The 140,202-nt window shown below is 44.7% G+C and overlaps 7 protein-coding genes and 2 long non-coding RNA genes across 17 annotated transcripts in view; 3 read left to right on the forward strand and 6 right to left on the reverse strand.

Annotated features, from left to right (window-relative positions):
* Nucleotides 1-5,144: 5,144 nt before the first annotated feature.
* LOC120303161 (F-box/WD repeat-containing protein 8-like) lies at nt 5,145-9,893 on the reverse strand. 2 transcript variants are annotated; one of them, XM_039332407.1, is made up of 3 exons: nt 9,849-9,893; nt 7,089-7,206; nt 5,145-5,756 (listed from the first exon to the last, which is right to left on the reverse strand). In XM_039332407.1, the coding sequence occupies exons 1-3, from the start codon at nt 9,865-9,867 to the stop codon at nt 5,612-5,614; spliced, it is 282 nt and encodes a 93-aa protein (XP_039188341.1). In that variant the 5' UTR covers nt 9,868-9,893; the 3' UTR covers nt 5,145-5,611. The 2 variants fall into 2 exon arrangements, with proteins under 2 accessions (XP_039188341.1, XP_039188340.1); XM_039332406.1 differs by lacking the exon at nt 9,849-9,893 and adding an exon at nt 7,972-8,156.
* A 275-nt stretch (nt 9,894-10,168) lies between these two features.
* LOC120303152 lies at nt 10,169-11,857 on the reverse strand. Its single transcript, XR_005555360.1, has 2 exons — nt 11,561-11,857; nt 10,169-10,295 (listed from the first exon to the last, which is right to left on the reverse strand). It is a non-coding gene; the product is annotated as an uncharacterized LOC120303152 (long non-coding RNA).
* Nucleotides 11,858-11,906: 49 nt separating this feature from the next.
* Nucleotides 11,907-38,458, forward strand: GOLGA3 (golgin A3). Of its 5 annotated transcripts, none has more exons than XM_039332387.1 (24): nt 11,907-12,184; nt 14,531-14,860; nt 15,064-15,345; nt 17,116-17,228; nt 18,045-18,724; nt 19,357-19,468; nt 19,967-20,273; nt 20,677-20,879; nt 22,125-22,262; nt 23,472-23,633; nt 24,249-24,617; nt 25,092-25,169; nt 25,949-26,212; nt 26,639-26,733; nt 27,802-28,018; nt 28,108-28,251; nt 28,356-28,553; nt 29,650-29,766; nt 30,353-30,492; nt 31,406-31,538; nt 32,516-32,638; nt 33,114-33,278; nt 33,636-33,793; nt 34,438-38,458. In XM_039332387.1, exons 2-24 carry the CDS (start codon nt 14,752-14,754, stop codon nt 34,643-34,645), a joined length of 4,515 nt encoding a protein of 1,504 aa, XP_039188321.1. In that variant the 5' UTR covers nt 11,907-12,184; nt 14,531-14,751; the 3' UTR covers nt 34,646-38,458. The 5 variants fall into 5 exon arrangements, 4 of the variants coding, with proteins under 4 accessions (XP_039188321.1, XP_039188320.1, XP_039188323.1 ...); XM_039332386.1 differs by having other exon boundaries at nt 14,534-14,860; XM_039332389.1 differs by having other exon boundaries at nt 14,534-14,860; nt 15,064-15,222.
* Nucleotides 26,069-40,065, reverse strand: LOC120303153. Its single transcript, XR_005555361.1, has 3 exons — nt 39,481-40,065; nt 33,283-33,426; nt 26,069-26,206 (listed from the first exon to the last, which is right to left on the reverse strand). It is a non-coding gene; the product is annotated as an uncharacterized LOC120303153 (long non-coding RNA).
* Nucleotides 40,066-40,119: 54 nt separating this feature from the next.
* On the forward strand, nt 40,120-62,332 carry ANKLE2 (ankyrin repeat and LEM domain containing 2). Its single transcript, XM_039332390.1, has 13 exons — nt 40,120-40,392; nt 43,541-43,972; nt 46,454-46,648; nt 48,016-48,209; nt 49,394-49,582; nt 50,233-50,355; nt 50,584-50,650; nt 51,184-51,365; nt 52,886-52,992; nt 54,334-54,527; nt 54,980-55,670; nt 57,599-57,730; nt 58,410-62,332. The coding sequence occupies exons 1-13, from the start codon at nt 40,146-40,148 to the stop codon at nt 58,627-58,629; spliced, it is 2,973 nt and encodes a 990-aa protein (XP_039188324.1). The 5' UTR covers nt 40,120-40,145; the 3' UTR covers nt 58,630-62,332.
* A 2-nt stretch (nt 62,333-62,334) lies between these two features.
* PGAM5 (PGAM family member 5, mitochondrial serine/threonine protein phosphatase) lies at nt 62,335-73,631 on the reverse strand. Of its 2 annotated transcripts, none has more exons than XM_039332393.1 (7): nt 73,305-73,631; nt 69,358-69,536; nt 68,143-68,268; nt 66,767-66,855; nt 65,581-65,711; nt 63,842-63,992; nt 62,335-62,924 (listed from the first exon to the last, which is right to left on the reverse strand). In XM_039332393.1, the coding sequence occupies exons 1-6, from the start codon at nt 73,574-73,576 to the stop codon at nt 63,842-63,844; spliced, it is 948 nt and encodes a 315-aa protein (XP_039188327.1). In that variant the 5' UTR covers nt 73,577-73,631; the 3' UTR covers nt 62,335-62,924. The 2 variants fall into 2 exon arrangements, with proteins under 2 accessions (XP_039188327.1, XP_039188326.1); XM_039332392.1 differs by having other exon boundaries at nt 65,581-65,714.
* A 2,775-nt stretch (nt 73,632-76,406) lies between these two features.
* On the reverse strand, nt 76,407-125,814 carry ZDHHC8 (zinc finger DHHC-type palmitoyltransferase 8). The gene is made up of 11 exons (XM_039332338.1): nt 125,290-125,814; nt 93,370-93,491; nt 89,866-90,023; nt 87,411-87,583; nt 87,158-87,260; nt 85,518-85,609; nt 84,893-85,025; nt 83,769-83,874; nt 83,280-83,389; nt 81,076-82,112; nt 76,407-80,300 (listed from the first exon to the last, which is right to left on the reverse strand). The coding sequence occupies exons 1-11, from the start codon at nt 125,391-125,393 to the stop codon at nt 80,117-80,119; spliced, it is 2,322 nt and encodes a 773-aa protein (XP_039188272.1). The 5' UTR covers nt 125,394-125,814; the 3' UTR covers nt 76,407-80,116.
* Nucleotides 125,815-130,399: 4,585 nt separating this feature from the next.
* Nucleotides 130,400-140,041, reverse strand: RANBP1 (RAN binding protein 1). Of its 3 annotated transcripts, none has more exons than XM_039332333.1 (6): nt 139,679-140,041; nt 137,216-137,352; nt 136,084-136,241; nt 135,658-135,786; nt 134,508-134,573; nt 130,400-133,107 (listed from the first exon to the last, which is right to left on the reverse strand). In XM_039332333.1, the coding sequence occupies exons 1-6, from the start codon at nt 139,691-139,693 to the stop codon at nt 132,986-132,988; spliced, it is 627 nt and encodes a 208-aa protein (XP_039188267.1). In that variant the 5' UTR covers nt 139,694-140,041; the 3' UTR covers nt 130,400-132,985. The 3 variants fall into 3 exon arrangements, with proteins under 3 accessions (XP_039188267.1, XP_039188266.1, XP_039188268.1); XM_039332332.1 differs by having other exon boundaries at nt 130,400-133,110; XM_039332334.1 differs by lacking the exon at nt 130,400-133,107 and adding an exon at nt 133,122-133,166.
* Nucleotides 140,042-140,158: 117 nt separating this feature from the next.
* The window catches only part of TRMT2A (tRNA methyltransferase 2 homolog A), an 11,997-nt gene continuing 11,953 nt past the window's right edge, over nt 140,159-140,202 (forward strand). Inside the window, exon 1 of the mRNA XM_039332330.1 lies at nt 140,159-140,202. This exon is cut by the window's right edge and continues 108 nt beyond it. The gene's annotated coding sequence lies outside the window, so the exon portion shown is untranslated.

The following is a 140,202-nucleotide window of genomic DNA, read 5'->3' on the forward strand; positions in this document are numbered from 1 at the left end:
TTCTTGCTACATTTGTTAACTGCAAATGTTGAGTTAGTTACATAGTTCTTAAGTGAATGTCGCTTCCCCATTGACTTCGCTTGTCAGGTCACAAAATGCAATCACCTGACCCCAAGACACTGTAACCATCATAAGTACGAGTCAGTTGTTAAGCTTCTGACCTTTAATCACATGCCATGAGGATGTTGTAATTATAAGCTGTTATACCTTCAAATAGTCACTAAATGAACTGTTTTAACTCAAGGGCTACCTATACCAGCTTTTATGTAGTAATATATATAGGCATTCTTCTATGTACATATTAGCGTTTCTTCAGATAGTTCTATTTACTAAAATATGCTAATATGTACATATATGTGTATGTATATATATCCACACAGAGAGACATAATTTGTGTATTCCTGGAATAAACAAACTGCCAACAAGTCTCTGCATGTGTATATATGTATATATACATGCCCCAACGTTTCGCTTCTCATCCAAGAAGCTTCTTCAGTTCTGGCTGAATGGTGGGGAATGGAACGATTTATATTCTTTGCAGTCATCTGGTCCTTAGTACCCCAAAGGTAAGTCATTAGCTCTCTGAGGGCCGTTGAGGCCACTTGGGGGTTTATCTGTATCCTCGGGGTCACCCGGACCAGTGTGGAGATGAGCCTGGGACCTTCTTGGGACGGCTGCAAGGACCGTGTTGGAGACGAGGTAAGTGGTGTCGTATCCCTCCCCCTCTGTCGAGAGAGGCCTGTTCGATTTTAACACAGATGGCCTCTTTGACCCCTCTTTCAAACCAGCAGTCCTCTCTCTCCAGAACGTGGACTTTGCTGTCTTCGAAAAAGTGGCCTTTGTCTTTCAAATGCAGATGGACCGCTAAACCTTGTCCTGGTGGAGTTGTTCTCCTAGGTTGTGTCATGCAATTGTGGTTTGTTTTGTTTCTCCAATGTAGAGATCTGTACATGTCTTGTTACATTCTACTGCACATACTGCATTGCTCAGTTTGTGTGAGTGTTTTATCCTTGGGGTGGACAAGCTTCTGCCTTAGTGCAGAGTTTCTCAATCTTGGCAACTTTTTAAGATGTGTGAACTTCAGCTCTCAGAATTCCTGAGTGAGCATTCTGGCTGAGGAATTCTGGGAGCTGAAGTCCACACGTCTTAAAGGTTGTCAAGGTTTTGAGAAACATTGCCTTCTCAATCTTGGCAACTTTTAAGATGTGTGAACTTCAGCTCCCAGAATTCCTGAGTGAGCATTCTGGCTGAGGAATTCTGGGAGCCGAAGTCCACACATCTTAAAAGTTATCAAGGTTTTGAGAAACATTGCCTTCTCAATCTTGGCAACTTGTAAGATGGGTGACCTTCAGCTCCCAGAATTCCTGAGTGAGCATGAAGTCCACACATCTTAAAAATTGTCAAAGTTTTGAGAAACATTGCCTTCTCAATCTTGGCATCTTTTAAGATGTGTGAACTTCAGCTCCCAGAATTCCTGAGTGAGCATTCCGGCTGAGGAATTTTGGGAGCCGAAGTCCACACATCTTAAAAGTTATCAAGGTTTTGAGAAACATTGCCTTCTCAATCTTGGCAACTTTTCAGATGGGTGAACTTCAGCTCCCAGAATTCCTGAGTGAGCATTCTGGCTGAGGAATTCTGGGAGCTGAAGTCCACACGTCTTAAAGGTTGTCAAGGTTTTGAGAAACATTGCCTTCTCAATCTTGGCAACTTTTAAGATGTGTGAACTTCAGCTCCCAGAATTCCTGAGTGAGCATTCTGGCTGAGGAATTCTGGGAGCTGAAGTCCACACATCTTAAAAGTTGTCAAGGTTTTGAGAAACATTGCCTTCCCAATCTTGGCAACTTTTAAGATGTGTGAACTTCAGCTCCCAGAATTCCTGAGTGAGCATTCTGGCTGAGGAATTCTGGGAGCCGAAGTCCACACATCTTAAAAGTTATCAAGGTTTTGAGAAACATTGCCTTCTCAATCTTGGCAACTTTTAAGATGTGTGAACTTCAGCTCCCAGAATTCCTGAGTGAGCATTCTGGCTGAGGAATTCTGGGAGCTGAAGTCCACAGTCTTAAAGGTTGTCAAGGTTTTGAGAAACATTGCCTTCTCAATCTTGGCAACTTTTAAGATGTGTGAATTTCAGCTCCCAGAATTCCTGAGTGAGCATTCTGGCTGAGGAATTCTGGGAGCTGAAGTCCACACATCTTAAAAGTTGTCAAGGTTTTGAGAAACATTGCCTTCTCAATCTTGGCAACTTTTAAGATGTGTGAACTTCAGCTCCCAGAATTCCTGAGTGAGCATGCTGGCTGAGGAATTCTGGGAGCTGAAGTCCACACATCTTAAAAGTTGTCAAGGTTTTGAGAAACATTGCCTTCTCAATCTTGGCAACTTTTAAGATGTGTGAACTTCAGCTCCCAGAATTCCTGAGTGAGCATGAAGTCCACACATCTTAAAAGTTGTCAAGGTTTTGAGAAACATTGTCAGTGTATTTTGGGGTTGGTGGTGTGCACATACGTTGAGTTAGTTGAAAATCCTTCTGAGCTTTTCAGATAATTCCTGCATTTTATGGATTGATGTTGGTTTTTTTGTTTTTTTTGTCCTTATTGGGGGCAGGGGGAGGACAAAGGATCCTACTGGAACTTTGTCTGGATTCAGTGGAACTTTCTGGATTTGATGAAGGCCCAGTTGGGGTAGCCACAGGTTCTGAGGGCTTCAATGTGTTTTAGTCCTTTTCCCTCTTTGCTGGTAGGTAAACCTTCAGCCCAGTGGTGTAGGATTCTGATGGCTTCTGTGTTTTTGCTCCAGTGAAGGTAAACACTCTGAGTTTTGTGTATACTTCAGTGTTGAAGTATGAATCTTGTCCCGATAGGTTTGTTCTCCTACGTTGTGCCATGCGCTTGTGGTTGTTTTGTTCATGAATGCACGGCATAACATAGGAGGAGAAACCCATCAGGACAAGATTCAGCAGTTCATCTGTGGAGATTCTTAGCCAGCCAGGTCAGTTTGCTCCAAAGGTCCTTTTCCAAAAGGCAACTAGACTTTGTTTTTTCTTGAAGACTTTCACTCCTCATCCAAGAAGCTTGATGGATGAGAAGTGAAATATCTTCAAGGAAAAACAAAGGAAGTCTTTTGCCTCTTGGAAAAGCACATTTGGAACAGCGGTCCATCTGCATTTGAGAGACAAAGGCCACTCTAGAAGTCAGCAAAGTCCACGCTCTGGAGGGAGAGGACCCCTGGCTTGAAAGGGGTCAAAGAGGCCATCTGCCAAAACTGAACAGGCCTCTCTTGACAGAGGGGGAGAGATACACCACCACCTCTCCCGTCTCCAACACAATCCTTTCAGCAGTCCCAAGGTCTCAGGCCCATCTCCACACTGGTCCAGGTGACTCTTGAGGGTACAGATGGTACCAGGTGGCTTCAACGGCTCTCGGAGAACTAACGACCAACCTTTGGAGTACTAAGGACCAGATGACTGCAAAGAATATAAATCGTTCCATCCCCGACCATTCAGCCAGAACTGAAGAAGCTTCTTGGATGAGAAGCGAAGCGGCAAAAAAAAAAAAAAAAAAAAAACAAAGCACAAGCACTCCCCCCCTCCCATACACACACTGATCCACATATAAAGTCAAGTCACAGAGTGTCCGGTTCATTCCACCATATTGGGACACCCCCCCCCCCATTAATATGTGCCTGTGTACCTTAACACAGATGCACACAGTCATCTAAGATCTATTGGGACCTTTTTTTCCTAATAGATCTTAGCCTATATTGTTCTATGTGTCTGTGTATCTTAGCAGACACATAGAACAATATAGGCTAAGATCTATTAGGAAAGCCCCAATAGATCTTAGCCTATATTGCTCTATGTGTATGTGCTAAGATACACAGACACATAGAGCAATATAGCCAAGATCTATTAGGAAAGCCCCAATAGATCCTAGCCTGTATTGCTCTATGTGTCTGTGCTAAGATACACAGACACATAGAGCAATATAGGCTAAGATCTATTAGGAGAAAAGGTCCCAATAGATCTTACCCTAGATGACTGTGTGCAACTGTGTTAATGTACACAGGCACATACAATAGGCATATTCCCTAATATATGGTATATGTTTATATATCTACATATTACCATGTATTAAGGTGTATGCCTTACTGAGGTTACAAGCTCTGGGGCTGCAAATTACATTTGGCGGCCTAGCATATTTTTGCAGCCCAGATCTGGTAACCTTAAGAGCAGTCTTTTTCAAACTTGACCACCTTAAGATGGACGGCTTTCAACTCCCAGAATTACTTGGGAGTTGAAGTCCCCCACATCTGACAAGTTTGCAAAACACTGCTCTGGCTCTATACACACTATAAAGCCAGCTGCATGCGTGCATCTTTATTCTGCAGCTCTACTGCATATATATGGGCAATCCAGGGACCCTCCATCATGTCACAATTTGCCTCTTCAGCAAGTTTTCAAGAAGGAAGTTCCTAGAAAAGGAAGTGTCTTGATAGGGGCATCAGGATACCTCCAGAATACCAAAACCATCTTCCTGTTCCAGAACTGCTGGATTAGCCCAATCAGCATGAGGAAAATTTAAAGTTGCCCAGAAAAGACCCTTTTGCCCATATATATACCAGTCACTTTTTTCCTGATTGCACAGAGACTGCAAAAACTCAGGTTCTGAGGTCTTGCCCATCTGACTTCTCTGGCCACCAAGTCCCATCATCCTCAGCCCATGTTACAACGGCCGAGAGGAATACCTATGGTGCTGTCCCTGCTGGTTTGGCAGCTGCCTTAGCCCACCCAGCAGGAAGGCCCCACAAGATGACTTGTGACCAAGCCAGCAAAAACTGGCATGGAGAATGGATCAGGCAAAGATCCCCATGCTGCACCAAGCTAGAGATGTACTACAACTCCCAGCAGCCCCAGGCAGCACAGTTAAGGAGGGGTGCTGCTTCGGCAATCCTGGTGCGATCAGGCAAAGTGCCAGTGGAGCTGGAGAAGAAAGGATACTTACACACATGCTTGACTTACCTGTGGCAGGATTTTCTCCAACTGGGATGGCCTCTGGATCCTCTCCTAATGTGCTATTTTAAAAACTAGCATCCCTGACAATAAAACAGCCATTTTCAAGCACACCAATCCCCTCATCCCGAGACCAACACTCAATAAAGATATTTTATTTACAAGAAAAACGCTCCCAAAGTCTCTTCTTCTTCTTAAGATCTCCTGATGTTGCAGGTAGCGTCGGCGCCTGTTCTGGAAAGGCAGCACTAAACTACTTTAGCTAGGTGGAAGGAATGGAAGCCCTCACTTCCCCCAGAATGATGTCTGCACATGTGGGCTACAATCTGTCTTACTACCTCCTGATTCTTGGGCTAAAGCCTTTATTATCATCTCCTGATTCTTGACTATCTATCATGGTTCCTGTTAGCCACCATCTCTTCTATGTTCCTACAGCGCTGTTATTAAAGCTGTGGAACCCCAATGTGTTCACCCCACCTTCTTCTGCTGCCTGCTTGGCCAACCCGTGGCTTCCGAGCCCTCCAAAGAGATCTCCAGGAACGCCATCCTTGGGGCTCTTCTTCTCCAGGGTCCAGCTCAGCTGGACTTCCCTGCTTCCCACCCTGCCTAGATGTTGTCATAGGGGACCACAAGGCCAATGTTGTAGCTGTAGCCGGCCACTTCGTTGTAAGAGGAGCGGCAGATAGGAAGGACGCTCTCTGCCACCAGCTTGTCTGTGGAGAATTCGTAGGTGTAGATAATGCCTCTGTGCCTGTTCAGAGAGAAGCAAGGGGAGAAGAGGGAAAAGAAAATAAGCAGGGTGCTTTTCAACCAGCCTGGTTCCCAGCAGTCCAAAATCCTCTGGAGCAACCTTCCAACCTTGGCAACGTTAAGATGTCTGCACTTCAAATTCACGCTGGCTGGGGAATTCTGGGAATTGATCGACATGTCTTAAAGTTGCCCAGATTGAAGAACGTTGCTCCAGACCAGAGGCCTTCAAACTTGGCCCTTTTATGACTTGTGGATTTCTTCAGCATATTCTGGGAGTTGAAGTCCACAAGTCATAAAGGAGCCAAGTTTGAAGACCCCTGCTCCAGACTCTGGTTCCTCTCTAGGGCCAAGGAGATGTTAAAATGCAAGCACATCAATTCAGAGTAGGCTTGAAGGAGCACCCTTAATGGTTCCAGGTTGTTCTACTTTTAGAGTACTGCTTCTTAACCTTGGCCATGATAAGACAAGTGGACTTCAATCCCCAGAATTCCCTGGCTGTCTTGTATTCACCTTCCTGGAAGACAGCTCAGAGTACGAGGAAACAAATGGGAAAGGAAGGGAGAAGGGGAAGAGAGAGGAGATAAGAGAGGGAAGGGAAGTGGGAGGAAGAGGGGAGGGGAGGGAAAAGGAGGGAAGGGGAGAGAAGAGAGGAAGGAAAAGGAGAGGAGGGAAGGGGAGAAGAGGGGAAAGGGAGGGAAAAGGGAAAGGAGAAGAGAAGATTTAAAACAGGATTTGGATAAGCTAAACTACTCTGTATTCCAAGAGGAGGGGAGGCCAATAGCCATCCAGAAGCAGCTGGACTATAATCCCCATCAACCTTAGCCAAGCCAACCCATAATAATGGGTGCTGGAACATCTTACCACCCATCACACTGGGTTTGTTCTTCCAAGCCACTTGCTGCTCACCAGAGCTTCTTGCGATTTATAGCTGGCTACCCTCCCATCCTAAACCCCTGCCTGGCTTGGCCACAACATCCTGGCTCTCTGCCACCATAAGCTCTCAAACGCTCCTCCATTGCGGCTTCTTCTCTTTTCCTTTTTAAACCAGGGGTCTTCCAACTTGGCCCTTTTATGACTTGTGGACTTCAACTCCCAGAATTCCTCAGCCAGGCACGCTGGCTGAGGAATTCTGGGAGTTGAAGTCCACAAGTCATAAAAGGGCCAAGTTGGAAGACCCTGGGTTTAAACTGAGGAAGGCCAACTTGGGGGAATGCCTCCAGCGTCCTGCAATATTGTCTGCTGGGAATTGTAGTCTAGCAACCCTGAGAGTGGTGTCACAGGGTGCCTCCTGCTGGTTGAGATAAAAAGTACCACTGTGAGGGTCAGCTCTCACCTTCGGCGAGCGGTCAAGTCGTCCTCCGTGATGCTGGCTCCATGGGGGAGTCTTTTCATTGGGGATGTTGGCCATGATGAGGCTGTGGGAGCTGAAGCAGAGGTGGCGAACTGGATGCCTGGAAAAAAAAGGGAGCCACAGAGTCTATCAGTACCTCTTCAGCAAAGTCTCCATATTTAAATGCTACTTGCTGTTTAATTAAAAGCCAGTGCAGTTATTCAAGTGCACAGTAAATTGGAACAAATGCAAAGTGAAACCCTTGGAGTTTGTTTTATTTTATTTTAAAAAAACCTTTCCATTGGGTGCCTGTAAAAACGGGAGCCCCAAAGTCTATCAGCGGCTCTTCAAAATGGTTGCCGTATTTGAATGCAACTGGCTGTTTAATTAAAAGCAGGGTGCAGTTATTCAAGTGCACAGTAAACTGGAACAAATGCAAAGAAAACCCTAGTTTATTTTATTTTATTTAAAAAACCTTTCCACTTGGTGCTGGAAAAAAAAAGGGAGCCCCAGAGTCCATCAGTGGCTCTTCAAAATGGTCGCCATGTTTAAATGCAACTGTTTAATTAAAAGTAGGAGGCAGTTATTCAAGTGCACAGTAAATTGGAACAAACGCAAAGTAAAACCCTGGGAGTTTATTTTATTTCATTTAAAAAACCTTTCCACTGGGTGTCTGGAAAAAAAGGGAGCCCCAGAGTCCATAAGTGGCTCTTGAACAAGGTCGCCATGTTTAAATGCAGAGGACATGCAACTGGCCCTTTAATTAAAAGCAGGGGGCAGTTACTCAAGTGGGACTTAATTCTTAATTTTAACACAAATGGCTACATACACATAATTTGTTTACTGAGTGTTCCCAAAAACGGACTCATTCGCAAAGGCTACTCACTGTTACACGTGCAAAACCGCCACCAAAAGAGCCTCTGCAGCCACGTGGCTCGGAGAGGAGAAGCCGGAAGTGGAGGGTTCGAGGGACAGGAAGTCCGCCATTGCCGAAAAGGCCTCTGGGAGATTGCTGGATTGCTGGCGAAGAACCAGCCGGCGGACATGCGCCGAAGGCCGAGGGAAGCGGCCCGTCCCTTTCGGAGGAGCATAGAGTGGCGACGCTCTGCGCTTTGCGGCTTAGCTTCTCGGTGTCCCGATGCTGGGCAAAAGGCCTCAACGTTAATGCTACGGGACGGAAAGCTCTGCCCTCCTGTGGTCAAAAACGGGTATTGCGGCCACCCAAAGAAATAAACGCTTTTAATGGCATTTTAAAATTACGATATTCTCTGTCTTTATTAACGGTATTAACACCTTATGAACAGGGCCAGGGGAGGCCCGTTTGCTGCAACGCACAGGCGCGGAAGAAGAAATCTGCTTCAAAAGCCTTCAACCTAGTTAAGGAGGACTGTGATGCCCTATTAATATTAATAAGGTTTTAATAATAAAGAATAGCCTTAAAATGCCATTGAAAAGTTTTGTAATGGCTGCTGTATACCTGCTTCAACCACGGGATGGATGGCACTGTTTTTTGACCCTTAATAGCATCCAATAGCTTCAACAGATAAATAAAAAATAATAATAATCTTAAAATCATGTTAAAAGGGTTTATTTCCTTTTGTGGCTGCTATTCCTTCTTTAACCGTAGGACTCCATTCTTCCCAGAGGGCTTGACCACTTTAGTCTCAATAAATAACTTCCTCTCTCCCAGGAAACAGGCGATGGGAGCCTAAGCGGGCCTCCTGTGCACTTTCCTCGCTGTTTTTAAATATCCCTCGGCTACGACCAACCCAAGCAAAGCGGCTACCAACAGAATAAGAGACGTGGAGTTCCAGCTAGAGCTTAACCGAATCTCTCTCTGCAGCAAGAAAATGGATTAAATGGGGTGTGTGGGGACCAGCAAGGTATCTGAAAGACCTGAGCTTTCCTAAGAGTAGAATAGCATTTTTTAGAGCCAGACATTTTAATATCCTCTCCTTGGCACTCCTGCAGGGCAGGAATGATAAAACCCCAAGACTGAGTGAAGGTGCACTTGTGGCAGTGGGGAAGCTGAAGATCTCTCTCACACGCGTGTCCTGTTAGTCCAAAGCCAAACATTAAAATCAAAAGCCGTTCTTTGGATCTGAAAAATATTTCCTTTAATTGTGTGCATTGTACGGGGAGGAATTTGTGGGAATGAGGGGGGCGGGGGGGAGGCAGGGCTTAGAGTCTTAATGTTTCTGCTCAGTTCTTGCCCTTTATGTCAAACGCTCAGAAATGTGACAAGGAGCTCCAGAAAAGGCCGTCAGTCTGTGGGTTCTAGGACTGACTCGCTCAGAGCCTAGATCCCAATAATGCTCAGTGCCGTGTTTCTTAAAATGCTCCCGTGCCATGTTTTCAGCAGCACACTGCTTGAACTTCACCTCGCCAAAGCTCCGCTCCTTTGCCGTGCCCTAGAAGGACACAGAGAGAGGCAGGAGAGATTCTGAGCCAGCCTACGTATCGAGGGTTGCATTGCATGGACTGGAAGCTGGCGTAATGCAGATAATTCCTCTTTCCTTGCCCGTGGCTTACTGGTGAAGCCCTGAGGGTTGAAGTAACCTTTTAGAGTGAGTCCTGACATCTCCCACTTTTTGAATTAAAGAGAAGGGGTGCTCTGAAGGGACAATTGTACAGAGCACCCACAGTTCAGTTCCTGAAGGTGTTTCTCTGTCCTGTCACTAAGGGGGCATAATAAAAACCAGGACTTTCTTAGTGACGCTGGGAATCACCAAATGCCTCAGTTAGACCATAAATACTACTCACCTCCCAAACCAGGGAACATTTGTTGGGTTTTTTCACAGATTCCTCCTCATCTGCAAGAAAAATAAACTGCTTAGGGTGTAAGAATGGGGAAACAACTGAAGATGGATTTGTCTGTTCAAAAGTACACTCAAGATCGGTCAGATCGGAAACATCCTTTATTCATACAGAAGGTGAGAATTCTGCCCTTCCTTTAGAAAAGTCAGGATATAGACCTCTGCAAGCTCAGTAGCTCATGAAAAGAAGCGAACCTTTGGCCATCCATGTTCCCTTCAGTTGCCCCCAACTTCCTTTCAGTCTTTCAATTTCAGAACCGGCTGATGTAAAAGAGGGCTGGCCGCTTTCTAGGTCATTTGATGACTTTAAAACTTTCTTACCATCTCCTTTCTGCTCATCCCATTTTATTCGGTGTTAACGCGAGCCGCTTAAATTTCTCCTGTGCTTTGGGACCTTGGAAAGAAAGCAGAAAAGATACAACTGACAAACAGCATCGCAACAAGCGATGAAGCACAACTTCACAAACACATCAAGAGAGTCTAACTCTGTTGGCTTTCAAAAGCCAATAGAATAAAAGCTAAGGAAAAGGGGGAAAAAAAACGGTGGACTGAGTTGTTTGGGGACCCCGTGAAATGGTCGTTCGACCCCACAAGTTGAGAACTGCTGATGTATAGCACAGGGCATGCAAAGAGTGCCCTCGTGTGGTTATTTTGGGTATAGCAGCCTAAAGGGAACTACAAAGAGCATATATACAAAGAACATATATAAAGGACAGGCATTTGTCTGAAATGGTATGGGGTTTCCTGCCTGAGCAGGGGGTTGGACTAGATGACCTCCAAGGTCCCTTCCAACTTTACTATTTTTTAATAATAATAATAATAATAATAATAATAATAATAATAATAATAATAATAATAATAATAATAATTCGCTATTAGTCAATTGCAAAAGGCAGCCTTATTAGGAACTGCTTCCATCCTGCGACGATATCTGTAAAACCATCAAACATCCACATCTGCCTATCCCAGGTCCTGGGTAAGGACTCGATAGGTAGACAAAATGCCAAATCCAGTCTGAACATCTGGCTGACTGTGCGATGCTCGATAATAATAATAATAATAATTATTATTATTATTAAACATAGTGAATGAAAAGAGTGCCCTCCTGTGTTTATTTTGGGCATGGCAGCCTGAATGGGAGTACAAAGACCATTATAGCATAGAACATGCAAAGAGTGCCCTCCTGTGGTTATTTTAGGCATAGTGGCCACACAAGGAAATAAACCTTACCCCAAAGAGGGCAAAAAAGTCAGGCTTTCCTAACATATCACAAATTGTGTTGGTCATTTTGGGGGGGCAAAGTCCTCAGAATGCGGCCTTACCTCGACCTAATTCTTTTCTAACCCCAAAGTGGGTCAAAAGACAGGCCGTAGTCTTTCCTTACCCAAAAGAGGGCAAAAAAGTCAGGCTTTCCCAAGATACGAAAGACTAATTTTGTTATTTGGGGGGCAAATTGCTCTATTATGCTTAATATTAAGGCTTCTAATAATGTAATAATAATAATAATGAACCCATTCTGTTGACTTTGCCCCCCAAATAACCAACCCAGTCTTTCTCTCGGGCTTGGCTGGCTTTGGGCCATTCCCCTCCCCTGCTACACTTGGCTTGCCCTCACGTTCCACCGGCCACGTGGCAAAGTACCACAAGTGGTGCGCATACCACTGGTCAAAGAGGGCGGCTCCAGCGCTCTGTCCTGAAAGCAGCTTCTCCAACCTGGCGCCCCCAGATGTGCTGTGGGAGGGCGAACAACTGGGGCACCCCCCAGCCCGCTTTGCGACGCTGTTTGCGGCAGCCAAAAGACCCCCAACCAGCAGAGGGCGCCCGTTGGAGAAGGACTAAGCTAAACCTTCCTGGAGGAGACGGAGAGGAGGAGGAGGAGGAGGAGGAGGCGGGGCAAGCTGAGAAGGTGGGGCCAGGACGCGTCATCCCCGGCGCTCCTCCCTCCCTCCCTCTCTCGCTCACGCCCTCCTTCCCGGAAGCTCCGTTGCCAAAACCCGTCCGCCGCTTGGGGAAAAAGCGCCCCGCTCCTTCCGTTCCGGCCGCCATTCGGTCCCGCCTCCGACGCTCGCTCTTCTCGGGCTCCGGGCACGTCTGTGCGGCCGCGGAGCGACCTCGGGTGCCTCCGGGCGGGCAGGAGGCGGAGGAGAAGCAGGTGGAAGAGGAAGAGGAGGAGGAAGAGGCCGTCCGGCGGGGAAAAGGCGTCGTCGCCCCGCCTGCGCCCCGCCTGCCGCCCGCGCCACGTCTCGGAGGAGGAGGCAGGGCGCCTCGGGCCGAGCCGGGCAGGTCAGCGGGACGGGGGGCCCGGAATGGAGGGGAAGGGGAGTTGCGGGGCTGCCGGGCTGAGTGCCCTCTGCGTGTGTTTGTGTGTCTGCGAGTATAGAAGTCACACCCTTGTGTAAACACACACACACACACCTCGAAACACGCCTCCGTGTCTGGGGGAGGAATCCCTGGGGGTGAGGATGAGTGGGGATGGCCTGCACACGTGTCTTGCAACACACGCGTCTCTGGTGGGTGAGAATCTGGCGCCTTCCCTTGTGATGCCGGGGGGTTTGTGTGCCTGGAGGTTGCGTCGTAGGAAATAGGCTCTGTAGAGCTGGGGAGGGGTGAGGTGGAGTGTGTGTGTGTGTGTGTGTGTGTGTGTGTGTGTGTGTGTGTGTGTACACCTGCGTGTATGTGTATGAAGTTGGTTTATGAGTTTTATAGACCTAGGAAGGTTTAAAGCAGTGTTTCTCAACCTTGACCATTTTAAGGCATGTGGACTTCAACTCCCAGAATTCCACAGCCAGCATTGCTGGCTGTGGAATTCTGGGAGTTGAAGTCCACATGCCTTAAAATGGTCAAGGTTGAGAAACACTGGCAAAGGTTTAGTGTGCGGTGTGTATGTCTGTTTGTGTTTATGGGATAGGAGTGATGTAGGGGGTGTCTGTGTGGGTCTCTGTATGTGTATTGTGTGTGAAGTTGCTTAATGGACCGCATAGACCAGGATAAGGGTAAGATTTGATTGTGTGTGTGTGTGTGTGTGTGTACATTAGTATGAAATTGATTTATGGACTGTATAGAGCTGGGTAGGTGTGATGTAGAGTGTTTGTGTGTGTACCTGTGTGAATGTATATAAAGTTGGTTTATGGATTATATAGATTTGGCAAGATGTAAGGTTTGATGTGGGAGAGGTGCATAGGTATCTACATGTATAAAGTTGCTTTACGGACCATAAATACCAGGTCAGTGTAAGATTTGATGTGTGTCTCTGTGTGTACATCTATGAAGCTCGTTTATGGACTTTATAATCCAGAGTAGGTGTGATGTGTGGTCAAGGACTCTGAAACTGGTTGTTGTTGCAATGGCTGGGCGGCTTGAACATGCCTAGTGAGGCCTCCATGGAGGTTAAGAATCATTGTTGTGAAGCATTCGTGCCTGCCTATTTGCATTTGTGGAGACTGTCGTTGTGAACAGAGGCTGCCAATCTGGCCCCCAAAGGGAAGGTTGAGGTGTGCTAAAGACTCTAATCCTGCTCCTTTCCCAAGGAACATGGGCTTGGATACACCATCTCTTCCCCTCCGGCCCAGTTTCTTAGTTCTTTTTGGGCTGAATTCTTCTGTACAGGTAGCTCTTGACTTAAGACCTCAGCTAAGGCCAAAATTTCCGTTGCTAAGCGAGACAATTGATCGCTGAGTTTTGCCCCATTTTTACGACCTTTCTTGCCACAGTTATTAAGTGGATCGCTGCAGTTCATCAGCTAGTCACACGGTTGTTAAGTGAATTTGGTTTCTCCATTGACTTTGCTTGGCAGAAGGTCGCAAAAGGGGATCACGTGACCCCGGGATGCTGCGACCGTCATAAATAGGAGTCAGTTGTCTGGATTTTGATCACCTGACCGTGGGGATGCTGCAACGGTTGTAACTGTAAAAAAACGGTCATAACTCCCTTTTTTCAGTGTTGTTGAAACTTCAAACAGTCACTAAGTGAACTGTCGTAACTTGAGGTCTAGCCTGTCATCTTTATCTCTTGCTTTCTTCACGCAAAGCGAAGCAACCTTAATGGGCGATGGGCCTCTTTTCCCACCCCCGGTTAGTAAGACACTCGTCTGCAATAAGAGATATTTTAATCTCTGCCAAATACTTAGCCTCATAAACACATGCATAGTCCTATAAATCAAACTGTCCCGTGCTTGGTGGGATAAAATAGTCTGGCAGTTGCCATGATGAAAATAAAAGGCAACTGGTAACGTGAAAATAGTTTTTGTTTCCACTCATCACAGGATCCTGATCCAGCCTGTGTTGATTCCCAAGCAACAACCTCCAGAAAACTTGGATGGGTTCCATGTGTTGCTCAGAGATTCATAACGCATCCTGAAAAATCTTTGGTTTGTGAATTTCCTCACTCAAAGCTTTATCATCCAGCCTCTAAGCAGACTCCCACTCCTGTCTCTGAGATGGTGGGAATATGACTTACATAAGGATTGGCCCTCCCTGAGCCCAGAATTATATGTGGCAGATGTAGGTGATCTTTAAAAAACAAAACAAAACCACAAGGAACTTTTTTTAAAAAGGAGTGTCATCCTGTATGTGTGTTTTTGTCTGTTTATCTCAGTGTGTGATGTAACTCAGCCATTGTTTTCTTTCTCAGCAGCTAGGCTAATGATCTCCAGAAATTCTTCAGTTGTCCATCAAGTGGGCTGGAACTAAACCAAATTGCTTGCTGCAAATAAATTGGTGCAGAAGCCCTCAAGATGCCCGGGCTCTCTTTTGGCTCCCAGCGGTGTTGATGGAGTAAAAAACTGGACCCAGTAGGTGACTTGGAAAATTCCACTGGGGAAATATTTCCCTTGGACCTTCACTTCTCCAGCCATGGACTCTTCGGTGATCATTCAGGAAGCCAGCGATGGCACCTCCAGCAGTTCTGAACAGCAACCAGACCTGGGGGCCAAATCTAAGTGGACAAAGGAAGATGTTAACTGTAAGCTTCTTTGGATATTGATTTTTTTTTTTAAGGAGCCTTTTTGTTACTGTCCTTGGATTGTAATGGTGGAAGGTTAGGAAGGACTTTGGCAAACATCAGTTGTCATTCCAGATGCACTTGGGAGATTCAAGGTGGTGATCTGTTCCTGAGCACGGCGCCCACCATTAACCTCTTCCCAACCTCTGTTCTTTTTTTTCCAGTGGTTAGTGTAAATAACGGCCGAGGGTCAACCGAAGGGGACATCTTAGCCCTCAAGAGCAGCCCAGATCCTTGTGCGAACGGACCGACGTCTTATGACCCCGAACAGCCCGTGACCTTTGGCCCCATCAAAAGCTCCCGGGAGGAAGAAGCAGCTTCAGGTGTGCTTGGTGTCCATGAGCACCTAGAGGCATCTCAGGGCGGTAGTGATGAGAGCTTAGCTCTTAGGAAGGACACCCTGCAGTCTCTCAAACTAAGCCTCCCTTTGCAAGAAACCAAACTGTGTAAGCATCTCTTCAGGGTGGAGCGCACCTGTTCTTCCTTGCTCCACCTCAAAGAAGTTTTTTTTCCCCCTCCTTTATTTCTACATTTCTGTGCCTCTGCAGAATCTCTTCTGCATGCTGCTTTTGAAGCATGAGCTGACTCTAAACCTTGGCCTCTGACTTTGCCTTTAACAAATTGGCTTGCCTTTTTTCATGACCTGCGGGGTTACAATTAAGGTGTGCCATCGCAATTCCTTTAGAAACAAAGTATTTCCTCTCTAATCCAGAGGTCCCCAACCTTTGGAGCACCAGAGACCGGTTCCGTGGAGAGAGTTTTTTTCCCCGTGGACCCGAGGGTCCGTGGTTTTGTGTGCTGCCTGCATCTCGCAGATGGGGCTTTGCTTGTTTGTGCGGACCAGTTGCTGGCGTGCCGTGGCCCGGTAGTGGTCCACAGAACGGAGGTTGGGGACCTCTGTTCTGATTGATGCGGTTACCGACCTCTACGCGCTTGTGCGTGCGAAACATTGATCAGACGAAACATTGCACATATCAACAAGAGCAAAATAGAGGTAGTCCTTGACTTAGGACCGAGTCCCAAATTTGGCCCGTTTTGCCTGTCTTGCCACAGCTGTTAAGAGAATTGCTGCAGTTGTTAACTCAGTAACACAGTTGTTACCTAACTCTAGCATCCCCATTGGCTTTGCTGGTCAGAAGGACGCAAAGAGGGATCGTGTGACCCCTGCAGCGTTAAAAACATGAGCTAGTTGCCGAGTCTGAATTTTGTCCATGTGACCCTGGGGATGCTGCAATCGTCGTGTGAAAAACAACTCATTTCTTTTTCAGTGCTGTTGTAACTTCGAACGGTCAGCAAACAAACCTGTAGGTCAAGGACTAAATGGGGTAGTTTTTAATTGTCAATACTGGTACCGTTCAACTTGCGACTTGTTGCTGAGTGGCTGTTTGAAGGGAGGTTACTAACCATCTGGATTTGAAGTTCTGACAGCCACACACACCCACGGCTGTCGCAGGACCACGTATGCTTGGCAACCGGGCTGCACTAACAGCCGTCTGCAGTGTCCCGTGGTCACCTGTCCACATTTCACTTCTGCAAAGTGACACTCCTCTTTTGATGGAACACCGTCATCTCAGCCTCCAGACAAGGATCAAAAATTGAGTCATGCCTCTCTGTTGACCCCGTGCCATCGCTGTCATTTCCCTGTGACTCTCAGAGGCTAAGAAATTCCATGGAAAAACCTGGCTGTCTTCCTGCAAATGAGACGGTGGTGCAAAGCTTCAGTTGGGGTGGAGGGAACTTGCTGGATTCTATTCTGAATGAGGGGCAGTGATTATTCCCTGACATTGATTTAATAGATGCATTAATTAATGGTCTCCCACCAGGTGAAGGAGAGGCTGGGCGGCTAGCCACACCTTAACAATTAAAAGTAAGGTTAGCAAAGTATAAAACCACGGCTCCTTTGAGGCTTGTGGGGACCATGGCATCCTCATCCTAATTAAGTTAGTATCCAAAACATTTTTAAAGTATGCTGTTGTTGAACTCCGGGATAATGAAAAGGTTCTCGAGTTCTTTCCTCTTTGCTTCAGACACAGGAAAAAAAAAAAATCAATTCCCTCAAAACAAAGAGAAATTAGCCTCTCTTTTTTCCCCCTTCTTTTTACCTTGGGTCTAAATTTCTGACAACTTTGCAAAGAAATCGCAGACCTTCCTGTCTGCCCTACCTCCTTGTTTATTGTCCCCGAACAACTTAAACTTGCTCTTCCTTCCTTCCACAGGCTCAGCCGATGCTCCTCTCCCACTGGAGAAGGAAGAAGAGATCCGTCTTCAGGCCCGGAAGCGCCTGGAAGAACAGCTCAAGCAGTATCGGGTCAAGAGGCATCAAGAGAGAGTAAGTGCCTAGCAAAAAAGATGTCAGAGGCGTGTTTTTACTCATTGCACCGTCTGCCAAATGGTTAGACTGGAACTGGCATTTTTGCCCACTGATTGATCGGAGATCAGCCGAGGTTTGATGTTGGATGGTGCTAAAGAAATCGTTGCAGGATGTCAGCTGTTCTGAGTAAAGCTGCCTTTGGCAATTGACTGATGGGGATTTGTGTCAATGCCAATATTATGGTTCGTCGTAGAGTCAGCTGGATTTGGCATTTTTGTCTACCTATCCAGTCCTTCCCAAAGACCTGGGATAGGCAGATGTGGATGTTTGAATTGATGGTATTACAGTTATTGTCGCAGGATGGAAACTGTTCCCAGTAAGGCCCCCTTTTGCAATTGACCAGTGGCGAAGTTGTCAATGTCAATGGTATCCAGGTGATACTCCAGCTGTTTTGGGATTGCACCCAAGGCGCCTAATACTATTGGTACTACCCTTGCTTGCTTTTGCCACAGTCTTTCTATTTGAAGGTCTTTGTATTTTGTTATCTTCTCCAGTTCTTTCTCGTCTATTCTGTTGTCTCCAGGCACTGCCACGTCCACTATCCAGACTTTTTTGTCTTTCTTATCGACAGTTGTTAAATCCGGGGTGTTATGTGGCAGGTGCTTGTCTGTTTGAACTCTGAAGTCCCAGAGCAATTTATTATTGTTGTTTATTGTTTGTTATTATATTTTATTATTATTGTTTTATTATTTTATTATTTACTACTACTATGCTTACTTTTCCATTTTCCCCCCTTCCTGTTCTTCCTTTCCTGCCTTCCCTCTTTCACTCCAGCTGTTTACAGCTAAGAGCCGCCTCTCCAGCACCCTGGATCCCGAGCTGATGTTGCATCCGGAGCTCTTACCAAGGGCCAGCCCCGTGGCGATGACCAAAGAATATTCCTTTTTGAGAACCAGCATCCCGCGAGGACCGAAAGTGGGGAGCTTGGGCCTCCCAGCTTCCTCGAAAGAGAAAAAAAGTTCCAAATCTTCCAAAACAAGCCGGATTCGTTCTCTGGCAGATTATCGAACGGAAAACCCCGACGGCAGCACTGGTGGGACCATCCCGGTGGCCGATTCATGGGGCGGATCGCTGAAAGCCAACTCAAACAGTCTGACCTCAGTTGTATCTTCCGTCAGTCTGACCCCCGATTCAGATGACCGCCTGGAAGCTTCGTCCTTGGCGGGAGACAGCCTGTCGGAAATGGACGGCAGCGAAGCAGGAATGAGGCTGGACGGCAACGAAAGCGACAGCTCGACCTACAGCAGTGTGTCAGGAAGAGGCCCCACTTCCTCGAGCCCCAAAAGCCAGCAGGGTACGATCTTCACCGTCAACGGGCAGAAGATCCCGTTGGATGCTGTTGGACAGTTTCCTTCCATCAGGGAGGTCCTCCAGGCTGCGGCAACAGAGTATCGGGCTCAGGAGCAGGAGGTCAATGGGGAAGCCAGAAGCCGGCGGGACAGTATTTCTAGCAGGTAAAGGTGTTTCGCCATCTTCTCCAACTCGGAAGGCTCCAGCTGGGACACTTTTGTCCCAAAGGTGCTTGTTCAAAAGGCAACTGGGCTTTGTCTGTCCTGGAAACAAAGAAAGCTCTTTCCTTCTTTCATTTCTGAACTGAAGAAGCTTCTTGGATGAGAACTGAACTGAACTGAAGAAGCTTCATGGGTGAGAACATGTTTTTCTTTGAAGATGTTCTGCTTCTCATCCAAGAAGCTTCTTCAGTTCTTCTCACCCAAGAAGCTTCTTCAGTTCTTCTCACCATGAAGCTTCTTCAGTTCTTCTCATCCAAGAAGCTTCTTCAGTTTTTCTTACCCAAGAAGCTTCTTCAGTGCTTCTCACCCAAGAAGCTTCTTCAGTTTTTCTCACCCAAGAAGCTTCTTCAGTTCCGAACTGAAGGAAGGAAGGAACTTTTTTGTTTTCAGGAAAGGAAGTCCAATTGCCTTTTTGAAAAAGCACCTTTGGGGCAACCATGCCCTGGATGATGGAGAATCTCCATAGGCATCTTGGATTCTTCTCTTGCATTTGTTTGATCCTCTAAGGAACAACATAGTTTTTTTTGTAATTGGTACAGCTTCACAAAGTGTGCCTCTATTTTGTTTCACCCCAGCATATCCATGGAAAGTTCAGTCGCTGGGACCCACGATGAGCTGCTTCAAGTCCTCAAAGAGAAGATGAGGCTTGAAGGACAATTGGAGGCTCTGTCATTGGAAGCCAATGAGGTACGAAAGGATCTTCTACACTGCTCCTCTAGGTTTAAGGATGGGTTATGGAATATATCGGGTGTCTGGAAGGAGGATGGCATTTCAGGTTATTGTTGATAGATCTAGTCTTAGCTGCAGTTCTCAAAACTTCTTGAGATGGTAGAATCTTAGACTGGGAAGGTGCCAGTTAAGCCAGGGGGTTCAGTTTGCTTCCTGGTGCAGGAATCTCAATACAAGCATTTCCAGGAGATGGTGGTCCAGCCTCTTTTCTTTCTAGGGTCTAGACAGTGAATGTGAAAATAATATGGGACGGTTTGTGAAATTGATGACTGTTTGGGATGGTTGTTACCCATGTCTACTACTACCCATATGTAAAAAAATTCCATGGAGATGTCTGCTCCTGTGTCCCAAAAATGGAGGATATTATAGAAGTTTTGAAGGCCCCACCTCAGCTCAACACCTCTGTTACTGCCTTGCTCGGATAGAGAATTAGAAACCGGTTTTGTCTTTGTGTAGGCCCTCAAAGAAAAAGCAGAATTGCAAGCCCAACTGGCTGCGGTCCAGATGAAACTCCAAACCCACATGGAGCATTCACAGACTAGCCAGCAGAAGCAGGACTCCCTGAATTCAGAAGTGGCTACCTTGAAGCAGTCCTGCTGGGAACTGGAACGGGCCATGGCTGAGCTACAGACCACGCTGGAGGCCAAGAACGCAGGCTTGATGGCTTCTCATAATGACCTGCAGTTGGCAGAAGAACAGTACCAGAGGCTGATGGGGAAGGTGGAAGACTTGCAGAAAAATGTCCTTAGCAAGGATAGCACGGGTGAGTAGAACCAGGCTGAACGTCTTCAATCCACCCGTTCTTCCGTGAGGATCTTACAAAGCCTCAAGTCCCGCAGCCGTTCTTCGTATGTTTTAGCCTCCAGGCCTTTGATCATCTTAGTTGCTCTTCTCTGAATTTTTTGTAAACTCTCAACATCTTTTTTGTGGTATGCTGACCAAAACTGGCTGCAGTATTCCAGGTGTGGTCTGACTAGGGCTTTGTAAAGCGGTACTAGTACTTCACCTGATCTTGATTCTATGCCTCTGTTTATACAACCCAGGATTGTACTAGCTTTTTTGGCTGCTGCTGCACACTGCTGGCTCACAGTCCAGTGATCGTCCACTAGGACTCCAAGGTCCTTCTCTTACTTCATTTAATTTTTTTTTTTAATCCGCCCTTTTAGTTCACGATCTCCGGCAACAACTCTCCTCGTTACAAAGTCAGCTTCAGCAGGTCGAACTGGACCGCGCGTCCTTGACCGGTAAGCTGAAGTCCTCTCAGGCAGAGATCTCGTCCCTGCAGAAAGTTCGGCACTGGTACCAACAACAGCTGGCGGTGGCTCAGCAGGCAAGGATCCGTCTGCAGAGCGACATGGCCAACGTAAAGGTAAGCACGGCTTTCTTTCCCGTTCCTATTCAGGACCTGGAGCACGTTTTCATATACGGAGTCTTATCGTGCCATTCATTCGATTGCTTTGATGGGCGATTGGCCGAACGCGATCTTGAACTAGGCGACGGTTCTGCCTTGAATGGGAAACACTTTTCTGCAGGTTTCCCTAGACGTGATGGGATGTAGTGAGGAGGAGGAGGATCCCCAGGAAGGAGGGAGTGAATTCCGGGGCAGTAAGAGGCAATTCAGCCTGGACATTATATGTGAGAGAAAGAGGGAGAAAACAGCCTCTCCCTAACAGTATATTGCAGAGGCAGATAGCTGAGTGTTCAGCCTGGCAAGATTCTGTCTATAGGTGTGAAACAATAAAATAACTCAGCTCGATGTATCCCCAGGTATCATTTTTAGAGAAGAGAAGAGAAAAGAGAAGAGAAGAGAAACGATGAAGAATGGAATGGAATGGAATGGAATGGAATGGAATGGAATGGAATGGAATAGAATAGAATAGAATAGAATAGAATAGAATAGAATAGAATAGAATAGAATAGAATAGAATAGAATAGAATATATGGAATGGAATGGAATAGAATGGAATGGAATAGAATAGAAACAAGAATGGAGTGGAATGGATAGGATAGAATAGAATAGAATAGAATAGAATAGAATAGAATAGAATAGAATAGAATTACAGAAAAGAAGAGAGATTACAGAATAGAATAGAATAGAATAGAATAGGGGATAGGATAGGATAAAGAATAGAATATCTTTATTGTCATTGTGTAACTCACAACAAAATTAAGTAGAAATTAATAGACTTGCGTCTGTGGCTACGCTTTGTTGGTACGGGAAAATGTGTTTTGGAATATGTTTGACTCTGAGCAAACCAGTTGTAGAGTCTTCCAAGGCCATGATAGTGAAGGCTATTCTTATTCCCCCTTGTTCGTTTATTTAATTGGTTTATATGGCTCTCCCTCCATCCATCTCACAATGGCAGCCCTAGGCAACTAACTCTGGGCAACTCCCCATGATATAAAAACGCACGACGGTTAACTGAGAGAAGCACCAATCGGCAATAAATGGACTCTTTGCGTCTCTGTGTAAGTGCGTCGGGTGCACAGTTACAAGCAAAATCGCCTTTCAATCTAAAGCAGGCCATAAACTACAGCCCTAATAGCTTGGATTCCATTTCTTCATGTGTCTCTTTAATGCAGCCCTTTCTCTCCTTCCACCTTTTTTTCCAAGGCCGGACACATGACCCAAGTTGGTCTGCTGGAGCATCTGAAGTTAGAGAATGTAACCCTGTCTCATCAATTAACAGAGACTCAGCATAGATCGATCAAAGAGAAGGAACGCATAGCTGCACAGCTGCAAAATATTGAGGTAAAGACGTCAGATTTTTTGAATATTTGATTGCCAAGCTTGTAAAAAGGAACAAGGAATCGCTATTCACGAATGTCCATCTCTGTATCTTCTCTCTGCACGCACTCTGATGCCTACCCAAAGTTCTGAAACGCTATTTCTGGCCTTTGCCGCCAGGCTGACTGATGGTCCTGAACATCTGAAGGAGTTCTGGTTCACCCCCGCTGCTCAATTATTTTTCAAAAACTGAAAACCAGAAGCTCTTTTGTCCACATGTTGTTAATTGCAGTCGTGTCCCACCCATCGCGACCCCATGAACAACGTTCCTCCAGGCCTTCCTGTCCTCTACCATCTTCTGGAGTCCATTTAAGCTCACGCCTCCTGCTTCAGGGACTCCATCCAGTCACCTCCTTCTCTGTCGTCCCCTTCTTCTGTTGCCCTCCATCTTTCCCAGCCTCAGGCTCTTCTCCAGTGAGTCCTTCCTTCTCATTAATTGGCCAACTTCAGGATCTGGCCTTCTAAAGAGCACTCGAGGTTGATCTCCTCTAGGACTGACCAGTTTGATCGCCTTGCAGTCCAGGGGACTTGCAGGAGTCTTCTCCAGCACCAGAGTTCAAAGGCCTCCATTCTTTGGCGCTCGGCCTTTCTTATGGTCCAGCTTTCACAGCCATACATTGCCACTGGGAAAACCATGGCCTTGACTATATGCACTTTTGTTGGCAGGGTGATGTCTCTGTTTTTTAGTATGCTGTCTAGATTTGCCATAGCTTTCCTCCCCAGGGGCAAGCGTCTTTTAATTTCTTGGCTGCAGTCCCCATCTGCAGTGATCTTGGAGCCCAGGAAGATAAAATCTGTCAGTATGTCCATACATGGATAAATGCAAAAACCGAACCAATCTTGCGTGGATTCAGTTACAGGTAGTCCTCAAACGTACGACCACAGTCAGGACTAGAATTTCTTATCGCTAAGCAAGGTTTTTGTTAAATGAGTTGCACCTGATTTGGCCACCGTTGTAACATCTAACAGTTGCTAGACAAAGGGTGGAAGGTCGAGGACTACCTGTATACAGGTAAATGCAGTGATTTTTATATTGGCGTCCTGTGAAGCATAGGCCTCTCGTTTGGATCCAACGGCAAGGTGCTGTTAACTTCACGCATGCCGTTCCCATTTCTTAGCTTCGCCTTGGCAGCTGTTGCCACACTTCTAACAACTTCTGATGCCTCTGCACAGGCTGACATGTTAGACCAGGAAGCGGCCTTCCTGCAGATCCAGGAGGCTAAGAGCATGGTAGAAGATGATTTGCAGAGGAAACTGGAGGAGTTTGAGGAAGAGAAAGAACAACTTCAGAAGATGGCTGATTCGGCAGCAGGATTGGAGCAGGAGCTGGAAAAGGTACGAACGTTTTGCACGTTGCATGGCAGCCACAAATGTGGTGTTCTCGGGTAAAGGTTGCGGTGGGTTCCTGGGGTGGAATTTAGTCTGGATTCCCAGGAGGAAGAGGATAGTTTGTGTCTGAGAAAGAGGGTGAAGACGGTTCCTCCCTAATAGTTCCCGGAGCATATGCTTATGGAGATGGCCGTTTGCTTTAACTTTTGCAAGATTCTCTCAGTGGGTGAGGAACAACAGCAACGTTCTGCTTGGAAGAATCGTTATCTGCCTTTATTGGTGTTTTGGAACCTGACAACTCTTGAGTTAAGAGTCTGTGGAGGTTCTCCGTCCTGCAGGTCATGGTTGTCCCAAAGCTGCTTTTCAAAGAGGCAACTTGGACTTCCTTCTTATTCTTTGAAGACGTTTCGCTTCTCATCCAAGAAGCTTCTTCAGCGCTGAAGAAGCTTCTTGGATGAGAAGCAAAACGTCTTCAAAGAATAACAAGAAAGTCCAGTTACCTCTTGAAAAAGCACCTTTGGGATGTCTTGAGTTAGGAGTTCAGGCCAGGTAGAAGGATGCCTTCTTTTACCTTGAGAGGAGATCACGGTGATGGTGAACCTCTTTGTGTTCTTGACCCAGGTCAAATTAACGCTTCAACAGCGAGACTTACAGGTGGAAAGCCTGCAGCAGGAACAGCTGGATCTGATGAAACAGTTGACCTCTGCCCAAGAGACATTACAGACCCGAGACCAAACCTTGGGCGAGCTTCAGGTGCGCTATGACGAACTGGAGGCCAGGTTAGCTGAGCTGCAAGGAGAGGCTGCCTCGAAGGACGACGCCCTCCGCTATTTGCAGAACGAGAAGATCGTTTTAGAAGTCGCCCTGCAGGTAGCAAAGACGGGACAGCAAGGACTTGAAGAGGACATCCAGCAGTTAGGAGGCCACGCTGAGGTGGCCTCAGATGTTTTGGAGCAGCTCAAGCAAGAAATAGCCATCAAATCAAGTCAGGTAATCTGCATTTGGCCATACCTTTTTCTGTTCTTAGCTATTAAGAGCTGTTAAGGGCCCTGGTGGAGTGGTGGTTAGAATGCAGTATTGCAGGCTAACTCTGCCGACTGCAAGCAGTTCGATCCTGACCAGCTGAAGGTTGACTCAGCCTTCTATCCTTCCGAGGTCGGTAAAATGAGGACCCAGATTGTTGGGGGGGCAAAAGGGTGACTCTGTAAACTGCTTAGAGAGGGCTGTAAAGCCCTGTGAAGCCATGCTGAGGGGAATGGGAGAGTTTTCAAGCTGGCTCAGGAATTCTGGGAATTGAAGTCCATGAGTCATAAAAGAGCCAAGGTTGCCTACTCCTGGGTTAGAGTGATGGAAATTAAGACGTTGGTCTCCTAGCTTGACTCTTGCTTCACGATTCTGCAGGAGAGCTTGCATTTTTCTTCTTTCGTTCTTATCCAGTGCTTCTTTTCATTTTCTTCCTGGTAGGTGGAGAACCTGCAGCAGGAGAGTGCAAATCTGAAGAAGCAAAGTCAGAAAGTGAAGGAACAGTATCTTCAACAGAAGGTGCGTCGTATGTGCGTAGTATTTAGGGGTGTGGGTCTATACATATGTTGTATATTGTATGTTTTAGGTGTGTGTTATGTATGTGTTTCACTTTGAGAGCGGGCAACTCCATTTCATTTTTTGATGTGTGCCATTGTGCCCACAGTAAAAAAAAAAAATGACAATAAAGGTTATCTTATCTTCTTTTTCTAAATTTTCTCGCTTTGGAGAAACTGGAAAAAGGAAGCGTTTATCCACATTTTGCCCCTTAACCAGCCACTGTCAAATAAAGCACCCAAAATAATACAGGTAGTCCTCAATTTAAAACTGCTATTGGGACCGTTTCCGTCACTAAGCAAGGCAGTTGTTCAGATGCCTGATTCTGCCATCTTTTTTCCCCTCAGTTGCTGAATACCGTTGTTAAGTGAACCCAACAAATCCGGCTTCTCCCCTTGACTTTGCTTGTCGGAATTTAATATTAATACATACAAAATTGAATATAAACATCCTCGTCACATTTTCTAGTGTGATATAAATAACAGTAATATCCGTTTATAACCTCTTTTCTAACCAGTTTATATTTCAAATGTACTTGCAATTAAAACCTCCCTAATTAAATCAGTCTCCTGTTTTCCGTGTTCTTATTTAAGTTTAATTTCCCGTCAATATTCGGAATATCTTTGTCGGTTATGGTTTTCTCAAGATTTGTTACATTTCTGTAGCTAAGAGTGTTGTTCATTTATAGACGCCGTCCTTGTATATTTTCTATAAAACAATTCTGTTTTGTCCCCGACACACAGGTGATGGTGGAAGCCTACCGCCGAGACGCGCTTTCCAAAGATCAGCTGATCAGTGAACTGAAGGCCACCAAGAAGAAGCTGGATGCGGAAATCAAAGAGTTGAAGCAGGAATTCCTTCAGCTTCAGAGCGAGAAGAAAACCATGGAGGTGGAGAATTCCAAGCTAGTGAAGGAGCTGGTGCAGATTCGGCAGCAGATGGAGGAGCTGGAGAGCCAGCTTCAGGTGGCCCAGAAAGAACGGAATGACATGGAGACAGAGCTACAGGTGGGAAAGAAATTTAGATTTAAAAAATAAATACAATGAATGAATGAAAGAATGAATGAATGCCAACACATTGCTAGGCTGCATTAACAGAGGGATAGAATCAAGATCACGTGAAGTGTTAATACCACTTTACAAGGCCTTGGTAAGGCCACACTTGGAATATGCATCCAGTTTTGGTCACCACGGTGTAAAAAAGATGTTGAGACTCTAGAAAGAGTACAGAGAAGAGCAGCAAAGATGATTAAGGGATTGGAGGTTAAAATATATAAGGAACGGTTGCAGGAATTGGGTATGTCTACTCCAATGGCAATTCTTCCTTTTTCCAATATTGTGCAAATATGATTCTTGCCGCTGTTATCACATGTAAAATCAAATGTATACTTTGTTTAATCAATTTTTCTTGGCTGCTTTCTCCAAATTTCCCAGTCTTTGCGGTTTGACCGAGGAGAGATGTCGGCTCTTGTCAAAGTAAACGAAGACTTACAAAGACAAGTCGACGCAATGCAACAAGAAACAAAGATGTGAGTGTGGCTCGCCTTCGTTTGGCTGAATCTAACACATTACCTGTATCCGCTTCTTAAGTAGTCTATTCCCCTGTGGGCAAAATGAGGCACGTCAGATAATATTGTGGGATTCTGCCGTTAAGACTTGTACGTTGGGCACGCCCTCATAGGTTGGCGTGCTATTGTGACTTTGCGCTTTACAACCTTGCCACTTATTGGCAGAGTTCCCTGTCCCAAGCACCATTGTTAACCAAGGGCCACCGGTGGTCCTCTACTTGAACACCGGTGACTCCATTTACCTGAACTAAAGGAACTTTTACTGAAAGAAACAGTTGCAGCAAAGTCAGGTGGAATCTGGTGTTCCCGTGTAAAATACAAAGCTCTTCCTTTCAACCCCCAAGCTCTCCTCCCCTCCCCATGGCCAGTCCCCTCCCTCCACCCTCAGCCAGCCAATGTGATGCCGGTATGATGTTTTGAGAAATTTTGAGGTGTGAAACTGACACTCGTGTTAGAAGTCCTGGTTCCGAAAGTGAGGCATTGTTTACCTTAAAGAATCTTTAATCCAGCAGCATAGCTTCGGTAGGTACATAGCTGAAGCCAAATTCTGACTTCCCCTCCCTTCAGCACATAGATCAAAGCACAATTCCCTCCTACAACTAGCCATCATAAATCACATTCTCCAATTAGTTTGAAATGCTGGCTTCCTGCCCAGTTGGTCATCCCGCCATGCTTTATCAGCTCTTGTTACCGTATTGTATGTCTAACTAACTCCCATCACATTCCTCCCTCTCCCCCAGTATCATCTAATTCTAAGTGCAGTATAAGAAAGGAAAAGGCTACATCTCCATCTGTTGTCAAAGCAAGAACATCCAATGTTAGCAGCATTGACCCCCGGATTGAAAGGATTAGCCGGCTCCTTTCACGTTCCTGGCAGGAGCTGGAGCCATGGACAGGAGCTTACCCCATCCCACGGCAACACTCAGGGTCTCAAACGCGGGTTCGATGCTTGTCAACTAGCATCCACCAGGCAAGCCAGCCTGCTCCGTGGCTGACCGGCTGTTGTTTTCTGTTTGGTTCCCCGCGCAGGGCCATTACCGAACAGAAGCAGAAAATGAAGAGGCTGGGTTCCGATCTGAACACAGCCCAGAAGGAGATAAAAGCCAAGCACAAAGCTTACGAGAATGCCGTGGGGGTCCTTAGTCGGCGGCTGCAGGAGGCGCTTGCGGCCAAGGAGTCGTCTGAAGCGGAACTGAATGAACTCAAGGCGCAGATCTCCGAGAGTGAAAGCAACCAAGCCAGCCTAGTAAGTCAACCTCACTCCCTTTATCTTCTAAGATCTCCACCCTCGTTCTAGCAGGGACACTAACCCAGATGTGGCTTTTGACCTTACAGGAGAGGATCCGGGTGCTGGAGGCAGAAGTGCAGTCTCTGAGCCACAGTAAGATGGTCCTGGAGAAGGAGCTTCAAGAAGTCATCTCTCTCACCAGCCAGGAACTGGAAGAATACCGAGAGAAAGTCCTGGAGCTGGAAGACGAGGTAATGGCTAAGGGAAAGAGGTCAGTATTTTATTTTTTTTTCCTTTTTGAAGATGCAGTGCAGGGTCTTTAATGGGGGGAAAAATGGTTTGTGTGGCCACACAGCTTCAAGAAGCCAGAGGCTTCGGGAGGAAGATCAAACGCCTGGAAGATGCCAACAAGAAGCTCTCCCTCGAACTGGAACACGAGCGTGGAAAGCTCACTGGCCTTGGCCAGTCCAACGCAGCTCTGCGCGAGCACAACCGCATCCTCGAAGCCGCTCTGGCCAAGAGAGAGGCAGATTTGGTGCAGCTGAATCTTCAGGTAATTTTTTCCTCCTCCTCCTCCCTCTGCCCTTCTCCTCCTTCTCTTTTTCCTTTTCCTTCTCCTCTTTCTCCTCCTCTTTCGTTCTCCTTTTCCTTCTGCTCCTACTTCTCCTCCTCTTTTTCCTTATCTTTCTCCTCTTGCTCTGCTCCTCCTTTTCCTCCTCCTCCTTCTCTTTCTCCTCTTTCTCCTTCTCCTCCTTCTCTTTCTTCCTTCTCCTCTTTTTCCTTCTCTTCCTCCTCCTCCTTCTCTTTCTTCTCCTCCTCGCCCTTGTCCTTCTACTCCTCCTCCCCCCCCCCAGTCTACTCCTCCCCATGCTAGACCATTCCTAGGTCCGTGATGGTTATAAGAAAGTACAGGTAGCCCTTGACTTACAACCACGATCCCAGAATTTCTGTTGCTAGGCGAGACTTTTGTTGAGTGAGCTTTGCCCCATTTTACGACCTTTCTTGCCCAGTTATTAAGCAAATCACCGCAGCTGTGAACTTAGTAGCAAGTTAGTTGTTAAGTGAATCTGGCTTCCCCTGTGGATTTGGCTGGTCAAGACGGTCGCAAAAGAGGACTGCATGACTCCGCGACCCTGCGACCGTCATAAGCGCGAGCCACTTGCCAAGTGTCTGAATTTTGATCACATGACCACTGAGCTACTGCAACGGTCGTAAGTGTGAAGAACGGTCCTAAGTCATTTTTTCCGGGGCCGTTGTAGCTTTGAACGGTTACTAAACAAACTGCTGTAAGCCGAGGACTATCTGTATCCTGAGGTGCTGCGTTCTTAATCTGATCGTGGCTCCATCTGATCTCCTACTGCAGCTACCCCAGTGGATGGTTTCCAGAGGTTTTAGATCGGTGCTTCTCAACCGTGGCAAGGTTAAGATGTGTGGACTTCAACTCCCAGAAATCCCCAGCCGACCACGGATCGAAGTCCGTGCATCTTAACCTCACCAAGGTTGAGACACATCCCTTTCGACTGCAGCTCTCCTGACTCTCATCCAGCAAATCTCCAGTGCCAAGGCAGGTTCTTTGTCCTGCGCACTAATTAAAGTCATAAATCAATGCAGAAGCAGATGGTGCATTCTCTGTGTGGTGATCTGTTCAGGTCCAGGCAGTCCTGAGGAGTAAGGAGGAGGAAGATCAAAAGATGAAGCAGCTGATCCAGACTTTGCAAATGGCTTTGGAGAAAGAGAGAGCAAATGTCCTAAGCCTTAAGGAACAGGTACAGTCCTGGCTGAAAGTGTTCAGAACTTGGTTAAGGGCTCTTGGCGGGCTTGGGCAGGGCAGGAGGTCAAGATTGTATACTGTGTACTGAGCAACTTGGCCCAGAATTACAGTGAATATTGCCAGAATTTAAGACTTGGGAATGCGGTGTTCCCATGAGAGGAGGAAAGAAGCAGGTTTAGATACATCTGACTTCCCGCCAGCCTAACCAGGTAGACCAGATAAACCTAATAAACTAATTCTACTTTATTGTAAAGCTACCTTGACAGAATCTTAGCAAGTTTGAAAGTACAATTCTCCCACCGTCTCCTTTACAGCCTGAGAAACTTAAGGTGGATCCCTTCTCAGTCTTTTGCTCCACCCATTATGCAACTAAGAGCCATGCTGTCTCTTATCTGGCCATTTCCTAAGCAACATCTCTTTTAGAAGTCCGCCCTCATCATCCTACAAATGAGTTGGACCGGCTCCCAGAATTCCGAGCCAACACAGCTGTAATCTTCTGGTGTGGGAGCTGAAGCCTGACACATCTGTAGGATAAAGGCTACATGTTGCCGGTGTAGTAATGATGCAACGTACTGTGACAGGTTACAACGTCAAAAGCGGAGTCGGCACACAACCGTCGGCATTACAAAGCTGCCGCCCTGGAACTTGGCGAGGTCAAGCGAGAGCTGCAAGGGAAAGAGGTTCTCATCCAGGCCCTCCAGGCTGAAGTCGACAAGTTGCAGTGAGTGTTTAAGCCCAAAGGAAATACTGATGTTGCTAAGGCCGTAGGGGTTGGCTGCCTTAGTCGTGTGCGAACTGTGCAAATGAGGAGAGGGAACCTTGTGTACCTGGGACAATGAGCTAGAGAGGCCACCTAGAGAAGGACTGGCGGAACCCTGGGCGGGCGGAGTCAAAAGAGGTTCCAGCCTGGAATCCCTATGTAGCCACAAGCGAATTAAGTCCAATCCCTTCTTGAGTGCCATTGACCCATATCTAACTTCTAGCAGGTGCTAACTGTGACTTGAGACCTGTGTCTCATGTAGCAACATAAATTTTGGGCTCAATTGTGGTCATAAATCGGGATCACCTGTAGTCCTCCTTCAATAATGCTGTTGGTCTGTAGTTTCTGAGGGCGTTGGCCTTCTCAAGATGATTTGAGCCTCTGTCAACCGTCCCAAAAGAAACTCCGGGGACATTATTTTTACCAAGAGTATAACTTCACTGAGAGATCCATACAGGGCACAGAAGAAGCGGAGCTGGCTCTTGAGGTTTTTGCTCGAAAAACAGCGTAATTAATTTCCCCTTTTCCCCATTTGAGCCCACCCCTTGTACCTTGTCCACCAATCCAGTCTTGAGCTTTTCTCAGGCCGGAAACGGCTCACGTAAATTTCTCACCTCCCTCCCAGCACTTCAAACTAATTGGAGAATGTGATTTACGGCTGCTAGTTGTGGGAGGGAATTGGGCTTTGATCTATATGCTGAAGGGAGGGGAAGTCAGATTCTGGCTTTCAATTATGTAGGTGCTGAAGCTCTGCTGCTCAATTAAAGATTATTTAAGGTAAACAATGCCTCAAAGTTCTCTGAAGAGTTTCATCTTTCGGAACCATGACAGGTGCGTTACGAGTCAACCTGGACACACTCTCTCTCTATTCTAGGGCAGAAGACGGAGCGCGCTCCGAGGAAGTCTCTCAGATCCAGCGAGACCTTGTAGACGCTCGGTCCCAGCTTCAGCTTTTGCAGAAGCAGCTGGACGACCAGCTTGGCAAGCAGCCCGCGGAAAATCAAGAGGTGAAATCTTGGTCTTTGGCCGTTCTTTTTCTCCTGGATGTGCCTTTGTGGCTTAGTAGAAAAACCCTGAAGGAACACAGTAGGAGAAGACCATCATCTGTGAAAAGGAAATTGGATGGAAGGGGGGAAAAAAATTGTTCCGAATCGGTGAAGAATCCATTGTGCAGCTGCTTTGGAAATGTTCAGTGTATTCTGAAAAGGCGTATCAGAGCTGGAAAAACCAAAATAGTAGAAGAAGGGCAGCCTGTAATTGTTAAATGTTCCCTTTTAAGCGTAAAGATTGGATTTTTTAACCGGGGTGGGGAAAAGACAAAAGAATTGCTAAGCGTTTTGTTTGCATTGTTCTATTATAGTCCATCAGTACCTGGAAACTGAATGTAGGGGTCTATTTGTGCTGCCCCATATATATGTAATAAAATTATAGCTCTGACTGCCACAGAGCTTGCCTCCTGGCTCTGTTGGCACTCCCAAAGTTTGTGTCAGGCTCCAAAAGCTGAGAAAGAGACGCAGAGTTACTTCTAAACAATGTCCTTTATTGTTCCTCGCCTGTAGACTGAATCTTGCCAAACTCAAGCAAACTACTTACATCATGAAAGATATACTCTGAGAACTTCTACAAATGAGCTATGTTGGCCCTCTGCCTCTCTGCCTCTCAACCAAACTATCTAAACTTCACTGTCTCTTGGCCCTCTGGAATGCAGTCCCCTCCCTGCTGGGAATCCAGACCGCATTCTACCACATCTTGAAATGACTTCTCAGAGAGAAAGGGCCTTCATGGCTTTTGAGCCAGGATTGGTAGACGGATAGTTCAAATTCTTGAACGTTCTTCCTTGAGGTTCCTTAGTGGATGATTGAGTGCAAAGGCTAGCTCCCTTTGAAATGTACTTTGGTTGGCACTAAATGGAAGACTACTGACCCCTGGGGCTGTAAGAAAGGAAGCATGCCGTGATTTTGAGTTGCCTGTTTTGTTCTTGCAGCTGGAAGACCTCAGATGGGAGGTTGAGCAGAAAGAGAGGGAGTTCCAAGCTCTGAAGCAACAGCTGGATTTGACTGAGCAGCGCAGTCAGAAGGAGCTGGAAGGCGTGCAGCTAGTCCTCCAGGTATTTCCACTTGGTCCTACAGATGTTTCCCCTCCTGGGCAGGTCATTCTGAGAGAATTAGAGGCCAAATAGGATTCCGAGCGAATAAAAATAAGATCAGAGATGTTCCAGGCCTGAATTCAGATTCTGCTTCAGACTTAACTAAGGCTGCTATTCTAGAATCACTCTCTCTGGCAGTGAAGGTTCACACATCACACTGAGCTAAGACGTAGTTTATCTGGCCTTGGGTTCACTGTATTGTGTGAAGCCAGTTATCGTAATTTAAAAACGACTGCTTATTGCTCGGTGTGTTGGGTAGACCCCACTGTGATGTCGTCAACCCATCCTGGTGGACTCAAATACTGCCTTAATACAAGGACGTGAGCTCGGCCAGTTTTTTTCTGAGTAGACAGGATAAACTTGTGCTCGAATTAGACTTATTTTTCTGCGATGATCATTGCTTACTGTTCCCTGGCTAAACCATTCTTCCTTCTAGAACCTCAAGATGGAATTGGAGATGGTCCGGGACGATTTGTCCCTCACCCAGAAAGATAAGTTCACGTTGCAGGCAAAAATGTCTGAACTGAAGAACAGCATCAAGACCCTGCTCCAACAGAACCAACAGCTGAAGCTGGATTTGAAACAGGGAAAAATGAAAAAGGTACCTTGAGAAAACGTGGATTATTCCTCCGTTTTTACACCACAGCTGTCTCGCCAGCCTTGATCCCAAGCCTGGTCATAAATATGAGTCAGTTGACAAGCCTCTGAATTTTGGTCACACGACTATGGAAGTGCTGCAGTGATCGTAACTGTGAAAAACGGTCACAATAAGTCACTTTTTCCAGTGATGTTGTAACTTCAAACAGCAACTAAATAAACTGTTGTAAGTCAAGGATTAGATGTATTGGGGTGTCTGGATCTTGGAGGCGTAAGACTTCTAAGTTCTCCACTGTTAACTGCAAACCTGAACCACCACTGTAAGTTGGTGGTTCATGGGCTTTTGTTTTCTTTTGAAAAGAAAAAACTCAAGGGAGAGACCAGCTCAAATCCGGTGACGCCAGTGAAGGTCCCTGATTGTCCCGTCCCTGCTGCTTTGCTAGAAGAGCTACTGAAACCCCCATCAGCTGTGAGTAAAGAGCCACTGAGGAACCTCAACAGCTGCCTCCAGCAACTCCGGTGAGTCACGTTTTTCTGTCTTTTTCAACTCCTATTCTCATCAGCTCAAGGTGGACTCGGACTTCCATCCTTCTGAGGTTGATAAAATGAGGACCCAGATTGTTGGGGGCAATTTGGTAACTGTACAAAGTGTTTAGAGTGGGCTATAAAGCAATGTGAAGTGATATATAAGTCTTAAGTGCCATTGCTGTTCTGTTCTGTTCTATTATTCTGTTCCATTCCATTGTTCTGTTCTATTCTATTCTATTCTATTCTATTCTACTCTACTCTACTCTACTCTACTCTACTCTACTCTACTCTACTATGGTGACGCAGTGGTTAAAATGCAGTACTGTAGGCCAACTCTGCCCACAGCCAGGAATTCGATCCTAACCGGCTCAGGGTTGACTCAGCCTTCCATCCTTCTGTGGTCAGTAAAATGAGGACCCGGATTGTTGGGGGGCAAGATGCTGACTCTGTAAACTGCTTAGACAGGGCTGCAAAGCACTATGGGATGGTATATAAGTCTAAGTGCTTTTGCTAAGGTTGAGTCAACCTTGAGCCGATCAGGATCAAACTCCAGGCTGTGGGCATTCTAACCACTGGGCCACCACTGCTCTAAACAGTCGTTCTGTTTCTCTTCCGTGTTTCTGCTCTTCTCAAAGGCAAGAGATGGACAGCCTGCAACGTCAAATGGAAGAGCACACCGTAACGGTCCACGAATCGATGTCTTCCTGGACACAGATCGAAGGCCAGTTAACGGACCTTAGTACTAATCTCTCTGTAACTGTATTAGCCAATGAGAATCTTCCTCACAGAGGCCTCCAGGATCAAAAGCCAAGCACGGACATCAAGGAAGAGTTGACCCAGTGATTCCACCAAGGCCCACGGATGTCCATCAGAACTGCTTTAAGTGTGATTGTTGTTCGTTTGTTTTTTTAAAAAAAGTATTTATCAAAACCCTATTTATATTTTGTTCTTAAACATTTTAGAGTCCTTAGTCTACGGTTCGTGTTAGTGAAGAGGGAGAAAAGAATGGAAAGCTGTGGCTTGATCAGACCTTTGTTCGTCCTGCTTGCGCAGAAGTAGAGATGGGGGGGGGGGCTGGAGCAGAGGCAAAGGACCTCAAGGTTTGCTGTATTAAAGCCTTTGAGAACGAAGTATTCGAATTAGGATGGCCGCAGAGAGAAGATAAAACAGGGTCCCTTTTAGTTTCCACTTTTTAAAATTTGCTAAACTGGTTTGGTGACGGTTTTGGTCCGCTTCAGGCTTGGGAATTCCAGGACCGTTCATGGATACTTTGGCAAAATCCAGTATTTTTGTTATCACGTCTTTGATCCGTGTTCCAGCAAAGCAAAGCAACTAAATTGCTCATCTCAAAACCAGTGAAGCCATCTCCGATGGCACCAATTGATTTGGCTCCCAAGAAAATGATTTTCCAGTAAACTATTTGGATTCCTCTCCTGACAGATGCGGTTTGCACAATTTTTGTTGTTGGTCTTTGCAGACATCTGCAGTGCAGAGTTGTGTGTGTGTGAGACGTTGCTCTGTTCTGGAGCATCTTTTATATATATGGATTCTTCTGTAGATGGCAAATAACTTGGGTCGGTTTTTATTTTTGTCTTAACTAAGGTGACTTGTTAAGTGTTGGTGTCTTGCAAAACATGTCGTTACGGGCGAAAACCAGAGCTTTTTAGATAATTAATTCACATTTTGTATCTTTTCAGAGAGAACTGTTCTATTCTGCCTATCAAATCCTACTTTCTTAGCTTTAATTCCATCCCCTACCCCATTTTTTTTTCCTCCCGAGACTTAACCAGAAGCCAGAATTATTATTTTTTTGCAAATGCATCTTCATTTATAATTAATCGGTTGAAACAATAGCCTTTTTTAATTGTTTCTCAGCAACTGACAGCTCAGAGCTGTGTACTTTTCATGCTGTGGGTTGAATGAAGCACAGGATTTTAACCTGGCCAAATTGCACTGTAGGATAACGTTAGGAAATAAAAGGAAGAGTGAATTGGAGGACAAAAATGTAGGAGATATTGTGATCTTGGCTGAAAGTTATGGGTGCTTGGGGTGTAGAATCAGGCGACGGAGTCCCATACAAGACAGTTGTGAAATCTGCAATTATGGGTCTCATCCTGTCTTCATGCACATCACATTAAGGGAGCATATTAGATTGCCCCCCCAAAATGCCATCAATCTAATGTCCTCCATCACCTAATTCTGGTTGAGACTATTTTATGGACCTGATTGAGGACTTTGAATCTTTAATGAGCTGCACAAAATGCCATCAATCTAATGTCCTCCATCACCTAATTCTTGGTGAGACTATTTTATGGACCTGATTGAGGACTTTGAATCTTTAATGAGCTGCATCCTAACTGAAGATGATCACAGCATTTAACTGTCATGGCGGGAGACCTCACATGAAGAAAACAAGAAGGTAAATAATGCTTGGAGAACAAAGTGGATATAAAGGAAATTCAGTGAAGGAAAACTGGGTCCCAGGGCTAAACCGAAGTCTAATGTTTAGACAACTTCATGGATTATTAAACTCTGTTAAACCTGATGAAGGGAATTTCGAAGCAGGAGTAACAGATGGACCCAATCTACAAATTAAATTTCTGACCAAAGAAAGCCCCCCAACTTTGAGCGGTATGGATTGATTGAATGCGGAAGGATTATTTTTCCCAATATTTGTAGAAATGTCACTCTGATTTTCCTGTTAAAGCCAAGACATTTTTTCTCTAGGTATTCTGCTTTTTCTTTCTTTCTTCAAAACAGACTTTAAATGGACACTTTGATTGTTCAACTCTTTTTTTTCCCCCAACCTGATTTTTCAGTATCTTTATTATTCTGAACGATGATTCTAAAAGTTCTGTGAAGCATTTTTGGGTCCCCCCCCCATCTAATACATGAAGGAAAGGTTCTCTTTAAATGGAAAGCTTTTTAAATTTGAGGGGAAGGTATCTCAGTTATGCTTAACTATTTGATAAGACTAACCCACTAATATCAAGATACCATCTTGAAGGCTTTATGGGTCAATTTAGATAGGTGGTAACTTTTATTATAAAGTTGGTTTTATACAGTAAAATAGCAATGGTTTTTTTGCTGCTCATATCTGTGAAGCTTATGTATCCACTAATGTAAGCAAGAAATACTTTAGTATTTAAGCACCAAAGTTAATATTACATAATGAATAATATACATATATATGTGATCACTTCCCAAATTTGCTGTTCCACTTAACTGTTTGCGTTTCACAGTGTTTGATTTACCCATGTAGGTTTTTCTGAGCGGCTTATCAATAGTCACAGCTGAATGCAATGTACATAGTATAAAAATCAGATTATTATTATTTTTTTGTATTCCTTCAACAATTTGGGGGAGGTGAAAGGACAAGAACAGGGAGAAAACCCCATTGTTGTATTTTTACTAAATGAAAAAAATCCATTTCTCCCGTTTCCCTTTTCCAGACCATTTTATTTATATTTCCCGTGACTTGTCATTTTGACTAGGAAGAAAGTGGGTCGTTTAAGTCTGGGAATCTCTGACCCAGCAAATTTCCTCTCCGAAAACACTGTCATATTTTTAAAAAGTGCTGTCATTTAATTCATGCTTCAAGGAACCAGGCTTGTGGAGCGTTCTCTGGCTGTACTTTCAGACGAGTCAAGATCTATAAGTGAGTCAGGCTGGTCCCTTTGGGCATGTTTTTGTTTTGTTTTGTTTTTAAAAACTATTCAAAATAAATAATGGAGCCTTTATGGTTACTGCATTTTTTTTTAAAATGTCTGTTTATTCATCCCTGGAAGGTAACAGCTAGATGTGACGGTTTTCAGTGTTTTTCTGTATCTTAGCAGAGGATTGCTCTGAAGGCTTAAACCTGTCAGTGTTCACAGCAATTTTCTGCAGTGCAAACCATATGGTGAATGTTAGTTCACCTTACAATGAATTATTTGGCGATTTTTGTACTCTGTGAACTTTTCCTTCTGCATCGTCAATTTCATTCTCCAGTCCAGCAGTGGTTGTCTCATTCTAACAGGGAAAAACAATTATTCTTGAAAGAAAAATATTTTTTAGAGAGAACCAGAGTTTGGGAAAACTGGTTCTTCTCTATATCAAAATTGTAAAAAAATTTTTTGGATAAGCAGCTGTACTAAGTAGCAAGCGAGCACTGATGCCAGGTATCATCTTTACAAACCAAATTATATCACTGACTTTTCGAGTGACAGATACGTAATAAAAGTAGAAAGTTGCTTTAATTTAGAAAGTGATTTCTGGTCCCATTTATAATGAGGACCTATTTTAAAGTAGTGCTTTTCTCCCCCTTGCTTGAAAATGCAGAATGCTTACCCTCGGAGACGGGAAAAATTTTAGATTCTTAGCCACGCAGAGTATTCTTTCCGCTTTCCAAAAAGAGCATCTTATGCATATCATTTTCTCAGATTTTTCTTGTTCCCAGCAAATGTTTGTCTGATTCTATTTAATGGGGGGGGGGGGGAGAAATGTCGTCCTCATAACATGTTTGAATGAGTGTTCCAAAGGAAGAGTTAGATGTGTTTGATTAAAGATTAATAATTGTGCTTTTAAAGAAACAGGGCATGTTAATTTAAGAAAAATCTAAGATACGCTAAACATTCTTGAAAGGTTTTGTGCAATAAACTATTTTCATTAAAAAAATATATGAGTCCATGGTGTAATTTGAACTCTATAGGAGGAGAGGCATGTTAGTCTACGGCAGTCTATTATCTGTGATCATTTCGGTCCTTTGTACCTTGAATGGGGATTCTGGGCTGGTTTGGTGAGTGATTCATTAATTTTTTTGGACTGTCCACTGTAACTCTCATGTGTGCAGCTTTCCTTTAAATGTACATCCTATCAACTGTACAAGTAGTGACTGTTCAGGGTTATATAATGACACTGAAAAGTGACTTATCACCATTTTTCATACTTATGACCGTTGTAGCATCCCAGTGGTCACGTGATCAAAATTCAGATGCTTGGTCATTGACTCATATTTACGATTTGCCCCATCCACGGATGTGATCCCTTTTGTAGCCTGACAAGCAAAATCAATGGAAGCCAAATTCACTTTACAACCGTATTTTTAACTTCACACCTGGCTTGATTCACCGAACAGCAAGACAGGTCGTAAAAGTGGGGCAAAGGTCACTTGACAGCTGTCTCAGCAATATATATTTTGGGCTCAATTGCCCAAATCGTAAGTCCAGGGCACGGGTCTTCAAACTTGGCCCTTTGATGACTTGTGGACTTCAACTCCCAGAATTCCTCAGCCGGGCATGCAGGCTGAGGAATTCTGGGAGTTTAAGTCCACAAGTCATCAAAGGGCCAAGTTTGAAGACCCCTGTTCCAGGGCTACGTGTAGGATAATTCTAATAGAAGGGGCCTCTTTAAATAACTATTTCCAATAATAGTGAAAATAATAGTGAAAATGCCTTTGATTGTTTCTGTTTCTTTGACATAACAAAACGAGAAGGGGATTCTGTTAAAAAAAAAACATCAGAGATAAAATTGGCCAGAAAGGTAAATTTTAATAAACTGAAAACTCAGTTTATTTGCAAACATATTTGCAAACCATATGCTAGCAAAGAGTCAAGCGCAACGTGGCTTTGCAGAACCCGAGAGAACTTCGTTGCACTCCCCACTTCCGGTTTCTATGCGACTCCGCTTATGCCACTCACCTCTAGCCTTTGCGTGGCAGCCTGGCCAACTTCAATCGGAAACCGGAAGTGTCTTCTTGCGGCTCCTTTCTCTGCCCCTCAAAAGCCGTTACCGGGGCAACCAAGCTGTCACTTTCTCAAGGCTCCTCAACAAGATTGAACTACACTTCCCATGCTTCGCAGGGATGATGGGCTTTTGTTCCATTCATGCAGGGAAGGCAGAACTCACAACCCTCGAATTTCGGACAAGGGCTTCCCGTCAGGCAGCGCGGCATACACCCGCCCCCCTGCGTGACGTGGCGGGCCGCGATTGGTCACCTCGGCGCCTCAGGCTTTTTCTTTTGTTTTTTTTTCCCCCCTCTTCAAACTCTCAAGGGCGCGCGAGAGGCGCCGCTTCGCCGTCGAGACTGCGGGGACAACCGGGGAGAAGTCCGCGCCGGGCCCCTCAGCGGAGTCCCCCTCAGCCCCCTCGGCGGAGGCGACGCGAGGCCGATGACTTCGGCGCAGGCACACACTCGCGGACGCCGGTTGGAGCGCCGGGGCAAGGGCGGCGCGCGCGCCTCCGCGCCTGCGCGGAACGCGCGAAGGGAGCGCCGGGAAGCCGCTCACGAGGTACCGCCCGGGATTTCCCCCCCCCGCGAGGCCGCTCCCGCGCGTGCGCAGTGGCGTGGTCGGCCGGGCAGGCGATGGAGCGCTGGGTGGCGGCCGGCTGGTCGGGTTGGGTCGGGTTGTGGCGGGCCGGCTGGGCCGGCTGGCCCGCCTGGGAGCTGCTGGCCGCTTGCGCCGTCATCGGCGCGCTGGGTTGGCTGCTGCGGTTGCTGGAGCGAGGCCCGCGCGGGGGGCGAGGCCTGAGGCCCAGCGCGACGCCTCGGGCTCCGTCTCCGCCGCCTCCCGAGGAGAGGCCTCCGCGCTGCCTCGACAGCTGCGACGGAGGTGAGAGGCCTTTCCCCGGTGGGGGAGTGGGGATCGGGGGGGGACGGGGTTGCTGTCTTTCTCCCACAACCACCTCCCTGCCAGGTAGGCCGCTGGGGGGGGTGCCTTGGACTCCCCCGCGCTGGGGATGATGGGCGCCGTAGTCACCCCTGAGGGGGTCTTGCGATCCAAAGGTGGGGGGGCGAGAGGTTTGCATATATATATAGAGACAGAGAGAGAGAGAGAGAGGCTGTAGGGATGGGAGACCACCAGGTAAGCCTGGAGGAGCAGGTGAGCCAAGCAGAAGGCCAGGCTGCTCTTCTCCTATGGCCTGAATGGGCTTTGGGGGTGAGTTGTCCTCACCTTGGCTGTCAAATGCATCGAACCTTTGGGAAGACTCTGCTGCACGTTGAATAGAATAACAAAGATGGGAGGGACCTCGGAGGTCCTCTAGTCCAGCCCCCTGCTCAAGCAGCAGACCCTAGACCTGTAGGTGTACACGCACACATTTCTACTCTGTACCTCTAGCTCATTTCTATTATTTCGCAGTTTTGCTGTAAACCATCTGAAGAAGAGCCCTTCCCGGCCATAATCCCACCTAAGGTTCAAGGGGGAAAACATAAGAGGTTTTTTTTAGCCAGCTTGGTTTAGTGGTTAAGCCAGAGATGGCGAGTTCTAGTTCTGCCTTATGTATGAAAGACCAGCTGGGTGACTTTGGGCCAATCGCCCAGGAGACTGTGAATTCTAGTCTTGCCTTAGGCATAAAAATCAGCTAGGTGACTTTGGCCCAGTCCCTCTCAACCCAATTCACTTCACAGGATTGTTGTAGAGAAAATAAGAGAAGGAAAATGTGTTGGATATGTCTGCTGCCTTGGGTTTTTATAAAAATAATAAAAGCAGGATGCAAACGAGCAGATAAAATACACGTTGAATCACACACTTACCTAAAATACGCCTGTTAAAAATGTGGCATAAAATAACCCTTTCCTTTCCCTCTTCTTCCTCTCTTGTTGTTTGTATCCCGCAGCATCCAGGGCCAGCTATTGATGCAAAAAAAAAAAAAAAGATGGCAATTATGACATCTGATGCAACTACACAAATTGCATCATTTGCCAGTTGTCAGGATGCCTGTGCCCTCACTTGGTCCCCTTCTGTGAATTCCCATGCTGTATTTATTTTGGGCATGAAGCCTCTGGGGATGCACAGACTATCACGATGTAGGCAGATGGGACTGCCCAAATGTCAAGTGATTCTAAGGAGCTTCGTATTTAAGGAATATTCAAATGGAAATGTCGAATTTTTGCAGCAAAAAGAAAAGACACTTTCTCCTTGGTAGTTCCAATTGAGATTCTTAGGCTCACTAAACACAGTTGTTTAGACTTGGTAACATAGAAGCATAATAAGAAAAAAAAATAATTTGTGCATCAAAATAGTTATTATTTCTGTCCTCTTGTATTTGTTTTGGTTTTGCATCAAAGCCATGTCTTTTCCTGGGAAAGCCAAACATGCTTGGATATAAAATCTAATCTGAGTTCCCTGGAGAAATTTGATTAATTAAAGCATTCCCAACAAATATTTATTCAGACTGCTTGAGTCACTAGCAAACGGTTGCTTTCTGGATAGTGATTTTACTGTTGCACCCAATGTGATTGATGACATGAAAGCAATATGTATTTATATATTTAGATTAAAAGTATGGTACTCTCCATTTGTGATCAACAGTAATAACGTTTGCAAAGATGTCTACATATCCTAGGACAAGCCTTTCAGAGTCTGCTGAATGCAAAGATGTATATAATCCAGAGGAACTGTTTCAAGATGACTTGAGATTTCGGTTAGATGAATGTCTTTAGGCTCCCCAAGAAGATACTAAATCAGGGGTCTTCAAACTTGGCCCTTTTATGACTTGTGGACTTCAACTCCCAGAATTCCTCAGCCAGCGTGCCTTGAGAGTTGAAGTCCACAAGTCATAAAAGGGCCAAGTTTGAAGACCCCTGTACTAAATACATGTTAAATTAACGTTTCTTTAGCAGCACCTGTATTCGATTTGAAACAATACCAGAGGGAAAAAACCCTAAAAGAATTTTCTGGCAGGAGGGCCAATTTATTTTCCATTTTAAAAGAAACCAATCTGCTTTCAAAACCCATGATTTTGTGGAAAGTTGCTAGCCATTTTCTCTTCTAAAATATGGGTAAATTTAATACTCCACTGAAACGTTCTGTTTTTATTTTATGTCTATTTCTAGTTGTCTACGGCAGCTTCCCTTTTATGGGTCAGCTTTTGCTCTTACTTTATTCTATTTTTAAATAAGGGAGCAGAAGTGGATTTAAGCATTCTGCTAGATGCTTAATGATTAAGATCTAGAAACACGCTCAGCATGCTTGCTGCTAACATTAGACGCTGTGCTAAAACAGAAATAGATTCAAGATTAATGGTCTGATTTTTTTTTAACGCTAGAGTAATTTTGAAAATTGAACATGTTTAATTAATCATTAAATGTATTTCAGTCCTGCTGTAACAGAGCTTATCATCAAACTGCTCTTATCTCGAGGTTTTTTTTCCTTTCTTTTTAAGTCTGGTGTCCTGGGGATGGGGGGGGTTGTCTAATCCCATCAGCATGCTGGCTGGGGAATTATGGGAGTTGGTGTCCTCGCATTTTAAAGTGGGCTAAGTTGGAAAACACTGACCCAACCAATGTGGAACATAATGGACCAATCCTTCTTTTGACTCTGCCCGTTATTTTGAGCCCCAAATTTCTGTTTGCGAAGTGAGACATTTGTTAAGCAAATTTTACCCCATTTTACTACCTTTCTTGCCACAGTTGTTAATGAATCACTGCAGTTGTTAAGGGGGTAACATAGTTGTTAAGGAAATCTGGTTCCCTCCCCATAGACTTTGCTTGGCAAAAGTTGATCACTTGACCCCCCCCCCCCGGGACTTTGAGTCCTAAAGACGAGCCAGTTGCCAAGCCTCTGGATTTTGATCACGTGACCCTTGGGTGGTGAGTGTGGAAAATGGTCATAAGACACTTCCCCCCCCCCCCCCAGTGCTGCTGTAACTTCGGTCACCAAACGAACTGTGGTAAGTCAAGAGCTGAGCTGTACTTCTGGATGGACTAAACGATGCCCTCTGCTTTTTTGGATTTTTTTTGTTTTATTTTGCCTACAGGGAGGATAACAATGGATGAGATCTTCTCCCGACTAAAACAACTGACCCCCGATGAGCTGAGAGAAGAAATTGTCAAAGCCGGCCTGAAGTGCGGGCCCATCACGCTGACCACCAGGTCCATTTTTGAGAAAAGATTGGCCCAGGCTTTATGGGAACAGCAAGGACCTTTGGAGGCCACGGCTCCCGTTTACAACGGCGTCCCGGGAACGGCGGCGGCTGACGGGAACCAGCCAGAACCTGGGAAAACGAACGGCCACCTGGCCTCCCCCGAGGAGGGCGATTTTGGCTACGGCATGGGTCTGAACCCCCCCGAGGAAGAAGCCCTGATGCGGGAAGCGAACGGCTCCCCTTTTCGCTCCCAGATTCCCTCCAAAGAGCCTCTGCTGTATTATGGGGTGTGCCCGGTATATGACGACATCTTGACTAGAAATGGTAAGAGTTTCTTTTATAAATAGGTTTCAGTGCCTCCTTCATTGACAGTCTCCTTGTAGAGGTCATCCTCAACAGCCGTTCATTTAGTGAACGTTTGAAGTTACAGCGCGACTGAAAAAGGGACACAAAAGGCCATTACATGGTCCCAGTTAGAATTAGAATAGAATAGAGCTGGAAGGGACCTTGGAGGTCTTCTAATCCAGTCCCCTGTTCAAGCAGAGAACCTATACCTTCTCAGACAGGTGAATGTCCAGTCTCTTAAAAACCTCCAGTGATGGAGCACCCACGATTTCTGGAGGCAAAGCTGTTCCATTGGTTAATTGTCCTCACTGTCAGGAAGTTTCTCCTTCATTCCAGGTTGTTTCTCTCTTTGGTCAGTTTCCAACCGTTGTTTCTCGTCCTTCCCTCTGGTGAACAAGGTGACTTCCTCTTCTTTGTGGCAGCCCCTCAAATACATGAACACTGTATCTTGTCTCCCCTACTTCTTCTTTTCTTTAGACTAGCCAAACCCAAGTCCCGTAGCCGTTCTTCGTATGTTTGAGCCTTCAGGCCTTAGTTGCTCATCTCTGAATTTTTTTTCCAAACTCTCAACATCTTTTTTGCTATACGTTGACCAAAATTGGCTGCAGTATTCCAGGTGTGGCCTCAGTAGGGTTTTATCAAAATTCAGACACTTGGCGACTGTCTCATTTTTATGACGCTTGCAGTGTCCCGGGGACATGTGATTCCCATTTGCGTCCTTCCCAGCCGGCGTTCAGCAAGCAGATTCAATAGGGGAAACTGTCCACTTTAACAACTGCAGCGATGTGCTTAAAAAAAAAAGTTATAAAATGAGGCAAAAGTCACTTAAACAACTGCCTTGCTTCATAATGGAAATTTGGGGCTCAGTTGTGGGTGTTAAGTCAAGGATTGCTGCACTGTAAACACATCTTTCCCCCCCCCCCCCAATACACGTGACAGCTTCTCCCTAAAACTGCCCAGGCTGCTTGGTGCTGGTAGATCTTGCAATCCCAGCAATATCTGAATTTCTGCAGCATGATTGCGAGAGCAGCCAGCTCGCTGCTTTAGAGTCTTGAGACTCCCTTGTACCAGACAAATGCCAATGAGGCTTAATAGATGGCTTTCTCGTGGCCAGCAAATGAAAAATTCAGCAGGAGGGCATCGATCAGATTGATTTCCCACGCTTAATGTGCACGCAGCGCCAAGCGGTCGGATTACTTGAGAAGAAATTGCCGTCGAAGGAGACCATTTTAGTGTGATAGCAATAAATACTCGGCATAAAAATAGCGGTGCTGCATTTTCAAGGATCGATGCTTTTTTTTTTTTTTTCGGGGATGCGGTACCCAAAGCTTAATGCTTGTTGTGCTAGGAAATAAAAGTGATGTTGAATTTGTTAGCGGCTGATGTTTTTTCCCCCCTCTGTGCAAAATTTGGGGTATAAAAATACTGGTATGTTCGTGTGCTTCTTTACTCAAGAGATCAGCTGGATATATTAATGATGATTTAGTATAACTTTTAAGAGGAATCATGCATCTTGAGCTTGCTAGCTTCCTCCATTCCTACCCATCACCACTTTCCTCGTTTTTGGAATTACAAAGATTTGTTTCTCTTGTTAGCTGAGTTGTTTGTTACATCCAGAACTGGCCTTCTCCAGTTTGCTGAATTCAGGGACAGCCCATAGGCCGGATCCATCTTGCCCATTTTTTCCCAGGGACTGGTGCCTTTTTTAAAGACAGATTTTCTCTTGTTCCAACTCTTAGCTCTTACCCATCTGACATAACCATCCTTGTGGGTGTATGGACTTCAGGCCAAATTCCCAATTCTGCAATAAATATTGGTTTGTTCCAACAAGATAAGATCAAGCTGTTAATTATAACCTGTTTTGAACTATAAAACCTTGAGCAGAAAAGTAAGAAATTGGCCCCAGAAGATGCAACAGATTCTTTCAGGCCCCTTGCGATAGTGTCAGAAGACATGAAAACATATACTGTAAATCTGACGGGCAATCGCTTTTTTTAATGTCGTCTTTGACTTTGGACCCACGATTTTCAGCAAATTAAAGGTGGTTTAGTTTCTCAAGAAACAAAATTGACTTGCTGATGAAAAAACAACCCAGCCTTGCATCATAGTCTTAGTGAGATGATTTTAACTCTGTTTAGCTCTTGTTTTCCAATATAGATGGTGTGTCCTTCAGGTTTAATTTAATTACCTCTTTGCAGTTTTGATTAGAGTTGATTAGAGTTTTGTGGAAGGTCCTGAAAAAGATTTGCAAATTTATGTGGTATTGTAGTTATTCTCCCAAAGTAAAATTCACCAAAGCAGATTGAATTGATCTGAGTGTTTTCTGCTGTAATCACCATTGCATAAAGTAGCTAAAACGGGACTTGCGATAAAAAGTAGAGGGTCAGATTTCTTGACTTGGCCTTGCCTTCTCGTTTCATCAGAAATGAATTTATTTCACTGCTGTTTTTTCTCCCCCAGAAAGGGTACATGTCTATGAGGACAAAAAGGAAGCCTTGCAAGCTGTCAAAATGATTAAGGGGTCACGTTTTAAAGCTTTCTCAAACAGAGAAGATGCAGAGAAATTTGCCAAAGGCATATGTGATTACTTCCCGTCTCCAAACAAGTCTACCATCTCTCTGTCTCCTGTCAAAGTCTCTTCGGTCTTCAGTAGAGGTAAGTGGGAGGCTGAAGTGGGCTCCATAATGGCTTTAAACTGGTTTAAACACTGACTTTTTATGATACAGAATGATAATAATGAATAGAATAGGAATAGGAATAGGAATAGAATAGAATAGAATAGAATAGAATAGAATAGAATAGAATAGAATAATAATAGACTAATTAAAAGAATAGAATAGAACAGAATAGAACAATAATAGAATAATTAAATAGAATAGAATAGAATAGAATCTTTATTTTTTCCCCATGCCATCACTCTGCTAAATAGCTAATTCCCACAACACTGTCAAACTATCTAGTAAGGCTGTATTACTATTATTATTCTCATCTTTCCTATTACCTATTTCCTTATCTACTTTTGACTATAACAGCGGTTCTCAACCTATGGGTCGCGACCCCATTTGGGGTCGATCGACCATTTCTCGGGGGTCGCCAAACAAGGCGATCTGCCATTTTTCCCCCTCGGGGGGCGGCGCCGCGTATGCGCGGCACGTTTGTGTGACGGGGGTCGCCGTCACACAAACGTTGAGAACCACTGGACTATAACTTTGTTGCTTCTATCTTACAATTTATATTGTTTTTAGTATCCTAGTATGATTTATGTTGATTGCTTATTTTAGTTGTCCTACGACTATCACTAAGTGTTGTATCTTATGATTTGTGATGGATGTATTTTTTATGATGGCTATGGTCAGGATTGATCACTTATTGCTCATATGTACACTGAGAGCTTATGCACCTAGTGTGTCCAGTCAAGCCAATAAGGAATTCTCTTCATTGTCACTTTAAATGTGCACTAATCAGCATACATTAAAATGAAATTTCGTTGCATTCAGCTCTCCAAAAAAACAAAACACCATTATGCACATACCCACATACACTCACATATATATGACACATAGAAACATCGCAGTCTTTAAAAATGGGCTGTGCTTTAAAAATGAACGTGCAGAGAAGAGCAGCCTCTGAATCTCAAGAGGAGCTAATAGAGCTGAAGTTGGCAGTTAAAGCTGCTTAGTAGGCTGTAGCCGTTGCTTAGCTCAGCCAGTGAGTAAGAATGCTGAATGTTATCTTTTAGGGGTGACGGTTCGCTCTCCTACACCCAAGCTAGAAATATTCACTGCTATTGCAAAGTTACACTTTAATTGTATTACGGGTGCTTATGGCCTGCCTTAGAGTTTTAAAATTCACACTGTGAAGTTCTGTAGCTTGTGACGAATTAACCCAATGCTACTGGGTGCCATTTCGGATCTTTTGCGTGCATAAATGAAGTTTGCGTTTTGCAAATGCCCACGCACATTTTTTTTTTTTTTGAGCCTGTATTGCATCAGGAGTGCGCAACGCTATTTATATCTTAACAGATGGTTTGTGCTCTCCTGAACTGGAAACGGTCAGTAAAGAAAGAGCCAACAGTTACAAAAGCCCTCGTACCCAGGATCTGACTGCAAAGCTTCGGAAAGCTGTGGAGAAAGGAGATGAAAGTGCTTTCTTAGAACTCATCTGGAGTAATCCCCGCTATCTCATCGGCTCCGGAGACAATCCTACGATTGTCCAGGTAAAAAGTGGAAAAAAGTGCCTTGGCCATAATCAGCTGCAGGACAAACGGATCCTTTTTTCCTCCTCTCCCCTCCTGGCGTGATTATTAAGGAAAACGGGTAGCTGGTTTTGGGCCAGTCTTGGCATCCGGGCGATTTATTGATTTATCTATTTATATCCCACCTTTATTATCTTTACAAATAACTCAAGGTGGTGAACGTACTCCTTCCTTCTATTCGCCCCTCTCGTCCCAATAACAACTCTGTGGGGTGGACTCGGCTGAGAGAAAGGGACTGGTCCAAAATCACCCAGCCAGTTTTCATGGCCAAAGTGGGACAGCAACTCCCAGTCTCCTGGTGATTGGCCCAAGTCACCCATTTAGTTTTCAGGACTAGAATTCACCATCTCCTGGCAATTGGCCCAAAGTCACCCAGCTGGTTTTTGTGACTAAGATAGGACTAGAACTCACCACCTCCTGGTGATTGGCCTAAAGTCACCCAGCCGGCTTTCATGCCTAAGGCAGGACTAGAATTCACAGTCTCCTGGTGATTGGCCCAAAGTCATCTATCTAGCTTTCGTGCCTGAGGCAGGACTAGAATTCACAGTCTCCTGGTGATTGGCCCAAAGTCACCCAGTCGGCTTTCATGCCTAAGGCAGGACTAGAATTCACAATCTCCTGGTGATTGACCCAAAGTCATCTATCTAGCTTTCGTGCCTGAGGCAGGACTAGAATTCACAGTCTCCTGGTGATTGGCCCAAAGTCATCTATCTAGCTTTCGTGCCTGAGGCAGGACTAGAATTCACAGTCTCCTGGTGATTGGCCCAAAGTCACCCAGTCGACTTTCATGCCTAAGGCAGGACTAGAATTCACAATCTCCTGGTGATTGGCCCAAAGTCATCTATCTAGCTTTCAAGCCTAAGGCAGGACTAGAATTCATGGTTTTCTGGTGCCTAAAGTCACCCAGCCAGCTTTCATGTCTAAGGTGGGACTAGAACTCACTGTCTCCTGGTTTCTAGACCAACACCTTAGCCGCTACATCCAACTGACTCCAAATACACCATTTTGAGGTGACGTCTGGTTTCTTTATAAGCTCATTTTAAGGCTGATAGCAGAAGTCTGGAGAGCTGCCCCAGGAAAATGGAAGTTCTGTTATGCCGCGGTGGAGGAATCACAAATAGCGAAGAGGTCTGTTCTTTTTCTAGGAGGGGTGTCGCTACAACGTCATGCATGTGGCAGCTAAAGAGAATCAACCTGGCATTTGCCGGCTGCTGTTGGACACTCTGGAAAACCCAGAATTTATGCGGCTGATGTATCCTGACGACGACACCGTGATGTTGGAGAAGCGTATAAGTTACATAGCGGATCTTTATCTGAATACGCCGGATAAAGTGGTGAGCCTCGCTCAGTTTTCCTGTTGGGGTATTCCTAGTAAACCCTGTTCCTTTCCAATCTTGGAAACAGATCTCCCCTCAGAACTGAGATGCAGTCAGTTTACTGATTTATAATGCCACCGATCTTGCTGTCCGAAGCGACTCAAGTTTAGTGGGACCAGCTGCCACACCAACAAAAAGAGAATTCCAGTTAGAACCATTTGCTTTTATCCTAGGGAATCAGTGAAAGATGCCACTGGTAAATTCCCTGTGTGAATTTGCATGGAAAAGTCCTACTATTTTCAGTTAGACTCTGCCCAGTACAGTGTTCTCCTAGCCTATGCAACGTAACACCAAACATGTCACTAGAAGACAAAAATCACAAAACTGCATCTCACTTACTCTGGCCATGTTATGTGGGGGAATCCACTGGAGAAAGCAATTGGGTTGGAAAGCGTCAACGGTAAAAAGACACTAAGCCGCCAAAGAACACGGTGGCTGGACCCCATCAAAGCTGACACCAGCCAGAGTATAGAACAATTCAAAGAAGTAGAACAGACTAGAAAGAATTTTGGGGAGCTAAGGTAGAAAGCAGGTCCACCTAATCTGCACAGAAACAGTGGAAGCCAAGCTTGTCTAATACGGATTATTCGTACGTTATCTTTTTGTAGGGATTTGATACACCGCTGCACTTTGCTTGCAAGTTTGGGAATCCAGATGTGGTCGGCGTCCTTGCTTCCCATCCGGGCATTGTAAAGGATCCGAAAAATAAATACAATCAAACCCCAGCAGATGTAAGTTGAATTCAAAGCATGTCGTCATTGTCTTGATTTCACATTAAAAACACTTTATAACAGTGTTTCTCAGGCTTGGCAACTTTTAAGACATGTGGGCTTCAATTCCCAGAATGGCTCAGCCAGCATAGTTTATAGCTTAGTTTCTCCCCCCCCCCCCTTTGAAGTACAAAATACCGAGGCAATTTTAGTTTAACTAAGACATCTTAACATCTTCTTGCCTAATAGGTGATCTGTGAAAGAAGCAAAAATAAAGCGGCGGATCTGAAAACAAAAATTAGGGAACATTTGGAAGGTTTGTATTTAATGTTGGCAGTAAATGAGGCTTTGTTGTACAACTTCTGTTTTGGGGCAATTCCACAAGCAAATGGCATGTATCATTTTGGCTAGAACACAAAACCAAAAGAGTATTGTAATCGTAACCTTTACGATTCTGCTGAAGACCGTTGAGAGCCTGAAACCTTTCCAAGGACACCACAGCAGGTGTGGAGAGGAGGCAGACGGTTCCAATAACAAAGTGAAATTGTTTACGTGCCGTACGTGAGTGGTTGGGGGTTTGGTTGGAGAGATTATTGTTTAATTCTATGATCTCAGAGTTAGTTTGGCTTCGACATTACCATGCCGTGTATTTAATAAGCATTTCCGGAAACGGAATGAACCTTAAGAGTTCTATTTGGATTCTCAAGGTGGATGCAGACAGGGATATTTAGCGTAGAATTTTTTTTCTGACTGATATCAAACCAGCCTTATTTAATCAAATAAGTGTTTCAAAAATCTTCCTGGGACTATGAAAGCGTTGATATCCCTTTTCCATCCCTTCTGATCCAGGTCAGTGTTATGTGCCCCTCTTCAGAGCGGAAGATAATGCCACGGCACCTGTGATTGCAGCCCCCTGGTCCCCGGATCAAACCGAGAGCAGCCCACTCCCGTCTTTGCCCAGATTCTTCGGCAGCCCCAAAGACCCTCTGCTGACAGTGAGGGCTTACGCAGGGCCACTGAGTCCTTCCAAGGTAAGGAGAGCAAAGAGACTCTTTGTTGAAGAGGCTGTGAGACTGAGTGGCACGGCGGCCTAGTGGTGAAGCCGCTCGCCTCTCACTCAGAAGGTGGAGAGGTCAATTCCAGGTAGCGGCGGATCTTTTTCAGGGCGCAAAGAAACAATATCTGCTCTGAACTCCACATAGGCATCAGGAAGGGCATCTGTCCAATCACCCCAGCTCCACCCTGAATTAAGGGATTACAGGGTCGTAAACTAAAGGAAGCTATTTTAATCGTGAAACTGCGAGACGAGGCTGAAGCCGCCAGATCTATAGAGATGAAGCAGGCATGGGAATGGGCCGGGCAAGGGAAATATAAGTAGTCCTCAAGTTATGACCCCAAGTGAGCCCAAAATTTCTATTGTTCAGCGAGACAGTTATGTGTTGAGTTTTGCCCCCCCCCCTTCCTTTATGACCTTGCTTGCCACTGTTAAGAGAATCCCTGCAGTCACTGCTTGCTAACATCAAATGTTCTTGCTTTGACAACATATGGCGATGCAGCTATTTTCCTCTGTTTTATGTTTTACTCTTAGAGTTAGAATTAGATGATACTGGGGGGGGGGAGGGGGAATGTGCTTGAGACTTTAGTTAGACATAACAATACTGTATAAGGGTGAGAACCGGGGATGATAAGACATGGCAGTTGAAAGACTGGAGGGAAAGCCTGCATTTCAAACTAATTGGAGAATGTGATTTATGACAGTTAGTTAGAGGAGGGAATTGTCCTTTGATACTATGTGCTCAGGGGAGGGGAAGACAGATTTTGGCTTGGACTATGTACCTGCCGATGTGTTGCTACTCAAGTAAACATTCTTTAAGGTAAACAATGCCTCGAAGTTCTTTGAAGGGTTTCATCTGTCAGAACCGTGACACACTAGCAGCACGGTTGTTAAGTGGATGCGGCTTCCTCGTTGACTTTGCTCGTTAGAAGAGTGCAAAAAATGATCACGTGACACCTCTGGGACACTGCAGCCGTCATTAAGTACGATTCAATTGCCAAGCATCCAAATTTTGGTCGCGTGAGCACCGGGACGCTGCTGATTGTGTGAAAAACAGTCATAAATTGCTTTTTTTCACTTCGGACACTCACTAAATGGATAGTTGTAAGTTGAGGACTACCTATACTCAACATAAGAGCGATTTAATAGGCAGGGCTGTTTTACCCTGATAGTAAGACAGGTCGATAAATCGTCCACGTGGATTTCTTGCCTTTCCTGAAGCAATGGCTTGTTATAGGAACAGTCCGCTTCTCTGTCAAGCACCTGCATTAGTGACCTTGCCATTGCTGCAGGTTCTCACGGTCCCCGGAGGGTTTCTTGGAATCCCCTTTCTTTCCCCCCCCCCCCGCGCTTTCTACCTCCTCTTCCCCCTTTTTTTCTATGTCAAGTTGATTAGCGACAGAAGCCAGCCGGCCTTGTAGCGATTCAGTCTTGACAGCTTGCTGTAAAAGTTTGGATGCGCCTTTCAATCTCTTCTCTCCTGCCCCTTCCCAACAGGCAGAAGATTTCCGCAGGCTTTGGAAGACCCCACCCCGAGAGAGGGCGGAATATTTTTACCACCTCCGAAAATCTGACTTGGAAAGAGGGGTCGAACGAGTTGGAAGGTATTTCAGACACGGTGCCCGAAGCCACGTGGCAAAAGGCAGGGAAGGGTTCCGTTTCCAGCCCTGTTAAAACTCTTTTTAACAAGCATGAGCATGCAATTATTATTACGTACGCGCAGTGCATCTATAGCAGGGTTCTTCCAACTTGGCCCTTTGATGACTTGTGGACTTCAACTCCCAGAATTCCTCAGCCGGGCACATGTCCACAAGTCATCAAAGGGCCAAGTTGGAAGAACCCTGACGTATAGGGTGGATAGACCACTTATTTACATAGATTAAAGGTTGGAGATGGTTGCCATTTTTTAAACTTTTTTTTTTTAAATATTCTCTTTTGGAAGCAGTCTGTTTTTTTAAAAAAATAATTATTATCATTCAGTTATCACGTCATACCTGTTCCTTTCTGCACGAAGAGCATTTTGTATGCAGGAGATCTTTTATCAAAGTGATAGAAGAAAAGAAACATTTTGGGGGGGTTAAACAGCGCTACCTGTAATTATTGAAATAAGTTCCTTTGAGGGAGGGGAAGGTGTGAGCAGACAGTAGAAGTTGTGGGGGAAAAAGGAATTGGCGTAAGTTGCAGATGGCTACAGAAGTGGCCCTGTAAAATGTGGGTGCCTTTGAAAATGGGAAGGGTGTTTACCTGGTGCATTTAGTCACTGAAGTACCATCTAAAGCAGTGTTTCTTAACTTTAAAAGAGGTGGACATCAACTCCCAGAATTCCTCAGCCAGCATGCTGGCTGGGGAATTCTGGCAGTTGAAGGCCACTTATTTTAAAATGGTCAAGGTTAAGAAACACGAATTGAAGTGTTGTTTTTCCTTCCTTGTCCCCTATTTAATTTTAGTTATCCTATCCTACTTAATGGTTGTCCTGGCTGGGAAGAAGAGACAACGGTGTCCGTCTGTTGTGTGGGTGTTTTGTACATGTGGGTGCATGCAAATAGGTCAGCCTATACTTTCATAGCATCAAGGGGGAAGGTGCTGAGAATGTGAATTGGCTCATTGGGAAACTGGAACTGGCACAGGACGTTATTCCCAAGTTTTTACTTACCTACATTACGTTATTCTTTCATGGTGACTTTTCTGAAATTCTGCATCATCCTGCTTGTGGGTAAATACGGTAATATAGAAGGGGGCTGTTGTTGTTTTCTTCCTTGATGTTCTATGCGAGCATAAAACAAGCTGGCATTTTAGCTTGTGAATGCGACAAACAAGAAAGTTGGGCTTGGGATGGCTTTTATATCAAAGTGCAGTCCTGAGGCTGATTGTTTTAAAAAATGTCTTTGTTGTCAAACTGAATTTCATACCGTCACAAATGATTCGTTCTATCTTATTTGTTGCAGGGAGTTAGCTCATGAGCTGGGGTTCCCGTGGGTTGAATACTGGGAATTTCTGGGCTGTTTTGTTGATCTGTCTTCCCAGGAGGGGTTAGGACGGCTAGAAGACCACCTGAGTCAACAGCAGGAAATGAGCAATAATGCTCAGCTAGAGAAAGGGAAAAACGAGGCCCACAACAGATTCACTCCACAGTCTTATGGTAAGATGGAAGGCTGAAGAGGGACTGGGTTGGGGGGCTAATCCCCAAAGCAATTTTAACCACGCCTGCTAATGCTTGGAAAAGTCCGATTGAGCGATTAACTAACATATTGTTTATGATAATATAGAAATGAATTATTATTCATTGTTTTTTAAATACATGAACCCAGACAACATGCTGTTTGCTAAAGATGAAGAATGTTATTTTAAAAAAATCCTAACCTTAACCCCATCCTTAGTCTGTTTTTTTAAAAAATAGTTATTATCATCCAGTGTCACATCCTAACCTTTCCAGTTCTCTTTACACGCTTCAGCTCTCTTTGAAGACAAGCACTAAGAAACAAGCCCTGTTGACGAGATCAGTGGGCTATAGTCAACCCAAAAGCCTAGAGTTCGGTCTGATGTCCACCCCGTTTTATTATTATTATTTTTTGTTGTTGTTGTTGTTAACAGGTAAAAGTAAAAACTGCAATTCTGTCTCCGTTGGAGCGTTTCTCGACGATGACGACATGAGTTTGGAAGAGGTAAAAAACAGGCAAAACGCGGCCAGGAACTACAGCCCCGTTCTAGCACCCAACGAACCGACCATCGCTAGCTTTGAAAGCTCCAAGTGCGACATTCTCTCCATCGAACACACGGGGACGATCCTGCCGAGGACAAAAGCCTCCCTCCGGACGGCCGAAAAAGGGGACCCCCTGGGTAAAAACGGCTATTGCAGTCCGGCCACGAGCGACGATAGGACAGGATCCCACAGGAGGCCTCCCAGCCAGGAAGGAAGCTTTCAGTCCCCCGTTGCCAATTTAATGGAGAAATTTGACCAGCTCTCTTGCCAGGATGCGGCCGTGACGAGGGAATGCTCAGCGGGCAAGGCCAGCCAGAGGGCGGCCAAAACGTGGAAATGTCAGGAGCAGGTACCTAAAATGGGTTCCCCCTTGTTGAAGACAGGAGGAGCTGCCAGGAAGAACAAAAGCAGGAAGGAAGACGGGGACCCCCAAGAGGCAGAGGGACCCTCAGCCGAAGCCGAGGTCAGATCTGGGGAGAGGAAGCTGCCGTTCGCTTTGGAATCGCCGCCCGAGATGTCCGTTCCTGGTTTACTAAAAACACCTCCCTCAAATGGGAAAACCAAGCAGATGTTCCTTCTAGGGTATGAAAGGGGTTTGGGGTCAAGAAAAGGGGTTTCTTCGGGGACTCCACCCTAGGAAGTGTGTTTTTAGGACATTTTCTACAGCCAGTGTTCTTTAGATACGGATAGTCCTCTAGTTACAATAGCACTCGCACCACAACTGTCACAGCAGCCCCATGATCACCTGATCGAAATTCAGGGCATGTATTTATGCTGGTTCTAGCATCCTGGGGTCCTGTGATCATCATTTGTGGGCTTCCCAGCTGGCCTCTCACAAGAATGAAGGAGAAATGTCCTAAATGTGGGGACAATTAACCAGTGGAACAGCCTGCCTCCAGAAATCGTGGGCGCTCCATCACTGGAGGTTTTTAAGAAGAGGCTAGACAGTTACTTGTCTGAGATGGTATAGGTCAGTGTTTCTCAACCTTGACAATTTTAAGGTATGTGGACTTCCACTCCCAGAATTCCACAGCCAGCATTGCTAGCTGTGGAATTCTGGGAGTTGAAGTCCACATGCCTTAAAATTGTCAAGGTTGAGAAACACTGGTATAGGTTCTCCTGCTTGAGCAGGGGGCTGGACTAGAAGACCTCCCAAGGTCCCTTCCAGCTCTATTCTATTCTAAACCAAAGTCAAGGGGGTTGGGGGGAAGCCAGTCACTTAATGATGGTACGCTTGGTTTAACAACTGCAGAGTTTCCCTTGAGAAAAAAGGTCATAAAATGAGGTGCGACTTAGTAACTGACGTTTAGCAACAGCCATTCTGGTCCCAGTTGTGGCTGTAAGTTGAGGACTACCTGGGCTGACACGATATGTACTTTTACTGCTGGTGATAATGATAACGTAGTGATGGGACATCTGTTCCTGTAATACGGAAAAAGTGGGCTTGACCCATTCGTGGTTCACTGTGGGCTCGAAACATCTGCGGTGTTTGCATGCATTATGATTCTTACATTTAGTTAGCTTCTTTAGGGCTTAGGGTATTGTGGGAGCCCACTGACTTGGGTTAGTTTATGCCGTGCAAATCCTGAAACTGGGTTAGTTTAGTCCTCAAGCATCTTTGTGCAATTCCTTCAGTATTGTGACCAGTCAATACATGTGCGCAAAATTAAAAGCAAGAGATATAGCAATAGCACTTAGACTCATAGAAAGCTTCACAGGACTTTACAGCCCTCTCTAAGGGGTTTATAGAGTCAGCCTGTTGCCCCCAACAATCTGGGTCCTCATTTTACCAATCTTGAAAGGATGGAAAGGCTGAGACAACCTTGAGGTCAGGATAGACTCCTGGCCGTGGGCAGTGTGTTATCCTGAAATGCTGCATTCTAGCGACTGTGGAGGGAGGGGAAGGAAGGAAGGAACAATAGCAATAGCCCTTAGACCAGTGTTCCTCAACCTTGACAATTTTAAGGCATGTGGACTTCAACTCCCAGGATTCCACAGCCAGCAATGCTGGCTGTGGAATTCTGGGAGTGGAAGTCCACATGCCTTAAAATTGTCAAGGTTGAGAAACACTGCCTTAGACTTATAGACTGCTTCTCAATGCTTTACAATCCTCTCTAAGCAGTTTACAGAGTCAGCACATTGCCCACAACAATCTGAGTCCTCATTTTACTGACCTCGGAAGGATGGAAGGCTGGGTCAACCTTGAGTCGGTCAGAATCGAACTTCTGGCAGTGTTTGTGTTCTCCTGCAGTACTACCTTCTAGCCACTGTGCCACCATGGCTCTTCTGTTGGATTTTGTTCCAGGTGAAAGAGCTTGTAGAGATCTGAGCCTGTTGGTGTTATTTATTCGCCCCAGGGTCATTAGAGATTAAAGTTGCTCGGCAAAAGCCCACATGGTGTTTTTTTTTTAAAAAAAACTGCTGAAATATTTCTCGGAGATTAAGAGAATAAGCCTCTGCCTTTGGTGGCACTCAGCTGCCTAATCCAGCTCTTGTCTTCCTCTGCTTAGCGATCAACCATCAAAATGGGACAACGACGTGTTAACAGCATTACTCGGAGTCGAGGTCGATCCCCAGAGATACCCGGCTATTTACCAGTGGAGCAAGTCCGTGCAGGCCTATCCCGTATCTGAACGGCAAAGGTACATCCCATGAAGCCTGGATCAGTTCTCTGGGCAGGTGGAGGAGCACGTTATCTCCTTGGGTTGGCGTCACCTCCATTCTAAGGTGCAGGGGGAGAAAGCTACACCACCCAAGTGTTGTATGTGGTCCTTTCCCCCCCTCTTCCGCAGTAGTTAAACTACTCAGGTGACTAATTTTATCTCCTTGAGAACCTGATTGGTGCAGGTGTTTAGCTAGAATTAACCACTCGTTGGGTCTTTGCCAACACTCACCTCTTCCTCTCTGAAAAACACATTTTGGAAAAGAGACAATCTCCAGATTCCATTTTAGGTGCAAAGGAAGGGGTGTTCGGTGGGGCCAGTGTTTCTCGAGCTTGGCCACTTCAAGATGGATGGAGTTCAACTCCCCAGGGCTGGGGCATTCTGGGGAGTTGAAATCCATCCATCTTGAAGTGGACGAGGTTGAGAAACACTCTTTTAGGCAAAGACACCAGTGTTTGCATCTCTTTAATTTTTTTTATCTGTTGCCTTCCTGTGGTCAAGGCACTCTTGGTTTCTTCTTCCTGTTGTGATCCGTACTTAAAAGTTACAAACGATCTACGCTTTTCTGGCCACCTTTTTCTAACACTTCCGTTACTCGGCGTAAAGTCAGAAAGCCGTTTCGAGCGAGATGACAACCGCTGCCTTTTTTTTCTGACAGGTGGTCCAGCCCTTCCCTGAAAAGACTCGCCAAGGGCCAAGCCACCCCCAGCCCTGCCAGGAATTTTCCATACTTCAGCCCAGGAAAGAACAGCCCCGGGAAGTATAACGCCGCGGCCGGCTTCTCTCCGGATTTAGGGAGCCCGGGTCGGTATACGCCAGCGTACGTAAACATCCTTCTGTCCAAGAGGCAACATTTCTCAGGACTGCCCAATCATTAGGGTGGGGGGTCAGCCACCCTGGCCGTGAAAATGTTGGAAGTGAAGAAAATTTGGGATGGTGGAAGCCTTTGATGTGACCACTTTTTTATTTATTTATTCTTGGAAGAGGGGGCTGCTGGAAAGGGGTGGGTGGGTGGGGGGGAATCATTCCATTTACCTTACAAGTCAGAGTCTTGTAAAGTAAGGAAGTTTGAAAAGGCCTCTGAGTGGGAAGCCTCAATTTCCAAGTCTAGGAATCCGTGGATAGAAGTGGTGTTTTTGGACCAGTCTTGAGGTCCAGTCTACCTATAATTTTCTCTTTCTCATACTCACTTTCAGTCTCTGTCTTCCTCTATTTCTTTCTGTCTCTCTCTCTCAATCTTTTTTTTCCAATCTCTTTCCGTCTGTCTTTATTTCTCTCTCAATCTCTTTCTCTCACTCCGTCTCTCTCTTTCTCCCAATCTCTCTCTCTCTCTTATATTGGGATCCTTGTGACTGTAACACCTGTAAAGAGAATTCAGCTATCACAACCCATCTTCCAGTCAGGCTGAGGCACGAATAAGTCACTTTAATCCCAGGGGATACGAGCACAGAGTCCTGGTTTGCGGTCTGGTTTAATTAGGATCGTTAAGCATGAAGGAGTCACTATGCAGAAGCTTTAAGAGAAGCTAATGAAAGTTATAAATAACACAAGTGAAACCTCCCCAAACACACACACACCAATTGCCCTTTGTTTCTGGTTTGGGGGGAGCAGACTTTGCAGCTTCCACAGAAAGCATTTTCCTTACACAGCTAAGTTTATCATTGCATCTCATGGGACCGTATAGCATCGATATCCGCTAGAACAGATTACAGCTATTTTGCTGTTACTTTAAATCCCACGCTGTTTGCAATGACGGCTAATTTCTGAGTTTCCAGCATTTGAGAATAAACCTGCCCAAGTTATGCTTATTATTCACCGCAGGCCATTTTTTTATAGCCCATACTGCAAAGGATCTCTTGTGCAATTGGAGATAACCTGCACAGCAGGAAAGGGGGGAGAGACACAAAATGGAAGAAACTCTTAAATCATAGGGCTTGAAGAGATTGGTTGGGGGGGGGGGAGTTATTTACTGCACACTAACTTGAAATAATCACAGCATCAGGAACTGCACCGGTCGTTTCCTTATCCATGTGTAACCAACATTTTATATGCCACCTGTGTGATGTTTTTGGTACTAAAACCTCAGAAGTACACTCAAGACTCTTCCAGTTTTATTACTGCCTTTTGTAACTTTTACGTTTTGGTATTTCTGTCTTGCTTTTCAAGGGACAGTGTTCCCTTATATATTAAAACACATTTTAACTTTCCACTTTTGCAGTTTTTATAGTTTAAAAGATTCCGGAGAAGTACTGTAACCATCTTATTTATTTTATATTATGTGAGATAAATGTCCTATACGTAAAACAAAAAATTACAAATTGATTTAAGGACCATTTGGAATCGAAAACCAGCTTTGGGAGATGGGTCTCCCTTTGGTCACCCAGCTTTTGCTATCGGCATCGTTCTCCAGAATGTATAAAACCTGTCCAGGTTTGTACTAACCGACATATCAAAGTTAACTTCTCATAAGCCCTAAAGACTAATGGGTGTTGGGGGGGGGGGAGAGGAATGCGCCAAAATTCTGTAGTGCAGTGTTGAGATAAAAAGGCAGTTTCGAAAAATCCTTTAGCGTAGCAGTTTCTGAAATTCAGCCTTTGTGCTTAAAAGTGCCCTCTGCGCGTTACACCTTGTCTACATAAATGGTACAAAGCCAGATAGGGCTATTGTAGACAGCTAGAGGTCTTGTGTAAAGCTTACTCCACAGTATAAAGGAAAGTATTCATTCCTGCTTAGCCACTGCAAATTATTAAAACCTGTAGGCGACTGACCAATTTCCTTTGCTTTGTTAATACTTTTGTACTCAAAAAAAAGGTGTTTCTGGAGCACAGCTATTCAGTTAATACTTTTTGTTGAGATGTCTGAAGTCAAAGAATTGCTCTTGAAAATATTGTCTAAAATGGACGTGTGTATTTTTTTCCCCCGTCAATGTGTTAATGTGAATTTTAAACAAGCTTATTAAATTTTGTTTATTTAAAAACTGTCTTTTCTCCATTAATCAGTGGTTGTTGGTAGAAGACAGCTGTACAGGCATAATCCCATTCGACTCAGCCACAAAGCTTAGATGCTGAAAAGGATCAGGCAATTTTAAAAACTCCTTTGAAGTACAGCCTTTCAAATCTCCAAAGTGTGTAAGATGAGAAACACAACGGATGACTAAGGCATTGTTAATGACATGCAGCTTACATGCTCCAAGCCTTTTTAGTATCTGGCCCAAAGCAGCAGCTGAAATTAACTGGGATACAATATTTCATAATGCCTCTTTATTTTCAATTCCACTTTCCCACCAACGAAATAAAAGCGGATGACGCACTGCGTAAGTAGCAAAAACCCAGACAAAGGTCACGCTTCTATTTTTTTGCCTTAAGTAAAACTTGGTATTCAATCTCAGAATTGAAATCTTCACTTAAAAAAACAAAAACTAGGCACTCTCATTTTAAAGCAGTCTCAAGTGAAAATCAAACTCAGTTTTTATTTTCGCAGGTAAAAGACAAATAGAAATAACTTACATGTACCGGCATGGATTGACACAGATCCACCAGTGCCTTTTTCCTGACCACAGAGTAACCCCCAACACCCTAGCTACTCTCATTTCGGCAATCCCACAAGCGGCAAGATAACAAGATTCAGGAGCACTGAATCTGTCCAGAAGTGGCAGTTGCTGGCCAAGGGTTCAGCTTCCCCCCCTCTTCCCCCCATAAAAATTATATTTCGCTCTAAGAAGTAAGCGTAGGAATGCTATGGTCCCATCGGAGCCCGGTTTGGAAAAGGAGGCGGCTTTGGAACCGGGACCATCTGACAGGGATGGCACATCTCCCTTGGCATGTTTGGAGAGGCCAGCTGCCGAGGAGATGCTGGGGGTGGTGGTCCACCAGACAGAGAGCTGCCTGCCTTCATAGGCACGGAGCAGATCCCCCTCTGATAAGGAATAGCTGCCTCCTCCACTGATCCAAGGGCACGGAGACAAGCCCAGAAAAGGGCTGCAAGGTTACTCTCACAAAGAATACCTATCTGGACTGGAGTGACTTAAGGAGAAGCCGTGGGGAGTTGGTCCTTGCCAAGAACTATTGTTTGTTTTGGCTTGCACTCCTCCCAGGTGCTCAGAAGACTGGCTCTTCAGCTTTTTGTCTTGGACCTTGCCTTGTCTTGTCTTGTGGACTGCGTTTGGCCTTTGCTTCGCTGGGCCTTTGGAACGGCTTCTGGTCTTGGACTTTTTCACCCCGAGGACTGCCCTGGTCTTGTGCCTGGACTCTGCCTTATGGACTGGACTTGGAACGCTGGACCTTGCTCCTACTCTGTGGGCTTTCTTGGTACTAGAGTATGGGGACGGAGCCCTTACCAACATTTATTGAGAGCAATAAAGGACTCTCTAGAGGCCTGCCTTGACCGCCTGGGTCACAACACGGAAGGACGAACTCTGCGCGCTAGAGGAACAGAGCAGATTATCCTTCCTTCTAATTTGACGGTGCTTTAGTGGGAGCAAATGGATAAATGGTAACCTGTAATAATTATTAACGGCCGGGAAACCTAAGAAAAGCTCCTATTTAGGGTTTCTTTGTTTATTTTTAGGAATAGACCCTTGTAGCAAAAAAAAAAAAAAAGTCTCAAATAAAAAAAAACAAGTAACTAGACAGGGCTTGAAGTGAGAAGAGCGTAAACCATGGTTTGCTTTTATTCAGCCACTGCTTTGGGAGACAACTACAGATGCCCCCTCCAATTTTTTTTTTATTATTATTAAAGTATATTTTCAGTGCCCGTCTGCAAATCGGAGCTGCGTAATACGAGAAGGCGCTCTTACTTTCAAGATTTCGTCTCCCTCGTCTTCAGAATTGCTGGATCTGGTGGCTTCTGGCTTTAACACCGATTTCAGTACCCAACGTGTATCTCTGGACGTTGCAGTTATTTCCCCCCCCCCCCCAAAATAGGAAAGAAAAACAAACAAACAAACCCTTGGGAGGCCGCCAGCGTTGCCGTTTTGAAGCCACGAAGGAGACGAGTCCTCTTCAACTTTCTCAACGGTTCAACATCGCACGCCGTGAGCTGCTAGTGCAAAATCTTAATGTGTAAGAAATAGTCTGAGACAGACAAAGCCCAGGGGAGGGAGCCTGGAGCCTGCAGCTTTTCAGGGAAAGGGCTGGCCGCGTCTGTCCTCTTGGAGATCCTCCCTGTTTGAAAGCTTGAAAGAAGGACGGGCGAGAAAGAGGCATGAGTTAGTTAAGGACTAGTGCAGGGGTAAGGCAACCTCGGCTCCTTTATGACTCGTGGACCTCCAACTCCCAGAATTCCTGAGCCAGCATGGCTAAGCATGGAAGCCTCTCCTTTTCCCCTCAGCGTGGCTGGCTCAGGAATTCTGGGAGTTGAAGTCCCCGAGTCATCAAAGAGCCAAGGTTGCCTACCCCTGGACTAGTGGAACTTGGTGTCCTACACAACAATATTGTTCCAATATGACAGGTAGTCCTTAACGGCCACAACTGAGCCCAAAATTTATGGGGATAAGTGAGTTTCACCCCATTTTAAGACCTTTTTTGCCACAGTTAAGTGACTCACTGCAAATAATAATAGTAGTAGTAGTAGTAATAAAGTTGGAAGGGAGCTTGGAGGTCATCTAGTCCAACCCCCTGCTCAGGCAGGAGACCCTATACCATTTCGGACAAATGGCTGTCCAGTCTCTTCTTAAAAACTTCCAGTGTTGGAGCATTTACCGCTTCTGGAGGCAGGTTGTTCCACTGGTTAATTGTTCTCACTGTCAGGAAATTTTATCTTTAGTTCTAGGTTGCTTCTCTCTTTGATAAATTAGTAACCCAGTTGGTTAAATAAATCTGTCTTCCTCACTGACTTTGCTTGTGAACTGGTTGCAAAAGGGGATCACGGTCCTAAGCGTGAGCCCGTTGCCAAGCGTATGAATTTTGATCATGTGACCAAGGAGATGCCACAGAGGTCCTATCTGAAAAAACAGTCCTAAGTCATATTTTCCAGTGCCCTTGTAACTTTGAACTGCCACTAAATGAACTGTTGCGATTCGAGGACTGCCTGTAATATTCCGATATGGTTGTGTGGGTTCAAGGCTGATGGGAAACGCCAAAGAAGGCTTACTCAGTTGCGGGTGATCTTCTCCGGCGGCATAAACCCCGTGTCGCCCAGCAGGCGAAGGGCCACCCTGCCGTTGGGGCGGATCACCAGGTGTGTGATGCTGCCGTTGTTGAGGGATATCCGAAGCCAACCTTCCGGAGGAAATTGCAACGCTCTTCGAAAAAAAAAACATATATTTTTTTTTTAAAAAAAGGAAAACAACTGTGAATGTGTTGATAAAGCCTGCGAGGTCAATTCTTTGCTCCCGGTGGCCGGTAAAACAAAAATAACTGCAATGCGATGCGTTTAACAGTAACACGGATGCCGACGAGGCAAGACACGAGAGTAGAAATTGACAGCAAAGCCCACTCCCTTTTAGCACTGATAATGTTACCTAGTTGGGTCATGAAATGTCTACAAGGAAACAAGGACAGAGACCACTGGGGAGCCCTCATTTGACGGCAAATCCGCAAAACGAAGCCGCAAGAGTGACAAATCTTTTAAGGGAGACCGCTATGATCTATTCCCTTGTAAATTGTGCATTGTGTAAAACGAAGAGGAATGCTTATGTCAGTCGCACATCCTAGCTTACATTACTCTCTGCCATCTGGATCCCATCACCAAATCAAGGGCAATGAAAGACTTCCTAAACTTTTTTTCCCCTGCATTTTACTCTTTGGAGCAATCGAAAAACTCGTACATGTGGTGGTGGTGAACATAGGAGGAGGAAGGAATACTAAGTATGTTTGAGTCATTTCTAAAATTAATAAAGGCTGGATAAAAATAAAATCAAGACAAGGCCGAGTTTGTGAGTTCACTGCTGTCAAAAGCTAACTGGCCCTCCCGAGACTAGGATTTTTCAGAAACTCATTATGCTGGGATTAAATGAAGAGCCGTGTGAAGAATCATAATTAACTTTATCCCCCAGGAGAGCTAAAAGAATCTTAAAGAGGAGGTTGTTAGTTTTTTTTAGCAAGACTATAAATATTTCTACAGCCACTGCCCACCTTCTCTGGCTCCTCTTTGACCCAAACTCCTACTTTTGGAACTGTCCCCCAGCGTAAAATAAACTTAGCAAATACTAAAGCAATCTTAAGCGAGTGTCATCTTAAGTAATTAAACACCTCTGCCTCAAAGTCCAACAATGTGGTCCGCTGTCTGCACAGCTAGATACAAACATGGGTTAAGTAGAGAGGCAGGTCTCATTAAAATTGACACAGCTTTAAATTGAGTACAATTCAATTTGCAAATACAGTACGTAAAAAGCTTTTAGCACATTTGAAATATCCTCTGGAGAGATGGTGGAGCAGCGATTCCAATCAGTCCGTTCCTCCCTTTGTCTCTTCACTTGCAGCCCTTCATGTAGGGAACTACAACTCCCATTACCCACTCCCCCCCCCCGGCCATTGGCTGAAGCACCAGAGCTATCAACAAGGCCTTTTATTGGGAGGGGGGGCTGTGAGGAAAATTACTGATGTTAATTCAGACGGGCTCCAAACACAGGAATTAATATATTCCCGCCACGGCTTCCCCCATATAGTTTTTAAATATTGCATTTGTTTAAAAGATTCTTTCAAATCCCGCTACTTAGAGAGTGAAAAGCAAAGCTCTGAGTTAATCCTGCAGACGACTGTTCCAATTACTGGGCGTTCCTAAACTTCCAGCCGTGGGCTAAAAGCATCCGATTCCCTCCGTCTAACGCACGGCGCAAGGTGCTAAACCCACTTAAGAGCCAAAGGATTTAGGAGCTTCGCCCGAGTTACCTGCAGACAATATAGCGAATCACGTTTGCGTGGCAGACGAAGATTTCGTAGCTGTCGTCCTCCTGCTTGATATCAGCTCTGTGAATGTAGTTTCGGAACGCGGCCTCGATGCGAGCGCCATCTTCGTAATACTGCTAAAAGCAAAAAGTTGGGTGATAGCGGCAGATAATTAAAACCTGCGCAGATTTTTTTTCCCCCTCTCTCTTTTTAAAATCGTCAGAATCAACCATGGGCTCTCCCCAACCCATTAAAATCCAGAGGCCTCGATATTTAATATTCTTTGGATGGCTGGAATCAGCAAGAATTAAAGTTAAGTCCTCAAAATCCAGTTTGAGATGCTGAGCCTTGCCCTTTATCTAAACAGTGCTTCGGCTGGCCTAGAACTCTCGCTTATGAATTACAGTATTCTATAAGAGCGTAAGCAAAGCTTTAAAGGCCTACATCTACCAAATTACAGAAGAATAGACAAACTGCAAACACAGTAGAACAGTTTTGGATTTCCAAGTAACAGTATCAATGGCTGAACTTTTCTTTGATGCTCATGCATTATTCTCCTTTTGCCATTTGAACGAAAAACACCGGTTTTGATTTAGCGTTGTAAGTTACCGTTTGTTTATTGTCACGAAACGAACGGCAAATGGAGCACTTTGCAAATCGACAACAAAATAGAGAGCAACTTGCTTATCAATCTGCATTTTTTCTCACGAGATTACGTGCATGCAGAGAGAAGACAGTCTTAAACCCTAAAGTTACACCACAAAATGGACTAGAAGACCTCCAGCGTCTTTGATAGCGCATATATATATCTCCAAATTTCTTTTTTCTGACAAAGAATTAAATTGGGAGGCTAACTTCAGTTAGCCACACCCTTTATGGGATTCGAACCTGGGCAGGTTATGGGGTAACAGTATTAACTGAAGAGAGCAGAATGAGCTCGAAATGGCCATCTTAGTCTCCCAATTTAATTCTTTGTCAGAAAAAAAAAATTTGGATTTGTAATGTTTCGCAGTTGCGACTTGAGCCTGCTTAATGCCCCTAGTTGGGGGCTGCAAGGCAAAAGAGATTGTAAAAAGTAAAACTGCAGTATAGCAGTTAAAAAATGTCAAGGTGTAATCAATTAGACCTCCGAGGTCCCTTCCAGCTTTGTTCTTCTATTCTAAAAGCGAAATGCTGGACTAGATTTTACCACAGCTTCAGGCTTCCAGTGAGAACCGGGAGGGTTTGGTTCAATTGGGGCTCCTTCGCGCAGGAGGTCTGTGCTCAGCTTGGTCACCCCTGAGGAAGAGAGGAAAAGAAGGATGTGCGCAACCCTTGTGGTGTGATTTATACACAGGCCAATGTACACAAGAGGATTTACAGGCCTTTTGATCTTCGTATCTTTCCACAGACACCCACCCACTTCCATAATAGATTTAGGACACAGATTTCCTAGAGATGTTTGCCGCCAGTGCTCTAACACAAGCCTTACTTTTGAAGTGAAAGAGGGTCATCAACAAACCTTGGATAGATAGAAGTTAAATCTGTGCCAGCTTGCCAACTTTCTAAAATGCTCCGTTCTTGCTTTGTAGCCTTCAAGGAAAGACTACCATAACTTATGATGGACTCCAATCAATCAATCAGTTTTTATTATAGTCACAGACTAGCATGGACCCCAAAATTCGTTCATCTTGTCACAGATCCTAAACCCTGTTCCATGGCCTCTTTTCCTCCTATATTTTCAATATTAAAACCTTAACTCCCTATGAAATAGTGGTTTCAACCCTCCTAGATGCGTCCTTGCCGCAGGTTTTTGCTTCTTTAAAAATGGTTTGCAGTGTTTCTAGCACTGAAATGGACTTAGCTGCTTCCTGTATATTTTGTTTTCTTCTCCTGTTTGTCACCCCCAGGCATCTCTGCGGTTGGTATTATGTTTTCCTTTCAACCCAATTTTATCTTTGGTAATCAGTCACAGCTTCTTCACAAATACTCCAGGAACAAGCAAAATCAAGACAACATTTCGATTTTCCAAGTCAATGTTGTTAACGAGTTTGCAGTCGATGACACAATATTATCTCTCTTCTCTTAAATCAACAATTTAATCAGTGCCAATCTTAACTAAATGGACTAATGCCTACAAAAAGGCATCATGTGGGTCAAGATAATTTTGCATAATGTTCAGGGAATTGGCTTACGCCACTGCTGACTTGGGATTGCAGACTAGCCAAGATTAGAAGTAGGAACAAAGAAACAATACATGTGACTCAGGCGTTATGTCCCAGAATGTTATCTTTCTCTGATACACACAAAGAATCTGTATTGCAACTGGAAAAAGAGGCAAAAGGTCAGAATTTAATCTGACACAATGCATTCCAAAAGCTTGAGGAAATCTTAACGAACATAAAAGAATATTGTAATTTTTTTTTAGAGAACCTCTAAAGATCCCTGCTGGCTACAGACTTTGAACTGAACCCTTTGGATATAACAGCTCAAAGTACAAGCAAATCAGACAGCTGGTCCTGCAGGCCTGTAGTAAAACTACACAAATGTTGCTTACCACAAACTCTGTTCCAAGAAGACACTCACCAGGAAGATGTTTGCTAATAATGTTGGTTGTTTCCGTTGCTCTGGCCATTGAAGAATGGACAATTTTATCAAATTTCAGCCCCAGACTTGCAAGTCTCATTCCGGTCAGCTCAGCTTGCTCGCGGCCTAAAAGATACATTTTATGTATAAATTCCTAATAAGGCACAAAGGGGTTTTTTTTGTTTGTTTGTTTCAGCACAATGTTTTAAAATCAGAAGTTGTTCCTTTTCCCACCATTCCTGTTTGCATTCTTCACGGGAAGGATGATTTTGCATTCAGACAGGAATCTGCAGGTTGGTAAGCAATGAAAGCAGAATAGTTTTCTGAATAAGGTGGGTACTGCGGCCTTTGCCATTGGCTTGAAAACAGATACCAGTTAATCGGTTAAGTACAGTTAAAAGAAGCAGAAGTCATTTAACCAAACGGTGATGAAGCAAATCAGTACAAAAATAAATACACACACACACACACACATTTAAGAAAGAATGTAAGGCTCTCCATCAATTACAGTAGTGGCCAAACTTTTTGGGAAAAAGTGTACAGTAGAAATGCCACCTTTGATTAAGATTCCACCCATTTTTTTTTCTAATTTCTTTATAACTGTAGCCTTGCGCACTTAATAATACTATTTTACATCGCTTTCTGGGCGACCAGTCAACTCTTTGCACCATGACTTTAATTTCATTACTTTTTACAAGCTCACTACATGAAAGAACACACAAAAAAACCCAACCAACTTGACAGCGATCACATAACACACTGACAAATGTCCTCCTCTCAGCTTCAATACATGACATCGATAACTGGATCCTACTGTGATCTGATTGGCTCATGGCCAAAACAAGATGACACCTGATTGGCTCTCTAAACACTCAATGCTCATTGGCTACCACCAGATGAAGGAAAGCTACCTGAGATCGACCTGAGCAAGTTGTGCTTCCTTTTTCTGGTTATTTGGCTATACCTTTTCATAGAATACAGTACGGATAATTGAACAAACTATTTTGCATTACATTCTTGATTAAATTATCTTTCCATTGATACATAATTTTATGGTACCACTCCAAAACAAAAGTGGCGTTATTAGCCAGCAAACCTCAAAAATACACTTTTCCCAAAAGGTTTCCACAATTTTGGCCACTATTGTATACACCAAGCAAGCAGCCCCGCATCAACCGTAAATTGAATCTCCACCCACAAGCCCATCGTACTTACCCAGCTTCGTTAAGATTCTGTCCTTATCCTGTTGCCCATCCAGATTGTACTGAGAATGGCGTATGAGGAAGATATGCCGGGTAGCTTTCGTTTTATAGTGGGCTAAGCGAGAGGACGCCTCCTGTTCAGCGGTCTCTTCGTTTTTCTTCTTCAGGTTCATGAGAGCCAAGGGTTCTCTCCTAAAAGCAGAAAATTTGTATTCTTGCACTGAACACAGCAGACGCGCAAAGCAATGAACTCAGCTCCAGCGGTGCACCTTTGTTTGAGAAAGTCAGACAATTCAGACTGCCTTCGTGCCGTTTTTCACGGCAGCTCCTCTCTCTGAATTGATTGCAATAGTCACCTTTCAGATCTGCATCATCGATTTCAAACGTGTACATCAGCCTTGCCAGATTCTATTGCTAACAAGTCAGTCTGCATAGATATATATTCTTAGCCGATAAGCAAAGCGGTTCCATATATTCCAAAACAGGATGAAACAACCGAAGTTTTGGGGAACTGTGAAGTCTGCTTAATTCATCCCCTCATTTACAATTACTAGCATGCTGGCTGAGGAATTCTGGGAGTTGAAGTCCACAAGTCATAAAAGGCACACTGGCTGAGGAATTCTGGGTCTAGGCAATTCAACTCATGGTCTAGGCAATTCAACTCATTTCCTATCACTGGATTATTTTTGTTCCCCATTTAAGAGCAGACCCAGTTTTGGCGTTTCTTTCCTGTTTCTAGCCTTAATGATTTATTAAGCACAGCAGAGAAATAAAGGAGAGTCAGAGCGAGGCCTGGAGAGCTGCCAAAACAAAATGCATTCAGCAAATGAGAGATAGAAACGGAAGCTCAAAGCTTGCTCATCACTTTGATGCGATGGGTGTTTATGGTCTTAATGCACTCTCAAGCAAGCAGATACTGTTTCACTTTCACCACAGTGGCCATTATGTTGAAAAATGATACACATCTAATGTAACATTGAATCAATGGCAAGGTAAACAGACGGGCTAGTTATTGATATCAGCTTATGCCTTTCTGATTTGCAGAAGCAGTATTTTTTTTATGGCAATCTATCGATTCCTACTTTTAAAAAGAAAATTGGAATTTTTTTTTCAAAAAAGAAATGTGTAAATAGAAATAAAAATATAAAGAAAGCGATACAACCGATTTAAAGGGAACCCCACTGGATTAAGTCAGGTCTTTTGCAGAGAGATTTAGGCTCTAGTCTAGTCCTATTAACTAACTGTTGTTAGTCACAGTAACATAGGATATAGAGTCATACCAACTAACTGTTCAGAAAAGCAGCTAGGGACACGAACAACATAAAAGCAATGTCATCCCTAAAAGAATTACTTGCCCTTAGCTAAACAAAACTGCCTGAGATGCTAAAAGTTCTACAAATCTGAAACCACAAATGAGTGCTCAGACATTCCAAATAAGCCTTTTTGCATGTTACAACAAGCCAAGGGAACCCTGGCTTGGATTCAAGTAATTATTTATACAAGTTCTCTCTCTTTCCTATAGCAAAATTACTATTGGACCTAAGCAATTAGAAAACATGCACGGGCAAATTTAGTCCTTCCCAAAAACATTCTGATTTAGTTTATCGTTCTGTATGAACCCAGTGTAGCCAAGTTGCAAAACTAAACAGACTCCGCATAAGCCGATTATGGGGTTTTTGCTTACCCATACCTCTACTGAGACCAGCAGTTCCAACCCATTATGAAATTAAATGTTAGGAAGGCTTTCGTTCAGATTTAGTGTTATTAATCTGGAAGGGATCAGGCAGAAATTAATGCTTAATTCTCTTTACTAAGAGAATTAGTAACTGCAGTATTCCGAAAAGCATAGGTATTATTTCATTTATAGCAGAAAAACATCAGGCAATTACTCTGATGTCTGAAATTCCCAATAACTATGAAGTGGCTGTGTGTGTGTATGTGTGTGTGTGTGCGCGCGCGCAAATATAATATGAACTGCCATAGATTATATATTTTCAAAGGTTCTCCTGAAGTGGTAAGGCTTAAAACAATTATTCAAAATCGTTCAGTAGAAAGGCATTGTATGCTTAAGGTCTGGTAACACTTGATAATTTTTTTTTACATGGATGATTATGATTGCTGGATCTGTAATTTTGGTGTACGCCACCCTAAAATTTAAGAGTGTAGTTCCAGTTCCTATGATATTAGAAGAACACTAGCCAATAATTTTAACTTCCACTCAAGTATGTCTGTGCTCTGCAAAAAAAAAAAGTCAACAAATCAGGGACGAAGTGACATCCACTAAACTTTATTCACTGTTTATCTTCAGCAACTCGGACTGTGTTCATCCCCAAGACAAACAGCGGGACGTGGCAAGAGAAACATTAGTTACTGACATTTTTGAATGTACATTCAGCCACCTTATTCAGGACCCCTATGCAGAGTCTTCTTTTATCCCAGAGCACCAATTGTACAGACGTTCACTTACAGGATTAGCACCCAGAACATCTGTTATGAGACAGTATTTCTAATTGGGCAGGAAAGTTGCCCAAGTAGAGGGTTCAGCTTAAAAAGCGCTTAAAGACAAGCATGGAAGAGAAGGTGAGGCTTTCTTAATAATTCAGGGTGTTTGGAATGCTAATATCTACCCTGCATCCTTGCCTTCTGGAGGTTTGGGCTAGATCTCACGCCTGCCCATTACGGAGAGCAGGAAAGGTCAGAATGGCAAGCCCAGGATAGGATGATGAGCCCTGACAACTTGCTTTACGTTGTCCAGCAGAAAGGTTGGTGTTTCTCAACTTTGGAAACTTTTAAGAAGGCTGGACTTCGATTCCCAGAATCCCCCCGGCCAGCATGCATCCACTTCAATTCCCCCAAATTCCCCCCAAACCCGGCATTCTGAGAACACTCACACTCCTCTTAAAGTGGCTGGAGAAACAACAGTGCAGGAGGCATTGCTACCTGAACAGGGACTGGCAGCCCAGCCCTGCTCGCTCCCTCCAACAAGTCTGCCAGGGAGGCCAATTGAACATTGGACCGCAAGCACCCCAGATCCAGAACCTGGATTAGGGGAAAACCATTCAACACAGAACATCAATCCTCCTCCTTCTTCCCCATCCTCCTCTTCTTCCCCATCCTTCCTTCCTTCTCTCTCCTCCCACATCCTCTCTTCCTCCTTCTTTCTTCCTCGTCTCCTGCTCTTCCTCTTCCTCCTCCTCCTCTCTTCTTCCTCATCCTTCCTTCTTCCCCCTCCTCCCTTCCTCCTCTCTCCTGCTCTTCCTCCTCCTCCTCTCCCTCTTCCTTCCTTCCTCCTCTCCCTCCTCCTTCCTCCTCTCCTGCTCTTCCTCCTCACTCCTGCTCTTCCTCCTCCTCCTCCTCCTCTTCCTTCCTCCTCTCCCTCCTCCTTCCTCCTCTCTCCTGCTCTTCTTCCTCCCTCTCCTCTTCCTCCTCACTCCTGCTCTTCCTCCTCCTCCCCCTCCTCTTCCTTCCTTCCTCCTCTCCCTCCTCCTTCCTCCTCTCCTGCTCTTCCTCCTCCCTCTCCTCTTCCTCCTTCCTTCCTCCTCACTCCTGCTCTTCCTCCTCCTCCCCCTTCCTCCTCCTTCCTCCTCTCTCCTGATCTTCTTCCTCCTCCTCCCTCTCCTCTTCCCCCCTCCGTCCTCCCCCTCTCCTCTTCCTCCTCCTCCTTCCTTCCTTCCTCCTCAGCAAATGAGCAGAACTCCTAACACTTCAACCCCCGGAGGGCACCGGTGGCCCACCTCGTCTCACACCTTCCCTGGGGCAGAAGAACAGAACTACAGAGCCGGAAGGGACCTGCGAGGTCTTCCAGTCCAGCCCCCTCAGTCAGGCAGGAGACCCTGTATGCCAAAGTGGGGCCAGGCTTGAGGGGGTCCCAAGAGAAGTGGGGGGATCCCTGTGTGTGTGGGGGGGTCCTGGGGGTGGGGGATGTCTCGGGGGGGTTCCTGGGCGGGGGAGGCTACTCACCGGTCCCAGTTGTTGTCCCAGAAGCCGCAGCCGTTGGCCTTCTCCAGCCAAGCGGGGGCGGCCGAGGCGGCGGCCGGTGACGGCAGCAGCAGCAGCCCCGGCGGCGGCGGTAGCGAGGCTGCGAGGGGCTCCGGGGCGTCCCCGCCGGCCTTCTCCGCCCCCTGCGGAGGCGGCGGCTGCTTGCCGAGCGCCACGGCGGAGAAGAGGACCGAGCCGCCCGCCAAGCCGCAGGCCGCGGCCGCCGAGACGGTGAAGAGGCGCCGGAACGCCATGGCGGCGGGCTGCCTGAGGGGAATCGCTTCCCGCCGAGGACGGGGCGCGGCGCGGGACAAAATGCCTCGATGGGCGCGCGGGGTGGGCGGGGCCGGGGCGGCGGGGGGCGCCCGCCATTGGGCGGCCTAAGAGAAGGGGGCAGGAGGGGGCGGGGACGGGCCGGTGGGCGGGGCTGAAGGAACCCCGAAGGGACGAGGCGGCTTCGGAAAGAATCTGCGGAGCCGAGGGGGCGGAGCCTCCTTGGAAGGAGAAGATCCCTCCGCCGAAGACGCGGTGAGCCGTCCCGCAATTCCTCCGCCTTAAAGGAGAAGGGACTATTTTGAACGGGAGAAGCCGCTTCGCTTCCTCGAGTGTGATGGATTCCTGCACCCATCATCCACAGTCAAGGCGGGATAGGGAATGATGGGAGAGCGGTAGCCTAAGCCGGGAGGCACCATTTTGCTCCATGGGTCATAAAAACTGCAAGAAGGCTCCCTTCCCAGCTTAGTGCGTTGGGCTTCCCAGTCCATGGTGCCTTGCCATGGGCCAGGCTGATGGGAGCTGTAGTCCTTTCTGTTTCTCTAAGGCTGTCTTCTCTTCTGCCGGTGTTTCTCAATCTCAGCAACTTGAAGAGGGGTGGACTTCGACTCCCAGAATTCCCTAGCCGACATGGAGAATTCTGGGAAATTGAAGTCCATGGATTATGTCTGAGGAATTCTGGGAGTTGAAGTCCACCCCTCTCAAAAGTTGCTGTGATTGAAAAACAGTGGCATAAAATTTCCTAATCCTTGAAATGGATGGAGAGGAGCAATTTTTTTGGTGGGGAGCCCATCCACGGAAGCATTAAATATTAGAATAATATTTAATTAATTGTGAATTGCTCCAGCCAAGTGGAGACCTAATTTCTAGTCTTCCCAAATGATGTGGTTTTATATCTGCATAACCAAAATGTGGCCTGGATGCTGACAAGAGAATCTCCCAAATGTAATTTGATTTGAGCTTTTTTTTTCTTTTTTGCAACTGGTTTCCATCCAAACTGTCAAAAAATCCACAATGACTGACTGGCAGCAATGCTCATATTTTGGTACAAATGACAGGCAGTTCTGCGTTGCCGCAGCAGCAGGCAGTGTAAGATTGGATTTAAAATAGAAACATTTAGCTGAGATAATTGCGTAAGAGCACCAATTTAGGACATTCCTGTCCAAATATTTTCTTTTACACAATTAACTGGCACTGAGCAACCGAGACCATATTGTGTTTAGTTCACATTCTTCGGAGGGGTTTCCTAACTTTCCATATTGTTCGGAGAAAGAAGTCCAGAAATTTAAGGCAACTGGAGATTTTATGAATGATTAAGTGTATTTTGTACCATCCCTTGTTGTGAGCACTTTGCAACAATTTTTTCCCACATTTTTGTTCTCCATAAAAAGTAGATCTAACCCTAAATTGGCAACGTCTTCAGAGATACTTCTTTCAATTAAGTTCATTTTAATTTATATTGAAATGGAAAGAAAGCAGAATAAGATGATTATTCTCCAGTTATGTTTGATGGTTTTCCTATTCCATCCTCTTCATTTTTTCAGATCTTTAGGGACTGAGTCGAGATTTAGCCGAGGCTCACTGAAAGTCTAGATCTTCTCCAAACTGAGATGGAGACTGGACTATCCCTGCTAAAATAACCCCCTATATACTAGGCAGTACTATATGTACAATCAGATTCTCATAGCGCAAATACCCTGGGATCCTCTGGGGAAAATGAAATGGTAGCACATGCCCTTTTAAAGTGTAAATATTATGAGCGAGCTGCATTCTCCATTAATTCAGTTCCTAATTACTTGGCATTTCCAATCAATGTTATTTAGAAGCTTTTCTTAATGATACCCTTTTAATTGCTAAATGTTATATCTTGCCATAAGGCTACATTAGCCTTGCCAAGAGAAATATACCAAGTAATCCATTGTTAAGATTAATTCTCTTATATTTTGGGACTGTAATTGGCTGTTTTAATCTCTGAATTGGTCTTGGAGTGTTCTATCTATCTATCTATCTATCTATCTATCTATCTATCTATCTATCTATCTATAAATCTATCTATCTATATCATTTATATCTATCTTTCTCAATCTTTCTCATCTACCATTTATCTGTTTCTCATCAAAATATCATCTACCTATCATCCATCCATCCATCCATCCATCCATCTCAATCACTTTCTTTCATCTACCATTTGTTTCTCATCTGTCTGTCTGTCTATCTATCTATTCTCTCTCTCCCTTCCTTACCTAGCCCCCAACTAATGATATATCTCTTTTTCAGTTTTCTTGTGTCTTTGATGCTCTTGTGGGGTCTTCAAGCATTCTACAGTATCAAAGTTCATGTGTTTTGTTTCGTTTTCAGCACATCAAAATCCCACCACTGACTTATTCAAATTAAAAGGATCTTAACCATTTTTAAGAATCCAATGGGCAAAACGTTAAGGTGGATATCCATGAGCCATTGAGGACGCTAGATGTCTACATGAGTTATACAGAGGGCTGATTCAGCATCAATCCCTTGGTTTCTTCTGTCTAAGGCCAACTGCCCACAACCAAATCCTTCCTTCGTTCTCTTAAATGGGTTGAAATGAGAAGGATTGACAAGTTGGGTCATTCTATCTAGCATACTAAATAAATCTGAATCGCTCCAGATTTGGACAGTCAGTTGTGGTGACAATGGTGTAGATCTTTTTTTTCCCAGTATTTCAGAATTTCCCAATTCCCTGGGCATTCAAAACTGAACACACACACCGTCTCCCCCTACCCAGCAACGGTGAGATTCAGCAGCAAAAGAAGGAAACGTAAGGAAGCCGGATTGAAAAATATATACATATGTATTGAGACTAAAGCGACAGAGATGAGAATTACAGACACAAGTTTCACGAAGTCTGCACAGATTACATTCCAAACAGTTTTGAGATAGGAGAACAGGTGAATACAGACTGTTAGGAAGTCTCTCCATCAAGAAGGTCCTTGAACTGTGATTTTAATAGCAAGGTCGCCTTTTCAGTCTTTAAGTTCTTTCTGTCCCTAATCCAGGCTTGGGGGTGCAGAGGCAGTCCACAACATTGTGGCCCCTGTTCAGTTTTTGTCTGCAAGACTGTGATCCTCACCGAGAGGGTCTTGCTTATAGACCCCTCTCCCCCATTGTACAAATACGATGAGCAAATATTTACAAAACCTTGGGTACGCTTTTCTTAATTTCTTTTTCGCTTCTAGCACACCCACTTGGCTGCATGTCAGGTTTTCAACATTAAAGCATACTTCTGCATAGTTTTGCCTGTGTGTGTGTTTGTTGTGTCTGTATGTGTGTGTCTCTGTGTGTGTTTAAACACTGGTGGATATCTGCTCAGGGAACAACAACAAAAAAGTTGACTTGGGAATTGGATAGCTCTGAAAAGATTTGCTGAACTTTACCAGCTGTTCCCACAAAAAATACATATACACATCCCCAAGGAATCCTCTGTGATCTATCCCTGTCGACTTCACAAGCCCTTTGTCTTTGAGGCTTGATGTGTGTGTTTTTTTAACTGCACAGGGTAAAGTCTATTATTAAACTCAAGCAGAAATACAGCAGCATCTGGTTTTCTCCACTCTGCCCTCTGTTGCTTATTTCAAAGAAGTAAAATATTAAGGCTTCAAGTTAAGAGGGAAAAAAAGGAAGAGGAAAATAAAACTTGAACCAAAACCACACACACACACACACACACACACACACACACACACACACACAAGGATTGCACAGAAATCTATGGCCATTGTCTTCTTTTGAGATATGGAGTCTATAGTCTTGTCTACACACCAGACATTTCCTGCTGAGAACTAACAAGGCCCGAATCTACTGTGGCGGAATGTAGTCTGGATTCCCAGCAGAGAGGGGCCACATGCCAGAGAACTAAGAGACAGTGAAGTTTAGATAGTTTGATTGAGAAGAAGAGAGTTAAGATAATTTCTCCCCAGCAAAGTGTATCTACAACGATGCAAGTAGCTTGCTTTAGATGGGCAAGATTCAGTCTACAGGTGAGGAACAGAAAAGAAACTGCTCAGAAGTAATTCCATATGTCTTTCTTGGTTCTTGGGACCTCTTTTCAAAAACCATCCAATATCAGCTCCATCCTGTCACTGGCAGTAACCGTGAATATAAACCTTTGGGTTTATAGTCCAACACAAGAATTGCGATATCTCGAGTGAAAGAAATGTTGGTCAATTGGATCATTCAAAACACCAAACTAAACTTTGGATATCTACCTGTAAAAAAAAAAAAAAGTCAGAGGGCTGGACGGACCTAAAATCCTTCATATTTTGGCAGATTCTCCCAACCCAGCTGCAAACACAAAATCTGAGCTAACATCTACAAGTGTTTTCTTCCTAATCACCCACATGGGCTGGATATAAGCCCTAAAGGGAAGACATCTGTTGTTTCCAGGGTCTGCTAATTGGTCGGTGCCAACTACTACAAAGATCTGAATAATTTACTACTATCTCAAGGCCATTTAGTCCAAGTGATTGTAACTACCACATTTGCACTAAGGGATCTGTTCCTTCCCTGCCCTCCTAATTCTTCCATGCCACACATAAACACACACACACACTCACCAAATTTGGTAAAAAAAAGGAAAGGGCAAAAGACAAACAAAACCCCACAACCTTTTTTAACACCGTGATCTTTTGCAGCATTCAGCCTTAAGAGGCAGTCACCCAACTTTATAGATATATATAAAAGAGAATTATTTAAGGCCATTATGCTAAGTATCGGCATTTTAAATATACAACTTCTATTTTCTGCTTCTTTCTTAACTGAAATATAAGATCGATTTACACCGAAGGGAAGAGGCAGGATGTGGAAGGGAAGACTTCCTAAATTTTGAGGAGAAATATTTAGAACTTTTGTAAACAAGTTTAACAGATTCTCTTTCGGATCAACTCTTAAAAGTCTAGCGATCGGCGGTCTGGCTGTCTCCCTGGATATTGAGTTTGCCCATCTTCAAGCAGGCCGCAAACGTGTTTCCTGCGGACGTGCGTCCAGCTGACCCACACAATCACACATGCGCACGCATACACACACGGACACACGTCGCGAAATTCAACAGCTCAAAAAATACCTTGCGTCGAGAGTATACACACGCGCTGCACCAGTGCAAGACAAATTAACACCATTTCACAGCCCCCAGGATGAGGAGAGTTGGAAGGAGTATGGCTGTTTGAAAATCATAAGCTACCTTCTCAATATTTTGTGGGGTTTTTTTCCCTTCAAAAGCAGGACAGGGTTACTGGTGGTTTTGAAAACCCATCCAGAATTGTCCAAGGGGGGGGGGGGAATGGAAGTCCCTTATTTGTGCAACAGTTCTAAGGCATGATGAGGGAACTCTTCATGGGCGCATTATAGTTTTCAGATGCTTCAGCAGATGGTAAGGAGATGGCTAGAAAATAGCCCCATTTCTTAGCCCAAAGGAGTGTGTCTAAAAGACTGAACAAGACTCAGAGGTCTAGTGGTGTCCATTAACCTTTCTTTGCTAGATTAGGGTTCTCTTCAGTGCATGGTTATGCCCAGTTTCCATATGCGCATGAATTTCCCCACTTATCCTCATAGGAGGAAGATGTATGTCTGACCCAAAGCATGGATGCACAAACCTGTTTCCCTTCTGCCATCTCTGAAGTGAATTAAGAAGACCACCACAGAGAAGGAAACGGTTAAGGACCCAGAAGACTACAAATTAGATAGCACTTGATTGCCTCAAATGCAGCTCTTCCAAGTTTTGTATAGATCACGGATGGGCTGGAAAAAGAAAAACAGAAACTTGTTGGGTTCCATCACTTGTTCCTCTTGAGTTCCATCACTTCTTCCTCATGAGTTCCATCACTTCTTCCTCATGAGTTCCACCACTTCTTCCTCATGAGTTCCACCACTTCTTCCTCATGAGTTCCACCACTTCTTCCTCATGAGTTCCACCACTTCTTCCTCATGAGTTCCATCACTTCTTCCTCATGAGTTTCACCACTTCTTCCTCATGAGTTCCACCACTTCTTCCTCATGAGTTCCACCACTTCTTCCTCATGAGTTCCATCACTTCTTCTTCACGAGTTCCGTCATTTCTTCATCTTGGCTTTCAACCAGCCTGGAGACTTGAAGCAAGGGTGGAAGAGAAAGCAACAAGGCCTAAGGACAAGGGTGGGATGGACAAAGACAAATGCACAATGGTTTTTACCGTTGTTTGACACAAGCCGGCCTTGTCAGTTGTCGACGGGTCAGTTTGTCCAGGAAGTACCCAATGAGCTGTGCCGAGGGCATCATTCTTTAAAGACTACAGCTGGCCTTAGCCGGCAAAGGGGGACCTGTGTGTGCCTTTTAAGAATGGTTGAAAAAAATAATGATAAGTCCAGCCAGGAAGTCATGTACAGGGCAGGCACCATCAGTTGGTTTCCTCCTTCTGTTCCTGTTGGATCTTCACAGTGTAAGTAGCTCCACAGATGAATTTGCAGGGACTTCTCCTTTTCCCATACGCCTACGCGTCGTCTTCTTTTTGTTTACACTGAAATCTCATAGGTTGTTCCGCCCACCCCAGAGACTTTCTTAACGTTTGAGTGTCTCGCTGGACTCAAGGGAGGACCTTGGGCACTAGGCGTGGAGCTGATTCGACTCTCGATTCTTGAAAGACCCTTCGGCTGTCCATTGATTTTACTGTGAGGGGTCTTCAGCGGGATGTCCTCTCTGTGGCCAGGAGAAAGAGATGGTCAAAAGTTAGGAGACAGAAGAATAACAAGGAATCTTATATCGGCAGTTCTCAACTTGAACTTGGGGCTCTCTGATCTTGGGTGTTGTCTTGCAGATGTTTCATGACCCAAATAGGTAACAACAGTAGTTCTCTATCACTCCTTACTTACAAAAGTGATAGAGCACTGATGATGTTACCTAGTTGGGTCATGAAATGTCTGCAAGACACCCAAGATCAGAGAGCACCAAGGACCCCACAGTCCTCTTCCTCCTCCTCCCCCTTCTCCTCTTTGCACACCCCACTCCCTTCTAGCACTGATGATGCTACCTAGTTGGGTCATGAAACGTCTGCAAGAAAACCACCAAGCTCAGAGAGCACCAAGGATCCCCAGTGCTAGAATCTACTCTTCAGTTTAAGAAATATTGTGAAGTACGTACTAATTAAACAACCCATTTCGCATCCTCATTGGATGTTAGTGCTGAAATCTGGAACTTGATACTTACGTCTGGTAGCCAGCCTGAAGTTATTTTATGTTTTCTAGTATGTCACTCTTAAATATTGGATGAGTCCAGGGAATTACATTCTATCTCTGAGTAACAAACTAGCCTATAATCTAGTCTTGGTTTAACTCTAATTTAATAAGGTAATTTAATAAGCGCATGTATACCTTTTTGAGACCGTCTCCCATGGGCTGAAAGCCATCCAGAAATATTAAAAGTATTTGAACGCTGCACCCCACACACAACTCATACGTGCTAAAATTCTCCATACCTCGCAGTTCCTATGGATTGGGCTTCTGTTAGATCCACCGTGTTAACGAAGGAGACCGATTTGGGAGCCCCATACGAAGGAGATCTGTGGATCCCACCTGGAGATGAAGGAACCTGGTGGCTTGGCGACTTGTAGGAGCCGTTACTCATCCTGCCCTGCAGTGCCTGATGGGCTTGGATGTTGTTATTGGCTAGGTCTGCTTGGAGAGAAGGCGTGGAAGTCCTTGATACTCGGGTCATGGCGCTGGAGAGGGAAGAAACAGACGTCTGCAAGGCTGGGTTCCGGGTGCTAAAGCTGCTGCTCGGGATCAGATTGTCTCTGGAGCCGTATCTCAGGACTAAGCTACGGGGGTCGTCCGACAGCAGGCTGACTTGCTGAAGGCTGTACGAACTCGGGGTGTCGTACACCCCTGAATCGCCAAACACGGAGTCTGGGTGAGAATGAAGGAGCTTCTCTCTCTCCTCCATTTCCTTCCTTTCTTGGATGGACGCCATAATGGTTTTCGACAGGTTGTCATAGCGAACTGGAGAGGGGTCCCGTGGATGCGGGGCTGGCCCACTCTGCCCGGGGCTAAAGGTCTGGGGAGACGGGCGCTGGAGTTCCCTGCCCCGCAGATGGCACATTTTGGCAGACAAATAGGGCGAGTGGTATCCGACGGAGCCCACCGCGGCGTGCGCGATGCACCGCTTGCCGGAAGGGGAAATGGGATTGAGCAAACTGTCGTAGGATAAGCTCCCGTTCCTGTTGGAGAGAGAATTGGGGGCGAAGACGCTCTTGTAGGGGGTTGAGGTCGCCCCTTCGGACTTCATGGGGTGGAGGGGCAGTTTGTCGGTGCCTCTGCGGCCCCCCGTTTTCAGGCTGAGGGATCTCGAGTTGGCAGCAAAAGAATCAGCTTGGAGTGGAGAAGACTGGTAGGTTTTGTGAAGGGAACTCTTCCGATAGGTGGGGAGCTCCATGCTGGGCTCAGATTGATAATCCAGGCTGCTGTCGTTGTCATCGGCCAGGGAGCTTTGCCTGAGACCTTCCTGGATGGAGATCTGGGAGAAGAGAAGAAAGGGTTAGACTAAACGGAGCTGCTCCCAGCCCTCCGGGGTCAACCAGACAGGAAGCATGACCAGACGGGCAAATTCGACTTTATTATAAAGCTATTGTAAAAAGAATCTTGCAAGTCTTAAGGCACAAATCTCCCACCATCTCTTTTTCAGCCTGATAAGTTAGGGATGATCCTTTCCGAGTTTCTTTCTTTACCCCTTATGTAGTTGCAGGCTGTGTTGTCTCTTATCTGATTATTCCTTAGGCAACCTATCTTCTCCTGTATTCTCAGATCATTCCCACATACCACTACATCAGCGGAAGCAACTTGTTTCTCTCTCTGTCTCTCATCTCTCTCTCTTTCTCCTTTCTCCCCTCTCTTTCTGTCTCACTCTATCTCTCTTTCTCTGTCTCTTTCTGTCTCTCATCTCTTTCTTTGTCTCTCTTTCTCCTTCTTTCTCTCTTCTTCTTTCTCTCTCACTATCTCTCTCTGTCTCTTTCTGTGTCTCATCTCTTTCTCTTTCTCCTTCTTTCTCTTTCTGTCTGTCTCTGTCTCACTCTATCTTTCTCTTTCTGTCTCTCATCTCTCTTTTTCTCTCTGTCTGTCTGACTTTCTCTCTGTCTCTGTCTCTTTCTCTGTCTCTCATCTCTTTCTTTGTCTCTTTCTCCTTCTTTCTCTTTCTGTCTCTGTCTCACTGTCTCTTTCTCTCTGTGTCTCATCTCTCTCTCTCTCTGTGTCTCTGTCTTTCTCCTTCTTTCTCTCTCTGTCTGTCTCTTTCTCTCTGTCTCTCTCTTTGTCTATCTGTCTCTCTCTGAGCCAAGCAACAAGTGCCAGGAAAAAGATTAATGAGCCTTTACACAGCCTTCTTAAAATGGCTTTTTCATTGTTCAAAATGACAAAGAACGATGGTTAAAGGCTTGCTTCTGGAGAGGAAAAGGAGTAATAACATAATGTAACGTAACACAACCCAACACAACCCAACATCCTTTTCAGATACATTATATAAAGGCCTAGTTGAGAAACGCGGTTTGATAGGTGATCGTTCCACTAAGTTTTTATTTTGACCCAAGGAAGAGGCAATTACACAGAAAACATTTCAAGTTGGTTGAAGTTGGCTGTTCTGTTTCATTCGGTCAAACCTGTGATTCAACCTGCAGCCATGTCATCTTACCTGCTCAGATGTTCCGCGATAGAGTACTTTTGAGTTGTTGCTGAAAGCAGGGCGGTATTTATACATGGCAGGCGTGGGAGGGCTGATCAGTTTGGGAGAAAGGCTGCTCTCTGGAAAACAAAAGGGAAAACAAGCCATGGCTTACGGCGAGCCCAAACCAGGATTGAATTTCGCATAACCCATAATATAGATTGCTTGTTTATGGCTTGGCTGTGTAAACCCAGCTCCCGAATTTTTAAATCTTAGCTGATGGTGTTATATGGATCCAGTCCATGGTGGTTTAGTCAGTAAGCCATAGTTAAACAAACTATGGGCTATTTTTTTATGAATCCAACAGTTTCTGCATCACAGGCTCAATCAATCACAAATTTTTCTTGAGACAGAAAGTTTTAAAAGAGAGACATTCACACCTTCATCTGATCTGAAAAGAAAAACAGGGAAATTCATTTATTCACTTGATTTTAAAAAAGAAAATATCAAATCTTGTACCTTCGGCGCTTCCCAGTTCACTGTATTTACTGGAATCTCCTTTGGGTGGAAGTGGAGGCTGTATATCCATGGTTTTTTCGTCCAGCCCTTCTAGGCTAATTTTAGACTGAAAACAACCATGAAACAAGGTTAAGTCTCTACAGGCTGTTCAGGATAACAGTGATCTTCACCCGTTTTGTTCAACTGTGGCATTGTTTGTTTAGTTTGGGTTTAGCCAGGGTATGAAAACAGCCACTGTGTTTTGCTCATTCTAGTTTATGGCTTAATCTGTTGCCTGAACCCATCCAGTTGAGGCTTGCTCAGCAAACCATGGTTAAACTAATCTTTGCTTAATGCAGTCTAAGAAGCTGTGCTAGGAGCCAGTTTGATCCAGTGGGTAAGGCATCAGGCTAGAAACCAGAGCATGAGTTCTAATCCTGCCTTAGTGATGAAAGTCGGCTGGGTGACTTTGAGCCAATCACCAGGAGACTGGGAGTTCTAGTCCCACCATAGGCATGAAAGCCAGCTGGGTGACTTTGAGCCAATCACCAAGAGACTGGGAGTTCTAGTCCCGCCTTAGGCAAGAAAACTAGCTGTGTGACTTTGAGCCAATCACCAGGAGACTGGGAGTTCTAGTCCCGCCTTAGGCATGAAAGCCAGGTGGGTGACCTTGGCCCAATCCCTCTCTCTCAGCCCACCTGACCTCACAGGGTTGTTGTTGAGGGGAACGTAGGAAGAGGAAGGAGCGTTATGTATGTTCAGCAACTTGAGTCATTTATTAAAAACAATAAAGGTGGGACACAAACAATCAAATACAAATGAATACATAAACTTGGCCCCTAGAATTTTTGCTTTGCAGCAATTGAAACCTGAAATAAATGACTAACTTTGATCTCAGCCTGGATGGGAACGGATTCACCTATCACCCAAGGCCAGAACTTAGCATCTTTGGCTTTGACTTAATGTGTTGCACAAATCCGGCTAGTCACAAGTCATTTAACCTCTTAGGGCTTAAAAAGCATGTTTTATGAATTCAGCCAAAAGTAGGCAGATTGTTATGGAAATCTTTCGCCAGGAAAATACGGAAACCAGATCTCTATATGGGTGGGTCCTAGACAGAGGAAAGCTCTTGAGCAATGCTTCACCTTGCTGTGGATAAGGTTGGCTTGAACACCGTTGTCGCTGATTTTGACAGTGATCTGTCGCTCCTTTAGATCCGGCCTCAGGAACGGTGGCTTCACGCTTACCATCTCCTTCTTCTTGGGATCCACAATGTACCTGCAAGATCACGGGATCTTGAAACTCGTATGCTTTTCATTAAAAGATACAACCGATGAAAAACAGCAGACCATCCATGGTGAATATCTACAAATGGCTTACATAAAGGAACGGGCGCTTAATGAGCGACTAAGAGAGGAGGTCAGGAGTGTTTCCAAAGAAATAAAATAAAAGCACGTAGCCGTAAAATGGATAATCGGCAAGGACGGACAATCTGAAGGAATGCCATTTTGGTGTGAAAGACCAGCAACAAAGGCTTCGTGGGTGATGAAGCCACGTGTTGCCAGGATAGCACGTTAACACATCAAGGTATCCAAGGCAGAGGTGAACACCTGCATCTCTAATTTGATTCTGCTTGCACAGATTCAAAATAGAATCGATAAATCCGTGAAGACTAGCTTGTCCAGCCCCCAAGCTCTCACACCCACAAAAGGGGCAGGCAACCCAGCACTGGCTAAGGATCAACCTTCTGTGTTTCTCCTTACATCTTACCTAGGACCCAGGGGGCTGCAGAGGACATGTTCCACATTCCCACAGCACCCTTGCGTAAAAGGATTGACTCCTCCACGGAACTTACCCGTCACCTGGAATTAAAACAAGGAGGGCAGTTTTTGAAAAAGGAAGGGAAGCAACCGTTAGCCTGAGAAAGACCTTGGGAGACGGAGGAAGGACTTGCTTCCTCCGTCAGATAAAAGGCAGCACAGCCACAGATGGATACTGGATGGGGCAGGAGATTGAGAAGGGACCCTTCCTAGTTTCTTCGGCTGTAAAATGGGGGGGGTGGGAACAGGACTGTACAGGTAGCCCTGGACTCCTGACCACAATTGAGCCCCAATTTTTTGTTGTTAAGCAAGACAGTCGTTAAGTGAGCTTTGCCCCCTTTCTGGCCACATCCGTCAAGGGCTTCACTGCCATTGTTCAGTTAGTAACACGGTTGTTAAGCAAATTTGGCTTCCACCGTGGAATTCACTGGTCAGAAGGTCGCTAAAGGGGATCGCACGACCCCGGGACACCGCAACCGTCATAAATATGAGCCAGTTGGCCAAACTTCTGGGTTTTGATCACGTGATGCTGCCACGGTTGTAAAGCATGAAAAACAGCCCGAAGCCACTTTTTTCAGTGCCGTTGTAATTTCGAACAGTCACTAAATGAACGGTTGTACGCCGAGGGACTGCCTGCGCTTTGAGATTGGCAGGATTCTGCCAATTAGCTTTACAATAAAGTAGAATTAGCTGATCTGATTGCATTTCCTCTCTGGTCCACCTGCTAAGGTTGACACTCGCCTGCTATGCATTATTATTATTATTATTATTATTATTATTATTCATTACACAGTTAGCTAGATGATCAGACTCGGTCTGGCATTTTTTTTTTCGATCTATCCAGTCCTTGCCAAGGACCTGGGATAGGCAGGTGTGGATGTTTGATGGTATTACAGGTATCGCCGCATTTTTTTATTATTATTATTATTAATTGCACAGTCAGCCAGATGTTCAGACTGGATTTGGAATTTTTGTCTACCTATCGAGTCCTTGCCAAGGACCTGGGATAGGCAGATGTGGATGTTTGATAGTATTACAGATCTCGTCGCAGGATGGAAGCAGTTCCTAGTAAGGCCGCCTTTTGCAATTGACTAATGGCAAATTTGTCAATGCCAATGGTGTTCAAGTGGTGCTCCAGTTGTTTTGGGATTGTACCCAAGGTGCCTATGACTATTGGTACCACCCTTCCTTGCCTTTGCCACAGTCTTTCTATTTCTATTTGTAGGTGTTTGTATTTTGTTATCTTCTCCAGTTTTTTTTATTATTATTATTATTATTATTATTATTATTATTATTATTATTATTATTATTCACAGAGTCAGCCAAATGTTCAGACTTGGTTTGGTATTTTTGTCGATCTATCCAGTCCTTGCCAAGGACCAGGAATAGGCAGATGTGGATGTTTGATGGTGTTACAGATATCATCACAGGATGAAAGCTGTTCCCAGTAAAGCCGCCTTTTGCAACTGACATTTTATTTTTATTATTATTATTGTTGTCGTCGTCATCAGCTGCCCTGATGGTGCAGGGAAGAACTTGAACAAGTGATCCCAGAAGCAGAGAAAGAGGACAGATCGAAAGCCACCTTACCTGCTCGTTGGTCGTGCGTCCTCGTGCCACTAAAACAATGTGGAAGGCAGTCAGACCAATCACTGGGATGAAGAAAAGCCCAGCGATACACATGACTGTCATCCTGAATGCTGAAGTTAAGGAAACCCTGCAGGTTATTGTGCCACGGGCTCTGAAGCATGCTGGAAAGAATTACTTTTGGGTGGGGCCGAGACCATTCTGGTGGGATGGAGGCAACCGGTTGAACCCGAGAGGACCCCTATGGGGAGGATACGTAACGGCGGTGTGGGCCACACCCACTTTTTCAGCATGGTGTAAGACATAGATAAGCCCGAAGGTGAACACGCCAACCATGTGGGCACTTAAAGACAGCAAGAAAAGGAAAAAATAGCGGTAGTTGCGTCGTCCGATACAGTTATTAACCCAAGGGCAGTGGTGATCAAAATCCTGGGGAAACAATAGGAGAGAGAGCGTGATAATGCAGGCATAACTTGGGGTACACGCAGGCATTAGCTCAGGAATAACGGGAACCATAATAATAATAAAAATCACAACAACACTATCAACTCGTCAGGCCCCAAGAATCAAGAAAGATACATGGAGTTACTCTGAGCAATGTCAGATAGATAGATAGATAGATAGATAGATAGATAGATAGATAGATAGATAGATAGAAAGATAGATAGACAGACAGACAGACAGACAGACACACACACACAGATAGATAGATAGATAAATAGATAGATAGATAGATAGATAGATGAAAGATAGATTGTGATAGACAGATAGATAGATAGATAGATAGATAGATAGATAGATAGATAGATAGACAGACAGACAGATATAGATAGATAAGATAGAGATAGAGATAGACAGACAGATAGACGACAGATAACCTTTATTTTTATTTTTCACTGTGGGAACACAGTAATTTCATTAAAAATGAAATTCTGTTGCCTGCTCGCAAAGTGTACACGTACATAGCACACATATAAACATGCTACATACAACATACGTATATACCTACACCGTTACATATAAATACATATAAATGTGTCCTTCAAAAAAGTTTAAATCAGAGCTAATTAATTTTTCCCCCTCATTTTTTTGTTTCCCTTGCCTTCAGTTTCCCAATCGTCTTACTTCCCAGTGGTGGTTATGTATGTGTGTGAGAGCGAGAGAGAGCACACATTTAAGGGGTATAGGTGTGACAAAGAGGATTTCCTGGCAATAAACGTCCTGCTCAATAAAACACTGCCGCCATGACATAAAATCCTATTGTCTTCTCAGCCAATAAATTCTCCTCCTTGCTAGCCTTCACCCCAGCCATCCCGCTAATGAAGAGGCCTGTGTTTTACGTTCTGCTCTGGCTGAGTCCTTTTAATGAATTTCTCTGTCCAGAGTTAATTCTCATCTCCTTTTTTAACTGCACAACCGACTACTATGTCAGAAAACGGTTTTAAAAGTCTCTGTTCTTCTGCCAAGGTGGCTAAAATCGTCTTGCTTGGGGAAAGGGACTTGGGAGGTGCCAGATGTAGAAAAAGGAAAGAAGTATCTCACTTAAGAATAAGGTTATCTGCACATTTGCCACCAGAATAATTCTGGCTTGGTTGCTTATATATCCAGTGAGTATAATTAAGGCATCTAATTTAAGACAGAACGTAGAATAATAGGGCTGAAAGAGACCTCAGTGGTCTTTGGTTTAGCTTATCAGCAGTTCCTTGATTGGGGTATTACTTCTTGTCTGTTGGTATGATATTCATCTTGGTGTTGATCTATGCTCATTTGGGTGTATCAATAAAGGAGAATATTTGCAGCTCAGGGTTCAGCTGTGGGGTCCTTGGTGCTCTCTGAGCTTGGTGGTTTTCTTGCAGACGTTTCAGGACCCAAACTAGGTAACATCATCAGTGCTAAAAGGGATTTATGGAGAGGAGGAGGGAGGGAGGGAGGGAGGGGGGGGAGGAAGGAAGGAAGGAAGGAAGGATGGATTATGGGTCCTTGGTACTCTCTGGGCTTGCTTGTTTTCTTGCAGATGTTTCATTACACACACTAGGTAACATCATCTGTGCTACTCTATGTGTCTATCAGTGTTAGCACTGATGATGTTACCTAATTGGGTAATGAAATGTCTGCAAGAAAAAAAACCAAGCTCAGAGCGCAGCAAGGCCCCACAGTTGTCGTCCTCCTCTTCCACCACCATCATCACCAACACCATCTTCTCCACTCCCCCCTAAAACTGATGATGCTAGCTAGTTGAGTCATGAAACGTCTGCAAAAAAAAAAAAACACAACCAAGCTCAGAGAGTACCCAGGATCCCACAGTCATCCTCCTCCTCCTTCTCCTGCCCCTGCAAACCCCACTCCTTTCTAGCTCTGATGATGCTACCTAGTTGGGTCATGAAACGTCTGCAAAAAAACAACCAAGCTCAGAGAGCACCCAAGACCCCACAATCGTCATCCTCCCCCTCCTCCTCCACTTTCTTCTTCTTCTTCTTCTTCTTCTTCTTCTTCTTCTTCTTCTTCTTCTTCTTCTTCTTCTCCTTCTCCTTCTCCTTCTCCTCCTTCTTCTTCTTCTTCTTCTTCTTCTTCTTCTTCTTCCTCTTCTTCTTCTTCTCCTTCCTCCTCCTTCTCTTATATTGCCTTTACTATCAAATCAATACTCAAGGGATCGTGTTTAATTGCAGCAAGTTACAGCTCTGTCCCTAAAGGCAGGTCCCACACGTTCTTACCTCAACACAGTTGTCACAAACGCTGCAATGGGAGCAGCGTGGAGGGCGGTAAAAGTGGCAGGTGGCGCACCATTTCATCCGAACTTGGATTCCTTTGATCTCCACGTTCTTATAGAGTGGGGCTCGGAAGTCGTCATCTTTGTCCTCGTCTTCGTCAGCTGCTCGGGGGTCGGCCAACACAAAGAAACAGTGAGCCAAGACACAACGTTCTTTGTACGGGTAGCCCTTGATTTACAACAGTTTGTTTAGTGACCGTTCGAGGTTGCGACGTCCCTGAAAAAAGTGACTTATGACTGTTTTTTCACACGACCGTCGCAGCATCCCCGTGGCCACGCGATTAAAATTCAGACAGTTGGCCACTGACTCGTATCTGTGACACTTGCAGTGTCCTGGGGTCACGCGCTCCCCGTTTGTGACTTTCTGACAAGCAAAGTCCATGGGGAGGCCACTTAACAATAGTGTTGTTAATGCCGCAACGGTCATAAGTGTGAAAAGCAGTCACAAGTCACTTGTTGCAGCGATGTTGTAACTCCGAACAATCATTAGATGGCTTGTTTAGCACAGGGGTAGGCAACCGTAGCTCTTTTATGACTCGTGGACTTCAACTCCCAGAATTCCTGAGCCAGCATGGGGGAACTATGGCTCCTTCATGACTTGTGGACTTCAATTCCCAGAATTCCTGAGCCAGCATGGGGGAACTATGGCTCTTTTATGACTCGTGGACTTCAACTCCCAGAATTCCTGAGCCAGCATGGGGGAACTATGGCCCCCTCATGACTCGTGGACTTCAATTCCCAGAATTCCTGAGCCAGCATGGGGGAACTATGGCTCCTTCATGACTTGTGGACTTCAACTCCCAGAATTCCTGAGCCAGCATGGCTCAGCTTGGAAACCTCTCCCTTTCCCCTCAGCATGGCTGGCTCAGGAATTCTGGGAGTTGAAGTCCACGAGTCATCAAAGAGCCAAGGTTGCCTACCGCTGGTATAGGGCAGGGGTAGGCAAGCTTGACTCTTTTATGACTTGTGGACTTCAACTCCCAGAATTCCTGAGCCAGCATGGCTCACCTTGGAAACCTCCCCCTTTCCCCTCAGCATGGCTGGCTCAGGAATTCTGGGAGTCGAAGTCCACGAGTCATCAAAGAGCCAAGGTTGCCTACCCCTGGTTTAGCTCAAGGATTACTATAGGTTTTTTTTCATCTGCCTCAAATGTCTAACTATCAACATCACTGGATGATCCGGTTGTGTGAGGGGGGTCCAATTATATTCCAGCTGGTCAGTTTTAACTTTGTGGGAAGCCAGACACCCAGGTCTTATTTCTTCAGCCCAATCACCCTTGATGTATCTTGGGCTGTGTTCCCGCAAAAATATATTCCAATTCCGATTTGCCAAGACTGTTTACGTGTACATCTGCCAATCCAACACCCGGCAAAGCGCACCCCCCCCCCCCGAACACCCCCACGCAGCTGACAAGACTCTGAGTCACCGGCCACAACAATCACAAATTGCCAAAGAAGAACAAAAGCATCCAAGGAATGAAGAGAGCACATTCAGGGCCTGAGCATGGACTTGGCTAGCGTGTACCGCAAGAAGGAGATTAGGGAATCTAGAGACTTATAGAAGCCATCAAATAAGTTTAGAGGAAATTTATTTATTTATTTATGTATTTATTTATTTATGAGACTTATATACTGCTTTAAGTGCAAGCACTCTCTAAGCCGTGTACACCAGTAAGCAATGTATATATATTTTACATTGCCCCCAACAATCTTTCCATCCTTCCGAGGTAGCCTTTATCTACCTCGGAAGGATGGAAGGCTGAGTCAACCTTGAGCCGGTGAGATTTGAACCGCTGACCTGCTGAACACAGTCAGCTAAAGTGGCCTGCAGTACTGCACTCTAACTGCTGCGCCACCTCGGCTCTTTGTGTCCTAATCTGTTCTAAATCTAAAGCGGGGGTCCCCAACCCCAAGTCCATGGATCAGTACCAGGCCACGGCATGCCAGCAACTGGTCCGCACAAACAAGCAAAGCCCCATACGTGGGATGCAGGCAGCACACGAAACCGCGCACTCTCCGGTCTGTGGAAAAACCTCTCTCCACGGAACTGGTCCCTGGTGCCCAAAAGGTTGGGGACCTCTGATCTAAAGAATAACAATTAGGCACAAAGACACCGCAGGGTGTGGATAGACAACCAGATGCTGGTCACATGACCCTAGGACATTGCAACTGTCATAAATACGAGTCAGTTGCAAGCGTCTGAGTTTTGATCACGTTTTGACCACGGGGATGCAGCGACGGTCGTCCGTTTGGAAAACGGTCATAAGTCACTTTTTTCAATGCTGTCGTATCTTTGAAGGGCCACTAAATGAATTGCTGTAAGTCAAGGACTACTTGTAGCTGGTTGGAATTCTGCTGCTGGTCTCTTACAATGCCTAACGTCCCTTCTACCACGGGCAACCTGGTTGTGAAGCCATGCCCCAGCTGATGCACCTGAAAGGCATCTAATTTCTTCCTCTGCCTGCCTTTATTATTTTATTTATTTCCAGAGGGATTAATCATTTTCTCTCCCTTCAAAATTTAATCGATCAATCGAGACAGATTGCATTGATTAAATTTTGAAGGGAGAGGAAATGAGACTGCAGCAGGAGGGATCGCAAAACCAGGGGGGCAGAGTGAATCTCTTACGTAGAATCCCTGCGCAGTCACAAGTAAACTAAGTCCAACCTTTCTTACTCCCCAGGAGTACTGTTGACCCTTATTTAAATTTTAGCAAGTTAGCTGAGAAGATTCCTGTGTGTAGGCCAGGGGTAGGCAACCTTGGCTCTTTTATGACTCGTGGACTTCAACTCCCAGAATTCCTGAGCCAGCACTAGTCATAAAAGAGCCAAGGTTGCCTACCCCTGGTGTAGGCTTTTAGCAATAAATCACTTTAATTGAACCTTCTCGTGTAACAAAAGTGCTGTTGATATTCCCTGGGCTTTAAGATGAAAACCCAGGAAAAAAAGAGAGTGAATTTGGCCAGATATAGACTGATTATCTGTCCCCCCAAAAGAATCTTTTGGATGATGTAAAGAGGAGACACCTTCAAGAGCATCCAATGGGGAGTCCCTGTGGATCAATGCAAAGATTTCCTTCTACAGAACCACGAAAATAGACAAATGGGTGTAGGAGAAGGAGTGGCAGAACCTGGGGATGGCGTGAAAAGAGGGATCAGCCTAGAATCCCTACGTTACCACAAACAAAGTTCAAACTCTCCTGAGTGCCGTTGACCCTTAGCTAAATCTTAGCAATTCAGCTGAGAAGATTCCTGTGCGTAGGCTTTTAGCAATGAAATAGTTTAACTGAACTTTCTCGGGTGGACCCGGTCCTTCACATGCCTGACAACAGAGAGGCTTGTAGTTCCTACAAAGTCATGAGCATTTGCTAGGTATTTTACAGGAAATGGTAGGATAGGGCCTTCCTTCCTTCCTTCCTACACTTCTGCAACTTCCCTCTTCCCGATTTACCTCGTGGGAAGACTCCCGGGTCCATAAACGTGGCCATACTGAAGTTTGCAAGCACAAACAGGAATACGAGCCCATTGTAGAGTGGGACAGCTGGGGAGATGGCTCTGGTCAACCACGGACACCTGGATAAAAGACGGACAAAGACATGAGAATGTTATTTGTCAAGCGCCACAGTTGACACTTTCTCAAGGAAGTTGACACTTTCTCAAGGAAGCCAGGTTAATTATGTCACTGCCATCTTTGCCCGCTTCTAGTTTCTTGGACCAGTTCTTTGTAACTGGAAACTCTCGGCCTGATCACCTTGTGATTGGCTTCCCTATGGATCTTGCTTGGGAAGGTCTGCAAAAGGGGATCATGTGGCCCCAGGACACCGCAACCATCAGTTGCCAAGAGTCTGAATTTTGATCACCAGAACATGGGGGATCCTGCAACGGTCCTAAGTGTGAAAAACAATCCTCACTAAATGAATGTAAGTCGTGGACTGCCTGCATTTAGGTTCATGAGCTTTAAATCCACAAGCAGGAATTATAAATGGCGTTTGCCCCTGTCCAGTAACCAATTCAAGGTATATTTGCAAGCAGTGATCCCCGTGAAACACAAAACTTCATGGATAGGGATTGGGGGGAAAAAAAAAAGTAAAAAAACATAGTAATTTACAAGAGATGGGGTAGATGTGGTGGTGGGGAAATAAATCACTGCAGAATGTTCTAAGCATTCCTTTCATTTCTTTATGTTCTTTTGGGGTGCAACTGGGCTGGAGGTGAAAGGTCAGCCTACCCGAAACAATTGTAAGTGAGAGTCAGTCCACGTCTTAATTGGCTTGGCAGTGTAAAATGAATAGTGTGTTTGTAGGAGTTGAGCAAAGTTTAAATAAAGGACACAGTGAATAATTATAAGCATCGGCCAGATGTCTTGGTCCCCACCCTATTGCTGTTTCTGGTGTAATTTGCTTTTTGGACACCTTTTTTTTTTAACCAGCTCTCAAAGCAAGGTGAAAACTTAGGATGTGCAAAAACCTTTGTAAAATAAACTGCCTTGGGGATGGTCCCTTTGTAAAAAGTAATTCCGTCAATTAAAGGGCCAGAATCCTTCATTTTATAGAAAAGAAAGCTTTTTGTTCTTGGAATCATAGAAGCTGACGGTAACGTTATACTTCAGGGAGGCAAGCCGTCAAGCGAAAAACAATACACCAATCAAGGAACTAGCAGAGAGAAAACCAGACCTCCACCCAGGCCAGCCAGGCAAGCTACTGTATGTGAACAAGGAGCAATCCCCACATTCATTAGCACTGATGAGGTTACCTGGTTGGATAATGAGATGTCTGCAGGAAATCAATCAAGCTCAGAGAGCACCAAGGACCCCACAATCTTTCTCATCCTCCTCTCTGCAAACCCCACTCTCTTCTAACACTGATGATGTTCCCTAGTTGGGTCATGAAACGTCTGCAAGAAAATCACCAAGCTCAGAGAGCACCAAGGACCCTGCACCACCACTCCTCCTCCTCCTCCTCCTCCAACCCTACTCCCTTCTACAACTGATGATATTACCTAGTTGGGTCATGAAACGTCTGCAAGAAAACTACCAAGCTCAGAGAGCACCAAGGACTCTACAGTCCTCCTCCTCCTCCTCCAACCCTACTCCCTTCTACAACTGATGATGTTACCTAGTTGGGTCATGAAACGTCTGCAAGAAAACCACCAAGCTCAGACGCACCAAGGACTCCACAGTCCTCCTCCTCCTCTTCCTCCTCCACAAACCCTACTCCCTTCTACAACTGATGATGTTACCTAGTTGGGTCATGAAACATCTCCAAGAAACCCACCAAGCTCAGACAGCACCAAGGACCTCATCGTTCAACCCTGAGCCGCATATATTCTCTTCTACTGAAACTGTATTTTTATTAAGCTCATCAGATTTGCCTCTCCTTACTGTGATTTTTTTTTGGGGGGGGGGGGTGGGAGTAGAGGGGAGAGCAGCCTCCAACTACTCCCTGGCCACCAACATCTGATTACAAAGGCCTTAATAGTTCTTCCAAGAGCAGGGTGACATGTTTCTTTTTTCCTACCCACCCTTGGAAATGTTGCTACCTCTGGGTTGACTAAATGCCATTGCCGAGTTGTCTTTATTTTGTCTGCAATGCTGGCACCCTTTAGCCCAATCTCTCTCTCTCTCTCTCTCTCTCTCTCTCTCTCTCTCTCTCTCTCTCTCTCTCACACACACACACACACACACACACACACACACACACAGCCCACTTTGCTTCAGGAAATGTCACCTGGTGGAAAAAGCTTGTTAAAGCTAGATTTCTCCCCCTTGTTTTATGGAGCCCATCAAATCAACGGAGAACAATGGCCTTGTTCCATCCAACAGTGTAGACAACTTCCTGAAGCAACAAGCAATAAACATACCTAACGTGTAACTTCCCACCTGCCTCGAATGAGGTTGGGGGGGGGGGGGAAGCTCTCTTCTTTAGCCTCACAACAACCTAGTAGGCTAGCTGAAGATGGGATCAGCCCAGGAATCCAGGACAATCAGGATGAAGGAGATTTAAAACCTCATGGCGTTCTCCCTGGTACATGAAGAAAGGTGTCCCTTCAGAATAACACCGTTGGAAGGGACCTTGGAGGTCTTCTAGTCCAAGCCCCTGCTCAGACAGGAAACCCTATACCAATTTAGACAAATGGTTGTCTAGTCTCTTCTTGAAAGCGTCCAGTGGTGGAGCCCTCACAACGTGTGGAGACCAGCGGTTCCATTCTTCAGCCAGCATTACCCTCAAAGATCTGAGCGGTAGTTGAAGAGCCTGTGGAGATGAATCTACGTATTTCAATATGAAGCACCCACACGCTTCAAGGGATCGTTTCTATCCTCAGTTTCTCTGGAAATTTCCCCTCTGGGAAAACATCTTGCCAATTGCTCAAGAAAACAATCAGGAGAATGTGTTTGGAGCTATCAACCAAGATTCCTTGGCACAATCGGGGAGCTGTTAATTTCTCTCCGTCGAGTTTTGAATAGTATGTGTGTGTGTGTTTGCAGTGTGTATATTAGACACGCCAGTTCCACCATAAAACTTTCCTTTGTACTTCTTAGGAAACACATTGTGGGCTTTTTGGATTGAGCCAGTTTCGGATGAAAAAGGGGAAGTCAGCACTATTATTTGGCCGCGGTCCTTCTTTTAATAAAAAAAAACAACAACTCAGTGTTTGAATCTAAATGATCAACTAGCCCAGTGGTTCTCAACCTTTTTAATGCCGCGACCCCCCCCCCAACCGGTTGTAAGTTGAGGACTACTCAACCGGTCGTAAGTCGAAGACTACTCAACTGGTGCAGCACCATTTGCAGAATGGGACTTTGAGCGGGCTCAGCAGGACAGAGACAGCCTGGACAATTCCTACTGGCTTTTGAAAGCCAATAGAATTAGACTCTATTCAAGAGAGTCTATTCTATTGGCTTTCAAAAGCCAAGAGAATAAAAAGGAGTAGCACAGCTAAGGAAAAGGGGGAAAAAAATGGTGGACTGTGTTGTTTGGCGACCCCCGTGAAATGGTCGTTCGACCCCAAATGGGGTCCCGACCCACAGGTTGAGAACCACTGAACTAGCCTGTAGCTACCATGAAAATATCCCCAGATGTGAATGGTTTGAAGCTCCCCAACTGGGTTTAACGTTATTGATTGCTCAAGTTTAGTATTCGGATCCCAATTACTAACCTAGAATGATAGTTTGTCCTGATTCACCCATGATCATCCCAAGCTATTATGCGGTTTGTTTATGGTTTCGCAGGAAATACAAAAACCTTATAACAGGGGTCTTCAAACTTGGCCCTTTGATGACTTGTGGACTTCAACTCCCAGAATTCCTCAGCCAGGCACCCATGCCTGACTGAGGAATTCTGGGAGTTGAAGTCCACAACTCATGAAAGGGCCATGTTTGAAGACCCCTGCCTTATAATATGGCTTAGTTCAATTGTGAACACCACTGCTTCCGTGACTTTGCCTCTGGGCCATGGATTGCCTTCCAAAAGAATTCATTTAAATACGTAATTCACACGGTGGCCCATCTCCCAACCGTGACTAAACAGAGATGGAATCAATCCCCAAGAGATTGGATTTTATTCCTGCTAAATTCCGGGTCAGTAAGAATCAAATCAATATCAGCATGAAAGCCACTGAGCCTTCTGTCACGTAAAAACAATAAAACAATAAAAGAGTGGGTGGTTTGGTTCAGATGGACAACCTAAGTTTGACATCCGTATTTTTGTGGGGCCCTACACAAGATTTTGTCTCGTGGTTAAAGCAGGCTGGGTGATTTTGGGCCAATCACCAAGAGGCTGGGAGTTCTAGTCCCGCTTTCTGCATGAAAGCTGGCTGGGTGACTTTGGGCCAGGAGACTGTGAATTCTAGTCCTACCTTAGGAATGAAAGCTAGCTTTGGGCCAATCATCAGGAGACCGTGAATTCTAGTCCCACTTTAGGCATGAAAGCCGCTGGGTGACTTTGGGTCAATCACCAGGAGACGGTGAGTTCTAGTCCCACCTTAGGAATGAAAGCTGGCTGAGGGACTTTGGAGCAGTCCCTCTCTCTCAGCCCAACCCACCCCATAGGGTTAGTGTTTCTGGGAAACGAGAGGAAAGGAGTATACAGTATGTTCATTGCCTGGAGTTATTTGTAAAAATCATAAAGGAAAGGAAAGGAAAGGAAAGGAAAGGAAAGGAAAGGAAAGGAAAGGAAGGAAGGAAGGAAGGAAGGAAGGAAGGAAGGAAGGAAAGAAAGAAAGAAGCAATATAACTTCAAAAGGAGGCAAGATTAATCCGCATGTTCCTTCAGATCTCCCTTTCATCTTTGAGTTTATTGCTCCAGCCTGGTATTAATCTTTCTTCTTTCCTTTCCTTATAAATCATGTGCAAAGAGCAGTGATGTGCCAGCAGCATTAATAAGCAGGGGAATGCAGGGAGCAAAACATGAACGGTAATGTTGTATACATCTCTCTCTTTCTTTCTCTTTCTCTCTTTCCCTTCCTCCCTCCCTCCCTCTCTCTCTCTCTTTTGAGAAACCGTTCCACCTTATTAGTTTTTTCTGCTCCTCGGCTCTGGTGCAGGGAACAAAGACGTTAAATCTTAATTGAAACTACCTTTCTTCCAAAAGGTTCCGTGGAAACAATTAAACCTTGCAGCAAGGACTCAAGGGAACGCCATAGCATTTTGATTCATGGCCAAACAAAGGGGCTACTTAGGTGTCACCAAACAGTAACACTATTCATCCCGGAGAGTGACCACCCGGGATTCTATTAGGCATGACAAGCTGTGAAAAAAACCAGAATGCTAGACTGGCTAAATGGCCGTCACAATGCTTAGAGATAACGGCTTGGACTGCAAAACACAGGGAACAGATCAGGTTGACACAAACTGCTATGTGAGAGGGTAGCTGTGTTGGCATACGTCACACTCCACACCACAAAGGAGCCGGGCACATTTTTATTCTGATATAATAAAAGGGGGAGGAGGAGGAGGAGAAGGCGGAAGAAGAAGAAGAAGAAGAAGAAGAAGAAGAAGAAGAAGAAGAAGAAGAAGAAGAAGAAGAAGAAGAAGAAGGGTTTCCTGTCCCTTCCAACTCTATTATTATTATTATTATTATTATTATTATTATTATTATTATTCATCACACAGTCAGCCAGATGTTCAGATTGGATTTGGCCTTTTTGTCTACCTATCGAGTCCTTGCCCAGGACCTGGGATAGGCAGATGTGGAGGTTTAATGGTATTACAGATCTCGTCGCAGGATGGAAGCAGTTCCTAGTAAGGCCGCCTTTTGCAATTGACTAATGGCGAATTTGTCAATGCCAATGGTGTTCAAGTGGTGCTCCAGTTGTTTTGGGATTGCACCCAAGGTGCCTATTACTATCGGTACTACATTATTATTATTATTATTATTATTATTATTATTATTATTATTATTATTATTATTATTATTATTATTCATTAGACATGAACCTCAGTCAACTGAACATTCAAATTGGCTGGGGTTCATGTCTTCTTGGAATTGCTGGAAGAAGGCTCCACACCCATTTGCAGCACTCTGAGGTGACCCTGAGGACACAGATAAACCTCCAAGTGGCCTCAAGGGCTCTCTCTAAAAGAATGCAAATGACCAGCTGTCTGTAAGGAATATAAATCCTTCCATTCCCCACCCTCTGGTCAGAGCTGAAGAAGCTGGCTTGGGATTTTCTGAGAAGCAGGCAATGGGACAGGATTCCTACTTTGCTTAATCCCACTAAGGATGGTTTTTTTAAACCATGATTTCTTAAAGACGCCCAGATTGGCTTGGTTCACACAACTTGCTAAGCCATAAACCACTGCAGCTGGGTTTCCCGGCTGACAGCCCAATTTAGCACAATGTTGTTTCCCCCCCCCCCGTGTTCGATCTTGATTAAGAAAGTCATCTCAGGAAGTTTATATGTATGCAAATTCAGTTGATTTTTCTGCATTCAGTGGGGGATGACTTCCAAGGAAATAAACAGTTTGCAAACACAATCTGGTTCAGACAGTAAACATAATCTTTCCTCTAAGTGGGCGGGGTTTTTATTTCAGCGTAATTCCCTTGCCCAGAGAAACACGGAAACATTGTGCCTCTCTGCTTGTCTACCTGTCTATCTTTTCCTTCCCTTTGTGAACAATCTATGTTGTTGAAATAGATGTTGGGAAGGGAAACTCCTGAACCTAGTCAGGGCTACCCCGTGGAACAAAAAACAAAACAAAACAAAACAAAAGCCTTGAATTGAAAACAACCTAAAATGCAAGATAGACATTTTGGATTGGAGACGACCAAAGCCGTCGGTGGAAGCTAATCAAGAATTTCCTGACAATGGAACCAATGGAACAATTTGCCTGCTGGAGTTGTGGGTGCTGCATCACTGGAGAGTCTCAAGAAAAGATTGGACAACCATTTGGCTGGCATGGTTTAAGGCAGTGGTTCTCAACCTGTGGGTCGGGACCCCATTTGGGATCGAACGACCATTTCACGGGGGTCGCCAAACAACGCAGTTCGCCATTTTTTCCCCCCTTTTCCTTAGCTGTGCTACTCCCTTTTATTCTATTGGCTTTTGAAAGCCAATAGAATAGACTCTCTTGAATAGAGTCTAATTCTATTGGCTTTCAAAAGCCAATAGGAATTGTCCAGGCTGTCTCTGCCCTGCTGAGCCCGCCAAAAGTCCCATTCTGCAAACGGTGCTGCACCAGTTGAGTAGTCCTCGACTTACGACCGGTTGAGTAGTCCTCGACTTACGACCGGTTGGGGGGGTCGCAGCATTAAAAAGGTTGAGAACCACTGCTTTAAGGATTCCTGTCTTGAGCAGACGGTTAGACTAGAACAGGGGTCCCCAACCTCCGAGCCGTGGACCAGTACCGTGCCACGGCATGCCAGCAACCGGGCCGCACAAACAAGCAAAGCCCCCATCCATGAGATGCAGGCAGCACACAAAATCACACACCCTCCGGTCCGCGGAAAAACCTTTCTCCACGGAACTGGTCCCTGGTGCCCCAAAGATGCTTTTTCACGAGGCAATTGGACTTCCTTGTTTTTCTTTGAAGACGTTTCGCTCCTCATCCAAGAAGCTTCTTCAGCTCTGACTGGACGGTGGGGAACGGAAGGATTTATCCTCCTTGCAGACAGCTGGTCATTTGCATCCTTTGAGCGAGTCGCTAGCGCTACCTGGAGGCATAACTGTGTCTTCAGGGTCACCCAAGTAGTGCAAATGTGGAGTGTGGAGCCTTCTTGGAACTGCTGAAAGGCCTGTGTTGTAGACTGGAGATAGATGATGTCTATCTTTCCCTATCTATCTTTCTTTCCCTTCCCCACCATTCAGTCAGAGCTGGAGAAGCTTCTTGGATGAGAAGTGAAACGTCTTCAGAGAAAAACAAGGAAGTCCAGTTGCCTCGTGAAAAAGTGTCTTTGGGACAACTATGACCTGGATCATTGGGGAATCTCCCTGGAACAACTAGAAGACCTTCAGAGTCCCTTCCAGGTTTTGACTCTATGAAGATTCCTGAGAATACTATGGATAGCCAAGAAAACAAACAAACAGAAAGGTGGACAAAACAATCTAGGGCTGTCACAGGCACAAAAGATGAGGCTGTAGGTCGTATTTTGGACCCATGATGCTAAGTCTCCGTTGTCTTACGAAGTCCATAACGCTGGAGAAGGTGGAAGGAAAGAGAAGGAGAGAACAACCAGATGGATGGTCTCAGTTACGGTAGCGATGGGGACACCATCGGAAGACTTGAAGGACCAAGTTGAAGACAGCTCAACACTGGAGAACATTTATTGAGGTGGTTGCTAAGCAAATCATCCAGTTTTTGACTAGGTGGCACTCCACATTTTTCTCTACCTAACAAATCTGTTTTCCCATCTGGTTTCTTTGCGTCCGTCTCTCAAGTTAAGTATTTGATCTGTTAAGTGACATAATCAGGGGCACAAGTCTCCGCGATGCCAGCCAATTCTTATTTAACGCCGGTAATTGTTATCTAACATGCCAAGTACTTGGCAACAATAAGCACAAGGGCCCAGATGGAGAACATTTCATACAGCGATTCCAGTCCCAACGTTTGATCCCACCAGCTGAGAACTTTGGCATTAAGCATGCCTCCCTCTGGTCTGCAAAAAGAGAATTTCATTAATGGATGGTCCCTGGGGATTGGGTTTTTTTTTTTTCCATTAAAATCTTCTCTGGACAAATCAACTAAAGCAATTTTTAGTTTGATGTCAGCACCTAGAGTTTTTTTTGGGGGGGGGGGGGTTCCTGAAGAAAACGAAGGGAAGTGGGACTGTCACAATGCAGAATGAGGAAAAGGAAAGAGGCAGACATAAAAATTGTATAAAGAGGCAGACATAAAAATTGTAGAGTGGAACAGGAGAAGGGTAAACAATAATTAAAAGGAGAAGGAAGACTTTTCTGCTACTGCAACATTGCTTTCCCACTGTTCCCCCCAAAAGGGTCACATCACATCGCTGCCTAACCTGAAGTCTGTAAAAGCTAGGCTGAAACCTTCACAGTAGTTGGGTAAAGTAAAATGCATGCAATCCATAGGCCTTCTGTAACATTAAATCCTACTGAATACTGCTATAAATGTGTGTGTGTGTGTGAGATAGAGAGAGAGAGAGAATAAACCACAATAATGACATAATCTAATAATAATTATCCACCTAATTAAATGGCAGCCTCTAGCTGACCTTGGCCGATCTGGAAAAGCTAAGCAGAATTGGATCTGATTAATACTTCCATGGTTGAACACCAGGAATTGCAGAGAGAGAGGAAGGGAAGGGCAGGGACCGGGAGAAAGGATGAAAGAGAGAGTGAAATAGAGAAAAAGAGAGAAAGGGAGAAAAGAAAGAGAGAGGGGGGGAGGGAGGAAGGAAGGAAGGAAGGAAGGAAGGAAGGAAGGAAGGAAGGAAGGAAGGAAAGAAAGAAGGAAAGAAAGAAGGAAAGAAGGAAAGGCAAAGATGGGAATGACAACCCATGCTGTATTGTAAACAAAAAAGAAACACAAAGGCCCTGGATTTCACTGAAAAGAGACTCTATCTTCATAAATATTAAGGCTTTTTAAAACCAACCCTGGTTTTTACAGCAGAGGTAGCTCTCCACCTTTCCAGACCAATTCAATCTCTTCTCTCCAGCATAGAAGGCATGCTGGGAACCCCAACAAATGGTGGTTTAATTATAAACCTGGGATTCAGCAAATCTAGGCTTAGCAGGATATTTCATAAGGATAACTTCAAGGGTCCAAGCCAAGTGTGACACTTCCCTTGCCACACACACACTTTTTCTCTCCCCCCCCCCTCTGGGTTTTAAAGGTGTTAGAAACTTTGCTGTGATTTTTGGCTGCGGTCCTCAAGAGTGAAAACAATGGGACTTCCAGATAAACAGGGACAGGAATCAAACTGTCATGGTGCATTTAATTAAATTACGGAAGCAGCTGCAACCATCGTTGCTTCGGAGGAAGACCCTGGCGAGCCAAAAGGCAGGAGGGTGAGCACGCAAACTGTGTTCATGTCCTGCTGTATCTATAGTAACTTACTACTCATGTGATCCCCTTTTGCAACCCCGAGAAGCATAGTCAATGGGAAAGCCAGATTGACTTAACAACTGTGTCACTGATTTTACAACCGCAGTGATTTATTTAAAAACTGAGGCAAGAAAGTAAAGTGGGGAAAACCCACTTAATTGTCTTACTCAGCAATGGGAATTTTGGGCTTAGCTGTCAAGTTGAGGATTGCCTGTACACAACTCACAAAGAAATGTATATATTGTGGACTGGGTCTCTCTCCGTAGTAAGGAATCGAGTCCCTAAGAAACGAATCCTGCATTTTACATAAATTACAAAGACGGTTTAAGTTTATCTACAAGCGTGACTTTCACTGTAATAGATTAATTACCATGACTAATTACTAATTATGATTCAGGGAGCACTGTGGCAACAGTGCGGCCTCGTATTTGGTATATATTAATTTGCGTTGGTTGTTTTCACTGCTTTGATATTCATTGTTCTTATTGTCTACTGTATCGATTTTTTTGGATTGCTTTCGTAATATTTTTACAGTTGTTTCCCGGACGCTTTTACTTACATCACAATTTTGTGAGCTCTGAGCTGCTGAGGGACTTTTTTCAGTGTCATACCTTTGAACGGTCGCTAAAGGAATATTTGTAACTCGAGGACTCCCTGTACTCTGCTAAATGTTTCAAGGATTTGAAACCATCCAAAGTTAGTCCAGTCCAATTACCTGTCCTGGGAAATTGGGTTTTTAATCAGAATACAGATAGTCCTCGACTTATAGCAGTTGATTTGGCAACCGTTCAAAGTTATCCAAAAAATATTTGTGACCCTTTTTCACACAGCATCCCCACGGTCACGTGATCAATTCGGGCACTTGGCAACTGATTCATATTTACGGCGGTTGCAGCGTCCTGGGGTGACGTGATCCCCTTTTGCGACCTTTTGACAAGGGGGAAGCCATTTTACAACCATGATACTAACTTATCAACTGCAGTGATTCGTTTTAACAACTGTGTTAAGAATGAGGAGGTTTGTAAAATGAGGCAAAAGTCGCCAAACGACCGTCTCGCTTAGCGACAGAAATTCGGGCCTCGGTTGCGGTCATAAGACGAGGACGACCTGCGCAAGCCTACTCTCTCTACACCCAGCCTCTCTACTTTGCTCTCCAAACGTGGACTTAAACCTTAAGGTGGTCAGAAGACACGTCACCCTCCCTCGTTTTAGGAGGCTAACCTCTTAAGCATCACCTATTCTTCGATAGGGACCGTATTAAAAAAAAAAAAATCAATCAGACAAGTAACAGCCTTGTAAGTCCTGAGCATTGTGGGTCTGTTGCAGAGTGTGCAAGCCGGCGCTTCGAGCAGCATTTATCAGGCGTGCAAGAGCCGAACGGAGAAAGAAATTGGCGTGTCGCTTGCTAATGGACTTTGTGATGGATGGACGGACTGAGGCACAGTAATGAGCAGCCTTGCAGGCAAAAAAGCGATGCCTCTTCTCGTGTTGAAGACCTGTGTGGAGGGGAAAGAGGCTGCAAGGTTTTTTGGGCTTGATCTGCTTCTCGCCGTTGAAACGGGTGGCTGATGCATACATCTTCAGCATGGCAATTACTTCTCCAGCAATTTGGGGGGAATATTAATAGCAATAGCCCTTAGACTTAGATGCTGCTTCACAGTGCTTTACAGCCCTTTCTAAGCGGTTTACAGCCTGTTGCCCCCCAACAATCTGGGTCCCCATTTTACCGACCTCGGAAGGATGGAAAGGCTGAGTCAACCTTGAGCTGGTCAGGATCAAACTGCTGGCAGTGAACTAGCCTGCAATACTATATTCTAACCAGTGCGTAGGTAGGTAGGTAGGTAGGTAGGTAGGTAGGAAGGAAGGAAGGAAGGAAGGAAGGAAGGAAGGAGCATTAGCACTTTTATGCAGCTTCACAGTGCTTTTACAGCCCTCTCTAAGCAGTTTACAGAGTCAGCCTATTGCCCCCCCCCCCAACGATCTGGTTCCTCATTTTACTGACCTCGGAAGGATGGAAGGCTGAGTCAACCTTGAGCCAGTCAGGATCAAACTGCTGGCAGTGGGCAGTCAGTTAGCCTACATTGCTGCATTCTAACCAGTGCACACCATGGATGGATGGACGGACGGATGGATGGATGAACAGACGGACTACACTTAGACTTATATACTGCTTCACAGTGCTATACTCTCTAAGCAGTTTACACGGTCAGCCTATCGCCCCTAAACAATCTGGGTCCTCATTTTACCGACCTGGGAAGGATGGAAGGCTAAGTTGACCTTGAGCTGGTCAGGATCGAACTCCTGGCAGTTGGCAGAGTTAGCCTGCAATGCTGCATTCTAACCACTAGGTCACCACAGGTCTTGGACTGGGTTTGAACTTTGGTGCATATGCCTGGTTTCTCCATCTACGAAGACACACACACACACACACACACACACACACACACACGGTTGTGTGGTCACCAGAAAGGGCCTGAGGTAAGTACAGGCAGTCCTCAACTTACAAGGCTTCATTTAGTGACCCTTCAAAAAGTTACAACGGCGCTGGAAAAAGCGACCTGCAAACTCTTTTTCACACTTATGACCGTTGCAGCATCTCCACGGTCCCTGATCAAAATTCAGACGCTTGGCAACTGACTCAAATTTATGACGGGTTGCAGCATCCCGGAGTTACGCAATCCCTCTTTGCGACCTTCTGCCAAGCACAGTCAAAGGGGAAGTCAGATTCACTTAACAACTGTGTTCCTAGCTTAACCACGGCAGTGATTCGCTTAGCAACAGTGGCGAGAAAAGGGAGGCCAGCTCATTTAAGAACTTTCTCACTTAGCAACGGAAATTTTGGTCTCCTTGTCGTAAGTGGAGGACTTCTTGTGCATAGTTAGGGCTCCTAGTTGTATGTTGGGTTGCCATCGATCCCAGAAGCTGTGGATGCTCCATCACTGGAGGTTTTTAAGAAGAGATTGGACAGCCATTTGAGGGCATTTTAAAGCTGTTCGTCCTTTAATCTCCCTAGTTTTCAGGGCTAATTTCTTTTCTTTTTTCTTTTTGGCCGAGGCTAGCAGAGAAACACATCCAGTCCGGCGGGAGGATGTTTGGGAAGGCCGAAAGGGACGAGGTGTGGTTCAAAAATGCCTTTTGCAGCATGTAACCCTCTTCTCCGTCCCTGCTAGCCAGCGACTTCCCCCATCTCCCTTGCACCAAAGGCAAAATGTAATGTGATCTCGGATGCCTAAAGGAAAAAGATCAACACGGTTTTCCTACTCAAGAGACAGGCTAAAAGATTATTTAAAAAATCAAAATTTCTGTGCAGTCCAGGCAGCCTGGAATCGCTTTTCAGGCTGGAAATCTTTTCACCAGTGATCTTTTGAGGGCTCTCCCTAATCCCCAGGTTTTAAGGGGCGGTCATTACTGTGTTGAATCTTGAGCTCTGCCTGGTTTTGAAGGATATCTTACAGAATACAGGATAATGGAGTTGGAAGGGACCTTGGAGGTCTTCTAGTCCAACCCCCTGCTCAAGCAGAAGACCAAATCATTCCAGACAAATGACTGCCCAGTCTCTTCTTAAAAACCTCCAGTGATGGAGCACCCACAACGTCTAGAGTTCCAGGTTGCTTCTCTCCTTGATTAGTTTCCGTCCATTGCTTCTTGTCCTGCCTTCAGGGGCTTTGGAGAATAGCTTGACTCCCTCTTCTTTGGGGCAGCCCCTGAGATATTGGAACACTGCAATTATGTCACCCGTGGTCTTTTTTTTTTTCATGAGGCTAGACATACCCAGCTCCTGTAACCGTTCTTTATATGCTTTCGTCTCCAGCCTCCTATTCGTTTTAGAATTAGATGCAGTTGTAATTAGATGCAGGCTGGCCAAAATGATCAGCCTCGCGCATTGACGTCAGCGATGGGCATCCCACTGGACATGGCGTTTCGTGCACCTGGACCAAATGTCCAGTCTGAAGAAAAAACAATGATCCGTGTGATGTGTAATATCCTAAAAAGTTGTTGACCCGCAGAAGTGCACTGATCCGCCTTCTTAATCAATGTGATGTGTGTGCTGGAAATGTGTTTGAGGACAATAGCTGGGCCCCACAATTTGCTTCCAACGAAGGCATCGATGGGACAGCAGATCCTCCGCTCAATGTCTCCATAGCAAAATAAAAACAACGGCAGAGGGTTTTCTTGAATCACTATGGCAATCAACACACATTTTTCTACCATGAAGTCATTTCTGTGCAGAAATGTCTTTGTGTGTGTGTGTGTGTGTGTGTGTGTGTGTGTGTGTGTGTTTGTGTGTGTTGCACACAGCCTATGAAATAGCACTAAGACTAGGAACGTAGGGCTCTCCGGAAGGCCCCCTGGGGCTGATTTACTGTTTTGAAGAGCCAATTATTGAGGAAAGAGAGAGAGTTCCACTTAAAAAAAGGAGAATTTTTATGAAGTTTTTCTTGCCCCCCAAAGAATGTTCAGATCACCCCCTTCTGAAGTGGGGACACCCTGCCACTGGAAAAGTCCAACAATGTAGAGATCAGAGATGACCCGAGGAAAATTGTATGTCTATTCTGGAGGTGATCTATAGAATGTCGTTATACAAGTCAATTAACCAGTGGAACAACCTGCCTCCAGAAGTTGTGGGTGCTCCATCACTGGAGACTTTTAAGAAGAGACTGGACTGAAATGGTATAGGGTCTCCTGCTTGCACAGGAGGTTGGACTAGGAGACCTCCAAGGTCCCTTCCAGTTCTATTCTGATTGATTGGTCCTATTTTGCAAAGCACCTGAGGGCAGGACAAGAAGCAACGGATGGAAACTAAGCAAGGAGAGAAGCAACCCAGAACTAAGGAGAAATTTCCTGACAGTGAGGACAATCAACCAGTGGAACAACCTGCCTCCAGAAGTTGTGGGGGCTCCATCACTGGAGGCTTTTAAGAAGAGACTGGACAGCCATTTGTCTGAAATGGTATAGGGTTTCCTGCCTGAGCAGGGGGTTGGACTAGATGACCTCCAAGGTCTCTTCCAACATCGTCATCATCATCATCATCATCATGATGTAGGCCTTGACTTACAACCATTGCTTTAGTGACTGTTCAAAGTTACAACAGCATTGGAAAAAGATTACGACTTAGAAGTTCAGGTGTTTGGCAACTGGCATGTACGTTGTAGTGTCCTGGGATCATGTGATCCCCATTTTGGACCTTCCCGATTGGCTTCCAACAAGCAAAGTCAATGGGGGAAGCTGGATTTGCTTAATGACCTCATGGTTCCCTTAACAACGGTTGCAAAAAGGGTCGTAAAATCGGACACAGCTCACTGAACAGCTGCCTCACTTAGCCGTGGAAATTCTGGTCCCGATTGTACTCTTATGTCAAGGACTACCTGTAGTAATAGTTGGGCCAGTCTTGGTTCAGAAACTGCACTGAAAAAAAATCTGCTCTATGATGGATCCTCTGTAGGAGAAGAGCAGGCAGAATTAGGGGGTGGAGTTAAGTGACTCATCAGCCTAGAGTCATTACGTTCCCACAAATGGTCCAACCCCTCTTGAATTCCGTTGACTCTTATCTTGTGCCAATTTAGTATACAAGTTTAGTTGATTAGATTCTTGTGAATGGAATGGAGTGGAGTGGAATGGACTTGATTGGACTGGACTAGACTAGATTAGGAAATATGAAATAGAATGGACTAGACTGGACTACACTAGTCTAGAATACACTAGAAAATATGGAATGGAATGGAATAGAATGGAATGGAATGGAATGGAATGGAATGGAATGGAATAGAATAGAATAGAATAGAATAGAATAGAATAGAATAGAATAGAATAGAATAGAATAGGAGTACTTTATTTGGCCAAGTGTGATTAGACACACAAGGAATTTGTCTCCAGTGCAGAAGCTCTCAATGTACCTACATTAGAGTGTAATAATCATAATAATGATACCAATAAGAGGGGGTAGTAGAGAAGATGAGAAGAACACAAACAGTCAAAGTCCATTTCTTCTCGAATTCCGTTGACTTATCTGGTGCCAGTTCATTATAGAACTTGAGTCGATTGGATTCTTCCTTATAGACTTGAACAATCAATCTTCTCAACTGCAACTTAAATATGGTCCTGATCCTTTGCGCCTGACCTCCTAACACTTACAACTGCCACAGCATCGCAACACATTACGCACGCATGAGATGAACGCAGAAGGAACCCCCTTGTTTTTAAGAACACACAAGCTGTCATCATTCAATTTCAAGACATAAGATGAGACCTCAAGGAAAGATGGGGAGGCTCCTTCAAGTCAGTTTCCTTCTCAGAGGCTAGGAACAAGCTGCACCCGCCTTACAAGGGGTTGGAAAGCCATTGTAGCAGCTGTTCTTCTCCAAGAGGCAATTGCCGTCACCCACTGAAGCTCTTTGAGAGCACAGAAACTGTTTATGTTTGCTTAAGCAAGCCCAGCTTGGCCAGCCAGGATGTGCCAGAGCACTGTGTAAATAATGGAAGCTAATTTGCAGCTAAGCACCCTGGCTGGAAACATATTTATGTAAATATTGTGCGCGGCTAAGGCAACCGGTGCTTGCCAAGGAGAAGGAGGGAGCAGAGATGGCACAACTTTGAATACAACGGGCAACCTCAACGGGGCTCTCCGAGAAGAACATGAGGCTGAGTTTGATTGACAGCAGGAGTGGACCATCTTTTTTCAAGCATCCCTGAGTTGATTTCACGTGTGTCAAGAGGGCTCAAAAAATGTAACATAATTGTGACATGGTGATTCAATGAATCCACGTTTTAAAAAGTTTTCGGGATAAAATCACCAAAGCTCATGAGGGATCCCGTTAAGGGATCTGAACTCGGAAGATCGGGCAATGTCATAAAATGTTAACTTTTTGGTTTGTTGGTTTGTCTGTTTAAATGTCTTCCTAAAAGAAAAGGAGGGCGGTTATGGGAGGCCACTTTAGAGTCCTGGGTCAATGTCTCTAAATCTATTGCACATCTGCTTGAACACTTACTAATACTTCAAACCTTAACAAAAAGGTCAATTTGCTGCAGGATAAGAGTGACACGGAGAGCAAAGAAATAGTGGAATAGAATCATTGAAGAAAGGATGTCCACCGGAGGGAGAGACTGAAATGTGAATGGCAAAAATTAAAATGATCTTTTTACTTCTTTTAAGTAATTAAATAGAATTGTTAAATTATCTCTGAGCGAGTTATCCACTACGGTGATTTTGCCGAGGTGCGTTGTCCTGCAGAAATTTGGCTAGGGCGAGTTGTCCCTCTCGGGAAAGCATCGCTGGCCCCAAACCAGCCAAAAACTAAGAAAATGCAAAGCCGGGATTCTTTTTCCTGCATAAAAATGTGAAGGAAGAACAAAGAATCCAAAAGCGAGTTCTTGAAAACAATCAGAAAAAAAAGAACACGATGCTGCATTATCTTCGGCTTGAAAAATACAAAACAGTGGGTTAACTGTTTTCTCCTACAGCTTGTTCCCTTTTTTATAGGACTACAGATTAGAGTTATGGTATTTTCAGCTTTAAGTCTTATGCATTCATCTTCCAGAGCTGCTGGACATGAAATGATCACAGAACACTTTTTTCCCCCCCTATCAAGCCAGCATTCGGGAGGGATGGAGCCATTTTTTTTTTTTTTTTTTTTTTTAGCCCCTTCCAAAGATTTTGACACTTGGCAGTTGGATGCTGTATTGGTAACCTTGTCAGCTACATCTGAAGACCTTTTAGCTACTGTTTTATCTTGTTTTCTTTGTGATAAGAGGCAAAAGGGAAATCTGGAATGGATACGTGCAGTAAAGCAGTGAAGAGACTGCAGGCTTTATAACAGAGGTTTTGAGAAGAGGTGAATTTAGGAAGCTGCTGGATTGTTGATATATTCTCAGACTACAGCTAGTCCTTGAATAACGGAATAACAGACTTGGAAGAGGGACCTGAAGGTCTTCTAGTCCAGCCCCCTGCTCAAGCAGGAGACCCCGTACCATTTCAGAAGGATGGTTGCTTAGAGACCCCTCCCATCAAAAGATACTCACAATCTGGTTCTGACGTTCCAAAGGATGCTCCCCTGCTTGGCAACCAGGATGCATTTCGACCATTTGCAGTATCCCGTAATCACTTGATGACGACTGACGATGTCTTCACCCCAAACTGCCATTTACTTCCAGTTTTCAGCAAAAGTCCCCCATAGCAAACAACTGATTCACTTAAGGTCCACGATGTTCATATTGCGACTGCCACAAAAAAGGTTCTAAAATTGGATCGGTTCCCTGGGGGGGGGGATCTGCTCTACGGCTTTACGACCTGCCCATAATGGTCATAAGTTGAGGACGGTCTGTACGATTCTTACGAACGGTCTGCAAGGAAAGCAGCAGCTGTGCTGCTCTCTTGTTGGTTCTACCCAGCACTTGATCATCAGAAGTGTATATTTTCTAATGTTGTTAAATGAATTGTCGAAAGGGTAACGTGAAATGTATACATTACTATTCAAGAGTTAACGCAAGAGAGTCCCGCCCGCAATCCTGAACGAAGGGCTCAAAACGTTTTCTTCTTCCATCTTTGTGTTTGTGTGTTCATCCCGGGGGTTCTTGATCTCTACGATTCCTTTTTGTTTGGAAAAATGGAGAGCCCAGAACAGAATGCTCTTTGTTCCCATGACTAACATTTGCAGCTTGCTTATTAAAGTTGCCTCTGACTAATAAATGGTAAGGAAGTTTAATAGAATGGACGCATCATTTTTTTCTCCCCACTTCCTCTGCAGCGTCACCCAATTTCCTCACAGTGGTCAAGTACAGAGTGTTGTCAGCCTGTAAAAATGCCATTGTCCGCTTTCTTGAATGAAAAACCTTGTTTATTTCAAGAGAAAGCTTTTTGTTGGTTTGTTGGTTGGTTTCAATGCCCTTGAACCAAACTTATATATCTAAGGCCGGGCTCTCCAAACGTGGCGACGTTAAGATGGGTGGACTTCAACTCCCAGAATTCCTCAACCAGCATGGGGAATTCTTGGGGGGGGGGTTGAAGTCCACAAATCCTAAAAGTTGTTAAGTTTGGAGAACCCTGATCTAAGGGATCGGAAATTCACATCCTCTTTTGTGTTTGCTTGTTTTTTTAGAAGAAGGTTGAGCACGACTTGATGGGTTTGTTCCGAATCTGTCCGGTGATTCTGGAGAGAGGATGAACTGGCATTTCCCGGGATGATGAATTCACAAGCTTTGTTTTTCATCCGAAGGGGTGAGGTCAGCAAACTGCTGGGCGCCCTGTACAATTATGGCTGTGGTTTCTCTCCTAGTTGCTGAGAACGTACTTTGTGCAATAAAACCCACAGCTGGTGGAACATCAGCTGTGTCGGAGGGACCCATTGGAAGCCATCAGGAAGTCTTAAACGCTCTGTTTTCTTCAGCCTCCTTCGCTCTGGATCTGTTTCAATTGCTATCACAGTTTATCCTTGGCTCACAACCACAATTGGGGATCGGAATTTCTTTTGCTAAGCCAGGTGGTTCTCCAGGGAGCCACGTCCGATTTTATTACCTCGTTTCTGCCCTGCTTGCTAAGCGAATCGCTACAGCTATTAAGTGAATTGCACTTTCCCACCGACTTTGCTTGTTGGAAGCGGGCTGGGAAGGTGGGAAATGGTCATCCCGTGATCCCAGGACACCGCAACATACATGCCGGTTGACAAGGGCTCCAGTTTTGATCACAGGGAGGCTGTGACGGTCGTAAGGGCGAGGATCAGCCATCAGTCGCATTTTTCAGTGCCATGGTAACGGAAGACGGTCAGTAAACAAAGGGCTGTAAGCCGAGGATTACCTGTGCACAGACAGAAGCAGAGTGTGGTGTCTCCAAAGCTTGACGTTCTCCTTGTCTAAGTAAATATCACGAAGATGTTCTTTTTTGAAGAACGCTTTCTTTTTTTGGGTGAAGGTTCTGAAATTTGTCCCCTTGAAGCTGTTTTAAATGGGGCGTGATGACGCAGCGGTTAAATAAGACTGAATTTGTCAGCTGGAAAGCTGGCAGCCCAGGTATGAGTCCCGAGCGCCACGAAATGGGGTGAGCTCCTGTTCCTTGCCCCAGCTCCCACCCACCTGGTCGTTCGAAAGCATGCAAAGGCGAGTAGATAAATAGGCACCACTTCAGTGGGAAGGTAACAATGTTCCATTGTCCTTGGCATAGAGCCAGGCTGGCCACATGGCCATGGAAACTATCTTTAGATAATCCTGGCTCCCTTGGCCAAGAAACGGAGCTCTGCACCGTGCCCTAGAGTCGGACACAACTGGACAGGGAACCCGTAACTTAAAAGCTGTTTTGCAAATCAAAACTTCCAGGAGCTGCACAGGCTGTACATAGATGCTGTTCCAACTCATCCGTCAGTCACCAGAGGAGCCCTCAAAGTGATGACAAGCTGTCTAACAAGACATATTTCTGTCACTTTGGTACCTTGAGGAGACAAATGTCATGGCCTCTATGGTGTAAATGTCTTGCTGACGCTAAGTCTGGCTATCTCAGTATCTCTGCTATTTACAGATATGGTCCATCACTCAAAGTATACATGTAGGGAAGGAAGGAAGGAAGGAAGGAAGGAAGGAAGGAAGGAAGGAAGGAAGGAAGGAAGGAAGGAAGGAAGGAAGAAGGGAGGAAACAGGAAGGGGAGGGGGAAAAGAAGAGGAAGGAAAGAAGAGAAAGAAAGGAAGGAAGGAAGGAGACGGGAAGAGGGGAGGGGAGGGGAAATAAGAAGAGGAAGGAAAGATGGAGAGAAAGAAAGTAGATGAAGACAGAATAGAGAGACAAAGAGAGAAACAGAAAGGAAGGAAGGAAGGAAGGAAGGGAGAAAGAGAGAGAGAAAGAGCACAGGAAGGAAGGAAGGAAGGAGATGGGAAGAGGGGAGGGGAGGGGAAAGAAGAGGAAGGAAAGATGGAGAGAAAGAAAGAAAGTAGAAGATAAAGACAGAATAGAGAGACAAAGAGACAGAAACAGAAAGGAAGGAAGAAGAAAGAGAGAGAGAAAGAGCACAGGAAGGAAAGGAAGAAAGGAAGGAAGGAAAGGAAGGAAGGAAGGAAGAAAGAAAGAAAGAAAGAAAGAAAGAAAGAAAGAAAGAAAGAAAGAAAGAAAGAAAGAAAGAAAGAAAGAAAGAAAATTTTATTTAGAATCTTTGGAGGGAACTTATATAATTTAGTCTCTGACTCACTGGAGTTCAGAGAAATATAAAAATAGAGAAAAATGTTCAGGGATATAAGTTGTAACTCAAGTGGATGGAGCTTGCCTGGGCTTTGAAAATGATCTGCGTGGTAATGGCTAATTTGGTGATGAACATAACCTGCTTTATTAATAGCCAAATTCCATCCTGATTTCAGAGGCCTCCATTTAACTAACGAAAGGAGAAGAAGGCGTGGGGGAGAATATTTGGAGATTCACTTTCAAATGTCATGGAGGCAGAGATCCAGCTGCAGGGAGAATTACATTACATTATTTTCTGCATTCTAGAAAAAAATGTACATGAAATAATGCCTGTGCTTTGCCACCCGTGATCCTGAAACTAAACACCTTTCATGGCCATAACCCAAGTGCGCAATTCCCATTCAAGTCCTCTTTCTAAATCTGCAACGTCTCAGCTTTGAAGCTTTTCCTCTCTTCAGAACAAGCAAACTTACGCCAGAATGAGTGAAAGCGGACTCAAGGAGGAAAATGAGGAGGAAACGCCACTTTTTCAACTCCTTTGCAAATCTTTCAGAGATGACCATGACTATCACGGCAGCCGTCTTGTGAATTGACCAGCTGCCCTCTCCTCAATGCTGACCATTTTGTGAGAACGCCCACGCCGTCTTCTCAAAATTCAGAACGTGACCCTTGGCCTAAATATTTCACTTAATCCTGTGGTTGATATTTCAATGGAATACAGGATACAGCATAACAGGGTTGGAAGGGACCTTGAAGGTCTTCTAGTCCAGCCCAATGCTCAGGCAGGAGACCTCTATGCCGTTTCAATTTTGAGTTTTAGTCACTGGCCAGCTGCTGATTTATTTATACGAGCCGGAGCACAGCATGTCTGCACGTGTGCTGAGGGATAAGAAAGAAAATAAATATGACTTACAACTCCAGGGATGAACAAGGAAGGCAAATGTGGAGAAGATATTGGGCTGAGATCAAAATCTCAGAATTTGGGGGTGAAGGGTTTTTTTTGACAGCTCTTGGGTCTTGTTTATAAATTCGCCCGATGGATGTGACCAATATGTGCCATCATAAATCCCACGGGTAGGCAACCTTGGCTCTTTGATGACTCGTGGACTTCAACTCCCAGAATTCCTGAGCCAGCCACGCTGAGGGGAAAGGGAGAGGTTTCCAAGCTGAGCCAGGCTGGCTCAGGAATTCTGGGAGTTGAAGTCCACGGGTCATGAGGGGGCCATAGTTCCCCCATGCTGGCTCAGGAATTCTGGAAGTTGAAGTCCACGAGTCATGAGGGGGCCAAAGTTTCCCCCATGCTCACTCAGGAATTCTGGGAGTTGAAGTCCACGAGTCATGAGGCGGCCATAGTTCCCCCGATGGCTCAGGAATTCTGGGAGTTGAAGTCCACGAGTCATCAAAGAGCCAAGGTTGCCTATCACTGCCCTATATATCCACTGAAATACAAATTACAGATAGTCCTTGACTTACAACAGTTCATTTAGTGATGGCTCACAGTTACAGCGGCACTGAAAAAAGGGGCTTGTGACTTACGCCTGCCGCAGCATCCTCACGGTCACGTGATCAAAATTCGGATGCTTGGCAACCGGCTCATAGTTACGACAGTCGCAAGTGTCCCGGGGTCAGGTGATCATCTTTTCCTGAGAAGCAGTCGTTGGGGAAGCCACAAACATCTTACTATCTTAAGAATGTCAGGGATTCACTCAAGAGAAACATCACAAAATGGGGCAAATGTCCCTGAACAAAGGCCTCACTTAGTAACAGAAGGTTCAGTTGTAGTCGTTAAGTGAAGAACCATCTCTATGCGCCATCATATATCCACTGAAATACAAAACTGTTGAATTACTGCTTTAAAATGAGGCATTTATTTCCCCAATGTTTTCTTGGTCAGCCGCTAATAAAAGCCTTTGAAAATCTCTGCCAGTTGAAGAATTCTTCATGGGCTAAAATGTAAAATCTCTTTTCTCACGATGCTGTTACTAGCAGCCCAAATTTCTGACAACTTGTCCTAATTCATCTTACTGTGTTCCTATCCAGGTTTGTGGCCTGTTTTGCTGACTTAATTGTGGTTTCTTGAGCCACAGCAAGTCATAGGGCCTTGCATAGCATAGCACAGCCTGTTTATAGCTAACCCAGTTAAAAATACATTTTTGTGTTAGCAATACCAATCTTACATGCTGCATACTTTATTTGAATATAGGCAGTTGCGAGTAAGGAAATAGAAATGAATGGGCTGGCCGTGAGCCCCATATCTAATACTTAATTATTTAAAGCTGGGTTCACAAATGCGGTGAGAAATGTACTTAGAAATATGACTTTCTGTACATGTAAAATGAGGAAATTGCAATGTCGATCTGCTGGAAAGATCTTGGAAAACGATGGCTATCTCTAATTACAGCTGGAAATTTTACAGACCCATTAAAACATGGCTTTTATCTAAAATTACTTTCATTACATTAGTGTTATCCAAAAACTATATTCCGTTGAAAGCAGTAGAAAATACAAAAATGGCGGGAGAGAGGGAGGGAAGGAACAGAGGGAGGGAGGGAGGGAGGGAGGGAGGGAGGAAGGAAGGAAGGAAGGAAGGAAGGAAGGAAGGAAGGAAGGAAGGAAGGAAGGAAGGAAGGAAGGAAGGTGGTTCAATTCATAATGTAAAGACTTTGACCCACCAAGTCATTTGGCATTTTCTAATTGTGCATTTCTACACAATTATCAGGCATGTAAGCAAGTTGGTTGTGTGTCCACTTTAAGTAACTTTCTGTGGAAGACAGCGGACCAGATACCTCCCACCAAACTCCATTTCAATCCATAGTGTGAGAATTGGGCTGGGTTTTGATAATAATAGTAATAATAATAGTAGTAATAGTAATAGTAGTAGTAGTAAAGTTGGAAGGGACCTTGGAGGTCATCTAGTCCAACCCCCTGCTTAGGCAAGAAATTACACTGGAACAAAAGCTTTTATAAAGCATCTAAAATAGGGTTAGGTTCATCATTTCTTTTGCTTCATTCTCCAGCTTGGAAAGACAATTCCAACAGGCCAGCCCAATTTCCATAAAACCATAAAATGTTCTTTACAGTTTAAGGTTTAAGGCTTTAAGATGTTGCCAGTGATACTTTGCTCAACTTAGTGAACAAAACGTTGGGCTATTTGTGTCATCCTTCCCTCTTTCCACCAACGAGAATAAATATCAAATCTTTGTTTTTTTAATGATATCAGCCATATTTTGGGGTGTAGAATCTGAGTTGCCATGACGCTTTCTGCTGCGTTGCAATGAAGCTTTCAGCGATGACGTCAGGGGATAATTACATATAATTTTTACAACTCAGGGCTTGCAACTCCACGTACAGATCCCTTTGAAGAAAAAAATTCAGTGTGGTTAAGACTGTCATGGCAAATCAGCAACGTAGATCCTGTAAATCAATTCCATGCCAAATTCAAGGATGGACTGTGTGATCCTGCAACTTTCGGTCCTCAGGACAAAAAAAAAAAAAAGGGGGGGGGTTTGGGATGGAGGAATTTAAGAGGGATTGGCTACTTGGGGCAGTTTTAATTAATTAATTAATTAATATCCTACCTTTATTTTCATGGATAATTCAAAGCAGCGAAAACGTAAACAACACACCTGGATGGAAAACGTGGGTGGAAATCTAGTTTTCGCAACCTAGAACTAAGAGGAAATTTCCTAACGGCGAGAACAATTAATCAATGGAACGGCTTGCCCCCAGAATCTGTGGGTGCTCCATCGCTGGAGGTTTTTAAGAAGAGACTGGGTGAATGGTATAGAGCTTCCTGCTTGAGCCGGGGGTTGGACTAGAGGACCTCCAAGGTCCCTTCCGACTGTTATTCTGTTACACCTTCCCCCTTGTGCTTGTTTCAGGTCCCCGTCAAAAACAATCACTTAGAACTTGTTCAAAAACAATCACTCAGAAACACAGTTTGTGGTGCTGTGGCCAACGTTCCAGGTCTATCATCCTTAGTGTGCTGTAAAGATCGCAGCGAGGAATTACGTTATTACATCATATCGCAAAAAATAAGCCATTTCCCCCCCCCAAACAGGAAATCCTTCTGTACTTTGCTCTCCGACATCCAAATGCTGATGGAGCTTCAATTGTGCCACGCAAATACAATCAAACCTCTAGGATTTTGTGCCTGCTGGCGACAGCTGCTAGCTGCAAATCGCCCATCGATTCTGTATTAACCCTGAAATTCTCTCTCGCAAAATCTGAAATCAATGGTCTCGGCATCTTTTTTTTTATACCACGGTGACAGAAACTGGATGGAATATTCCAAGTGTGATCTCTTTAGCCTCTGGACAGGTTTTCTCCTATCTTCTGCTCGCCTTAAGCTGCCCTAGAGGTACAATGTGACTCAAGGTTAGAGCCACCTCTTCCAAACTCAGTCCTGACCCATTAGGAGCGTCTGTGTTCCTTAAGTATTGCCAGACTGCCATATTTAGACATTCCAATCAGAAGGCCAGATCCTGAAGTTGAAACTCAAGTACTTTGGCCACCTAATGAGAAGGAAGGACTCCCTGGAGAAGAGCCTGATGCTGGGGAAGATGGAGGGCAAGAGAAGAAGGGGACGACAGAGAATGAGGGGGCTGGATGGAGTCCCCGAAGCAGGAGGCGTGAGCTTCAATGGACTCCAGAAGAGGGTAGAAGACAGGAAGGCCTGGAGGAACGTTGTCCATGGGGTCATGATGGGTCGGACACGACTTCGCAACTAACAATAACAACAATCGGTATGACCAAAGGTGTAGAGCAGAGGTCTTCAAACCTGGCCCTTTTATGACTTGTGGACTTCAACTCCCAGAATTCCTCAGCCAGGCAGAGGAATTCTGGGAGTTGAAGCCCACAAGTCATAAAAGGGTCAAGTTTGAAGACCTCTGGTTGTAGAGTTTAAAGCATGCTGAGAGCTGTAGGCCAGTATACAGTGATAACTTTTCCTGGACTGTGCCGGTTTTTTTAGGTCACGGGAGGCAAAAGAGAGCACTTTTGTGAATCAGCCAAGTTTCATTTTCTTCCTATTACTTCATTGGGGATTGCGTGAACAGACAGCGACTGTTTTAAAGTTGCATGTCTAAAGACAGGATCTTTCTGATGAGCCTGGGTTTCCAGCTTGTAAACTTGGGATGTTCTGTTGACGCAGCACTCTGTAATTTCAATTCCAGGGACTAACTTAATTAGAGGTGCTGCTAATTAGTTTCAAAAAGAACTGGCAACTGTTGTAAATAACCATCAGGAAGTAGTTGAGAGAGAGAGAGCAAATGTTATTTCTTGGAAAAGCAACCTTACAACGCAAGGGCAATTTCAGAGCCCATCTAATCAAATGGGATGGAGAAAATCACAAGAAGCCAGATTGGTCTGCAAGACAGGGAACACAAACAAATGAGCTAAATTTAATTTACTGTAAGGCTACATTACAGAGTTTTGCAGGTCTGAAAGTACAAATCTCCTGCCATCTCCTTTACATCCTTAGAAACTAAGGAGGGTCCTTTTGGCTATCAATCATGTAGCTGTGGGCTCTGCTTCCTCTTATCTGACCGGTCCCTAAGCAGCCTCTCTTTGCCCAGTCTTCTAAGGTCATTCCATTATATCAGGGGTCTTCAAACTTGGTCCTTTTATGACTTGTGGACTTCAATTCCCAGAATTCCTCAGCCAGCGGGCCACACTGGCTGAGGAATTCTGGGAGTTGAAGTCCACAAGTCATAAAAGGGCCAAGTTTGAAGATCCCTGCATTATATCATTGAAAAATTGGAAGCTGCAAAGAAGTAGATCCTTCCTAGATCCATCTTAGACCATAGGTCCTTTTTACAATGAGATTTCAATCCATGTAAGTTCAGCAAATGTGCAATTCAGCCGCCGTATAAAAAGGGCACTTCAATGTTGGCTACAGCTTGGACGTACGTAACCCTCACATATCAACTGTCCATTAAAAAAAGGAATTACACCTGTCCTACAATTCCATCCAGCTCAAGATTATGTCGTCACATGGCTAAGAGGCTACTTAAGAATCCCAATGTTCCGTTCCGGTGCAAATGATTGGATAAATATGTAGCAAAGAAGTTGAACTTGCAAATCTTTTGATGTCTCTTTGTACACATACAGGGACAACATCACAGGAAGGCCACCATCATCCCGTGGTGGGTTGTTAGAGACTGGGGGGGGGGGGGCAAACGTAGAATTATGCATTGGTACTTCTTAGCTGGTCAGGAAAAATAGAACACATGTTTAATTTCCCAGCCGAAATGCTTAAGCCTGATATGGCTACCTGCCTTACACGGGGGGGGGGGGGATATTAAAATATATAGTCATAGAGTTCTTCTAAAACATGGAGTAGGGTGGCATTTTTAACCCTGGTATTATGATTTGGGAGAATCTTTTGGATTCTTCATTATTGTTGTTGTTGTTGTTATTATTATTATTATTATTAATCGCACAGTCAGCCTTATGTTCAGACTGGATTTGGCATTTTTGTCTACCTATCGAGTCCTTCCCAAGGACCTGGGATAGGCAGATGTGGAGGTTTGATGGTATTACAGATATCATTGCAGGATGGAAGCAATTCCTAGTAAGGCCGCCTTTTGTAATTGACTAATGGCAAATTTGTCAGTGTCGATGATGGTGTTCAAGTGGTGCTCCAGTTGTTTTGGGATTGCACCCAAGGCGCTTACTACTACTACTACTACTACTACTACTATTACTACTACTACTACTACTACTACTACTACTACTATTATTATTATCATTATTATTATTATTATATTTTTTTCAGATAGCCTTCCTGCAAAGAAAAGAGGGAAATATCCTGAAGAGCCAGACCAAAGATGACAGGTTAAAATCAACCTTTGCAGGCAAAACACCGGATTTATCACTGGGCAAAAGGCGACATTTATTTCGTTTTTAAGGGTTTTTTTTCGCTTCCCCTTCTCTGCATTGGAGGAAGGTAGAATTTGACAGAAAGAAAAAGAGGAAGAATTCTCCGCTGGAGAATTTTCACATAAATGGCTCCTTCTATTTATAAATGGAATATTCCCAATATAGTTTAACGGTCCAGCATACCAGAGAAGACAGCTTTGAATGCGGGGGGGGGGGGGGAACCATTGAGGAGTAAATAGGCTGGGAGGAAGGGGGGGGCTTTGAGAATGTCGACCCTTCCCCTCTGATGGTCAGCCTGCTATTTTGGCCCACCGAGGGAACCTTGGTCTTTAGCTAGCTAGCTGGAGGAGAAGTCGCCAACAGCATAAATTATGCTTCTCCGCAGCTGGAGCCAACGTCAGGAATGGCTTTCCTAAATTTAGTCATTTCAGTTCTTTTGGGGGGGAGGGCTCTCCTGGTGGGCCTCTTAGGCATCGAAATGGGGGACTGGTTTATATAGGGAGTTGATTTGGGCTCCTTTCTGAATTCTTTCAAGGTCTAATATCCATAGTTTGGTCTAGCGATTAAGGCACCAGGCTAGAAGCTGGGAGATGGTGAGTTTTAGTCCCATCTTAGGCATAAAAGCCAGCGACTGGGCGACTTTAGGCCGATCACCAGGTTAGAGTAAGTTCTAGTTCCTTCTTAGGCATGACAGCCGGTTGGGTGACTTTAGCCCAATCACCGGGAGACGGGAAGTTTTAGTCCCATTTTAGGCATAAAAGCCAGCGACTGGGCGACTTTAGGCCGATCACCAGGTTAGAGTGAGTTCTAGTTCCTTCTTAGGCATGACAGCCGGTTGGGTGACTTTAGCCCAATCACCGGGAGATGGGGAGTTTTAGTCCTGTCTTAGCCATGAAACTGGCTAGGTGACTTTAGGCCAATCACCAGGTGATGGGGAGTTCTAGTTCCACCTAAGCTGGTTGGGCGACTTTATACCAATCACCAGGTGAGGTGAGTTTTAGTCTTGTCTTAGCCATAAAAGCCAGCTGGGTGACTTTAGAGTTAGACCAGTCACCAGGAGACAGTGGGTTCTAGTCTCACCTTAGGCATGAAAGATGGCTAGGTGACTTTGGGCTAGTCCAGGGATAGGCAACCTTGGCTCTTTTATGACTCTGGATTTCAACTCCCAGAATTCCTGAGTTTTTGCCTTCGATTATGTAGTGCCGATATTATGCTACTCAAATAAAAGATCCTTTAAGGTAAACAATGCCTCGAAGTTCTTTTGAAGAGTTTCATCTATTAGCACCATGACAGCCGTTAAAATGGTCACTAAATGAACCGTTCAAAGTCGAGGATTACTCACATATAACTCTAGGCCTTCCACAAGACAATGACAGAATGAAATCTCTATAAACAAATCAAAAACCACCATTAGAACAGTCCCCATGAGTGGAGCATAGACCAAGCCCTAAATCTACTCTTCTGCAACTCAAAAGCATTAGATCTACTCAACAGAGATCTCAATCACGAAGAGAGCCTTATATGAAAATAATGACAAGCAGATTCCCCGAGGATTATTGAGAATGCCTCATTTTTAGGAAAGTAGTCCATAGAAAAATCATTTAGAAAGTCGATACAAAGTATGTTGTATATAAATATCTGCTCTCCTGTTTTGTTTTGTTTTAACACAGGCCTTAAATGTTGTTGTTTCCCCCCCCCCATTGGAGGGGAGGATAAACAAACTTGTAACTTGGCTTCTATTTTGCAAGATGCAAACTACTGCTTTCGGTTCAGACAGTTACTCATTCCTGTAAAAATATTTATTACTTTTATTTTAAAGAGCTGGGACAATAGGTTTCAAGGAAAGTGAAGTGTATAATTAACTCAGAAACAAATCAACCAGCAATTTAAAGGGAAAGAAAGAAAGAAAGAAAGAAAGAAAGAAAGAAAGAAAGAAAGAAAGAAAGAAAGAAAGAAAGAAAGAAAGAAAGACTCAATTAAAAAGCTAAGGAGAAAAAAAACAATCCTAAGGACAACATTTCATGAACATCCTCATGGGCTTTTTTGATTATCCAAGAATATTAGTCCAGATCCTCTTGTTTTTCTCCTGCTCTGTCACTGAAAATCAGAGTGAAGGTGAGGCTGTTAAAACTGAGCAGGGATGGTTAAGAAAAGACAGCCAGTTCCCCATCCTTCACTTCCTCCACAAAGCCAAGCTGAGTCCTTCAAGAGCACTTCCCCTTCCATCATTACCATCCGGGACAAATCCAGGCCATTTCTGCCAGACACAAACAGGCTAATAACCCATTAAAGGAGCGGAGATGGCCAGCATTTATCTTTCTAGCTAGCTGGCATTCCATTTTAGTATCGAGTTACAAGGGCTTCAAAAGGCATTAGAAATCGGTCTGGGGTGTCCACAAATATACAGGGCAGTCCAAATGGAGGAGAAAAAAAAACACACACCAAACCCCAACATTTCCAGTTCAAATCAAGTGAAAATAAAAAAAAACAAAAACACTGCATATCAGACGGAAATGAAGATCACACACACACACACACACACACACACACACACACACCAATCTCTCCTTAGAATTATAAGATAACCTTTGTTGTCACTTTTTTCTGTCTTCACAGTGGCACCCATTAAAAGATGATATTCTGATACCTGCTCTCAAAAGAAAATAAATATATAACCACATACATACAAACACACACACACACACACACACATACATATACACACATATACATATGTACACACACACACACACACACACACACACACACACACACAATTAATCAGAGCCCATTTTTTTCCATAGCAGGGGAAAAAAGTCTTGAGAATTAATATGAACATGATCATCGTTTCATGAGAAACATTACAGGACTTATAAACAAATCTAAAGGGCTCTTTTGCTGCTAAAATGGAAGTTCCAACTCTCGGCTGTTTTGCACATTCAAAATTGTAAGGCCAGTCCCTTCCTTTCCCTGCCATACCAGCTCATGGCTGCATCTTTCTTTTTTAAGACTCCCAACTTTGAAACCCAGTTTGGGAAAGAGAAATCTTTTAGGGCTTTCCAAAGCAGAACTAAACTTCTCCACCATTAAAAAAAACGGGGATGGCTGATGTAAATATGGGTCAGGAGAAACAATTCTGCAAGCTGTTTGTGCCTCCAGACGCCGGAAAATTTAACCCCCCACCCTACCTCTGTCTCCTAAAGGATTTCTTCTCCAACTGGAGCAGAAATTTGTTGCAAAAGGATGGAGTAGAAGATGAAAAAAAAAGGGTGGTGGTGTGGTGGCTGGAATGGAGAAAATAAACAAAATCGGGAAGCTTTTTGGCTCCACGGCCTGCTGATCAGGCTGGCATAGCCCTAAAGAACCAAGCAGAGCGGCTTCATTTTGCAGCTCAACTGCACCCAGAAGGTTGTTTACTTAAAACACACAGCTCAACACCCTCCTTTACTCCCACCCCAAGCACAAGGATACAAAAGCTGTGGGCCGGTGAGAAATTTGATCCCAATCATTCAGTTGTTTTTTTTAAAGACCTTTCTCAATGAGAAAGGAGGGATGTGGCAGAGAATTGACTTACAAAGTCAATTAAAAACCTTGCCTTCCCAACAGACAAAACTGTGTCTTAGCCAAAATCTTCCTTGTTTAACCTTCGTCCCCCTAAGAGCAATCAGGTTGTGAAGGCAGCTCATCAGCCCCACATCCCAGAGGGTTAGAAACCTCCATAGGTAGCTGTCATTATTTATTTTTTTAGAGGAAGGATGGATTTGAGAGAGAGAGAGAGAGAGAGAGAGAGAGAGAGAGAGAGAGAGAGAGAGAAGGAAGAGCTGCAGTGGACTTACGTGAAGACGAAAAAGAGCGAAGTTGACCCCACTAATAAGGCAGCTGCAGTAGAGACGGGGATGTATTTTGTCGGTTTAAATCTTTTTCCGATACTGCTGGGCATTCTGTGGATTATACATCACTGTGCGTTAATCCAGAGTATCCGAGAAGCACTGGGGAGCCAGAGAGAGAAAGACAGCCAGAGAGAGAGAGAGAGAGGGAAAGAGAGAAAGAAAGACAGAGGGGGAGAGAGGGCTAGGGCGTGGGGGAAGCCCCCGAGATGAAGGTCTGTGCACTGCAACGAGATCAAGCAAGGGGAGGGGAAAAGGGGTAGGAAGAGGAGGAAATAAAAGGGGGGAACCGAGGCAGAAAGGGGGAGGGAGAGAAAGAGAGAAGAGGGGAAAAAAGGGATGGGTAACAGCTGACCTCTTTTGCACAGGAAACTCAACCCACAGAAGCCAGCCCACTCGGCTGATGTCAACCAACCCCTTAAGGTAGCACTGCAGAGAGCTAGACGGAGATGGAGATGATGGAAACAGTTAGGAAGCAGCAATCGGGTGTTGGGGGGGGGGGGAAGGGAATGCCTAAAGCTCCTGAGCTGCCTCCTCCACCTACCGGGCCCGGAAGGCCTGCTTTCCTGCAACTGGATGCCTCCCCACCCAGGTTCCACCTTCTTCTCCAGAGGAGATCCTTCAGGCTTCAGATCCCGACCGCATCTTTGCATCTTTCCGAGGAGGCGCCGGGGAAGAGGCAAAGCGCAGCCCGAGATCCAGCAGATTGGGAGGAAGAGGAGGAGGAGGAGAAGGCAGAAAGGGTGACCCATTTGGCCTGGAGACGGTTTTGGGGAGGGCGAGGGAGGAAATTTCCCCTTGGGATGTGGACATGCCAAGGTGAGCTTTGAAGGGCCAAGGAGAAGTCAAAGAAGACAAGCAAGAGGAACAGGGCAGCTTCATCAAGTCCAGCTTTAGCTCCAACGGGGGATTCTGGAGAACTTGAGAGCCTGACATTCTTTGATGCTATGTTGCTTCCCCTCAACTGCTACTACCCGCTTGGGGTGAATTTTTGTGGTATCTTTGGGACCATCTCTGCTTTTTATATACAAAGCCCCTCCCCCAAAGAAAAAACTTTGGGTTTCCACTTGTAGGGCGTTACAACTCCCACAATTGTTGAAGAGGCATAAGGGGGGGGGGAAAGAGTATAAATTTTACAAATAGTCCTTAACTTAGGACCACAACCGGGAGCAGTTTCCACTGCTAAGACGGTTATTGAGTTTTGCCCAATTTTATGACCTTTCTTTTTTTGGGGTGGGGGGGGTGGGAAACAGTCGCTCAATGAATCACATGGTCGGTAAGCGAATCCCGTTTCCCCCATTGTCTCCGCTTGTTGGAAAGTCAGCTGGGTAAGGTTGCAAATGGTGACCCTGGGACCGCGCAGCTGTGGTTAAATACATACCATGCGACTGAATTTGGGTCACGTGACAGAGGCGGGCGGGGGGGGGGGCGGGCAGAATGCTGCAATGGTTGTAAATGTGAGGACCAGTTGTAAGTCCCTTTTGTCCCTGCGGTTGTAACTTTGAAGGCTCGCTAAATGGTTATAAATCGAGGATTACTTGATTAAAGTAAATTCATATTAATTAAGACTTTGGGGAGATCTTATTGGCTTTTTAAGATTGACGAACAATTCCAAAGAAGCGTGGGCATTCCATAAAATCGCTGAACTGTTGTTTTCATCCCGCGGATCTTCCCCAGCCCAAGATCATCAAACCACGTTGACATGTGATCCACCGCCCCTAAAAAGGCACAAGCACCTCTTGCTTAATGTGAGGAAGGGTCTCAGGAGAAGCAGCTGTTGTGGTTAAAGCCCACGTCTCACTTAAGTTTTAATTCCATTCTGTGCAGTTGAGCATTCTCAAGTGGACGCATAGGATTTGAAGAAAAAAGTTGGATGAGCTTCTGGCGAGATTTTGGCATCGTACAAACCACACACACACACACACACACACACACACACAGCCATGGTTTACCACCCACAAAGGCCACGTTTGCTCCCCCTCCCCAGTGCATGCCATAAACAAGCCACAGTGGATGTGTGTGACCAAACCTATCCCCTCACACTTGGCCTTGCATTTAAATACGTCTTCGTTTTTCTTCATGTCTTCTGAGAAAAGGTGTTCTTCTCTTTTATAGTTGGCACCTTTTGGCTTCAGCCTCACAATTCTAGGAAATCTCAAAAAATTAAAAAATAAAATAAAAATGGTAGCAGATTGCTTGATTTGGGTTTTTTTGTGTATGTGTGTGTGTGGACGAAGGTGCAAACTACGTTTTGTATTACATAAATGTTGATATATAAATAGCATGACTGAGTTCTGAGTTATACAGAACGCGGATGGACCTAGCAACAGAAATCAGTACTAGAATCTGCCTAAGCAGTCGGGCAGATTAATAAACAAGAGGCTGAATTCCACCATAACCTTAATTATTCCCTCCTTTAGCTACAAGAGGTTGCAGAGGAAGTAAGGCCCAGTTCTGTTCAGGGCTGCGGCTTCCGAGTGGGCTGTCTGTCCACGCTGTCTTTCTGGTTATGAGCCACGGAACAGGGTGGGAACCAAAGAGGCTGGCACCTGCCTTTAATTAGCCCCGTCAGAAATTTGAAGAATTCCGTTGCACCCATAAGCGAAAACAGATTTTTTGTGTGTGTTTTGTTTTTGCACATTCTAACCACTATTGCAAAATACATCCCATTTCGAACACAACTGAAGTTCTTTTTGTTGTTGTTGTTTTCACGGATGCAGTTGGAAAGTTGACCCTTAACCTGGGTGTTTCGGCGTTTGTCACTTCTCAGAAATCCGGCCGCAATCTGTGGACCGCGTTAGGTGTCGAAGTCTTTATGCCGTCCACAGGAAATTGGGGGGGGGGGCCACAGTGAGCAAGTTCAGAACTCACCGTCTCCCCAAACGTAGCTCACAGGTGCATCTGCCTACACAATGCACAGATGGGTTCACTTTCGCATAATCCACACACAATTTTGCACCCATGTATGTGACAGCTGGCACTTTGCTCGGGGGATCGCTTTTGTTGATTGCACAGGAGCACACCTGATGGAGTCTGTCTACATTCCAAGTACGTACACACACACACACACAAACACACACACACGCCTGAAGGCCCTGGGGTGACCTCCACTAAGCTTAGAAGATAAGCCAGTTCTTGAAGAGTAGCAGGAAGTCCGAGGCCATTAAGGAGATGGGAAAGTCAAAAAGCTTCCAAGATGATGGAGATGGTAAAGCTTGCCAAGATGACGTCACCACGATTCAAGTGTGAATTGAAGGACTTTGGCTTTCCTCTTTAAATCCATTCATCCTGAGACTCGGCAGCTAAGCGATGCAGGTCAGATCCCTCACCCTCATCCAATTGATTTCATAACGCTTAAAAGCTGAGTCCACTTCTCCGTACGAGAAGTACAATACCACAGCGGTATTGAAGCGTTGCCAACTCGGTGGTTCTTTTCAAGTTAGACATGTACGGGTGACCGACCTTGTCAGCCTACTTGTCCTTATAGAGGTCCTTTGTGCCCTCTGAGTTTTGTACCCATCTAGATAACAACATCAGTGCAAGTAGGGAGTAGGGTTTGTGGGGTCCTTGGGGCTGAGTTTGGTGGTTTTCTTGCAGACGTTTCATTACCAAACTAGGTAATATCATCAGAGCTACCTGACCTTATTGAGCAAAATACACTTGTCCTCTGGAGCAGTTTTTTTTTTATCAAGACTACCTTTATCTAACTTCCGTTTCACTTGTTACAGTTGTTGAGCCTCCTAGAGTAGCCCATGGCGAAATAGGAAACAAATACATTTGATAATAATCTTGCCACTGAGAGCCTCTGGAGATGATGGGGACTGAATTTATGACTTGGCTGTTAACATCTTCAAAAGTTGTAGTAGTCAGCTGGAAAAGCCACATTTTCAATGTCATAATCTTCTTCAGACCCCTTGTTTTGCCAACAGCAGTCTCCGGGGTTAAGCATTAAAGTCACTTGGCAAATTTAGTTGCCAATAGAAAAGTTACTGTAGAAAACACAAAACCACATTGACACACACATGCTTTATCAGATGCCCTGCTATTTTGTTTTCATCTATTTGTGAGAAACTCATATAGTCTTCATGTTTTTAGTGCTAATGGTAATGTGTATCCTTACGTACAGATTTTTACCAAGGGCTTTGTCCAAATTTTATTTCACTACTATGCAGAGATGAATTATTCACAACAGCTTCAAATAGCGCATGTGATCACGATTTAGGGAATAAATCCAATCGATTTTTTTTCTCCCTTACTGATCTCTATGTATTGTTATTTATGTTGCGATGCAGCTTAGGCAATTTACGACCCATCCATTAGCATTATTTTGCTATTACTGTGTACAATATTAAGCCATTCTTCAAATTCGTTTCAGGAATCCTGCTAGGAAGGCAAAAATGTCCTAGAGAGGTGCGTGGGTGTGTGTGTTTTGACTCCTGGCAACTTCCTGGACATGTCTCTTGTTTACTTGGCAAGGTTTTTCTCCTTCCTAGTGTCATTGGATGTTCTTGCTTTGATACCTAGGCTGAAAGGGACGCAGCCAGTTTCATAGCTCAAGCAGCTCTAGAATTCACAATCTCCCGGTTTCTAGTGCTACATAACCACTACAGGTAGTCCTAGACTTACAACAGTGCATTTAGTGAGTTTGAAGTCACCATTTTTCACACTTATGACCGTTGCAGCATCCCTGTGATGCAAAACGATCAAAATCCAGCTGCTTGGCAACCAGCTCGTATTTATGGCAGTTGCAGCATCCTGCGGTCACGTGATCCCTTTTGTGATCTTCTGACAAGCAAAATCAACGGGGAAGTTAGATTCACTTAACAACTGTGTTACTCACTTAACTAGTGATTTACTTAACAACTGTGGCAAGAAAGGTTGTAAAATGGGGCAAAATTGATTTAACTCTGCCACTGAGCAAACGTCAATTTTGGTCGTTAAGTCGAGGAGTACCTGCACGCCAAACTGGCTCTCCCTAGAGTTACAGAACCCCAAATAATAAAAACGGCAGCTTTATTTACTCACACCAGTCAATTAAAAATAAGATTGCACATGTTTCTTTTGTGGTATCTTACTTTATGCTCCTGTTTCTTTTACACAGCATCGTTGATACATTATTTTGTTTTAATATATAAAGTTAAACAAACACTATATAAATCCTGTCGGTATGGCTTCGTTTCTGTTGCTGAACAGGTTTCCACCATAAAAAAATTGCCACGGGAAGAGGCTTCGGAAAAAGCACACACAAGCTTTTGCATTTTACAAAGGGAGCAAACAGAACAGGCAACCTGCATAGTACATTTACACACAGCAACAACAATGCAATTGTTCCCTTTCTCTCCCTGTCCCCCCCCTTCCCAAACCCAAGTGACAGATGACGAGCTGTACTGGAGAGCCACATTCAACAGATGCTCTTCCCTTCACACATCATTCACTTTTTATGTCCCAGAAATTACAATACAGAAACCAAGTTGTTTAATAGCTCAAAGGGCAGAGGCAATCCATTATACACATGTTATCCTGAGACCATAGAGATCGGAGGTTCTAAGAACCAAAAAACACAGCACACCAATCGTACCCCCTTACAAGAATTAAGCAAAATGAAAAGATGAAGCTTAAATTTATTTCAAAGTTAGCTGGGTGAACAGTGCCTCTTTTTGATAAATCATTCATAGTGATTTCAATCTGAAAATAAGCTTTCAATGCCCTTTTACCTTACTGCGGGATATATTGACAGGTCCTTGGGACTGGTTGAGGTATTTCTGCATCTCCCTACTTGCAGTCATGCCTTAGTCAAGATATAATGACGCAAAAAACCAACACTACAGGACCAACACTACAGGAAGAAACGTATACATCCATAAAAATGTAATGATGATTGTGGGGAGGGAAGGAATAGCAAGGAAATATTTAAAAATTTCAGAAAGAGGTCAAGGGTGAGTTCAAACAGTTTCTGCTGTTAATTGAAGAAAAGCTTTTAATTAAAGTAATAACAAGTCTACTGTGCACATTGTTTCAAGCAAGAGAAAAGGAATGTTTTATAGCCACGCTCTCAAGAGGGTAAGTGTGTAAGCCAATGTTTGTCAACCTTGGCAGCCTGAAGATGTGTAGACTTCAATCTCCCAGCTAAGCTGGCTGGGAGATTTTGGGAGTTGAAGTCCACACATCTTAAAAAGTGGCTGAGATTGAGAAACAGCAGAATAAGCTGACATGGAGAACTTGACTCTAAAGAAACTAGGCTAGGCGTTCTCAATTTATATGCAGGACACACAACCTGTGTTACTTTTGGGGAGATTTGTACAGTCCAGAGAAATGAGTTAAAGAGGGAGTACATATTGCAGAATATACACACTCTGAGAAAGCCTGAGTTATATATTTTTTTTTAAAAAAAATCTTTCTGAAGACCAGTTATAATCCATTTTGCCATGGCGATGGAAAGCGACAACATACGCGATCGGATGAGCAGAGCCCGTGGTTATGGATGCAGAAGCTCATCATATAAACATTTTTGGTCTCTGGTGAAGATTAAGGATGTCCTAGGAATCTTAACAGGATAATCTTTCAAGGATCAAGTGACCATGAGGAGGGAGCCCACAATGACACGTTGGCTACCCAAAAGTTTATTGTTAAATGGGGGAACCCCGTCCTCGACTAACGGATGCCAATTCAGACATCAGTGCTTTTACCTGGGTGGTGTTAAGAAAGGTGATTTTTGTCACAACCCAAAAGTTATCTTAAAAAAAAAACAACAACAGTGAAATTCCCGCCCTCCCCCCGTTTCCCCAGAACACACTATGAAAACGCTATAATCGAGACAGCAAAGCAACAGAAAATATTACTTGCTTTCATACCTACATGGAGAGTTTATATTGAAATTTTTTTACAGAAGGAACTGGACTTTTGTCCCATTTACACAGAAGAAGAGCCTGTCCAGATTTGCAAGGAAGGATTCTGCTCTACAGAAAAAAAAAAGGCCATTGAAACCGGGGTTTTGTTTTTTTTTAAAAAAAATTGCATTCGCTGGACACCTCCCACTTTTACTAATAATTGGAACAATTTTTCTGGATTGCTGCTGTCAATCAAAAGAAACCACAATATTTTGAAATACATCACAGGCCTTTGTGGGATGACATTAGATTCCAAGGGGGCTAATAAATCTGCACAACACTCAAGGTCACTCAAACCTCAGTTATAAGAAAAGGAATCTTAGCATAAAATTTCTTCTTTCAGTCATTACAACATTCAGCCACAATGCATCAGAAACATCTTCGTTATTTATTCTCTTTTTTTTCCTATCGGTAGAATTCAGTTACACTCTACCTCACCTAAAATATGCACCCAGACATATAACCCAAGGTAACAAGGGCAGCCACACGAAGTGTATATAGAAAACCCTGTCCTTTTCACACCGTTTCCAAAGCTTTATTTATTCTCTCCTGGAACACTATAAATAAGTATTTCCACTATGGAAAAGAAAGTTTTAGCACAGTACATTTTCATGACTGGGGAATGGATCTTTTCTTTTTTTTCTTCCAAAAGGGCAAAAGCTTAGAAAAAAAAATCAGAATACAGTTCTGTATAAAGTCCCTTGTAAAAATTAAGAAAAAAAATAAGAAAAAAAGAAAAACACAAGGCCCAAAATGATTTATTGCTTCTCTTCGGTCTTTTGCTTGTCTTCTTTCTTCTCCGATTCTTTGCACTCGTCCTTTACAGAAAGGTCTTCTAGTTTTTCAGCAATTTTATCAGCGCTACCGTTTTTGTCTGTTTCTGCTAAAAAATGTCGGTGTAGACCATTAGCATTTAATAGGCATTAGCTGGAAACATGGCTGTGGAATGCAGCAGGAAAACACTGCCTTTGTAATAATGTACAATTATGTTTGAACTGCAGATATAGAGACAGGCCCCAAAACTGAACATAACAAACATGACAGCCTTTTGGTTCAAATATATACATACAAAAAGAAAATCTTCTAATTTACTTTGCCCGAATACCTAAGAAGAATTACTTGGAATTTTCACAAGTTTAACCCTTAAAACTCTGTTCAGAATTAAATGCGATGTGCCAAGACAGTTGAAACAGAAATCCACAAGGAAGGAAATGTTTTGTTTTATTCTGGACTGCTACTCTAGCAGGCTTAAAAAGCACTGTGACTACTGCAGTCATGCGCAGAGTGAGCCTGCTGATACACATGAAAATGGAAAGCCTATTGAACAGAATGTTGGTGGCCTCAACACCTCAGGATTAATGAGAACACAAAAATATTGCTTCATTTATAAGGTTCCCACTCTCAAAACAATTGCTCCAGTTTCCCACCATATTCAACCAGAGGGAAAATCATTCTGTCTATTATAGCTAAAGGTAACTAGTTTCAGAGACACAAGTAGCCCTCAACTTACGACAATTCATCTGTCACTAAGCAAGGAGGTTAAATGAATCGCCCCCAATTTTATGACCTCCTGCTTCAGTCATTAAGTGAATACTGACGTTGGGACTCCATTGGCTTTGTTGGAAGCTGGCTAAAAAAAAAATTGCAAAACTGATGTGATCCCAGGATACTCATACATACAACCAGCTGCCAAGCGCCCTAATTTTGATCATGTGGTTGCAAGTGTCAGGACTAGTTGTAAGTCAAGGACTACTTGTGTCATGTTGAATCTTGGCCCACTGGCTTTTTATTCAATTTGGCCAACGATACTGGAATATTTTCATAAAGTTGAGCTATAAATCATAAAAGACAACTGAGATTAAGGACCGATATCCCAAGTCAAATTCTGACTATTTCCTACAACTAAATGCGAAAGAATGGATGATGAATGACAAAAGAATTCTATTATTTCTTTTCCAGTACGGACAAATAAAGAAGCAAAATCAAGAATGGGCACCAAACGAGTAAGGGAGAAAGGAAAAAAATGTCCCCTTCAGATAATTCAGAATGCATGGCTCCCATAACCAAATCAGATGCCCTATTTCCAGTATACCTACTGTAGGCAACCCATACCAAGTCTATACACCTCCCACACATGTGTGTGAAATATGTGGTGGAGACTTTCTCTCTTCCCTACTTGTCTGACTGATCAGGGACCTCTGCAGAAGGAATGCTTCAAACCTCTTGATGGTAACATTCCTTTTTTTTTTTTCCAGAAGTAAGCCAACAGAAACATTTTACCTTTCTTTCCCTTGTTATCAACTTCATTCTTACATTCTTCAAATTTCACTTTGAATTTCTGTGCATCTGTTTGAAAGAAGCAAAAAAAAAAAAAAACACAGAGAAATGTTGCAGTGGATTTAAGCCAACAACTGGAAAGCACACACTTCACCCCCCGAGGCTACGGTTTCAGCCAAATTTCATCTGCTGCCTTTTGGATGGGAAAACAAGTCCCTGAGCCAAGGGTTAAAACAAGCACGGGTGAGGTCACTGCAGGGTGAGTGAATTGCTATACAACCCAAAATTGTGAACTGGTGTGGCGGGAGAGACTACAGGAGTGGCCACTTGAGGTCACTGTAATCTAGCACTGCAAGTACTTCATTCAGCTGGGAAAAAAGAAGCAGGCTGAGGCCTGAGAAGCATCTCTCCAAATCCATAATTGCTTTGTTCCTTTGCAAAGTTCTGAGATACTGGTACTCCTCAACTTACAACCGTTCGTTTAGTGACCAAAGCTGCAACAGCATTTTTCACTTAGGACCGTTGCAGCATCCCCACGATCAAAATCCAGATGTTTGACAACTGACCCATACGGATAATGGTTACAGTGTCCCGGGGCCGTGGGACTCCCCTTTTATAACCTTCTGACAAGTAAAGTCAATGGGGAGACCAGATTCACTTAACAATACGTTACTAACTTAATAACTGCAGCGATTAACAAACGTGGTAAGAAAAGCTGTAAAATGGGGCAAACACACTTAACTGTTTTCTTAGCAACAGATTTTTTGGGGCTCAACTGTGGTTGTAAGTCGAGGACTACCTATACCAGGGGTAGGCAACCTGGGCCCTTTTATGACTTGTGGACCTCAACTCCCAGAATTCCTGAGGCAGCCATGCTGAGGGGAAAGGGAGAGATTTCCAAGCTGAGCTGTGCTGGCTCAGGAATTCTGGGAGTTGAAGTCCACGAGTCATCAAAGAGCCAAGGTTGCCTAGCCCTGACATTACACCTCTAATACATTGGACTACCTCCTTTCTGGTTTAAAAACTTGAGTCTCCTCCTGGCACTCTGAACAGATTCCTGGAACAGCATGAGGTTTTCCCATCATTCCCTAGGCCACAAGGAGAGGAAGACCACTTTTTTAAAAGCCCAATTTCCCCCAAACAAGAAACTTACTTTCTGCATTTAAAAACCGAATTGCCAGAAGTTCTGGTTTAGGACTCTCATCTGCAAAATCAGCGTGTGTATTCCACACCCAGGCTCGGTCACTCCCAGCATTGGGCTTCAACTCCATTAAAGGTGTGACTAGAAGTGAGGGGGGGGGGGGAAGAGTTAGGCACAGGTAATCCAGCAAAAGATGATACAAACTATCGAACAATCTTACAATCGATATAAGCAATCTTACAAGGCTGTGAAAAACCAGCATGGAAGATCAAGTCTATCTAAAAAAATAACAAATGTGCAATTGTCTATTATCTGCATTTAAAATATTGTTGAATATATTTCAAAATATTATCACTTTTATTCAGAGTTAAGGGTTCGTTGTTACAATACCAATTGATACAGGAATCTTAAGTAGGAGAAGAACACTAAATTACATACTGTAGTGATTAGCACAGATTTTTAGAGTTTTATCTCTCCTCATTAAGAGGCGGATGGTCCCCTTCTCTCTGTGCTTCAGGAGTTTTACGTCCCCAGTGCCACGTTCTTTCCATTCTGGAAGGTCATTTTCTGATGCAAATCGGAAAAGTTTTGCTCGCCTTCATGAAAAAATAAAATGCAAACAAAAAAAGAAGAGAAATTAATGGCAATGAATATGCCAGAGATTATACTGAATTAGGATCTTTTAGTATCACAGAGATAACTAATTTCTAATTTCAATTAATTTTCTTCAACAGACAACACAACCTTGAAAGTTATAATATGATAAAAGCCTCTGGAGAAATTCCTTTGAAATGAAATGCGTTTAAAATTTACTTTCTGGATGGCTAAGACAGTTTCAGTCAGTTACAATGGAGTTCAAACACTTTTTAAATAGGTTTTTAAATGAAGCTTCATGATGAGATAAAATATAGAAGAAACAAAAGTTAGGAAAATAAGAAAAAGAAGAGAGAAACAGGCAAAGAGTAATGGTTTCTGACTTTCTTCAGGGCAACAGACTACAAAAATAATACATTGACCTTTTACTTTACATTTCTAAATCTTAAAAGCCATTTCTATCATACGAAATCATTTAAATCACCTAAACTCAAAAGTTTCATTTTTTTCCAATTTCAAGCAGAAAGTCAAGAAGTAGTTTCAAAGTAGAAACAAAACTGGATAAATTCTTTCATTTAAAGAATCAATTTGGCCATGTCTGCTAACTCCATTACCTTTACCATCCTACAGTGGAGTTTCCCAACATTTTTGGCTTTGTGGACTGGTGGATGGAGGAGGAGGGGATGGTTCTATATGAGTGCCTGGGAAGTGTGTGTGCATGCTACTCGTGCAAGGGAGAATACGCGCTTGCCAGCTGTTTCTGCGGCCCGGTTGCAAACCCCTCATGGCCCACTGGGTTGGGGACCTGTCCTAGAGTTTAAACAACCCATTTTGCTAAAAGTGAACCCTGCAGATCTTCCCATTTCCCACATAAATCGGGACTTCAGTTTTACACCTGGAAAGTTTACTCTTACGCTTCCCTGAAAGCTAAGAGAACCTGCTAATTTAATTGCGGAAAGCTTTGGCTTGAGCTTACATCTTGAAAAGTTCTTCCTCATCTTCCTCCAGAGTTCTGATTTCTTGCTCAGGAAGAGAAACGATGGGCTCAAACTGTGGATCGTGGTTAGAATCATCTGCATTGTCAGTTGCTGAGTCATGCTCCTCGTGTGCATCCTGCAGAGTTAGAGAACAAAAAAGCTTGAAATGCATCGAAGGCTTGTTAGAGAAGATCATCTCGAAGAGTTATGGTAGACATTCTCATAAACACACCCATCTGACTTTCATTAGAAAGCTAATTGAATCCTATTTCATTCCGAAAACAGCAGCAGCAGTTTTTTATGGTGGTCAACAGAACTGCAAAAGAACACCCAGAGTTCAAAAATCTCACAAGCAGAAATCTCCAAATCGTGTTTTTAGTTTATCACTTTCTAAACTTTAGAAAAAAATCAGTGCAAGCTTGCAACCACCACTAAATATAGGTATACATGATGCTCAAATGACATCCAACCATATTAAAATTGTGCCCTAAATGGGTGGTGAACATTGTCCCTCCACCAAAGAATGAATGCCACCACAGATATGTGAAAAGAGTATTAAAACATCAATAAAAGGATGCTAACTGTCACAAAGAACTGAGGCATTATTCAGAAGTCTTTGGCAGTGGCCAGCAGAGAAAATAAAGATAACCTTTATTGTCATTTTTTTTACTGTGGGCACAACGGCACACATCAAAAATGAAATTTAGTTGCCCGCTCTCAAAGTGAAACACATTCATGACGCATACCTAAACATATTATGAACAACATATGCATAAACAAATTATGTGTTCCCTTGTTTTGTACTTTAAAACAGGTGTCAAAAACTAAAAATGAGAACAGATTAGTTGGAATTTGATGGCTACTATATAAATGAGGATTTTAAAACCTGAAGGTTTTCCTCCTCCAAAATTGAACCTTATCTGCATTTTATTTTGTGCTTGAGAAAAAAAATACATCCTTGAAACAAATAACTATGCCCAAAATGACTTTCATACATTGCAATTCTTTTTACAGCAATCTGGTTTACCAAAATCTGAAGGTCCCCAAAGATACCTGCTGCTTTCTTAAAATTTTCAATCATGGCACCCGAAAACCCCTGATTTAAGGGATTCACTGCTGTTCACTTAGCCCAGCACTTCTCAAAGGGTGGCCTCGGGTCCCCAAAACCCTTTGCTGCGATTCATGAAGTCAAATAAGCAAACATTTTAACCTTTTCTCAATTTAAAACTTCTGATACCTCCATAGATATAACCCACAGATCAACCAAACCTCCCCCATCATTTCTAAGAAGGCAGAGAAAGAGGTTCTGGCACCAAAAGACTGGCGAACCAGGAAGCCACAAGAATGTTTGCAAAGTTTAAGACAGGCATAGAAATTTAATATGTATGTACTTATGTATGTTATAGACTCGAAGTTTTAAAGAAGAGACTGGACAGCCATTTGTCTGAAATGGTATAGGGTTTCCTGCCTGTGCAGGGGGTTGGACTAGATGACCTCCAGGATCCCTTCCAAGTCTGATATTCTTTTTTTTCCCTCCCTCCCTTCCTTCCTTCTCCGACACTGGAAGTTTTTAAGAAGAGACTGGACAGCCATTTGTCTGAAATGGTGGTAGGGTTTCCTGCCTGAGCAGGGGGTTGGACTAGATGACTTCAAAGATCCCTTCCAACTGTTATTTTTTTTCCCTTCCTTCTCCAACATTGGAAGTTTCTATGGAGAGATTAGACAGCCATTTGTCTGAAATGGTAAAGGGTTTGCTGCCTGAGCAGGGGGTTGGAGTAGATGACCTCCAAGCTCCCTTCCAACTTTATTATTATTGGGGCCCAGAATCACCTCGTAGGGGAGATGAGCGCCATGAAAACATTATAATAACCATCCATTCATGTAATAATAAATAATAACGATCCGGACCGTGCATGGAAGGGTTCCGGGGGGGGGGAAACAATCGGCGGGCATCGCAGCTGGGGGTCAGGGATGGGGAAGACCCCTCCCATCGTGGGGAAAGCCCCTCCCTTCAGGGGGGAGGTTCGGACTGCCACGCATGAACACACACACCCCGCAAGCCATGGGGCAAGGGAGCCCCCTGGAAGACCACCCCGGGTCTTTTTTGGGGGGGGGTCGTCTAGACTCTTCCCGCCGCTTCTCAACATCCCACCCGGGGCCAGGGCAAGCACGTGGGAGGGCGGAGCCAAGCACGAGGCCGCAGGACCCGTCCCTCCCGCCGGGACTGCAACTCCCCGAAGGCCCGGCCGCAGCCGGCCAGGCAGGGAATGCTGGGAAATGAAGTCCCAGGAGGCGCGAGGGCCTGAGGCGGAGAGGGGGGGGGCTCCCTGTATGAGTGTGGGGGGAGGGGATTCGGTGGGGTCCCTCACGGGAGGCCGAGGCCGCTGAGGGAGGGCCGCCCCGCGCCTGAGGGGGCCTAGTGGCGGCGCGAGCCCCTCTCCCCGGCTCGCCCCCCGCCTCACCTTCGTCTCGGCCATGGTGGGTCCCGTCGGGCTCGCTCCCCGTCGCCGCACGGCTTCCCGCCTCCGCTGCTGCCCGCTCCCGCCGCGCGCTCGGTCGTTGCGCCGCCTGGGCTCCGCCCCCGCCGCTCAGGCCACGCCCACCGCGGCCCGCGCCGCCGCAAGGCCTGACGGGAACGTGGGCCTAACCGCCACGGCCGCTTCTAAAACTAAAAAAAAAAAAAACAGCGGCTGGGCCTCTGATCGCCGTTCTCCCCCGGCCCGCGGGTGGGCAAGCGGACTTTCCTCGCGTGAGGGAGGGAGAGGAACGGCCGGGCTTGAGCAACGTGGGGAGGCCTCACGCGCGCGCGCGCGCTTTCCGCCCGCCTTCCCGTCGGCCCTCGCGCGACCCCTCCGCTCGGGCGGCGACGCTCAACCTGACGCGCGAGCGCGCGCGCGCATGAACATACGGGGATTTTTTTTTTTCCAGCCCTTCGGGGGAGGGGAGAGGAGGAGGAGGGGAAAAAAAAGAAAAGCCGGAGCGAGGC

Source organism: Crotalus tigris, unplaced genomic scaffold (genome assembly GCF_016545835.1).
Source record: "Crotalus tigris isolate CLP2741 ecotype Arizona unplaced genomic scaffold, ASM1654583v1 scf7180000024461.2689607, whole genome shotgun sequence".
Taxonomy (NCBI): domain Eukaryota; kingdom Metazoa; phylum Chordata; class Lepidosauria; order Squamata; family Viperidae; genus Crotalus; species Crotalus tigris.

Coding starts and splice junctions, on each gene's coding strand:
- RANBP1 (XM_039332332.1), bottom strand. Junction 135,787..136,083: donor AATCTGTGCTAATCACTACA/GTATGTAATTTA, acceptor CCTCACTTCTAG/TCACACCTTTAATGGAGTTG. Junction 133,111..134,507: donor TGATAACAAGGGAAAGAAAG/GTAAAATGTTTC, acceptor GACATTTTTTAG/CAGAAACAGACAAAAACGGT.
- LOC120303161 (XM_039332406.1), bottom strand. CDS start 8,131: ATGTCCGCCGGCTGGTTCTTCGCCAGCAATCCAGCAATCTCCCAGAGG. Junction 7,207..7,971: donor GCGGTTTTGCACGTGTAACA/GTGAGTAGCCTT, acceptor TTTTTTTTCCAG/GCATCCAGTTCGCCACCTCT. Junction 5,757..7,088: donor GACTTGACCGCTCGCCGAAG/GTGAGAGCTGAC, acceptor CTCTCTGAACAG/GCACAGAGGCATTATCTACA.
- GOLGA3 (XM_039332387.1), top strand. CDS start 14,752: ATGGACTCTTCGGTGATCATTCAGGAAGCCAGCGATGGCACCTCCAGC. Junction 25,170..25,948: donor AACAGTATCTTCAACAGAAG/GTGCGTCGTATG, acceptor CCCGACACACAG/GTGATGGTGGAAGCCTACCG. Junction 28,554..29,649: donor TGGTGCAGCTGAATCTTCAG/GTAATTTTTTCC, acceptor TGATCTGTTCAG/GTCCAGGCAGTCCTGAGGAG.
- ZDHHC8 (XM_039332338.1), bottom strand. CDS start 125,393: ATGCCCAGCAGTATCGGAAAAAGATTTAAACCGACAAAATACATCCCC. Junction 85,610..87,157: donor GACGCACGACCAACGAGCAG/GTAAGGTGGCTT, acceptor TTTTAATTCCAG/GTGACGGGTAAGTTCCGTGG. Junction 82,113..83,279: donor ATCGCGGAACATCTGAGCAG/GTAAGATGACAT, acceptor CTCTTCTCCCAG/ATCTCCATCCAGGAAGGTCT.
- ANKLE2 (XM_039332390.1), top strand. CDS start 40,146: ATGGAGCGCTGGGTGGCGGCCGGCTGGTCGGGTTGGGTCGGGTTGTGG. Junction 48,210..49,393: donor ACAATCCTACGATTGTCCAG/GTAAAAAGTGGA, acceptor TTCTTTTTCTAG/GAGGGGTGTCGCTACAACGT. Junction 50,651..51,183: donor AATTAGGGAACATTTGGAAG/GTTTGTATTTAA, acceptor CTTCTGATCCAG/GTCAGTGTTATGTGCCCCTC.
- PGAM5 (XM_039332392.1), bottom strand. CDS start 73,576: ATGGCGTTCCGGCGCCTCTTCACCGTCTCGGCGGCCGCGGCCTGCGGC. Junction 65,715..66,766: donor ACTGGAAGCCTGAAGCTGTG/GTAAAATCTAGT, acceptor TTTTGCTTTTAG/CAGTATTACGAAGATGGCGC. Junction 63,993..65,580: donor ATTCGCTATATTGTCTGCAG/GTAACTCGGGCG, acceptor TTTTTTTCGAAG/AGCGTTGCAATTTCCTCCGG.